General features: G+C 42.4%; 2 protein-coding genes across 4 annotated transcripts; one reads left to right on the forward strand and one right to left on the reverse strand.

Annotated features, from left to right (window-relative positions):
• The first annotated feature begins 18,600 nt into the window (after window positions 1-18,600).
• Window positions 18,601-64,157, forward strand: LOC111138695 (solute carrier family 27 member 2). 2 transcript variants are annotated; one of them, XM_022490681.1, is made up of 10 exons: window positions 18,601-19,078; window positions 28,770-28,979; window positions 33,176-33,334; window positions 35,820-35,944; window positions 49,445-49,639; window positions 53,328-53,418; window positions 56,075-56,273; window positions 58,081-58,178; window positions 62,438-62,568; window positions 63,697-64,157. In XM_022490681.1, the coding sequence occupies exons 1-10, from the start codon at window positions 18,601-18,603 to the stop codon at window positions 63,871-63,873; spliced, it is 1,863 nt and encodes a 620-aa protein (XP_022346389.1). In that variant the 3' UTR covers window positions 63,874-64,157. The 2 variants fall into 2 exon arrangements, with proteins under 2 accessions (XP_022346389.1, XP_022346390.1); XM_022490682.1 differs by lacking the exon at window positions 33,176-33,334.
• Window positions 64,158-66,561: 2,404 nt separating this feature from the next.
• Window positions 66,562-89,658, reverse strand: LOC111140259 (histidine decarboxylase). 2 transcript variants are annotated; one of them, XM_022492571.1, is made up of 12 exons: window positions 89,628-89,658; window positions 86,635-86,807; window positions 82,917-83,030; window positions 81,834-81,956; window positions 79,358-79,492; window positions 78,974-79,117; window positions 78,417-78,483; window positions 77,427-77,589; window positions 77,245-77,335; window positions 73,089-73,187; window positions 67,455-67,556; window positions 66,562-67,311 (listed from the first exon to the last, which is right to left on the reverse strand). In XM_022492571.1, exons 1-12 carry the CDS (start codon window positions 89,656-89,658, stop codon window positions 66,562-66,564), a joined length of 1,992 nt encoding a protein of 663 aa, XP_022348279.1. The 2 variants fall into 2 exon arrangements, with proteins under 2 accessions (XP_022348279.1, XP_022348282.1); XM_022492574.1 differs by lacking the exon at window positions 73,089-73,187.
• Between the last annotated feature and the right edge of the window lie 16,183 nt (window positions 89,659-105,841).

Here is a 105,841-nt window from a genome sequence, read left to right on the forward strand (position 1 = left end):
CTCCCGTAATTCTCCTTTTTGATGGGATCTTTGGTTTGGGGATCAAGGTAATGCTGGCCTCATAAATTGGGTTTGGAAGTTTTCCTTCCATTTCTATTTTTTGGGGCAGTTTAAGGAGAATAGGTATTAATTCTGCCTTAAATGTTTGGGAGAATTCCACTGGGAAGCCGTCTGGCCCTGGGCTCTTGTTTGTTGGGAGATTTTTGATGACTGCTTTAATCTCCTTACTGGTTATGGGTCTGTTCAGGTTTTCTATTTCTTCCTGGTTCCATTTTGGCAGTTTTAAATGTCTCTAGGAATGCATCCATTTCTTCCACATTGTCTAATTTGCTCGCATATAGTTGCTCATAATATGTTCTTACAATTGTATTTCTTTGGTGTTGGTTATAATCTCTCTTCTTTCATTCATGATTTTATTAATTTGGGTCCTTTCTCTTTTCTTTTCTTTTCTTTTCTGATAAGTCTGGCCAGGGGGTTATCAATCTTATTAATTCTTTCAAAAAACCAGCTCCTAGTTCCATTGATCTGTTCTACTGTCCTTTTGGTTTCTATTTCATTAATTTCTGCTCTGATCTTTATTATATCTCTTCTGCTGGGTTTAGGCTTTCTTTGTTGTTCTTTCTCCAGCTCCTTCAGGTGTAGGGTTAGATTATATATTTGAGACCATTCTTGTTTCTTTTTTTTTTTTTTTTTTTTAAGATTTTGTTTATTTGACAGACAGAGATCACAAGTAGGCAGAGAGGCAGACAGAGAGGAAGGGAAGCAGGCTCCCTGCTGAGCAGAGAGCCCGATATGGGGCTCGATCCCAGGACCCTGGAATCATGACCCGAGGCGAAGGCAGAGGCTTTAACCCACTGAGCCACCCAGGCGCCCCCCATTCTTGTTTCTTGAGAAAGGCTTGTATTGTTATATAATTTCCTCTCAGGACCACCTTTGCTGCATCTCAAAAATTTTGAACAGTTGTGTTTTCATTTTCATTTGTTTCCATGAATTTTTTAAATTCTTCTTTAATATCCTTGTTGACCCATTCATTCTTTAGTAGGATGCTCTTTAGCCTCCATGTATTTGGGTTCTTTCCAACTTTCCTCTTGTGATTGAGTTCTAGTTTCAAAGCATTGTGGTCTGAAAATATGCAGGGAATGATCCCAATCTTTTGGTACCAGTTGAGACCTAATTTGTGACCCAGAATGTGATCTATTCTGGAGAATGTTCCATGTGCACTAGAAAAGAATATGTATTCTGTTGCTTTGGGATGGCATGTTCTCAATATATCTGTGATGTCCATCTGGTCCAGCGTGTCATTTAAAGTCTTTATATCCTTGTTGATCTTTTGCTTAGATGATCTGTCCATTTCAATGAGGGGGTGTTAAAGTCCCCTACTATTTTGTATTATTTTCAATGTGTTTCTTTGATTTTGTTATTAACTGGTTTACATAATTGGCTGCTCCCATGTTAGGGGCATAGATATTTAAAATGGTCAGAACTTCTTGTTGGACAGACTCTTTAAGTATGATATAGTGTCCTTCCTCATATTTATTATAGTTTTTAGATTAAAATCTAATTTGTCTCAAGATGGGATTGGGAGGGAGACAAATCATAAGTGACTCTTAATCTCACAAAACAAACTGAGGGTTGCTGGGGGTAGGGGGTTGGGAGAGGGGGGTGGGGTTATGGACATTGGGGAGGGTATGTGCTATGGTGAGTGCTGTGAAGTGTGTAAACCTGGCGATTCACAGACCTGTACCCCTGGGGATAAAAATATATTATATGTTTATAAAAAATAAAAAATTTTTTAAAAATCTAATTTGTCTGATATAAAGATTGCCACCCCACCTTCCTTTTGATATCCATTAGCATGGTAAATTGTTTTCCACCCCTTCACTTTAAATCTGGAGGTGTCAGGGCACCTGGGTGGCTCAGTGGGTTAAGCCTCTGCCTTCAGCTCAGGTCATGATCCCAGCGTCCTGGGATCAAGTCCCGCATCGGGCTCTCTGCTCAGCAGGGAGCCTGCTTCCTCCTCTCTCTCTCTGCCTGCCTCTCTGCCTACTTGTGGTCTCTCCCTCTCTGTCAAATAAATAAATAAAATCTTAGAAAAAAAAATCTGGAGGTATCTTTGGGTCTAAAATGAGTTTCTTGTAGACAGCATATTGATGGGTTTTGTTTTTTTATCCATTCTGATACCCTGTGTCTTTTGATTAGGGCATTTAGTCCATTTACATTCAGGATAACTATTGAAAGAAGTGAATTTAGTGCCATTATATTGCCTGTAAGGTGACTCTACTGCATATTGTCTCTGTTCCTTTCTGGCCTGTTACTTTTAGGCCCTCTCTTTGCTTAGAGGACCCCTTTTAGTGTTTCCTGTAAGGCTGGTTTGGTGTTTGCAAGTTCTTTTAGTTTTGTTAGTCCTGGAAGCTTTTTATTTCTCCTTCTATTTTCAATGACAGCCTAGCTGAATATAGTATTCTTGGCTGCATATTTTTCTCATTTAGTGCTCTGAATATATCATGCCAGTCCTTTCTGGCCTACCAGGTCTTTGTGGACAGGTCTGCCACCAATCTAATATTTCTACTGTTGTAGATTACAGACGTCACGTCCCAAGCTGTTTTTAGGATTTTCTCTTTGTCTCTGAGACTTTTAAGTTTTACTATTAGATGATGGGGTATTGACCTATTTTTGTTGATTTTGAGGGGGGTTATCTGTGCCTCCTAGATTTTGATGCTTGTTTCCTTCCCCAAATTAACAAAGTTGTCCACTATAATTTGCTCCAATATATCTTCTGCCCCTCTCTTTCTTCTTTTTCTGGGAACCCAATTATTCTAATATTGTTTCATCTTACAGTATCACTTATCTCTTGAATTCTCCCCTCATGATCCAGTAGTTGTTTATCTCTCTTTTTCTCAGCTCCTTTATTCTCTATCATTTGGTCTTCTATATCAGTAGTTCTCTCTTCTGCCTCATTTATCCTAGCAGTAAGAGTCTCCATCTTTAATTGCACCTCATTAATAACTTTTTTTATTTCAACCTGGTTAGATTTTAGTTCCTTTATTTCTCCAGAAAGGGATTCTCTAGTATCTTCCATGCTTTTTTCAAGCCCAGCTAGCACCTTGATAATCATCATTCTGAACTCTAGTTCTGACATCTTACTAATGTCCATATTGATTAGGTCTAGCAGTCAGTACTTCTTGTTCTTTTTTTCTTTTTTTTTTTTTTTTTGAGGTGAGTTTTTCTGCCTTGTCATTTTGTCCAGAGAGGAATAGATGAATGAGAGAACAAAATGCTAAAATGGTAACAACAACCCCAGAAAAATATACACTAACCAAATCAGAAGAGACCTGAAACCAGGGGCAGAATAAAGGAAAATATTATATAATATATTATGTATATTTTATATTTATATAATATACATCTACATATATAGATGTAGATGTATATTATATAATATATATTATTATATTATATATAATAATATAATATATATTAATATATAATAATATAACATATATTATATATTATATATTATGTATATTATATATATATATATATAGATATAGATATAGATATATATAATTAGGCTGGTGAATAGAACAGAGCCATACACTTGATTTGGGGTGTATTCTGATATGTTAAAAGAAACTGCCTCCCAAAATTTAAAGAAAGAAAAACTTATAAATACAAAAATAAGGGTAAACACGATGAAGGAATGTAATATGACTGTAAAGATGAAAATTTTAAAAGATTTTTAAAAAGGAATTGATGGGCGCCTGGGTGGCTCAGTGGGTTAAGCCTCTGCGTTTGGCTCAGGTCATGATCTCAGGGTGCTGGGATCAAGTCCTGCATCGGGCTCCCTGCTTGGCAGGGAGCCTGCTCCCCCCCCCACCCCCGCCTGCCTCTCTGCCTACTTGTGATCTTTCTCTGTCAAATAAATAAAATCTTTTAAAAAAATAAAAATAAAAAAATATAAAGGAATTGATAAGGTAAGAAGTTGGTTGGGAAAAGGAAGGGGGGAAAAGGGAGAGAATGTAATCAGGCTGGAGACTAGAGCAAAGGTATATGCTAGATTTAATGTATATTTTTTCTGTTAGAAGAAACTGTATCCCAAAGATTTAAAGAAAGAAAGACTTTTATGTATACAAAAAATAAGGTTAAATACAATGAAGGGATAGACTGACTATAAAAATGAGAATTAATATTTTTTTAAGTATTAATAAAATGTTCATTAAAATAGGAAACAGGAAAAATTCAAAAAAATAGAAAAAGAAAAAATAATGAAAATTTTAAAAATTTAACTCTGAACAACTAAAGAATCATGAGGGGGAAAGCCATGAATTCTATGTGCTATTTTTTATTTCAAATGCTGTTTTGCAATCAGTAAACTTACTCTTGGCTGGATGTTCTTGCTGATCTTCTGCAGGAGGGGCCTGTTGCAGTGATTCTGAAGTGTCTTTGCTGGAGAGTGAATTACACCCCCTTTGCCAGGAGCTAGGCTAAGTAATCTGTATGGCTTCCATCTTGGGAGTTTTTGTTCCCTAAACACTTTCTGTAGAGCTTTGGAGGACGGGAATGAAAATGGCGGCCTCCAAATCTCTGGCCCCATAGGAGCTGAGAGCTTGGGGCCCCACTCCGCACTGTGCCCTCAGAAAAAAGCCATCAATCCCTCCTGTCTTCCTAGTGTCCAGCCACGCTCTGGGCTCACCTGACCTATGACCGAGCGCTTCTATCTGGCACATGGCCCTGTTTGGAATCTCCAACCCAGCAGATTCCTGCCACACATTCCTGCGCCCTCCTCCCAGGTGGGGGGGAGTCTCCCGGATCTGCCACTTGAGGGGTCCCTGATCAAAGAGCAGTGGTCTGACTGCGCCTCAGATTGTGATTTATGACAACCTCAAGCTGAGAGCCTCCTCCCTGCTCCGATACCTGGGACCTCTGCTGCACTCAGACACCCTTGGTTTTTCTGTGACCCCAAAGGTCCTGGGACCACACTGTCCCAGCAAGTGTTCCACCCCCCAACCCCCCATCCTCGCTTAGTCACTGAAGCAACGTTCCTCTACAGAGCAGACTTTTAAAAGTTCTCATTTTGTGCTCTGCTACTCTCTCACTTGCCAGGAGCCAACCCCTCCCCCCACAGTCTATCTTACCATCAATTCAGATTCACTTCTCTGCATGTCCTACCTTCCAGAAAGTGGTTGCTTTTCTGTTCCTAGAATTGCTGCTCTTCTTCTCTTCAATCTCTTGTTCAGTTTGTAGATGTTCAGAATGGTTTGATAACTGTCTAGCTGAATTCCTGAGACAGGATGAAATTTAGATTTCATACTCCTCCGCCATCTTACCTGATATAAATGAATGCTTTTTCAAGGCCAATTTTTCTCCCCATCTTCTGCCCCACCACTCTCCTCACCCATTCTTTTCTGTTTCTCTTTCTTTTTGTCACAGGTGCCCTTAGGCACCTTATTGGTATCCCAGAATAGAAAATGGCCCATCATTGGGAACTTCCTTGAACTTTGGGGCTTTGTGCCACAGGACAATATTTCTATTCAGCCAAAACTGATTTGTCAGAACCACAATAAAAGAAAAGAGAAATTAAAATGTTTTTTGTATAAATGAAAAAAAAAAAAAACAAGGAAAAAAATGAAAAGTACGTATGCTATGCTACCTTCTATAAGAAAGAAGGTGAGGGGCGCCTGGGTGGCTCAGTGGGTTAAGCCTCTGCCTTCAGCTCAGGTCATGATCCCAGGGTCCTGGGATCAAGCCCCCATTGGGCTCTCTGCTCGGCAGGAAATCTGCTTCCCCCTCTCTCTCTGCCTGCCTCTCTGCCTACTACTTGTGATATCTGTCAAATAAATAAATAAAATCTTTAATAAAAAAAAAAGAAAGAAAGAAAGAAGGTGAAATAAAAAAAATGCATCATACATCAAGTGAATCTCAATACAACTGGGGGCAAAAATATGGGCTTATTTATGCAAAATGAAATGCTGGGAAAATAAACCAGAAACCTAAAGGGAAAAGATGAAAAAGAGTGGGAAAGATAGGGGAAACAATGGAACAAAGCTGATCAAATTTTTATCATATTTTTCATGGAATTTTGATTTTTGAACCATGTAAATGTTTTCATTTTCAAAATACAAAATTAAATCCAAAGGTTGAATTGATTCTAAACTGAACAGAAACAGAAACAAACCAGCATAAGTATGATCACATCAATAGCATGACCACTTGAAAGAAGAAAAATAATGATTCCAAGTAATCTTTGAAGGCTAAACTAATTTTCCATCATATAAGTTTGTTGTTGGCAGTGGTATTGATCTGATAATTCTGAAAATAATTTTCCAAGTAAATAGATATATTGATGTTGGGAACCAGTTTTCTCCACTGTGGGAGATTTTTGTTTAAGATATGGAACAGGGGAAGAAGAAGCAAACCCTATGGCATTGGATTAAGGAAGTAGTAGTAGCACTACAAATTTATGGTTTTAAAAAGTATATATTTCCTAGCTTCGTCCATTGAAAGAGCCTAGAACAATGACTCTTCAGTAGCAAAGAATATGCTTTGTATCATGATTTCAGCATCTAAATACCAAAGTCCAACAGAAAGAAGCAGGGTCACATAGAAAAAAAAAAAAAAATGGCTGATTCCAGAGCTAGGTCAGAGAAAATACAATGTGACTTGGGACATATTCTTTTTTCAGAACTAACAGCATGCTCAAAGACTGATAGGAAACATAAAAGAACATGGCAATCAGCAAAAATAAACAAATGAAAAGAATTTTAACATGTTGAACTTTTTAAAAGTCCATGAGTCTATACCCCTCCTTAAAAAGAGAGGAAAAGGGGCACCTGGGTGGCTCAGATGTTTGGGCATCTGCCTTTGGCTCAGGTCATGATCCCGGGGTCCTGGGATCGAGTCCTACATTGGGCTCCCTGCTCAGTGGGGAGCCTGCTTCTCCTTCTGCCTCTCTCTCTCTCTCTCTCTGACTCTCATGAATGAATAAATAAAATCTTTAAAAAAAAGAGAGAGAGAGAGAGAGAGAGGAAAAGAAGAAGGATAAATGCATGTGGAAGGAGTGATCTGCAGCCAAGAATACTCTATCCAGCAAGGCTATCATTCAGAATAGAAGGAGAGATGAAGAGTTTCCCAGACAAACAAAAGCTAAAGAAGTTCATGACTACTAGCCCAGCCCTTCAAGAAATCTTAAAGATTCTTTGAGTGCAAAACAGAGACCAAATGTGACAGACAAGAAAGATCAGAGAAAATCTCCTGAAACACATATATCAATAATTACTTTGAATGTAAATGGACTGAAAGCTCCAATAAAAAGACATAGGGTGTCAGAATGAATTAAAAAAAAAATCTATCTATATGCTGCCTACAAGAGATTCATTTTAGACCTAAAAACACCTACAGACTGAAAACAAGGGGGTGGAGAAATATTTATGACAAAAATGGATGTTAAAAGAAAGAGTAACAATACTTATGTTGGACAAACTAGACTTTTTTGTTCTTGTATTGTTTTTCTCCTGCTTTGGTATCAGATTAGTACTGGCCTTCTAGAATGATTTTGGATGTGTTCCCTCTATTCCATTATTTGTAATATTTTTATTGTCATTTGTAATAATCTGATTGTCATTAATTGTTTGTTTAAATGTTGGGTAGAATTCACCAATGAAACCATGTGGCCCTGGGGTTTTCTGTGCTGGAAGGTCTTTGATTCCTAATTCAACTTTTTTTTTAAGATTTTATTTATTTATTCATGAGGGACAGAAAGAGGCAGAGGCGGAGGGAGAAGCAGGCTCCCCAAGGAGCAAGGAGCCAGATTCAGGACTCAATCCGAGGACCCCCAGGATCATCACCTGAGCTGAAGGCAGATGCTTAACCCTCTGAGCCACCCATGCACCCCCTAATTCAACTTCCATGCTTGTTATCAGTCTAAGAAGATTTCCTACGTCCTGGATTGAAGATTCAGGATTCAATTATGGTAACTTGTGTGTTTTTAGGAATTATCTGTTTTTTTTTCTTATGTTATCTGATTTGTTAGTATGTAATTATCACGTTATGTATTTCTGTGATTATCTGTTGTATTGTCTTTGCTTCCATTTCTCATTTTGGTTCTTGAGACCTCTTTTTTTTTTCTTAGTTAATGTAATTGTCAATTTTATCTTTAAAAAAAACTGGTCATTACTTTCAATGTTATGTTACTGGTTAATCTGGTCCCTATTTCATTTATTTCTGATTTTTCTTTGTTATTTTCTTTCTCTACTAGATATCAGCTGAGTTTCTTCTTTTTCTAGTTCCTCATGGTATATATAATGTTATCTGCTTGAACTTTTTTTTTTTTTAACATTTTATTTATTTGACAGACAGAATACAAGTAGGCAGATAGGCAGGCAGAGAGAGAGGAAGGGAAGCAGGCTCCCTACTGAGCAGAGAGCCCGATGCGGGGCTCGATCCCAGGACCCTGGGACCATGACCTGAGCCGAAGGCAGAGGCCCCAACGAACTGAGCCACCCAGGCGCCCCTGAACTTTTTTTTATATATATATTTTTTAAGGTTTTATTTATTTATTTGACAGAGAGAGAGCACAAGCAGGCAGAGTGGCAGGCAGAGGGAGTAAGAGAAGCAGGCTCCCTGCTGAGCAAGGAGCCCAACACAGGACTCAATCCCAGGACCCTGGGATCATGACCTAAGCCGACGGCAGCCGCTTAACTGACTGAGCCAACCAAGCATCCCTGAACTGTTTTAATATAAGCATTTATAGCATAAACTTCACTCAAACATCTGCTTTTGTTGCATCCCATAGGTTTTAGAATATTGTGCTTTCTTTTTCTTTTGTTTTGAGACATATTTTGATTTGTTGTTTGATTTCTTACTTGGTCCATTGCTTGTGCAGTAGAGTATTGTTTAATTTTTATGTATTAAATACTTAATATTCATAGATTTTCCTACTTTGTGTTATTAATTTTTTGTTTTTCACCACTGTGGGTGGAAAAGATATTTGGAATAATTTCAGTCTTCAAAAATTTGTAATATTTATTATATCTCTTTCTTTTTTTTCTTTTAAATCATTGAAAACTTTTTTCTGTTTTTATTTTATTTTTTTATTAACATATAATGTATTATTAGCCCCAGCGGTACAGGTCTCTGAATTGTCAGGTTTACACACTTCACATCACTCACCATAGCACATACCCTCCCCAATGTCCATAACCCAACCACCCTCTCCCTATACCCCTCCCCCAGCAATCCTGTTTGTTTTGTGAGATTAAGGGTCTCGTATGGTTTGTCTCCCTCCCTATCCCACCTTGTTTCATTTTTTCCTTCCCTACCCACCAAACCCCACTTTGCCTCTCAAATTCTTCATATCAGGGAGATCATACGATAATAGTCTTTCTCTGATTGACTTATTTCACTCAGCATATTACCCTCTAGTTCCATCCACGTTGTTGCAAATGGCAAGATTTCATTTCTTTTGATGACTGCGCAGTATTCCATTGTATATATATACACCATATCTTATTATATATCTTTCTATGTTATCTAACAGGAAATTCTTCTATGTGTACTTGAAGAAATGTGCATTTCATTTTTCTTGAGTAGAATTTTAAAAAATATTTTATTTATTTATTTGACAGAGAGAGAGCAAGAGAGCAGAAGTGGGGGAAGCAGCAGAGGGAGAGGGAGAAGCAGGTTCCCCACTGAGCAGGGAGCCTGATGTGGGGCTCGATCCCCCGGCCGAGAATCATGACCTGAGCTGAAGGCAGAAGCTTAACCAACTGAGCCACCCAGATGCCCCTGAAATGTTTTATATATATCTTTAAAACCATGTATTCTGGGGGCACCTGGGTGGCTCAGTGGGTTAAAGCTTCTGCCTTTGGCTCAGGTCCTGATCCCAGGGTCCTGGGATTGAGCCCCACATTGGGCTCTCTGCTTAGCACGGAGCCTGCTTCCCCCTCTCTCTGCCTGCCTCTCTGCCTACTTGTGATTTCTGTCTGTCAAATAAACAAATAAAATCTTTAATTAAAAAAAAAAAACATGTATTCTGAAGTATGCTTCCAGTAAAATGTTCTTATTGAAATGAAAATTGGGGGCTCCCTGCTCAGTGGGGAGTCTGCTTCTCCCTCTCCCTCTATTGCTCCCCCAGCTTGTTCTCTCTGTAAAATAAAATCTTTTTTTAAATTTTTAAAAATTAGTGCTGTGAAGTGTGTAAACCTGGCAATTCACAGACCTATACCCCTGGGGCTAATAATACATTATATGTTTATTTTAAAAATTTAAAAATTTAAAAAAATATATTACCTGAAAAAATTTTAATTAATTAATTAATAATAAATAAATAAATAAATAATAGGGGCACATGGGTGGCTCAGTGGGTTAAGCCTCTGCCTTCAGCTCAGGTCATGGTCTCAGGGTCCTGGGATCGAGCCCAGCATCGAGCTCTCTGCTCAGCAGGGAGCCTGCTTCCCCTTCTCTCTCTGCCTGCCTCTCTGCCTACTTGTGATCTTTCTGTCAAATAAATAAATAAAATCTTTTTTTAAAAAACTGTTTAAAAAATAAATAAAAATTAATAACTTTAACTCAGGGTCTGTGTTTAAAATAAAGCATATCAGAGGGGAAGTGGGAAAGGAGGGGGAAATAGGTAAGGGGGTTAAAAGTACATTTATCATGATGAGCACTGAATAATGTATAATTTACTGAATAACTATTTTATACACCTGAAAGTAATATAACACTGTATGTTAACTATACTGGAATTAAAGTAAAAAACTTTTAAAAAGGAAAAAAAGAAAAAGAAAATATTAGACACCAATAAATATATAAATAAATAAACTAACTAAAATCCATGAGTCTATACCCATCCTTAAAAAGAAAGAGAGGAAAAGAAAAATAAAGGATGCCAACCGATGCTTGTAGTAAAAATGATAGAAATAGAAAACCATCATTTTAGAACCACTGTAGGAATAATAGATTCAGGCAAGAATCATCAAAGTGTGCTTAAATCACTGAGTGAAAAACTGGGGCATAAAGGAATATTTATACAATCTGAAAGTATTGCTTCACAGAATATATATGAATTACAAATAAAAATACAATGAATCTGGCAGTTAGCACTTTGACTAAGTGATCAAACTTAATACCAGACTTACTAATGGGACAATCCAACAGCAGTTGCCTCTTGATATGACACACTGAGGATACAAGTCACTTCTGTGGTATTCCTGTCAAAACTTCATGACCTGAGTCTAACCTTGAGGAAATATCAAGTAAACCCAAACCAAAGAATATTCTATAAAATGCCTGGCCTGAAATCCAAAAATTTCAATGTCATAAAAGCCTAAAAAAAAAGCTGGAGAGCTGCTCTTGATTAAAGGAAACAAAATAGACAGATAACTAACTACAATGTGTGTGATCCTTGATTATCTCTAGGGTGATTATAAAATTCTAATAAAAGATATTATTGAGATAATTGGGGATATTTGAATAAAGTCTCATGTTAGGGGATAATATTAAATATATTAGATGATAGAATTGTATCAATTTTAAATTTCCCAAGTGTTATATCTCTATTTTAGATACACTAGAGCATGCTCTTGTTTTTATAAGATATAGGCTGAAGTATTTAGGAATAAAAAAAATCACAATATCTACAACTATCTCTAAAATGGTTTGACATGATCTTATCCATAAATATTTTGTGTGTATCTCAAAAATATAAAAGCACCTTAAAAAATAATAATATGACATGCAGTTTTTAAAGCTTCCCTGGAGGGGCGCCTGGGTGGCTCAGTGGGTTGGGCTTCTGCCTTCGGCTCAGGTCATGGTCTCGGGGTCCTAGGGTTGAGCCCCACATCGGGCTCTCTGCTTGGCAGAGAGCCTGCTTCCCTCTCTCTCTCTCTCTGCCTGCCTTTCTGCTTACTTGTGATCTCTATCAAATAAATGAGTAAAATCTTTAAATAAATAAATAAATAAATAAATAAATAAACTTCCCTGGTAATTCTACTGTCCAACTATAGATCAATACTATATAAATGATAAGCAAAACTAAATCAGAAGTCAAATCTGATAATTTGGTCATGGCATCTTAGAGCACTGTGTTAACAAAACAAAACAAACAAACAAAAATTCTGATATAGGCTTAGGCTCAACCAAAGAGAATGCTAAGATTGATTGGCTAGGTCTGTCTTGGTATTCAGAAGGTCCCTGTATATTATCTGAGTCACACTATAAACATGAAACAGGGATGACACAAAAGAGCAAGCTATAGTCTAGAAGATGAAAACGGGATTCTAGCATCACTAGTGGAGTTCTGAATCTATCTTAGATAACTGAATTCCCCAGTCTTGAAGAAATCAGGACCAGACTTATTTTCCTAGTTACTATGACTAACATTATAATGAAACAAAAGTCAGGTGTGTGGGGGGGGGTGCGTGTATATGTATTAAGCTTTGAAGAACTCTTTGATCATAACAAATTCCACTCATGTGGGTAGGAAAGAACTATAGGGAGGAGCTCTTTAGAGTAACAGCCATTTTTTTTTTAAATGTATGAGTAGATGGGGATTATCAGCAGAAATGAAAATGATAAGAAAGAGTCAAATAGAAGTGCTAGAAATAAAAAACACACTACCAGAAATGTAAAATTATTTAGATAGACTTATTACAGCTGAGGGGGAAAAAAAACTCAGTAAAACTTGAAGATAGGTCAAGAAATTATACAAACTGAAACACAAAGAGAAAAAAGTGAATAAAAAACTGTGCATCCAAAAACTGTTCCACAAAATCAAATGGCCCAATATATGAATAATTGGAGTCATAGGAAAAAAGGAAGGGAGGGAGGGAAAATAGGGCAGAAGAAATATTTGAAGAGATAATGACCAAGAGATTTTCCAAAATTATGAACGACATCAAGCCATAGACCCAGAAGTTTACAGAATCCCAGAGAGGATAAATTAAACACACACACACACACCCTTAGTCTAACTGCTGAAAACCAAAAAAAAAGAGAAAATCTTGAAGATATCCAGAAAAAATAAATAAATAAACTATGTACAAAGAAACAAAGATAAGAATTACAGCAGTCAGAAACGATGCAAGCCAGAAGACAAGAAAGTGGCATCTTGAAAGTACCAGAGAATTAAACTAACATGCAAGCCTTCTTTACCCAGGGAAAATACCATTCAAACTTGAAGGTTAAATAAAGACTTTTTCAGAAAAACTAAAGCTGAAGTAATTCATTGCCAGAATAGCTACAACTCCAGAAATGTTAGAGGAAGCTCTTCAGGCAAAAGGACTGTGACATCAGACAAAAACTTGAATCTACACAAATAATGTTGCCATGTAAGTAAATGCTAAATTATGAATTATAATTTATTAGTTAAAAGAAGTTCGTTTTCCACAACAGCTGTATGTAGTAGTCAGAAGAAGGCATTATAATCTGAAATAAAGACAATGAAGACATTATAATCTGAAATAAACAGAAAGATAAGTTAAGCTAATTAATGTATTTTACCAAGTCCGTAGTCCCTTTAGAGGAAAACTGCCAAGTCTCTACGAGTGAGTAAGACTTAAGTACAGGGACCATGTTTATGTAATGAATCGGGAGACTCCATTGGCCTCTCTATTCCCAGCTCCATGTGTGCCCACAAATCACACAGCTGATTGGACCAGGACTATGCCCCTTACTCAATTACAGGAATTTATAAGCTGGAAAGCAGCCCCTGGATATATAAGAATTCTATATAGTCGTTTTGGGGTAATTTTGGGGGGCTACGAGATCTACTCAAGAATACGAGCTAGAAAACAGGGATATAATTGAACAAAAAGGAAGGTAATGGTGAAAGACCTGCAAGGAGAAGGAAGTAATCACATGTTGTTAGGCAACAGAAGACATGAGTTTAAACAGAATTGATGGGACAGGCAGGAAAAATAATTTACAGAACTGAAGGGAAAATTTGTGGCAGAAACTACAAAACAGGGGTAGAGAAAAGCTGAATCATAATGACAGCAAATGATCCATGAGTTTTAAGTTCTGGGGTCAATAAAGTGATCCACTTTTTGACCCACTGTGCCACCCAGTCCTGAGGTAGGAATCCTAATTTATGTGAAACACAATGTGACTTAGTATATTAGTTTCCTAGGACTACCATGAAAAATTACCACAAACTCATTGGCTAAAACCACAGAAATTTTTCCTCTCACAGTTCTGGAGGACAGAAATTCAGAACCAAGGTATTGGCAGGGCTGGTTCCTTCTGAAGGCTCTGGGAAAGAATCCATTCCAGCCCTCTCTATCATCCAGTGGCTGCCCACAATCTTGGGTATTCCTTGGATTAGAGAGGCATCACTCCAATCTCTGCCTCCATTTTCACATCCCCCTCTCTTCTGTGTATCTTCCCACCTTCCTTTCTCTTCTAAAGACAATTATCATTGGATTAGGGCCCATGCTAGTACAGGACTTTCTCATCTCAGGATCCTTAAGTTAATTATTTTCCCAATAAGGTCACATTCACAAGTTCTGCAGCTCTACTGAGTAAATATTTGCGGGGGGGGGGGGGGGATGGATGAGGAGGCATCATTCACCCATGACACCTAACTATGAATTGAAAAAGAGGTTTTAGTCTCTGCTCCACAATTAACTTACTTGCTGTGTGTGACCTTTGGCATATTGGTTGACTTCCCTGAATCTTAATTCACTCATCTGAAAATGAGAATACCTGCCCAGCCTTTTTTCCTATGAAGTAATGTGTATCTAGTACACTTAAAATAAATGCTAAATGAATAAATTAATAAATGAGTGATTGAATAAATGAATTCACCCAGAGGTGTTTGTTTTGCCATTATGAAACGAATTTCTGGCACTCAGGAGAGAGGTTAGGGCTGCATACTCAGACTCAGAAGTCTGCAGCATCAACAGGAACAAGGGAGACCACCTAGAGAGAAAAACAGAAAAAAGGTGAAGAAACAACCCTATAAACCTTACCAGTTAAGAATCAGACAAAAAGATACACCTGAAACTAATACAATAAGATGTGTCAACTATACTTCAACTACAAAAAAAAAAAAAAAAAAAAAAAAAGAACTGGACAAGAAGAAAATAATTCAAAAAAAGGTAAAGTAAGAGCAAAGAAACCAAAAAGTAAAGAATTAACTAACCCACCCAGGGATGTAGAAGAGTGACCAGGAAGGGGCCTTGTGGCTTGTAATGGGATGCTGAAAGGAGAGAGGGCTGTTTAATAAGCAGGAAAAAAATCTTGTGAAACACACATACCATCACTAGAAGCACCAATCATTTCACTAGGACTTTTCCCTCAATTAAAATTCTACCCTAAATCAAAGGCATTCCAGTCAGAACTACTGAGAACAAATACCTTTTTTTCAACTTGTATTTTTTTTTAAGATTTTATTTATTTATTTGACACAGAGAGAGAGATCACAAGCAGGCAGAGCAGCAGGCAGAGAGAGGGGGGAAAGCAGGCTCCCCACCAAGCAGAGAGCCCAATGCGGGGCTCGATCCCAGGACCCTGAGATCATGACCTGAGCTGAAGGCAGAGGCTTAACCCACTGAGCCACCCGGATGCCTCTCAACTTGTATTTTGTCTTGATTGTGTAGTAAGCAAGCACAACTGGGATGCCAAAAAAAAAAAAAAAAAAAGAGAGAAGGAGCCCTGCTCCCTGATGTTTAATACCAACAACCTATTGTCCCCAGTCTCTCCCCTCTTTCATTTCTCCAAGAGGGGCCAATCTCAGCGTATGCCATCCCCACTGATCTTTTACCATTTCCCTCTCTGAATAGCGACACACCTATAAACCTGTCCCCAAAGGCCACCCATGCTGGCTATTCCACAGGCAGTAGGCACCCCTTGTTTCAAGAAATGTGATTGATTCATGGAAGGCAACACAGTTGGAGATAACCCTTCTCATAAGCCATTGAATGAGTCAATTACAAAATTCCTATGCATACTAAGTAAAGTCACAAAATGGCAGGCTTCATAACATACAAAACACGTCTTTGCTGACTATAGCCCCTGTGCATTCACTACCTCAAAGCCTACAAAATTAACATAAAGTACCAGCGTCAGCATTTTCTGGTAAACTTGAGGTGAGTTAGGTCAGCCAATATGTAATGAACAAGCACTTGAACCCAGGTCCTCTGACTTCAAGACTCATGCTCTTTTCTGTGACTTCATTCTGGAAAGCTGAATTCTATGTGGGAAAGGCAAAACTAACAGACACAAAATCAAAAGCCAAGCTGTGTGGTGGGTTTATAAGTTCAGGACAAGAAAGAGATCCTCAGGAGTTCCAAGATGTATAGGATTAACTCTATCCCAGCTTCATGGGTGAGTCCTGATTAGCTTAAAGCAATCAACATTACTGTTCCTAGGCCACAAAGACTGCTCTGGGGATGGGGCCCAGAACCCAATCAGAGATTTTTTTTTTTCTTTTAATAAGAACTAAGAAAAAGATTCTTATACTTCTGTCGGAAGTAGCCCGAGGGTTGGCAGTCATCTTTGGATGATGAGGGAGAGCCTACATGACAACAGAGGAGGTGGAGCAAAGAAATGGCGGAAGGGAAATGGGGTCCAGGTCTTAGCACTTAAGCCACCAATGAAGGCTCATTCGGAGCCTGTCCTACCCCTGGACTCTGACTGAAGTTGCTATTTAAATTCCTATTTCTACATAAGCCAGTTTGGTCTGGTCTTCTTTCACTTGCAACTGAAAAACTGTTGATGCACAAGGCTAGAGTGATCCTCACAATAAGAGGGAAGAAGGGGGCTTTTGCAGTAATCCAGCACTCCGAGAAGTGCTATTCAAAGACATGGCAAGAGAGATCTAGGAGGCTACTGAAGCGACTAGTCAAGGGCGCGAAGGTGGCATTGGGACTTTAAGGGAGGGCTGGCTCTGAGCTTCAACATGAAAGAAAAGGTGCCCACGAGAATGGTTTCTGTCCTGACCCGGTCTTTGATTAACACTATAAGCCACTCCTCAGGGATAACCAAGACCCCCAACCCATCCCCAGAGAAATGATGCAACCAGTCACTCGAGAGTAGCGGGATCTGCCATGAAAGATTCAGAAAAAGACAAGGAAGGAAAGGTTGCTTGAGAAGGTCCCAGGAGTAAAAACAGGGCACAAAAAAAAAAAAAAAAAAGGAGCGGGGGAGGAGGAGAGATTGTAGAAAAAAGAAAAGAAAAGAAGATTGCTGAAAAGAACATGGATAGAAACCTAGAGAACAAGAGGGCAACATAAGGTGTTGCTAAGGGAGGGCCCCAGGGCCAAACAGATACCAGTCTCAAAACCCATGCGTCGCTTACTAGCTCTCTTAATTTACCCAAGTGTCCCATTCCTGTCTGTAAATGAGCACGAAAGTTCCCCCTTTAGATGACTGTGATGCTCCAAAAAAAATATATTACAGGAAAGCCCCTAGCAGAGTGTCTGGCAGGAGTAGGTGTTCATTACTTGTGACTATCCCCTAAGAATAAGACGATGAATGCAGCAGGACAGGAGAGGAAGAAAGAACACTACTTTACTTAGAGCCGGACCCTCTTCAGTAGCAAGCAGCAAGTATTCCCTTTATAGAAGCAGCACTAAGGGAAATTAAAAGAGACGATCACACTTAAAAAAAAAAAAAAGAAGAAAAAAGGCTTTTGAGAAATGCGAATGTTTACTTAATGTCCTCTGTGTTGCAACGTTCTCTGATAGAACCCCTTAGTAAATGTTGAATCGGGCTAACAGTTGAAAATCTTCAGCATACAAGACAGAAAAATCACTTAGAGCAAAATATTAAAAGTCAAACAAGCAAACAAAGAGATTAAAGTGTAATATCGCCAGAGCTTGATTTCAGCCGGCAGAGTTTGGCCCTGCCTCACGCCCAATCTGGACTGGCTGGGCCGGTCCTTAACGCACAGCAGAGAACCGATAATGCTTCTTTTCAACCTTGAAATCCTCACCACGGGAGACCACCCAGCAACTGGCCTGGGGGAAGGGCGGGGTGGGGGCGGCAAATCTGAAAAACAAAGAGAAATGAGGTGGAAAGCCTCTGGGACCAGGAACGGACGGGTGGGAATCCCATGTGGCGGTAGCACCTGGTACGCGTTACTAATTAATAACGAGACTCTCACATTTATAAGGCGCTTTACCGATACTAAGTCACTTCTACATGGCACTCCGCGGGTGGTAGCAATAAGTAACAACCTACGCCTACATTATCTCCTCTAATCTTCCCAACATCTGCGAAGTGCGTCTTGTCATCACCATTTGACAAGGAAACTGTGGCTCCTCGGTCACAAGACAGAGACCCGACGTCGCGCCGAGCGACAGCCGAGACCCCCGCGAGCGGCCAAGCCGCCTCCCTTCCCCGGGAGGACCTCTAGGCGGGCGGGGCGCCCAGGTGGCTGCACACCCACAAGGGGGCGGGGTCAGCCGGCCTCTGCCTCCTGGCGTACCTGCAGTCCACAGACCGCTCCACCTGCACCCCAGGCGCCTCGCTGTCGCCCCAGCCTCGCCGCGCGCCCCCGCGCAGCCAGCACGCCGTCCGCCCGAAGTCCTCCCCGCCGCCGCGCTGCACGCCCGAAGCGCACCCACTGTCCTAGCGGGGACAGGGGGCCCCGCCACCGTCATGCTGCCCGCCATCTACACGGCACTGGCGGGGCTGCTGCTCCTGCCGCTGCTGGTGAACCTCTGCTGCCCCTACTTGTTCCAGGACATGCGTTTTTTCCTGCGGCTGGCCGTCTTTGCCCATCGCGTGCGCAGCTACAGGAATAGGCGGCCGGTGCGCACGCTCCTGCACGTCTTTCTGGAGAAAGTGCGCCGGAACCCGCACAAGCGCTTCCTACTTTACCGAGACGAGATGCTCACCTACGCGCAGGTGGACCGACGCAGCAACCAAGTGGCGCGGGCGCTGCGGAAGCATCTCGGCCTGCGCCAGGGAGACTGCGTGGCTGTCTTCCTGGGCAACGAACCAGCCTACGTGTGGCTGTGGCTGGGGCTGGTCAAACTGGGCTGTGCCATGGCGTGCCTCAACTACAACATCCGCGCGAAGTCCCTGTTGCACTGCTTCCAGTGCTGCGGCGCGAAGGTGCTACTGGCCTCGCCAGGTGAGCCCCGGGAGCGCCGGCCCTGGCAATGGGCTCCTTCGCGCGGTGACAAACGCCACTGCATGGTGTAGAGTAGAGCTTTGGAAAGGGACGTTCAGATACCACCTGGAAGTGTAGAGGAAGGGAATGGAAACCCTTCTTCATGCTAATGATCTTTAGAACAACCTGTTGTGGAAGCCCTGCCAGGCACTGTATTAAGCACTAAGTGTTGCCTTTAATCCTATCAACAGATAGGGTTTACTAGACCGGCTTTGTGGATGAAACCAGAGACGTAACGCCTTACGCCCCAGGGGTCACAGAGCTGGGGGGAGAGGGGTTAACCACAGAGTCCAAGCTCTTAACCAATATTGACAATCTTTGCATTAAAATGCAGAGTCTTGAATGTGAATTCCAGAGGATCCAGAATGTTCTCATCTCTGCTGTTTGATTGGCTATGTGATCATGAGGAAGTCACTTTCCCTCCCTGTCCATTGGTTTCCTCCTCTAATACAGGGTCTTCATGGCCGCTTCCAGCTCTCAAATGCAGTTAGCCTTTCTAGATTCTCACTGCAGAGAGAGAAGACCTGCTCCCCAAGAAGATTTTAGGGATCTGCTGCAGTGCCCTTATCAGCCCCCATTACATCTGTAGCCAAAGTGACTTCTGGTTCACGAGTTACCTCTTGCTACGCTTCAGCAAGACCTGAAATGGTAACTTCATGCTCCAGGAGTGACCGGGCCAGGAAGAAACAAAGAATCTGTTACCCACAGGACTGTTGGCTTTTCCTAGAGAGGAAATAAGGACTAGGAGTTGCTTTTCATTCTGTCAGTAAGATCAGTAAGGGGAGGCCCAACCAGATAGGAGCTGAAAGACCTGAAGAAATAGGGAGCTAGGAAGCCTCACCTTTCTGAAATACCTTTCTGTGCCAATGCCTATGCTGAGCGCTTTTATTACCCTGAGAGATAACATGTCATTACCCTCTGTCAGACAGTTGAGAAAACTGAAGCTTAAAATTCCAGCCCAGGTCCATCCAACTTTAAAGCCTATGAATTGCCCCACATTGTGCTGCCTTCTTCTACATAGATGTTGGGCTAGAGCTGGAATGGATTAAGCATCCTCTGCAGTCCCCCTGCATTTCACAACTAAGGAAACTGAGGCAAGCTAAGCATCTGGCGTAGGGTCACAGAAAGATGTCTGCTCCCTTGTGGGAAACCAAAAAACTTACCCGCCTGTTTCATGTGGTATAAAATAATCCAAAAAATGAAGGCTTTGTATAAATGTTTAAAAACGGGGTCAACTTAACAACAGCCAAGTTACGTATAGGGGATGGTCCCTTCAAGAAAATTCCCAGCAATTTCTAGTTGCCTGAGCAAAGAGATAACTTAACCTCTTAGTAATTGGAAGACTCTTAAACCTATTACTTTGCCTTTTGGTTCCAAAGAAAGTTACTATCACAGTGATCTTTTTACCACTGGGCAGGAGACACTTAAATACTGTTTACCTGCATAGTATGTCAGGCTCCCTGTGAGGGACGTCAGGAACTGCAGAGATTGGTTCTACTGAACAAACAGAGGCCCTGAAGGGTGATATTGATTGCCCAGAGTCACATAGTGGGTTAGCAACAGAGAGCTGGGGACGGAACCCACATGTTTTGTCTTGTTTTGTTTTGTTCACTTCCAAGGCACTTACTCTACTACACCACCTGAACATCAGTACGTAAAAGTGAGACTTTCATGGGTCAGTACGTAAAAGTGAGACTTATATTAGAAATTTTGGCATGACCACCATTCAACAGGGTTTGATTCTGTGCTTTGAACTTCAGCCTTAGGGCTTGTGGAGTAAGTAGTAAGAGCTCTTGAATTCCCACTAGCTGTCAGATTATGGAGTCTAGCTAGGCAAAAGACCCGCACCATGGCATTTATCATGAAGATTGATCCTGTTGTCATGAATTTTGGTGAATTTTGATAAAGCTTAACAGGGCTCAACCCTGTCAGGAATATCAGTACCCAATTATAGCTTTGGAATTTACTCTACAGGAGCACCCATCACTCAGAAAATATGATGTTCTTTCTGTAGTACATTTCAGGTCCTTCTCCATAGAAGGGTATGATGGAAGTAATTACATGGAAACATTGCCTTCAGCTATATCCCGTATTGATTTTGTCATTGATAGAAAACAGTTTTTTGGGCTGATAGTTTTTCAAGCAACTTCCCAAACAGAGTATGGGTGAGATAGGAAAACATGCTGGAGGACCCCCAAAATAGTACATTTTCTCTGTTGCCATTTATGCTAACATTCAGATCATCAGTAAATTAGTTCTTCTACTGGAAGGCTATCCTAGGTCTCCTTCATCAGCTCACTGGCCAGGCCTACACTGCATGGCTCAGCATAACTGTGAAAGGCTCCCTTAAGTAGTACTCTTTCACAGGCTCTAATAAATCTGAAAGATATTATCTATTATAAGACTGAGATCCAGAGATCTGTAAAATATTCCAGGTCACTTTTGACCTGGTTTTGCAAGGTTGCAAAAAATAAAATTGGACCTCCTTTGAACAATGGGATGAAGGAAAATGCCTTCAATAACTTTCAAAAGCATTTGCGTCATTATAATGGTGGAGCATTTTGTTATAAAACTAGTGTCAGGACCAAGGAGAAGTCTTGTCAGACAAACTTGAGGTCAGGTTGAGAAAAGCAGATGGACCAACAACTTAATTTGATAGCAAGAAACATTACGAGTCCTTGTACAATTACCTTGTACAAGGTACAAGCTGATTGCCATGATAGGATAGGGAGAAAAGAAGAGTTCGTTCGTTCAAGGATCTTATAGTCCAGTAAAAGAACTAAGCCACATACACAAATGACTATGACATCCAGGAGGATGTAAAAAGTATGTTAAGTCTGCTGAGAGAGATACAAAGTGCTGGGGTGGGGGTGGGGGCTGGTGAACAGAGGGTGAAAGCTTCTGGGGACATTAACAACTGAGCTTGGCAAGTGCAGTTGGGGACAGGGCATCCAGGCAAGAGAAGCCCAGAAGCAGTTTTCATCAGGTTCATAACACAGATGCTTCATTAGAGTTTTACTGTGTGAGGACAACAGCAGGCTGGACTTAAATAATGGTAATTTTTAAAAGCTGTTTACAGAAGGGACTCCACTGTAGAGAAAATAAGGATGCAGAGAATTCAAAGAATGGCCAACAGCAGTGGTCTCATTTCCATAGAGGGAGATGATTTTCCAATGCCAACTTTAGCCAAGGGTGAAGGCAGATACTCATCTCCACTCTTCTCTCTGGGCTGCTCGAGGAATAACTTAGATGCCTTGCCTCAGTGTACTTTGTCTCAAAGGCTTAGAATTCTCTCCTGTATCTTTGAAGAAGGCCCTAGTAATACCTAGCACGTAGTAGTCACTCAACAAATGTTTGTCAGATTAATGAGTTCCATTATCCTGATTGGCTGTGACAGGCTTTCTTCTCTGAAGTGTGAGAACTGTTGGGTCAGGCATGAGGACATGAAAAAATATTGTAAAAAAGTTAAATATATCCCGATTTGAGAAAATCCATTTAGATCCAGTTCCCTCCAAGCCCAGCCTCACCCTACCAGACTTGTTTACCTCGAAGTTTACCTCTGGCAATGAGACCCCATGATCTGAATCCTCAGACTCCCCCTCCCCCGCTTCCCCTCATACCCCCTTCCATGACTGGCACCATCCTGTGGCCCTAACCCCAGCCAAAAGCCTGGCACACATCACTGACCTTGGCTTCCTCCTCCTAGCCCCCATCCACGTGATCCCAGGTCCTGTCAATTCTCCCCTTTTCTCCCCTCCTCCCACCATTCACCTTACTGATGCAAAGGCACCATCCTCTGCCCTAAGTCACTAAAAGATTCCTCGACATCCCCCCCCCCCCCCCCCCCACTGTGGCCTTCCCCCCTGGGTAAAAAAAAAAAAAAAAAAAATGGGGTCTCATTGCCAGAGAGGAACCTGGTCATGAGCATAGGATGGGCTGGGACTGTAGTCATGAGAGTCTCTGCATAGGATGGTGGAGGACAAAAGCCTAGGCATCAAATGAGTAATGTACTCAGGGTCTGGGATCCCAAGATGCCCAAGGTCTGAACAGAGAGCTAGCTTAAAGAGGCTCTCTAAAATTTTTCTTCTTGCCCTGCTCATAATTAAAGGTTGCAAGGGGGGTAGTCTATCTCCATTCAAAATAAATTACCATGTTGCCAGTGTATTTGCAAACACTAGCAGCTCTTTTTCTTTAGAAACAAGAATGGAGTGAAGGTGTGAAAACAAAAGCCACTTTAAATCAGGTGTTATTGTTATTGAAACTGAAGAAGGTTAGGGTTCAGATTATTCTGCACCTTGAATGTAAGTGGCCAGTATCTGAAAAGGACCTTCCCACAAACTCTGGCCAAAAATAAGGAAGCAGATAGCTGGTAGAGAGGTGACAGGGTTGCTTATGGATACCAATTATGTAAGTCCTGATATGATCTGACAGCCTCCTAATCAAAGAATTAACCTTGATTCCAGGGCTATTTAGAAAGCAAGGGTTCCCGTAAGTAAGAACTTTAAGAGAAATGAAAATAGTATTAGGAAGTTATATACATGCATAAAAGTAAGATGAGTGTTTATTTCCCTGTTAAAGATTTACCTATTCCAGGTGGGCTTAACCTTCATTAAACATGTTTCTGACCTTAGGGTGATGTATTGTGTGGGGAGGGGTAAATGCATGCCTCTATCTGCAGGGTGTTCTAACACATACGGTGTTGACGTATAGACCAGACTGTAGGTCATTAAATGCTGTAATTTCCAAACTGCCGATGTTAAAAATGCAAAATCACAGTTGGAAATGGCACTAGAAGACCTGCTTTCAGACTGTCTCCAAAGATTGTTAAGAACCAGTTTGTGCTTCAGTTGCCTTTTTGAGTGAAGAAAAGATAAGCCTTCAATCCTGACTTGTGCACCTACCAACCATTTCACAATCATCCTGAGATTTTGATCAAAACACATTTCCTTTCACGGCCTCCTTTTCAGATCCTACTTTGTTGAGATAAGCATTTGGAGTGTTTTCTAACTCAGTCAGATACTCATTCAATGAGACAATCGAGTAGCAGAACCAGCTGCTGGATTGAATGCCTTTCCCATCAGAAAGCTGCGGCGTTAGCCAGTAGCACCTTGCCACCTTGGTGACGAAGACTGGTTCAGCTCACCAACCTGTATGTCTCCCTGCTCTCTAGGAATGGGCCATGTGTTCATAAATTCCTCTTCTTCTCTTATTTAAGAAAGAAAGGAAAGGAAGGAAGGGAGGGAGGGAGGAAGGAAGGATGGAAAGAAGGGAGGGAGGGAAACTTCATATGCTACCTTGATTTCTTTTTTCTTTTTTTAACAAGGCAGATTTTAAGGGAGGGGAAATGTTATCCCTCAATATTCCCTCACTCAAGGGAATGCACTGCTTTCTCTGAGGTTCTATTTCAATCCACAACTTAAACCTAGACTAATGAGAAACCAACAGATCTACTCTATACCATTCAGACCCCTTTCTGTGAATACTGTTTTTCACACCCAAGCTTCAACAAAGCTCAAGGTTATGCTTTTCAAAGAAGATTAACAAGAGATTGTCAATATTGCCCTTCAAAGGTAGATCCACATGCTTTATTTAACAAGAACTAAGCAGAAGGACAAATAGACAATACCTTCTAAAAAGTAAGGCACTCTCTCAAAACTTGAACCTGAATGGCTAGTATGAGGATGCAGCAGGAATCCCATAAACCCAATATATTTCTATTTATTCTGTATGTATCTTTCCATACATAGGCTCACTGAGTTCCTGTCTTCGTTTGTAGAAACAGGATGACTGTATCAGTATCACAGGGTTCTCGTGAAAATTATATGATGTGATATATGTAAAACTACTGTACAAACTGTTCTATACAAATGGAAACATTAAGGCTTTGTTGTCAGTAAGGATGCAAGGTGTAGTGGGTGTTGTTATGGACTACCCAAATGTGCCCTCCAGTACTGAGATGTTCATTCCTCCGCTGCTGGGAACATGGGCAGTGGAATCTCTTAGCCAGGACCCTCTCCAGGACTTGCCCTTGCTTCAAGAGAGCCACTGTGCCAGAGTACCAATAGGATCAGAGAATCAATTGAACGAGGTCTCTGTGTGGCTGCATCGCTGTTCAACCTTGCCCTTTATCTAGTCTGTTTCCCTTGCAACCTGACAGGTGTCATCGCCAAGAGGACTCCTGCATGTAAATCTCAGAACAGAGAGTTCTCAGGAACTCAGCCTGGGCCAAGTAGAGCTTTTGTGTCCTGGTTGATTGCCACTTTTAAGTAAGCAGACTTTACAGTAATAACACACACACTGGATAAAATTTGTGAAGGAGAAAACATATAGGTCCAGTTGTATTTATAAAGGGCTTAAGGAAAGATACTAAATATCAAATAGCTGGTTAATAGAAATCCAGAATGTCCTTTCAAATTTCAGTTTTTATATCAGCATCTCTAGTTTAAAGGAAGAAAGGTTGCTGCCATCGGGTATGTTAGGTGTGTCCTAATATGGTTGGTGACACTGGAATCTCAAATCAATGCCCAAATGCAAATTCTACACCAACAGTGCGGAGGACATGTAGGGAAATTGTTGGGCAGGGTCAATGGCCTTCCCTTCAGATGAGATGACTTCTATGAAAGGTATCACAAACTAAAGGCCTGCAGAGGGCTGGGTAGCAACACGAATGCAGTAAAAGATGCATGATGCCAAATTGCTTGAACTGTAATCTAGCATGACACCAGCTTAATTACATTTCCTTTTACCTTTTTAAAAAATGGGATGTAAATTTCAGGCTGAAAAATGTATCATGGCCTTACCTGCAATCCATTTGCCCTGACTTACACCAGGGACTTGGTCCCTACCTACATTCTAGACTCTTCTCCCAACCTTCTTTTCCCCAGTCAACTTTAGCCACTTTCAGCTACATTGACACCATGTTGTTTGCCTCTGGACCTTTGGATAAGCTGTTCACTCTGCTAGAAACAGGCTCAGTCAATCTCAGTTGGTCTTCAACTTGCCAACTCCTGTTCATCTTTCCGGTCTCCACTTAGATGATACTGCCTCTGGGTTGTCTTTGTGCCCCTCCCAAAACGCCATATTCCCTGTTGTGACACCTAGGACACCTTACTTAAATGGATGATTTCTTCGCTTCCTCCCCCATTAGGCTCTGTAGAAACAGGGACAGTATTTTTCCTTCACCGTTATATCCAGTGCTTAGAACCATGCCTGGCCCATAGGAAGCCTTCTTCAAACAGATGATGGATAAATGTTGGGAAAGAGGGAGGCAAAGGGGAAGGACTAATCAAGGTAAATTACAACACAGTGTTTGAGTATATAGCTTCAGGGGAGGGAGAGGGAGAGGAGATTTCTTAATTCTTGATCCTTAATCTCAACATTTTCACCAATAGGAGAAAAAGAACAAGCAAGTCACACAGTTTACTAATACTAATGCAGGCCCCTGTGGGAGCACCCCTCTGGGCAGGGGAAGGGAAGGCAACAGAGAGAAGTGTTGCCAAGGCTAAGTCTTATATGCTCGAGTTTTCCAGGTGACCAGGATAGAGGACGGCACTCAGAGTAGGTGAAACTATCTGGACAAAGGTCATGAGATGTGGGAGTATGGATACATTCAGTTCACATAGATCAATGTGGTTAGAGGAAAGGGGGTAAGAGATGGTACTAGGAGATGACATCAGTAAAGTCCCCAGGGGTTAAACTGTGAATGAGCTCAGGACTTCACATGCTGCATAAGGATAGTAGACTCTACCATAAGGGATTAGCAGCCATTGAAAGATTTTAAGCAGGGCAGTAATAAGAAACCATAGTGTAACTGCTAAGTTGGAAGCAGGGAAAGAGTAGAGGCAGAGAGATTGGTCTGGAAGCCTATCGGGAAGATCGATAAAGAGGACCTGAACCAAGGCAGTGGCAAGGGATGGGGTGTTACCATTCCAGTTTTTATAAGAGGAGTATTTTTTGGTTAATATTTTGAAGTGCTGAAGGACTAGAAAGCAATCTGATCTAGTGGAGGTGGAAAACAGTTGAAGCCAATAGAATCTTAAAGGATGGTAGCCAACAGACACACAAGGAGAAAACTCCTCACGAAAGGAAACATGATTATATAATGTGTTACTCTGCTCTGCAGTGAATAATATTTACATAGTCATAATCTTGTTGACCCTGATTATTGGTGCCCACTTCTAGAGCCAACCCATAAACAAAGCTGGGAAGATGGAATTATAGTCTCAGAAAAGATGTAAATTCTATGAACCTAGACAGCATAAAGTGGGGATAGTGACTATTGATGGACAGGGGAGAACAAGAGTGGGGATCAAAATTGATAGGTCAAGAGGTAACAGGAAAAGCACATTATTTGGTGATACAGAGGCAATTGTTAGAAGAAACAGATTTTTAAAACTTGAAAGTGATCACCTCTAGGTGGCAGGTTTAGTTTTGAAGAGGCAAGGGGAATGGAACTGTTGGTTTTCATAATAAACTCTTTTCGTACTATTTGATTTCTTTTTACCAGGCACATGAGTCTTCTGGTTAAAATGTTTTAAAATATTTTTTTAAATGTATGTGGCCTGATGGTATTTCTTGTTTTGATGGAGCCATCATACATAAACAAATGAAAAACAAAGCATATAAGATGAATTAGGGATGGCCTCCCCAAGGTAATTCCCTGGGGTATTGGGTCAGCTTCCTATTAAGAATAAGTATATTCAGTTCAGTTATCACAAGGTCGAGACAAATAAGCTGAAAGGCCATCTTATCTTGTGATTGAAGGGCACAGAAATCAAGCAGCAAACATGAAATGTAGTTTATATATTAAATCAGTACCTTTTAAATTTTTTGACGTTGGCCTACAGTAGAAAAATGTATTTGTTTGTGACAGTATACACACACTCATACAACTGACTGAAAGCTGTTTTTAAAAAAGTAATATTTACCTCTTCCTATGTGTGATATACTCTGAAAACATATTTCATTCTACTGGAATTTTTAAAATTTTGGTCACTTCAAATGATTTTAAAAATCCACCACTGTATTGTGACCCACAGTTTGAAAAGCACACTAATTGGCCCTGTTTTTTTCTCAGAGCAGAAAATATGCTTATGAAATTTGGAGCTTCTTTCTCAGATGAGTTGAACTTTCCTAGGAAAACTATTTGCTCCTGATGTGTTAAGAAATATATCTGTATGTGTATATATAAAGCTGGCTTCTGTCATCATTATTAGTTTGCATGGCTGCCTTGCTTTTGTTTCTTGTCTCCTACCTTAAAATTTTCTTTTTTTCTTTTTCATCATTGGGACACATATGTTGGGAATAACCAAATTCATTTCTGGAGTATTTGGAGACATACCAGACATGCATATAAGTTATGCACTTATATATCTTGGTTTTTATCCATGTGTCAGTTTGTTTGAAATCTTCAACCAACCATCTGATGCTAGGAACCCATTAAAACCCAGTCTTCCCCCAAAACTTGGAATCTTGTGAAATTTCCAAATCTAGCAAATTCCATGCTTAAAACTGTATAACTATAAGTACCCCATGTCATGTCTACACATTTCAGCAAAAATTATCCTGGAAACAAAATCAATATGAAGCCTGTTGCACTAAGAGAACTTTAGTGGACTAATATAATTCATTTGGATTTTCTTTCCACATTAAGAACTACAAGATGCTGTTGAAGAGGTGCTGCCAAGCCTGAAAAAGGATAATGTGTCCATCTATTATGTGAGCAGAACTTCTAACACGGATGGGGTCGACTCTTTACTAGACAAAGTAGATGAAATGTCAACAGAAGCTATTCCAGAGTCTTGGCGGTCCGAAGTCACTTTTTCCACTCCTGCCTTATACATTTATACTTCTGGAACCACAGGTAAAAATAAAGGATTCTCAAAGAAATGGACTTAGCCTGAAGGAGTTAAATGTTGGGTTAGGTTTTCAAATGTTCTTTCCCTTGGCAAAACTTATCGGATATCTAATACTTTAGAGGATTTAGCTCTTTGCCTGTGGGAACTGGTCTTATTTCATAGCATGTGATCTTATTTGGGTGTCTCCAAGTTACCCGTATTTCCCCCTCGCTGGTATGTAGAACAGAGAAAGAAGTTAGCCAAGAAGTACAAAAATAGTTATGATAATGGATGAAATTTGGCACTGAATAGGTTTTGGGAATTTTTTAAATGATGGTTGGATTTCAATTATCTTATATCACAAGTCTATACATAATGTATAGCCAGTTATAAATGGACCAAAGTTATAAATGCACCAAAGAAGATGAGAGGACAATAACGGAGTTTTATTTACATAAATGCTTTGACCATTATCTTCCCATGCAACACTGACTGGGAGCTGTTTGGTGATGTGGGTGTAGAGTGGCTCTAGCCCAGGGCCTGAAGTACTGTATTTCACCAAATCTAAGATACCTTCAACTATAAGCTGCAGCATAATTTTATGAGCCACAAAGAAAAAAACACTGCCAATTAACAGTGTTATTGGAGGGGCGCCTGGGTGGCTCAGTGGTTAAAGCCTCTGCCTTCGGCTCAGGTCATGATCTCAGGGTCCTGGGATCGAGTCCTGCATCAGGCACTCTGCTCAGCAGGGAGCCTGCCTCCTCTACCTGTCTCTCTGCCTACTTGTGATCTGTCAAATAAATTTTTAAAAAAATCTTTAAAAAAAAAAAAGAAAAAAATTCAAAAAAAAAAAAAAACCAATGTTATTGGAATAACTATATGGAACAGGCAATATCAAAGATAGAATATACTAGGCACTCCCCTATAAGCTTTAGGGTCTTGTGTTTATACAATTCTCCCACCATCCTTAAGATGGGTACCATTCTTATTCCCATTTTACAGATGCAGAAACTCATGCTTAGAGAGATTAAGAACTTCTCAAGGTAATTTGTCAGGATTCACCTTGGTTGGATGATACTACAGCTCACCCATCTGACCTCTCTGCCACAATACCTTCCAGTTTTTTCGATTTAACATATAATGTGGTGTTTGCCTACTGTAGGCCAGGGAAAACATTATCAAAATGTAATAATATGAGGCCATATGGATATATTTAAAAGGAGGACAAGAAGCCAGCACCAGCATGCTGATGATTATTATTAATATCGGGAAACTGAATATGTGAATCATTTCTCCTTTTGATTAAAATTTTAATTTAATTTAAGCAGGTAACGCATGCATGCATTTCCTTGTAAAACAATCAAACATTATAGATAAGGCTAAAGTTTCCTTTGAGCCTTTTATCTCAACACCAGCCTATAAACACTCCCTTTTTTTACCTCAACAGACCCTCAGCACCCATCTGTTCTCCCAGTTCCTAGACCTGAGTTTAACCTCAAAATGGACTCCGTTTTGTACATTTATTTTCATTAAGTATTTTCTTTAAGTAAATGAAGGGAGACTGGGCATGACATATTAAATCCAGTGCCCAAAGCTTGTCTATCCCCTTTCTGTCAGAAGTTATATATTGCCATGCCATCAGAATGGTGGGATGACATAGTTAACCAAATGCTTCCCCAACATACAGACAGTACCTTAATATATGGGAATTTATCCTCATTTATCCTCATTTCTTAATAGAATGGTAAAATTAAGTTGTGAACTTTGGGAAATAATTGAGAAAAAAGTCAGCTCTCGGTTAGTTACAGGGAATTCTAGTTAATGATACACAAGTATAGAACAATGTCATTTTTGGCAGTCAAATATAAAACCTACTTTAGGGAGAAAAATACATTGAAGTCCCCTTAATTTAATCCCATAATTCTGAATTTATATTTAATAGGAAGGTGATTGGGTTGATGTTTATTTTGCTTTTCTCCTTATCTCTAAGTAAAATATTTGTTAAGTAACTCTTGTAAAAATTAATTAAAAGAACTTGAGGCACCTGGGTGGGATAGTCAGTTAAACATCTAACTCTTGGTTTCAGCTCAGGTCATGATCTCAGGATCACGAGATCAAGCCCAGTGTTGGGCTGTGTTCAGCAGGGAATCTGCTTGAGATTCTCCTTCTCCCTCTACCCCTCCCACTCGTGCTTGCTCTCTCTCTCTTTCTCTCTCCCTCTTTCTCAAATAAATAAGCCTTTAAAAAGAAGTTTAAAAAAAAAAAGAACTCACTTAAGCAATTGGAAAACAAGATGTTTTCCCTGTTCCTCAGTCATTAGTACAAAATTACGTAATAGTTACCATATATTCTTTTTTCTTCATTAATACAAAATTTTAAATTAGGAAATTTCTGAAAGTACCTCAAAGCAACAAAGGATATGTATTTCCTTTTTAAAAATATATTTTAGGGGCTCAGTGGGTTAAGCCTCTGCCTTCAGCTTAGGTCATGATCTCAGTGTCCTGGGATAGAGCCCCTCATTGGGTTCTCTGCTCAGCGGGGAGTCTGCTTCCCCCTCTCTCTCTGCCTACTTGTGATCTTTCTCTCTGTCAAATAAATAAATAAAATCTTTTAAAAATTATTTAAAATATATATATTTTAGGGTTTTTACTGTCTGTACAATTATTTTCTGTGGTGAATACAATTGATTATCAATGCTTTCTTCTATTTCTTAATATTAGTGTAGAACGGAACATTAATACTAACATAATGCCATTGGCCCACTGTCAAAGAAAATGAATTTTGAATCGCGTTCACAGTTATGACGGGTTTCTGACCACACTGCTTTACCTTATAATGAGTTGCTATTACTTAGGCCATACCCAGCTAAGCTGCCATCAAGTAAGTATGGAAGGATCTGAGTCTACAATGAACTGCCTTCCTCCTTAAAAAGTCCCTTTACCCACTTAAGTCTTAACCTCTAGCCCTGGCCCCTTAATAATGGCTTCAGGACCTCCCCATGACTGCGTCACCGTCCATGAGAAACAATATAAATAAATCCTTTTAATAGAGTTTTGCAAATATGCTATATAAATTATATTTAAGAAAATGCAATATACTAAAACTACACCGAGATACCGTTTTTCACCTTTCAATTTGGCAAACATTCCAACATTTGAGAGCATACCTAGGCAAGGCTATGAGGATCAGGTCCACTCAGATGTTGCTGGTGAGAGAGTGGATTGGGACAGCCCTTATAACTGGCAATATGGCGCTACCTATCAAAATTACAAAGATATGTTATCTTTTGACCCTACAGTCTCACTTCAGCAAATTTATCCTACAAATACAGCATCGCTCGTAGTATAAACTAGCATGTGGACCAGGCTGGAATAGCAAAAGAGTTAAATAAATTATAACACACAAATACAAAGACTCGATGCAACCAAGAGAGAGAGAGAATAAATGAATGAATGAATAAGGAAAGTTTCATTGTATAAATATGGACAGTTCTCAACCATCCAATGTTAAGCAGAGAGGGAAAAGTGCAGAAGTTTGTCCATATTTTTAATGGAGGAAAGGGCAAGAACAAAATAAGCAACTCTTCTTATTTGCTTGTATTTATATAAAAACACTCTAGAAGAGGAGCTAAGAAATTCATAAAAGTGGTTATGAAGAAAAGTGATAGGAATGGAAAAGTATTCAATCTCTCTGAATCTCTGCCTTCTCCTCTGTGGATTCAAGAATATAATTTTACTGATCCTGTTAATTATGAGAAATAATTGAAATTTTGAAAATACCTTGCAAGGTGACAGGCATAGAGCAAAAATTCAACAGACATTCATGGCTTTCTCTTCAAATTACTACTGGAGTAACCATCTAACTTGGTTCAGCAAGCAGTGGTCTGTGGGCCAAATACAGCCTCCCCTCCCTGTTGTGGCAAATAAAGCTTTCTCAGAACACAGCCACATTCATTCTTTTATATGGCTGGCTATTATCAGCTACAATAGCAGAGTTGAGTATTTATAACAGGGACTGTATGACCGTGCAAAGCCTAAAACATGGACTCTCTAGTCTCCTACAGAAAAAAAATTTGCTGACTTTTGGTGTAACTGATTATGGCCCCATGCAATTCTCTAAGCACTGGACCATGGATCTTCCTAAGCCAGATCTCTCTCCCGGACCACATGTCTGCGAATGGCCAATCTTGGCTCACCCTGCCTTCTCTTGTATCTTTGCAAAGGTCTCCCGAAAGCTTCGATGATCAATCACCAACGCCTGTGGTATGGGACTGGCTTCGTCAGTGCCAGCGGGATTAAGGAAGACGATGTCATTTATACCACCCTGCCCTTGTACCACAGTGCTGCGCTAATGGTTGGTCTCCACGGATGTATCCTGTCTGGTAAGCTTTTTCTCTAAAGACACTGGAGTCTGGTACACAGTCACACGTGCTCCATGGGGAAAGTAATACAAAGTCAGCTACTTTCCTGTCTGCCAGGAACGGCATTTGATTCTATGTTAGTAACAAGGGTATTTGGCTCCCACGTCACCAGTAAGTATCTAGAATAATTTATATTTTCTCATGCCTGCTTATCTGATAATATAGTGCTACAGTTTTCAGGATATCAAGGAGGAAATTTCCTTAAAATGTTCTGGGTGTTCATCCAGATCAAGACACTTGATTCTTAGGTCCCATAAGTAAGTCCCCTCTGTCATTTCCATCTTCAGAAATCTGCATGTAGACCTCCGTCAGCATCTGATTTAAACTTCCCCCTCAGTTGTTCCCATCCTACTTTTTCTTCTCTGCTCCCACAGCTCTTCAGCTCTTGTCAGAATACCTGGCTTTCCATCCCTTCTCTTTCCTTCCAAAATTTTACCATACAAATTAGAGTTGCCATCTTTCCTCCTTTCAGTAGGCTTTATGCCCTTTGTATACATCAAGGCTCAGTCTAACGTCCACCTCTCCCAGAAAGCCATCTCTAACTCTCTAAGCTAAAAAAACAAAACAAACAAACAAAAAAAAAACCCTAATTTTTTCTTCCATGTGACATTTCATTTTAACTAATAAATAATAAACATATATATAATAACATGTATGCATATACATATGTATGTGCATGTGTTATGGCCCAAGCCTCTGTGTCTTTCCCTCACCAACATATTGATCAGTTATAAAATATTTACCCCAGGATCAGTACCCACCTCCACACTAGCCAGGAATGATTGATGGGACCTGATCATATACTTGGGCTCATCAAGTACAGAGGGCCTCTGAGGTCCCAAAAGGAAAACTCCATTACTCACGCATTTGCTTATACGTTCTTTTTTTTTTTTTTTAAATAAGACGTTTGAGGTGATAGCAATGTACTTTTTTTTTTTAAGATTTTGTTTATATATTTGACAGACAGAGATCACAAGTAGGCAGAGAGGCAGACGGGGGGCGGGGGGTGAGCAGGCTCCCCGCTGAGCAGATAGCCCAATGTGGGGCTCGATCCCAGGACCCTGAGATCATGACCTGAGCCAAAGGCAGAGGCTCAACCCACTGAGCCACCCAGGTGCTCCCCATAGATACATTCTAAAGAAGAAAAAATAGTATTTTAAAAAATGCTTCCTCTTCTAAAACAGTGGACTTTTGTATACTTAGGAATAAAGCTAAACTAAAAGCACGAAAAAAAATGTGAGTTTTTTAATCTCACTTTACTACATTTCATGCCTATAGTTAGGTTGGGTCTGATATATATTATTTTTACCCATTATATTGATTTCCTATTGCTATTGCTATTGCTATTCCTAATGCTACTGTAACAAATTACCACAAACTTAGTGGCTTTAAAGGAATACAAATTTTAATGCTATTTTGAAGGTCAGAAGTCTTAAAACCAAGGTGTTGGCAGGGCTGCATCCCTTCTAGAAGCTCTAGGAGAGAATCCATTTCTTTTCTTTTTCCAGCTTCTGGAGGCTGTCTGTATTCTTTGGCTCATGGCCACTTCTTCAGTCTTCAAAACACATCATTCCAACATTTTGTTTCCATTATCCCATCTTCTTCTACCCTGACCTGCTTGCCTTCCTGTTATAAGGACAACTGTGATTTCACTGGGCCCACCCAGGTAATCCATGATGATCTTCCCATGTCAAAATCCTGAATTTAATCACCTCTACACAGTCCTTTTCGCCATGTAAGGTACCATATTCACAGGTCCTATGGATTAGAACAGGGACATCTTTGGGAACCATTATGTCTACCTCACCCATCAAAGAACAATTTTCCTGCTTGCTCAAGACCCTAGTACTCCATTGCCTGCAGAGTTAAGCCTGGCTCTTCCACCTGGCACTTCCAAGTTCTCCATGATGGCACCCCTAGCTGCTTCTCCAGGTTCCTCTCCCATGACTCACCCACTCTTCACCACTCCAGTCACGATCCAGCTGAGTCTTGGCTATCTTTCCACGCCTTCTGGACTGCCCTGTCTTTATGTTTCACATTGTTTCCTCTGCCTGGAATTCTGTCATCTTTCTTCATATTCATTGCTCAAGAATTCAAGTCCTACCTCTTCCAAAATATGCCCTTCTCAGCACTTACCCCCAAGCACCCAAATTAATACACACACACCCTCACTCACATTTCTTTAGAGATTCATTTGAACACCCTATTTATTGCACACTGACTTTTATTAGAAAGACATCTGCATGTGTCTGTTGCCCACCAGATTGAAAGCCTCTGTAGGATAAAACCATGCCTTATTGATTTTCATCTTGACTATAAGCAGTACTCAAAACTCGTTTGTGAATGTAATTCATATTTAAATTTCTACCTTTCAAAAATGACAAATACAACCAGGGAGTTTTTCATAGCAATTCTTTTTTAACACTTTATATACACTTCTCTGTAGGTTCTACTTTTGTCTTGCGGAGCAAATTTTCAGCCAGCAAGTTCTGGGATGACTGCAGGAAGTATAATGTCACTGTCATTCAGTATATTGGTGAACTTCTTCGGTATTTATGCAACTCACCCCAGGTAACACTCCCCAAGTTTCATTCTTTTTGAGATGGGTACGGGGAATTCCCATTACTCTGGGTCATGCTGACTTCAGCTGAGACTTACCTATCTACCAGTTTTCAGTTTAGACTACAGTTGTTCATCGCGGTAAAGTGACACACCTATCCTATAGAGGGGATTTACTAGGTGTCCGTTGTTAATATTATTTTTGCCTACTTTTTTACCTGTTCTCAGTTCTTACCCTCTACCTAGCAGATCCTCTCCTTCCCTAACTGTCTAAAGCCTACTCACTCTCAAAGCCCAGTTGAAAGGATACCTCATACGTTAAACCTATTTGGGTCACTCCAGCATTATTTGATTTCTTTCCCTCACATCATTTAATTTCTACCCACTCTGGCCCTGTCACCTTGCATGTATTTGTTTTCACACCTTCTATCCTCCCTAAGCTGCAAAGTCTTTGATGGCAGGGACCACATCTTGTATCCTTACTTTGTCTTATACCACAGGCTTACAGGAATCATTTACTTAATGTTGCTTGAATAAATCACCATGTGGCCTTGAAACCATCTGACTAAGTCTGTTAACAGGCTTGAGCAGATGCCCCAAGGTTAGTCCAGAGGCCTGGGATCTACCCTGTTTGCAGATATCCACATATCTTGATGGGGTTCTTTGAAAGAACTTCTCCTGTCCCACCCCTCAAGTATTATCAGAGGCCTGACAGCCTGCCTGAGGACCAAATCAAGGGTTCGCAACAGCAGCACTACTGACATTTTGAGCTCATTCATTCTTTGCTGTATGGAGTTGTTCCGTGTCCTGTAGGATGTTTGGTATCGTCTTTGGCCTTTATGCAGGACATGCCAGTAGTACCCTGCCCCTCCCCCCCTGCCAGGTTATGACAATCAAATTGTCTTCAGACATTGCCAGATGTCCCCTGGTAAGCAAAATCAGCCCCAGTTGAGAACCACTAGACTAGATAATGCAGTAAACTCACCAGATCCTGCTTCCTGTAGTCCTTTCAATCAAAACAAACTCAGAGGATCACTAAGTTGATAAATTGATATTTATAAGCACCTGTTATCTTCAACTTATATAACCTCTGCCATGACATAGGAAGAAGCATAGGATGCTCTGGCCCCCGTTCTTCCCCTCCTCACTTCATTCAGTCTCTGCCCACATGTCAGCTCATCAGAGAGACCCCTCCTACTAATCAACAAGTGTTATCACCTCACCCCTTACCATCCATCCAATGGGTGACTGCTTTTCATAGGACTGTACCTCCTGACATAGGACAGGTTTATGTGTCTATTGTCTGTCTCCCCCAGTTGCATGAAAGTTCCACATACCAGGGGCTTCGTTCGCTGCCAGATCTCTAGCCCTGAGATCTGTGTGTGGCATATTCGAGGCATTCAAACTTCATTGAATGAACTCTAAATTCTGGCCCCTGAAAGATGTATGACTAACTTTAGAGAGGTAATCCAGTTCCCCTAGGATGCTTAGACTTTGCACATATTATTCTGATCTGGGCAGCAGATTCACCAGCTTCGTGAGAATCATAATTAGCTGTGAGCTGGATTAGGACCTTTCTCACAGCAATCTCTGTTGAAGTCATTATTGAATTTTTTTCACATTAGTATCCCATATGGCCTCAAGATTGCATGCTTCACTATTAAAACTCAGAAATCCATATGGGGCCCTTCTGTTTGGCTTTTCTTCTCTGCCTTAAAAGCCCCCTTTGACAGTTAGAAGTCTCCTGGGGGAGGGTGTGTGGACTTGAGGAAAATAAACATGTTTGTGTAACTCTTTCAGGCTTACACACACTCACACATATAAACACTTCCACCTTTCTCCTTCCTCATAACGTTGTTTCAGATGCTGAAAACTAAAATTTGATTGGGGCTTTCTATCTTCAAAATATATTATGATTTATTGTATAATTCACAGATGACCTCAAATCTAGAAGATACAGAATTTCTATTAGCTCTTGCTTCTCCCCCACCCCTCAGTTCTGGGTTGTCTTAAAAATACTTACAAGAACTATAAAGAATGATCAATTGATCAATGTTACCTAAAAAAAAAAAAAAAGAAAAGAAAAACCTTCAGAAACCTTCAGTCAAAGACTTTAAAAATGATATAAGCTTATATAAAGAAAATCCTTAAGAGAGCAAAACCATTAGTACTAATAAATGAATTCAGCAAAGTAGCAGGATACAGAGTCAACACACAATAATCTGTTGTATTTCTATACACTAACAATGAACAATCTAAAAGATAATTACAAAAACACTAACATCAAAAAGAATACAATACTTAAGAATGAACTTAACCAAGGAGGTGAAAGACATGTATAATGAAAACTAGAAAACATAGATGAAAGAAACTAAAGAAGACATAAATAAATGAAAACACACCCCATGTTCACAGATTGGAAGATTTAATATTGTTAAAATGATGCTGCTACCCAAAGAGACCTATAGATTCAATGCAATCCCTATCAAAATCCCAATGACATATTTTGTGAATACAGAAGAAAACCTATCCTAAAATTCATATGGAGCCTCAAGGGACCCCAAATAGCCAAAGCAATCTTTTTTTTTTTTAAGATTTTATTTATTTACTTGACAGACAGATCATAAGTAGGCAGAGAGGCAGGCAGAGACAGAGAGAGAGGGAAGCAGATTCCCCGCTGAGCAGAAAGCCTGACATGGGGCATGATCCCAGCATCCTGGGATCATGACCTGAGCCAAAGGCAGAGGCTTTAACCCACTGAGCCACCCAGGCACCCACAAAACAATCTTGAAAAAGGACGAAACTGGGGGATTTACACTTCCTAATTTCAAAACTTACTACAAAGCTATAGTAATCAAAACAATATGGTACTAGCATGAAGACAGACGTATAGACCAGTGAAATAGAATAGAGAGCCCAGAAGTAAGCCCTTGTCAATGTTAATCATTGCCAAATGATTTTTGACAAGGGTGCCAAGACCATTCATTGGGGAAAGGACAGTTTTTCAACAAATGGTCCTGGGAAAACTGAATACCCACATGCAAAAGAATGAAGTTGGACCCTTATCTAACATGCTTATACAAAAACTATCTCAAAATGGAAAAAAGACCTAGGGGTACCTGGGTGGCTCAGTTGGTTAAGTGTCCGTCCGACTCTTGATTTCAGCTCAGGTCATGATCTCAAGGTCGTGAGATGGAGTCCCATGCTGGGCTCAGCACTGAGTGTGAAGCCTGTTTGAGATTCTCTCTCTTCATATGACGCTGCCATTACCTTGCTCTCTCTCTTTCTCTCTCTCTCTCTCAAAAACAAAACAAAACACTAAATTTAAGACCTAAAATAATAGAACTCTTGGAAGAAAACATAAAACAGAACTTTATGACATTGGGTTTGGCACTGATTTCTTGAATGTGACACCAAAGGCATAGGCATCAAAAGAAAAATTAGACAAAGTGGGCTTCATAAAACTTTCAAAATTCTGTGCCTCAAAAGACACTATCAACAGAGTAAAAGGCAACATACAGGATGGGAGAAAATATTTGCAAATCATATATACTGGAAGAGATTCATATTCAGAATGTATAGAGAGTTCCTAAACTTTAATAACAAAAAAACAACCAACCAACCTGATTCAAATATAGGCAAAGAAGATATACAAATGGCCAACAAGCACATGAAAAAATGTTCAGCATCACTAATCATTAGGGAAATGCAAATCATAACTATAGTAAAATACCACTTCATACTCATTAGGATCGCTTCTATTAAACACACATACACACACACACACACACACACACAGAGCAAACAACAAGCGTTGATGAGGATGTGGAGAAATTAGAACCTGCATGCACTGTGGGTGGGAAGTAACTGGTTCAGCCACTGTGGAAAATAGTATGGCAGTTTCTCAAAACATGAAAAATAAAATTACTATGTAATCCATCAATTCCATTTCTGGGTACCATGCCCAAAAGAATTGAAAGGAGGTTCTCAAAGAGATAGTTGTATATTCATGTTCATAACAGCGTTATTCATAATAGCTAAAATGTGGGAGCAACCCAAGTGCCCAAGAATGGATGAATGGGTAGGCAAGTGTGGTATGTACACAGAGTGGAATATTATTCAGCCTTAAAAAGGAAGGGAGTTCTGCAGTGTGCTATAACACAAGTGAACCCCGCGGACAGTGTTAAGTGAAATAGCCAATCACAAAAAAGGCAAATGCTGTATGATTCCATGTATACGAGGTATGTAGAGTAGTCAAAATCATAAAGACAAAAAGTAGAATGGTATGTTGCCAGGGGCCGGGAGCGGGGGAGCACAGGGAGTTCTTGTTTAGTGGGTACAGGGTTTCAGTTTGACAAGATGAAAGAGTTATGGAGATGGATAGTGGTGGTAACTGTACAACATTGTGAATGTATTTAGTGCCACTGACTTGTACATTTTAAAATGGGCAGGATAGGAAATTTTGTTATGCGTATTTAACCACAATTTTTAAAAAATAGGTCACGTTAGACGACCCAAATTCTATGGATTTAAAGGAGCTTAAAGAAAGATTGCATCAAAAGGTCTTCTCAAACGGAGTGGATAAAGAACTAGAACTGGTGGTGGAAGGCTCTGGACCAATGTAATCAGGAAGTTTTGCATCCTTAGAGCTGTCTAGAATAGGCCGTCACTGGGGGGCTAACACCCCCATCCCAAGCAGTGGGTATTAGGGAGGAAACTCCTGCCTCAGCCGAGCAGATAAACCAAATGACCCCCGTCCACAGACATGGCACTGCTTCTCGAGAAACTCTGGAACAATGTCAGGGAGGTGGAGGCTCCTCTGCTTGTCCCTTGTCTTAATCCTCTTCAGTAGCTCTTTTTTTTTTTTTTTTTAATTTTTTTTTTTCAGTGTTCCAAGATTCATTGTTTATGCACCACACCCAGTGCTCCATGCAATACGTGCCCTCCTTAGTACCCACCACCAGGCTCACCCAGTCCCCCACTCCCTTCCCCTCCAAAATCCTCAGTTTGTCACTAGCTCCTTTGATCGAGCAGAAGACTAGGGAGGCATGTCACCAGCCACCCTTAGCATAGGAATTCAGATTTGGCTCAAGCGAAGAATGTAGTGCTTAAGAGCCAAGACTCAGGGGTCACCAGGCCTGAAACCAATGACCATGTGAACGGGACAGTTAAACTCTCTCTCACTTTCCTGTCCTCCAGCAGGGTAAACAATAGTACCTACTTCATAGGGGGCTGTGAAGACAAAAACAAGATGATTAAGAAAGTACTGAACAGGGGCGCCTGGGTGGCTCAGTGGGTTAAGCCGCTGCCTTCGGCTCAGGTCATGATCTCAGGGTCCTGGGATCGAGTCCCGCATCAGGCTCTCTGCTCAGCAGGGAGCCTGCTTCCCTCTCTCTCTCTCTCTCTCTGCCTGCCTCTCTGTCTACTTGTGATCTCTGTCAAATAAATAAATAAAATCTTTAAAAAAAAAAAAAAAGAAAGTACTGAACAAAATACCTGATGCTTAGTAAATAATCAACAAAGAGTAGCCATTATCATCATCATCTTCAGTGCCTAAGAATGTGTACCTCCTAGTAGGTGCTCCATATCTATCATCAAATGAATCAGAGAAAATTCTGGCTCCACGGGCGGGAAGGAAGAAATGAGAGGACATTCAAATGAGTCAATCACACTCATCTAAAGTTGAGTGGGGCTTGGATAACAAAGCTGCTGATTAGTGCTTTTACAGTGTTACTGTAGAAATTTCTTGATCCATTTTACCTGTCTTCCATTGTTACATATGGGCTTTAGTATCCAGGATACCTGTTTACTATGGAAGTCCAGTCTGGTTCAGCATGCAGCTGTCATCTCCCATTTTGTTTTGTGTAGTTGCTTAAACAGCAATGCCATTTAGGAAAAAGATAAATTTATTGGAACAAGATACTGCTAAAGCTCAGTGTTTCTCTGCTCCAGTTTGGGACTAAGCCACGGAATGGGTCTCAATGAGGCTTCGTACTGCTTGCCCAGGGTATGTATGACCAGGGGAGGGGGAGGAGAGGGAGAAGGAAAAGGGAACCAGAAAAGAGTTCCAGGGGCCACACATAGAAGTCATGGTATTTGGAAGGGGAAGTAAGAACGACCAGAATTCCGAGACCGCTGAATAGGCTCAACTTACTTCCCTACTGTTACCTCCTCGAGTCATCTGCCTTCCCTCCAAAATTAGATAAGCTCCCAACCTCACATGTCTGTCTCTGCATCACCTCCATTCTGACAGAATGTAGAGTGGAGGGTATTTAGCAGCACAGAGTAGGCAGTGACCAGTTTGACCTCTCAGGGGCAAGCTGGGGCAGGGCAAAAAAGGGAAAGGAAAGCAGAAAAATGAAAGAGGTAAAGAGAGCAGAATCAGAGAAGGTTTCCCACAGAAGGTGAGTTTCGAGGGGTACGGAGAAACTTACCAGCCGTGCAATGAAAGAAGGGCTTCTGGTTCCCTGGAACAGGGTGTGCAGAGTGGAGTGAAGGACTGGCATGTCGGGAGCTGCAAGCAGTGTAGCAGGAGGCAAGACTGGATGATGGGGCCAGGTGACAAGGGCTTTGCTGTGCTGAGACTTAAATGTGAACATAACAAAGCATGGAAGGACCTTCCATGGAAGACTGATGGGGAGACAATGTTTTTAGACAGTCCCTTTAGCTTCAGTGAGAAGATGCACTGGAGGGAGAAAGCCCTCTCTGTAGAGCAGAAAAATGGATCCTCTTCCTTTCATTCCTGTCACTGGGGGTTTTCTTTTGTCCTAGGGGATCCAAACAGAAGTATAGCATATTAGTTGTTAAGATCAGGGACTCTGGTGGGGTGCCTGGGTGGTTCAGTCAGTTAAGTGTCTGCCTTCAGCTCAGGTCATCATCTCAAGGTCCTGGGATCGAGCCCCGTGTCCATCTCCCTGCTCAGCAGTGAGTCTGCTTCTCCCTCTGCCCCTCCCTCTTCCTCTGCCCCTTCTCAATCTCTCTCAAATAAATAAATAAAATCTTAAAAAAAAAAAAAGGTAAGGGACTCTAGAATTTTTCTTTTTTTTTTTTTTTAAGATTTCATTTATTTATTTGAGAGAGTGAAAGAGAGATGAGAGGGAAGATGGTCAGAGGGAGAAGCAGACTCCCCGCAGAGCTGGGAGCCCACTGCGGGACTCAATCCCGAAACTCCGGGATCACAGCCTGAGCCGAAGGCAGTAGCGCAACCAACTAAGCCACCCAGGCGCCCGGGACTCTAGAATTTTTCTAAGATGGTGAATGCCTCTGTTTTTTCATTTCTTAAAAATCTCCCCAAAACAAAGAGAAACTAAGAGACATTGCAACAGGAAACTACATAGTATAGAGAACTGAAAGATGAAGGTCACTGACATCATGGGATTGAGAGAGGTGAAAGCTAAGAAGCTGGTACCAACAAGAAGGAAGTTGATTGACTTCCTGAAACCTGAGAAATCAGGGGCATCAAATACAACTAGAGATGGACTGAGGTTTCAAGCTTGAAAACAGGAGGATTTTGGAAAATCTGTGTAAAAAATTCCTAAACCTCTGCTCCCCTCTCCCACCCTTGTGGTAGACTGGAGGTTTATTCTCTGGAGAACACCTAGAAGAGCTCTGAAATCAAGGATCCTACAAGGGGAGGTGGGCGGGGTGAAACACTGAAAACAGAGATTGAGTATATCTACTTATTAACCGGAGAGGGTGCCAGTGCCCTTCCCTTGCACAGCTTCTAGAACTCCAGTAGCCAGTTTATGCTTGTAGGCAAAAGAATCTAGAAGTCTAATTCTCAGCTAGAACTACCCTGTCATGGAACAGTGCAGAAGCTACTGGCAATAGCCTCAGTCAGTTAAGTTTCCAACTCTTTTTAAATTTTTTTTAATTTTTTTATTATCATATAATGTATTATTAGCCCCAGGGGTACAGGTCTGTGAATCACCAGGTTTACACACTTCACAGCACTCACCATAGCACATACCTTCCCCAATGTCCATAACCCCACCTCCCTCTCCCCACCCCCCCCCCCGCCCCCCCGCAACCCTCAGTTTGTTTTGTGAGACTAAGAGTCTCTTATGGTTTGTCTCCCTCCCGATCCCATCTTGTTTCATTTATTCTTTTCCTACCCCCTACGTTGTATCTCCACTTCCTCATATCAGGGAGATCATATGATAGTTGTCTTTCTCCAACTGACTTATTTCTAAGCATCCAACTCTTGATCCTCCAGTTCAGTCTTGATATCAGGGTCATGAGATCAAGGCCCACACTGGGCTCCATGCTGGGTGTGGAGCCTACTTTAAATAATAATAATAATAACAATAATATTTCTTGAAAGTGAAATGAAAACAGTAATGGTCAACCTATCTGAAAAAAAAAAGGCGAAAAGAAAAAAATTTTTAAAAATAAAAAAAAAAAAAGTAAAAAAGGAAAGAAGACTTCCCAGAGCTGAAGGACAAATTGAAAGAGCCAAGTGAGTACCCAATGAAATGAGTGCAACTTAAAAATTTTAAACACCAGGATGAAATGTAAAGCTACTAAAAAGGAGAGAGAGACAGACAGAGAGGAAAGAGTCTGTAAGAGTAACATTTGACTTGGCAACAGCAGTACTGCAAGCTAGAAGACAAAAGATCAATGCCTTCAAAATTCTTAGTAAAAAGTACTGCCTAACTAGAATTCTATATCCGATCAAATTATCAATCAAGTGTACAGTAGGAACATTTTCAGACATTCAAAATCTCAAAATAGCTTACCTCCTATACACCCTCCTTAGGAAGTTACTAGAGAAAGTGCTCCATGCAAACAAGAGAATGAGAAGAGAGAGCTGAGGAGCCAGGAGAGAGAGGGAAAGGGATCCCCAGGCCTGGAGAGCAACCAGTCCAGATTGGAGCAGAGGGCTAACAGGAAAGCATAAAGGGAAAAGGAAATTACAGCATCTGGTGGATTTCACCATGAAGAACATTGTATTTCCAAGCTGTTGGGTGGTGAGGAAAGACCTGTGAATAGAAAAAGAAAACAAAGCAAATGGGTAGGTGGCAGTGAATTGAAGGAAAAATAAAAATTGCCTCAATAATTGGATCACAGTGTATTCCTTGGCTCATCAGTAGTATATGATGAGCAAAATGTGAGCTCTGAATATTGAGTTAACTAAAAACTGCGATATTGGAAAAACTGAAGAGAATGATAGCTTCAGCTTCTTCCAGCACAATAGAAAGTCAACAAATAACATCTAAAATTGATTAATCAAAAGATAGCAATCTAAGCATGTAATTTAGAAGCTGGAGAGAAGAGAAAGAAGTTGACATTGGATTGGATTGGCACTGATTTCAAGAGTGGACAGTGTAAGCCTCCAGGTGGTAGAGAGGAGGCAAAGGATGGAGCTATCAAGTAAGGAGACAGCGTCCGCCATTTAAAAACCTTTCAGGGACGCCTGGGTGGCTCAGTGGGTTAAGCCGCTGCCTTCGGCTCAGGTCATGATCCCGAGGTCCTCGGATCGAGTCCCCGCATCGGGCTCCTTGCTCAGCGGGGAGCCTGCCTCTCGCTCCGCCTCTCTCTCCACCTCTGCCTGCCTCTCTGCCTGCATGTGTGCTTTCTCTCTCTCTTTAACAAAAAAAAAAACAAAAAAAACCTTTCAGTGCTTGGACTGTTAGAATGTAAACTGCACATGTGCCACTTTTTTTTTTTTTTCGAACCAAGGAAAAGCATTCTCTCTGAAGTCACATGCATTTGGATTTGAATCTTGGAGAACTATGTTGCTACCTATGTGATCTATAGCAAACTATTTTCATCTTTTTGAGACTCTGATTCCTGAACTGTAATTGAGGCAATTTTTTTTTTAAGTAGGCTGCACACCCAACATGAAGCCTAATGCAGGGTTTAACTCACAACCCTGAGATCAAGACCTGAGCTGTCAGGAGTCAGACGCCTAACCGACTGAGCCACCCAGGCACCCCAGGGGCAAATACTTTTATTATCTATCACATTTTGGTAGGATTCTATAGAAATCTGAGCAAGACCATGAGGGTCAAATGCCTGGCACATAGTAGTAAGACCCTCAATGAAAGTTTTCTGTTTACCTGGTGCTTTTCGTTCCTCTCTGGACACCCTAACTTCTCACCCTTTAGTCATCAAATCCTAGTGTGGATTTCAGTCCCCCCCAGGTGTGTGTGCATGTGCCCTCACCTCTCATGTGGAATCAAAAGTTTGATCTCTGTTAAACAAGCAGATGATTCTTGACCTAAAATACAGCTCCCTTGAGGAGTGAATTTGATGATCAGGAAACACGGTTTCTCCTACAGGCAAGGAAAACTCAAATCACACCCGGTATGCTCAGCCAGGGGCGAGGAAAACTTAGGTGAGAACCAGACATGGCAGAAGGTTCCAGGATCTCCCAGTTGGTGCACGCAAACACCTCCAGCTTACAACCTTAATCCCTTCTGCTGGTGTAATGAGATCCCTCAGTTCATGATGAAAACCGAGCTTGTGGTATTGTGACTCTCATCCCAGCTAACTGCCACACCCAGGTGACAGCTGCACCTGTGAGGCAGGCTGGCCAGTTGCCCAGACACCCGAGGCACCTGCCGCCTGCTGTGCCCTAGACTGCCTTTGGGCTGCCTGCCCTTGGGCTGATGTCCGGACCATTAACTGTCCAACAGAAAGCTTGAGGGCTTTCCGGTGGAGGTTACTCCTTTGATTGCAGCAATTGAACTATACACAGAGTCCAGGTGCAGGCATTGCCAATGATATAGAGATCCACTTGGCCTCAGAGGAGTTTATAATCCCATGGGGGAGAGCAACATTCACCACCCATCAGAAAAGGAAGTGATCTAAGAGGGTGATTACGGGCTGCACGTGGATTTAGTCAAGTCTCAGGTTTACACACTGGAATGCTACTTTGGAGCTTCTCACACAGGCTTGGGAGCAGGTTAGCCCCAGGTCAGAACATTATTTTTTAGAGCAAAAGTCAGTATTCTTCGAATATTTATGATGTTTTATTCATGGAGGGGCAGTGAGGGACAGCAGTGTGGGAGGCGAGGGTAATCTCTGAAAAGCTGACAGTCCTTAACTTCCCAGTCCTTAACTGGGAAGAGTGCCTTGTGGAAGGGTGACCCTCCAATTCTCTGTCTAAAAGGGGACACTTGGGAGTGAAAGGAGTATAATTAATAAGCACATCAGGACCACGGGCATAAACCAGGACTGGCCCTGACAAACCAGGCATATGGTCTCCCCGCTTCTAGGTACCTTCTAATTCTAAAAGGGAATACAGATAGTCCCCAACTTATGATGGTTCTGCCTATGATTTTTTTTTTTTTTACCTTACCGTGGTATGAAAGTGGTACACACTCAGTAGAAGCCATATGCCGAGTTTTGAATTTTGATCTTTTCCCATCTAGCAATAGATAACTCTGCTCCTCTCTCATGAGGCTGGGCAGCCACAGTGAGCCACAGCTCCCAGTCAGCCATACGATCACAAGGGTGAACAGCCAAGACCCAGACAACCATTCTGTGTCTCACTTTCAGTACAGTATTCAATCAATTACCTGACATCTTCAATACCATATTATAAAGTAGGGTTTGTGCTGGAGCTTTGCCCAGCTGTAGGCTTATGTATGTGTTCTGAACATGCTTAAGGGATGCTAGGTTAAGCTATAATGTCCGGTAGAGTAGGTGAATAAAAAGCATTTTTGACCTAGGACATTATTAATTTATGGTGGGTTTATTGGGATGTAATGCCATCAGAAATCGAGGAAGATCTGTAGATTCCGTGACCTATGGACCTAGCTTGCTGATTAAGAGAATAGGTTCCCGCTCAGTCAGAATGTTGAAGTTCATGCTACTAGCATGAGACCCCTGGGCTCTACACACATTTCCTCCTCAGAAGGCCACACAAGGGACCCAGTTTTTACAAAAACCAGTATCTGTCCACTTTGTTGGTTAGGACTCCTGAGAACACTTCACCACCTGACTTTTCACCAACAAGTACTCAAAAATGAAAGGCATCTATACTGCTCCCCTGACCCACTGCCTCCTCTCACGTGGAACTCAGTTCAAGCTTTGTTTTGGTTTGGTTTTTATCCATCTTATCAAATGCCCTCCCCTTACCAGAGAACGGCCAGTCTCTCAATGCCAACATCTCTTTTCCAAGAGGAACTCTTATCCCAAAATAACTTCAGAGTGATTTCACAGAATAGGAAATAAGGTAAGAAATGCTCTTCAGAAGCTTTGCCCTCTTAAGCAAATTTGTTGTCCGATCCAAGAACTTAACATTTGAAGTGAGAGGTCTGGTTACCAGGCACTTTCACCCATTCCATTCCATTTCCTGTTAAAGGTCATAGAATTACAGAATTTGCAGGTTAAAATTATACTTGTTTACCTTCCTCTCCCACCACCAGACTGTGATCTCCTGGAGAACATAAATTGCATTATTAGTATATTATAGTATACAATAATTTGTATTATTAGTATATTATTAGCATAAAATATTATTGAAATTACTACAGATTTGGATGTATTTGTAGGGGCCTCACAAGCAATTGTGGTTGAATGGAAAGCAACCAGGTCCTAACTCCACCTCTCCCACTGACACAAGCTCTCATTTCAGTTCTTACACTCAAAACAATTTTTCCTTTGTGATTTTTATTTATAGCAAAACGTATTCCTCCCAGGCTACCCAAGGCAACTGGGAGCCAGCTTCCTCTCTCTCTTCCCCTTCCGAGTCCCCCTGGGACATTTTCATCATCGTGGTTCAGCTTTACCTGGTTTTGTGACCTCTGGGTCTATGAAATGAGGACATGATCATGAGTCTTCTCTCCAGAGGCGCCTGGCTGGCTCAGGCAGTTAGGTGTCTGCCTTTGGCTTGAGTCATGATCACAGGGTCCTGGGATCAAACCCCAAATCAAGCCCCTAATCCAGCTCCCTGCTCAGTGGGGAGCCTGCTTTTCCCCCTCCCTCCCTTCCCGCACTCATGCTCACTTCCTCACTCTCTCTCAAATAAATAAAATCTTTAAAAAAAAATCTTCTCTCCACCCCTGAGACCCTAACAGTAATCACTCTGTAGAAAATCATTCTCTCTCCTTACACTGTGTTCCCAGTTTTCTTCTTCCCTGTCAAGTGAAGACGGTTGTGAGCCTTTGGTAGATCTTTCCCATATGATCCCTCCTCTTTGGTAGTTCACTGAAATTCACCAGCCCCATCAAGAAAACAGTCAGTACCTTAGTCTAGCTTCAGAGTGGACGTGGATTAAATGTTGGCCTCACTTAGTTCTATCAAATCATCTCACTTTACCTTTTAAAAATCAAAATAGGAAAAGCCAAGTCTTTGGGTTATTAAATCGGAGTTCTAGCTGTCGGCCCAAACCATGTGGGTTGGCGAGGAGGGGGCGTGATGTGGTGTGAGTAACCGAAAAGGCGTGCACTAAGAGGTGAATCCATAACCAACATAAATGTGTAGAAACGTAATGGCGATTACAAGTATATAAGTGCAGTCTCCAGAGAGGGTTTAATTTGGTCTCTCCTTCTCCTGCCACAGAAACCAAATGATCGCGTCCATAAAGTGAGACTGGCCATAGGAAACGGCTTGCGAGCAGACGTGTGGAGGGAATTCATCAGGAGATTTGGGGACATTTGGATTTATGAGTTCTACGCTGCCACTGAAGGCAATATCGCCTTTATGAATTACACGAGAAAAATCGGTGCTGTCGGGAGAGTAAACTACCTACAGAAAGTAAGTACATTGAAAGATGAAAGCGTACGGGACTGCCTTTCAGAATACAGAGACTTCTTAAAAGCTGTGTCATGATGATGTTCTTAGAAGCTCGTACCGCATCAGAGCCATGGTCGATCCGTGTCTCCAAGAGAGGGTCTGTTCATTCTCTAGGACAGTGAATGCAAAGTGACAGGGCCCTTTCATTTTTAAATATCAGTTTCTCGTAATAACAACCTATTACGCCTTTGCTACCTGCAACTTCTGCGCAATATTCCCAATGCATTTATGAGTGTAGATGACCAAATACCGGAAGCCTACTGGTTGGGTAAGATGACCGCACACTGTGAAACGGGGTGTTTCTCTCTCATGGTCCTGTGGCTCACAGTGACCGAGGGACCTTTGTATGCCTACAGGGACAGGGTGCCACCCCTTGAGCTCTGGGTCCCGTGGTTCTGGGGCAGGGCATCCACATCAGTGTTTGTCAAAAACTGTAATGCCAAGATTCAGAACCACCATTTGGACCTCCCAGAGAACTGGAACGTGCCCCGGCTCTGGGATCTCACAAACATTCGTATTTCCCCGAGGACTCCACCAGAATGCTAGTTGTTATTTTTCGGCCAGCTCCCACAGCAGTCTCTGCTCCCACTCAGGTGTTTATTGTCTGGTGTCTCCAGACGGTCTCTTTGCCTTTTTTGTGTTTGAGCCGTCAGTCTTCCGGGTGATCCCGTCTTTCAACAATCCCAGGAATTTTCAGCGAAGGCTGAGTCTCCACCGGCTAGAGCAGTCCCAGCTGTCACTATTCCACTGGCAGCCCTTCCTGCCTGGCCCTGAATGGTTACACCAGAGCTCCCAGGCAACAGGATGGGCTAATCCTCAGAGTCCAAAGGACAGTAATTTGTGTGCATAAGAGCTGGGCCTCGAGAGATCAAATTTCAGCACGTTGCATACTGACTGGGCGACCTTGAGCAAGTCACTTCTGTTGCTTAGGCCTCCCTTTCATTGTTTGCAAAACAAAGATAAAAAGAGAAAATGTGGGGCGCCCGGGTGGCTCAGCTGGTTAAGCGGCTGCCTTCAGCTCGGGTCTTGATTCCAGGGTCCTGGGATCGAGCCCCGCATCGGGCTCCCTGCTCGGCGGAGAGCCTGCTTCTCTCTCTCCCTCTCCCTGCCACTCTGCTTACTTGTGCTCTCTCTCTAGCTCTCTGTCAAATAAATAAATAAAATATTAAAAAAAAAGAGAGAGAGAAAATGTAGAGCCTAGTGCATCTGGCCCAAACTGTATTTATAATGAGGGGAAAGGATTATTGAAAGAATTAAATGGCTTGGGAAAAAAGCCCGTAGAGGCTGTAGCTCAATGCCTGTCATATAATAGCCATGAACAATTATTAGCTATAGCTGTTGTGCTTACTGTCATCCCATTCCTCACATTCTGGCCTTATCTCAAGGCATTCTCAAGCCCCAGGAACCTCTCAGACACTGAGAGCCACGTCTGTGCGACACAGGTCCTGCCACCGTCCTCCGCGCCTGTGCCATCTGGCTCAGTGGCCGCTAACTATATTTGGCCATTTCTATTTAAATGAGGTAAATGACATTTTTAATTCAGTGCTTCCCTCTCGCCAGCCACGTTTCACATGCTCAGTAGCCACATGTGTTTCATGGCTACTGTGTTGGGCAGTTCAGATGTAGAGCATTTCCATCATAGCTGAAAATTCTACAGGGCAGAGCTGCTACAGGGCTGAGAATCCATTTCTTACTCCCCACTGCAACCATACCTGATAAGGTCAGTCTTCTCTAGCTAGCTTCAGTTCAACCCACAGCAGCCCAAACCTCGGGTACCCAGGTCAAATGCAACTCAGAACAAGAAAGGGTAGGAGGCAGAGTTGATTGAGACATGGTACAAGACATCCATGTTATTACTACTGACCCTCAAAAAGACAAGTGTCAGGGAAACTCATTTTAAACCAGACCTGAGGACCTTAGAAGTTGGTGCCATATATTACTTAGTTCTTGGCTTCTCATCCGTTGATTGCCATGTTTTATTGTCAATTTTTCGGCTTTAAACAAGAAGGTATTTTTTTATAAGATTTTTTATGTATTTATTTGACAGAGAGAGATCACGAGCAGGTGGGGGGGGGGAAGCAGGCTCCCCGCTGAGCAGGGAGCCCGATGTGGGACTCGATCCCAGGACCCTGAGATCATGACCTGAGCCGAAGGCAGAGGCTTTAACCCACTGAGCCACCCAGGCATCCCGGTATTTTTTTAATTGGGGAAAAAAAAAAGTGGGAGGAGGGAGAAGATGCCCCTGCAACTGATGTGGAAAAAAACATTAGTTACCAGCCCCAAATTTTTTACACCCTTGCAAATAAACAAGATCTAACATTGGCAGACTATGAATGCTACTTGCTTTGTAATGGTTATCTGCTACTATTGAGGCATAGGACTGGTTAACTTATCATATAAACTTAAATCTGAAGCAGACACAGTCTTCCTGGCTAATAATTACTTCTAAATACTGTCAGATTTAGTAGAGGAAATAAGAGTAGAGAATATTAGTAGAGAAAATCATATGTTTATTTCTCTTACTGGACTACATAAATTTAAATTCTTATGTCTTTGAAATGTATATGTGAAAATGATAGAGTTTTAATCATTTGATAGCCACACGCATGAAATAATTATAGCACTGAGCCTTAACTATATTGGAAAATATGTGGAAACGTGAAACATCTAACAGTGGCATACAGGTTTTTAAAACCCCCTTGTGATATGTCTACCAAAACACATGTGAGAGAGTGTTCACAACATCATCATCTGTAAAAGTCTAAAACTGGAAACAGTCCAAATGCCAATTAACAGGAAGATAGATCAATTGTGGTGTATTCATACAAGGAAAATCCCGTGGCAATAAAAAATAAACCATTGGAGGGGGCACCTGGGTGGCTCAGTGGTTAAGCCTCTGCCTTCAGCTCAGGTCATGATCTCAGGGTCCTGAGATTGAGTCCCACATTGGGCTCTCTGCTCTGCAGGGAGCCTGCTTCCTCCTCTCTCTCTCTCTCTCTGCTTGCCTCTCTGCCCACTTGTGATCTCTGTCAAATAAATAAAATCTTTAAAATAAATAAATAAATAAATAAATAAACCATTGGGGGAAAAAAAACAGCGTGGCTAGATGAGTAACAGACATTATACAGAATAAAAGCAGGAACAAGGGCACATACTTTATCTCCTTACCTCATTTATTTGAAGTGTAAGATAATTGATGGTGATATGTTAGAATAGCAGTGGACATGAAAGAGGAGACTTTGACAGTATATGGAAGTGTTTTATTTCTTGGTCTGTGTGGTAGTGACATGGATGTGTCCATATGTAATTTTACCAAATTGGGTGTTTAAGATTTATGTACTTTTTATACTTAATGTATGCCATGCCACAATAAAAGGGGAAAGATGTGAAGAAATTTATATTTAAAATGATATATTTGGGGGCTCCTAGTTGGCTCAGTCAGTTAAGCATCTGCCTTCAGCTCAGGTCATGATCCCAGAGTCCTGGAATGGAGCCCCGTGTCCAGCTTCCTGCTCAGCAGGGGTCTGCTTCTCCCTCTGCCTCCACCCCTCCCCATGCTTGTGTGCACGCTCTCTCGCTCTCTCTCAAATAAATAAAATCTTTAAAAGTAAATAAAATAAAATAAAATTATGTATTTTAATTTTTCTAGAAAGTCATAACTTACGATCTGATTAAATATGACGTGGAGAAAGATGAGCCTATGAGAGATGGAAATGGATATTGCATCAGAGTTCCCAAAGGTACCGGAGAGTTCTGTTCAGTTAACCTGGGCTTTTTTTACCATTATCAAGTGACTATGAAGAACTAACATACAGGGCGCCTGGGTGGTTCAGTGGGTTAAGCCTCTTCCTGTGGCTCAGGTCATAATCTCAGGATCCTGGGATTGAGCCCTGCATCAGGCTCTTAAAAAAAAAAGTTAAAAAAAAAAAAAAGAACTAACATACGATTGCTAAAATGAATACATGGTAAAAAAAAAATTTTTTTTTAGGGTGGGGGAATAAAAGAGACTTATTTAATACCCTCAGAAATAATTAATTCCAGGAATTCCAAAAGGTATTAATTTACCACTACATGTAGCATAGTTATACTTTGAAACCTAGCTTAACAACTTCCTGTCTGTGAGGTATTTTGTGGAAAGGGATATGGAATGATGGTTGCAAAATCTAGTTCACTTTAGTGGGTCTTCCTTCACTTTCAAGCTTAAAATACTGTGCATTTGTCTAATGATGTGTGTAAATCATTATTCGGTAAAATACTAACATGTTTAGAATTACAAATGTGTGGCCACATAGAATTCTGTACTTTGTATGTACAGTGTCTATACATGTGTATATGATGTGTATGGATATACATGTACATGGGCATGGAAAGAGACCCTTCCTACAGCCAGCACGTTGCCAATGGATTGTATGGCAACAATTGTTTTGTTTGTTTAATTGGTTTTCTTGGTTTCTTTCTTTTTTGTTCTCTTGCATTCACCACTTCTTATCATTGTGTTATTTTGCTCCAAAGCTAGGCATTTTTTCACATTTCTATCAAGGAATGAAAAAAGCAAAGTTGCTAATTGAAAATTCTCAAGACCTCTATCACTCTTACTCTAGGTTTACCCGGCATGTTCCAAAACCCATTTTTTTTAAAGATTTTTATTTATTTATTTATTTGACAGAGAGAGAAATAGCCAGAGAGGGAACTTAAGCAGAGGGAGTGGGAGACAGAGAAACAGGCTTCCCACCAAGCAGGGAGCCCAATGCGGGGTTCAATCCCAGGACTCTGGGATCATGACCTGAGCCAAAGGCAGTTGCTTAACCAACTGAGCCATGCAGGCGCCTCAAAACCCCCTATTAAAGCCAGGTTTCACATACTTCAGTATAAATGGCAGAGGGGAACCTGGGTGGCTCAGTTGGTTAACCAACTCAGGTCATGATCCTGAAGTCCCAGGATCAAGTTCTTCATCGGGCTCCCTGCTCTTCAGGGAGTCTGCTTCTCCCTCTGACTCTCCCCGCCTCATGCTCTCTCTCTCCCTCCCCCCCCCCGCAAACAAATAAATAAATAAAATCTTTAAAAATATATAAATATATAGATATATAAATATATAAATATATATTTAATATAAATATATAGATATATAAATATATAAATATATATTTAATATAAATATATTAAATATATAAATATATAAATATATATTTATATAAATATATAAATATATAAATAAATATATAAAATATATAAATAAATATATAAAATATATAAATATGTTATATATTTAAAATATATAAAATATATAAATATAGATATATAAAAGGATAGGTTTTTAAAAGCATTTTCTTAGCTTGGTGTTACTTAGATTTTATTATTTTAAGTCTATGGCCATACCACCCTGAACACACCCGATCTCATCTGATCTCGGAAGCTAAGCAGGGTTGGGCCTGGTTAGTACTTGGAAGGAAGATTTTATTATTTTAAGCCATGCATTAGCCTTTTTAAAATAAAATGTGATCAAAACCCAATTACAAGAGTTTGAAAAGGCACAGGAAAACCAATGAGTTTCAATTTCATTACAAATTTTAAAATCTGGGAGTAGTCTGAAAAAAATATATGCTAATTTCAGCCCAGGGTTAATTTGATAACTGGGGCAATGTCCATTGGCAGGACTTAGAATTATGCACATGAGGGATAGGCATATCTTCTATAAAATGGGATAAGAATTATTTGAACACGTCACTTTTGGAAGAATTTTAAGATCCACTTGAGGAACAGATATATACGGAGTTTCAAGATCTAGAATTTAGAAAATCTGTGCATTTGGTCAATCAAAACAGATTGAAAGAGAATTTTATAAGCTTATGTCTTGGAAATACTATAAAACTAAGACAGAATGATAGGGATGTTTCACTTGGGAGTTGTCTTAGGTTGTGGAAAATGAAAGGTTGAGGTAAAGGAGAAAATATCTTCCATTTGCAAGTTCAAAAACTGATTCCAAATACTGTATGCAAATTATTAAAATGATAAGCATCTGAATGTTACCACTGTACATGGAAAATGAGATCAATGTTGTGCCAGCTTTGTAAATGATTTCTAATAAAGGTAACCGAAAATGCAACCTGAACATCGCACTACATTTTTCTGAGAGTATTTTAATTACAAATAAAGTCTTTAATTTTTTCATTGTGGAAGACAGGCTTAATGCCAGGCCCTATAACATTAAAAAATGGTATTTGAAAATAAAATTAAATAAATAAAATTACATTTAAAAGTGGTACTTTCAGCAGGTTTAAGGGCCACACGTGAAGATGTCCTTTTCTGAGTATATGGCAACAGTTTCCAGAGAATGTTACTAATAAAATTTGCCTGCTGCTAGCAGATAAAATAACAGTTTACTCTCTTCTGTCCTAGGTGAGGTTGGACTCCTCGTTTGCAGAATCACACAACTTACACCCTTTTCTGGCTATGCTGGAGGAAATACTCAGACAGAGAAGAAAAAACTGAGAGACGTCTTTAAGAAAGGAGACCTCTATTTCAATAGTGGAGATCTCTTAATGATTGACCATGACAATTTCATCTACTTCCACGACCGAGTTGGAGATACTTTCCGGTTGGTTTCTCTGAATTATTGAGCCAAAAAACTAACACATGTACAATTTGGCTGCCTCCTAAATTGGAACTGCATTCTACTTTGGCTCTGATGCTCCCTTTCCTTCTATCTCTCGGTGCGTCAGTTCACCCTTCTGTATTCCCAGAAAATAAGCAACAAAACACAGAAGATGTCACTCTGCAATGCACAGTTAACTTGCTTGAGCAACACCAGATGAGAAGAAGGCAGAAAACTTGGGCCCGACTTTTGAAGCCCAATAGTCCATCCAATTCCTCTCCTTTATCCTCCATTATTACCAGACACTCGTAGGACAGCCAGGAATTTTCACACTGTTTCCAGTCATGGGGGCCTTTCTTCAGGTAAAACCAAAGGTAAACTCATGTGGAGCTGATGGGCTGAAAAGGAGGTAGAGTGTTCTGAGCCCCACCTGTTTCCCTCCCTCCCTCCCTCGCTCGCTCCAGCCTCACTCGGGTTTCCCACAGAAACCTGAGTCAGCACCATGAAGTTTGGAGGTCATTACAAGAAGACCATGAAACTAATTCCCAACCACAGCATGGGCCCCCAGCCTCATGACACTTGGGTTTAATCAGCTTGCTTCCTGTTTAAGGTCCTTGAGGCCAGGCCCTATGCCTGCTGGTTCACCCCCCAGAACCTAGCCCGGAGCTTAACACACATGAATGAATGAATGAATGAGGAAGGGATGGAAGGTGTCTGGCTACAGTAGGAAGAGCAAGAACAGGAATGAGGAGAACCAAGCGCCTAAGCTCACCTCTCCTCCTGACCAGCTGTGCTATCACGGCAGGTAACCTTTCTCAAGCCCGATTCCTTCACCCATGAAATAAGGACCTACCAGGTGCGGTGGCACGCGCCTGTAGTCCCAGCTACTCAGGAGGCTGAGGCAGGAGGATCGCTTGAGCCCAGAAGTTCTGGGCTGTAGCGCGCTATGCCAATCTGGTGTCCGCACTAAGGTCGGCATCAGTATGGTGACCTCCCAGGAGTGGGGGACCACCGGGTTGCCTAAGGAGGGGGGAACCGGCCCAGGTGGGATACAGAGCAGGTCAAAACTCCCAGCTGATCAGTAGTAGGATCGCACCTGTGAATAGCTACTGCACTCCAGCCTGGGCAACAGAGCGAGACCCCGTCTCTTAAAGAAGAAAAAGAGAAGGACCTCAGTGATCCTTCCATCTCTAGTATTCCATGAGTCAGGATCCATACCATGATTTTATGCCACCTTCATGTTACTAAAAAGATACTTCTGGGAGATCTAAAGAATTTTTCAATGTAAGACAAATTTTAATTCTTTATTAAGAGGACAAGTAGCCCCAGGTTGGGCACTAACATTATAACCTCCCTGCAAATAAAGTATATCTCCTATTCAAAGCTTTCCCTTTGCCATGAGACCCTGAAATACAAGGACGAAATTCCATTAAATTGAATTAAATAGCAACCAAAGTCAATAAGAAAAGTGAGAGACGTAACACAACAAAAAGTCATTGAGACTTATTTTTATTTCCTGGGCCTTTCTCAGGCCAAACCTGTATTTCAACACTAGAACAACACCATTCTTTGTGTCATGTTTCATGTGGTGAGGTTGGAATTTCACATTTTATTATTTAGTTCTACGCCTTTGTCTTTTGTTTCTCAAGCAAGGTGCCTTCCCATGACTGAGTCAGGGGCATCTGGGGGAAGAGAGTGGAAAACAGGTGCTGACGCCCTCCAGAAGTCGCGGGGAGACACCATCTGCCCTGTCCTGGCAACCTGGCCAGGGACCATCAGTAACCTCTGCTAACCTTGCCTTTTCTTCCAGCTGGAAAGGGGAAAACGTGGCCACCACTGAAGTTGCTGATATAGTAGCACTGGTCGATTTCGTCCAAGAAGTAAATGTTTACGGAGTGTCCGTGCCAGGTATGCACAATATGTTAAAGTCTAAACCTTATGCCTAAACCCATACAGTAACGGAACACTGTTTTAACCCCAGAGCAACGTTTGTCATCACTTTTGCCTGTCAGCTGGAGAGTCGAACAACTCTTTCAGCCACCTGGAAGTAAGGGGCTGACGTCTGGTTTATGGTCCATTGTAAATCAGCCAAGTCAGTACATCTGAACCTGGCCTCCTCCTGTGGTTCAGCTCCCCAGCTGTCCTTGGGCTCTCAGGCAAGCCAGATCTCTCCAAGATGCATGGTCCCGCACTGCATTTGGCACCCCTCAGGTTTGACGGCACGGAAATGGTACCTTGGCCTCTGAACCGGGAATCAGAAATAAAAACAAGTAGAATTGCTAGGAGAAAAAAACTGAAAAGGAGCTGACTTTGTCCAGACTTCTTTTAAAACAGGTCCTTGACTTCAGCCCACCCCATGAGTTTCAGAATCATCACACAGAGTGGGGTCACCAAGCCTTCATGTGCGGGTCTGTTTCTGCCAGCAGAGTGGGGAGTGCTGAGTTCTGACTTTGGGAACTTGGCTGCAGTACCTGCTGGCTGTTTGACTTTGGGCAAATCACTAAAATTTGGGGTAATACCAGCCCTGCAGTTGAGATTGTCAAGAGAACGCATTCATTTCAACTACATGAATACTAAATACCTGTTTACCAGATATATCCAGGAGTGTGGTCATGGGAAGAAATCATTTTCATTATAGATGACAGAGGATTAAAACCTGCAAATCACTGTCCAAATATAAGGTGCTAGGGATGTTATTAATATTCCCCCAGAACTCAATATTTGGGATTCTCACCTATTTTCCAAATGGAAGTCCAAAAGTCTCTCTTTCCTGAGCTGTGATGGTTTCCCATGACTTTGGGCTGTCTTTAGTTTTTTTAAGAATATTTGAGACTTTCTCTTGCCTGTTCCTCTCCAACCCTATGGCAGTGCCACAAAGGGATGTGCAGCTGCATCCCAGGTCACAGAGCATGAGGGGTACAGAACACTCCTCCAATGTTGGAACGTGGTCTGAATTCACACAAGGACGCATGTCCTTGTTGTCCATGATCACGGCATGCTGGGCCCTCACATGCACTTCCGAATGCTGGATTTAGCTAACCACACAAAAGAATGTGTATGAGAAGGTGAGAGAATCTGGGAAATGGAATGGAAGGATCGAATCCAATGCTCTTCAGGGCGGGGTCACTCAGGAGCTTGCTCACAGTGCGATTTCTCAGGCCGACCCCAAACCTACTTACTGAATCAGAATCTCTGGGGTGGGGCCTGGGCAGCTGTGTTTTAACAAACCCTCCAGTGATTCTTAAAAACAATGAAGTCTGATTTGGAGGTGAGGAAAACGTTCTAGAACTAGATAAGGGTGATGGTTGCACAACGTTGTGAATGTACAAAATACTGCTGAATTGTACACTTTAAAATAGCTAAGATGAATTTTACGTTATGTGTGTGTGACCATAATTTTTTTTTTTAAATTCTAAATTCTGAGAAGCACTGAAGCCTTGTCTGGCCGATCATTAGGATCATCTGAGAAACTTTTGTTTCGAGTTTTTATCTAAGTTCCAGTTAGTTAACGTACAGTGTAGTATTAGTCTCAGCTGTACTGTATAGTGATTCAACCTGGAAATTTTTTAAAGCCCAGATCTAATAGATCAGAACCTCTAGGGTTTGGGACTAAGACTCTTCATGCCTTTGTTTAATCCCCAAGTGACTCTAACAACTAGTAAGATCTGGGAATCACCCATCTAGAACAAAAAGAAGAGGAGGTTAATGGTTTTCAAATGATTTTAAGGCAGTCAGGTAGAACAAGGAGCAGGTGTGCAACACCAGGGAACAAACTTTCACTTGAGATGTCTCCTATAACCAGAGGCCAACAACAGAAAAAGCCTGTCTCCTAAGGCAGGGAATGTCCCGGTGACTGGGACGTGTGAAGAAGCTGGATGTCCATGTGAGGTCCTGGGAGGATTCTGCAGCATTAAAAGCTTCGAGATGAGCTGAGACGTGTCTCTTAGCTTTCAGAGTCTGTGATTCTCGATATCTTGCCTGTGACTGGCTGGTCTACCAGGCACACAGCCAACTTCATTCCAGCCTAGAAACATAGCAAGACTATCTAGAATAAGCCAGTCTACCAGAGTGATTCTCAGTAGCAGAGAGCTCAGCAGGACCTTCACACATCTCAGCTTTCAACCAGGAAGGTACCTCAAAGTTTGGGTCTGGTTGACATTTATTAGGTGTCACACCAGAACTTCCCAGCTACTCTCCAGAACTTTTTGTTCTCTATAGACCTTTCTGCAGTGATGAAAATGTTCTGTGTCTGCACTGTCCAATATGGTGGACAATAATTATGGCTGCTAAGCACTTCAAATGTGGCTAGTACCACTGAGGAATTGAATTTTTTATTGGATTTTATTATAATTAATTTTAAGAGCCAAATGTAACCAGTGGCTGCCACACTGCACAATGCAACTCTATAGAGACTCTGGCCAGAACAGCTGTAAACTGGAACCTTCTTCCTTCTGGAGCTGAACCGGCCCCAAACCAAGCCCTGGGAGCCCGGGCAGAGACCGGAGACCCAATAGGACTATTCATGTCTCATCCGGGCATTGCCTCTGTCAGAGCAAGAGGCAAGGAGCCAGTCAGTGCTGAAGACTTCTGTTGCATCAGACTCTGCCTTGATTCTGAAAGAAGTGTACCAGAGACATTTGAGAGTCCTGAGATGGGTGCTCTGGAGAGAGCTCCCAGGGTGGGGACCCCTAGAGAAAGAGTGTCCAGTGCCCTTCCTCCCTCCTTCAGCTAAGAGGCAAATTGTATAGGTGTGCACCTTCTTTCTTTTAATGTTTCCTCTTGCTTCCTACCTTCTTTAGAGCCACAGGTAAACACACAATCACCATGGGAGAGGTTTCGAAAGCTGGGGCCCAGGTGACGAAGGACGGGCTCCTTCCCCTCTCTGATTACAGCTAAGTAGTTCAGGGAAGTGGACCTAGACTCCCGCTGGGTCTGCTGGGTCAGGTAGAAGATGTATTAAGACCTAATTACCGCTATCATCACAAGAAAACAGTTGAGTAATTGTTCTAAACTCCTCTCCACTTACGTTGCTGCCTGACAGGGAGGAAAGAGCTGCTGGATCTCCGTGGAGACACGGCCTCTAAGGGAGTAAAGCTTATCAACCAGAGGGCCCACAGCAGCTCACCCTTGTGCCTCCCATCACCCTTCCGACCCACAGCTTCTCTGAAATGCAGAGAGGCAGAGCTATTAAGAATCTTGATTAGGGGCGCCTGGGTGGCTCAGTGGGTTAAAGCCTCTGCCTTCGGCTCAGGTCATGATCACAGGGTTCTAGGATCGAGCCCCACATCGGGCTCTCTGCTTGGCAGATAACCTGCTTCCCTCTCTCTCTCTGCCTGCCTTTCTGCCTACTTGTGATCTCTGTCAAATAAATAAATAAAATCTTAAAAAAAAAATCTTGATTAAATAAATAAGTCTCAAAGGTGGTGTTTGTTCCCTGAAACACAACAGACCTGACGCTGCACCCTGAGTCCAGTGGTTTATGACGGGGGACAAAGGACTTTTCACCAGAGTCCAAAAACCAAAATTCCCTGAGCCAACAGTGGGACTTGTCTCCCTCTCAGGTGTTTTCATGGAGGCCACTAAGAAACATGACCACTTGTCTCAATCCAGTGTCTCACTCTGCCTATTATTTGCTGTGTGAACGTGAACAAATTCCTTAATATATTTAAGCCTCAGGTTTTTCATCTGTAAAATGCAGATAGTATTTCTGCCTCTTCATAAGGCTGTTGTGAGGGTTAAATGGGGTAGTCCATAAAACACACTTAGTATAGGGTCTGGCGTATGATAAAGATTTAATTGGGACACCGGGGCGGCACAGTCTGTTGAGTGCCCTACTCTTGGTCTCAGCTCCGGTCACGATCTCACCGTCTTGAGATCGAGCCCTGCATTGGGCTCAAGCTCAATGAGGAATCTGCTAAAGTTTCTCTCTCCCTCTCCCTTCGCCCCTCCCCTCTCTCCCTCTCTAAAATGAATAAATAAACCTTTAAAAAGATTTTAATTGGCATTTAGCTCGTTGTTGTATTCGCTTTAGAATGACTTCAACATATATTTGAAATAAAAATTCCAACTATCCAAAAGAAACCCACGTTCTCAGTCCCCGCTTCTTTGAACTAGGAAAGCGTCATAAATAGCACAACACATCTAATGTTTTCTCATTTGATTTCTAGGTCATGAGGGTCGAATTGGCATGGCTGCAATCAAAATGAAGGAAAACTGTGAATTCGATGGAAAGAAAATATTTAACCATGTTGCCGACTACCTGCCCACATATGCAAGGCCCCGATTTCTAAGAATACAGGTGAGACCTCTCGCTGTGGAGTTCAGTTATCCTCTCTCTCAGAGACAGCTGTCTCTGAGAGAACAACTCCCTTCTACCATGGTAACCCTATTAACCAAATTTTCACCACCCTTAACCCGGAAGCTCAACAAGGAAGCAGAAATATCAGAAAATAGAACTAGCAGAAGCCAAATTCTGATCCCTTTCTCACTAAAAAGACAGACCAGTTCACTCAGCAGCAGCATTAGCAGATAACTCACAAAGTCTGTGTTTGATGAGGCATGACAGGCACTTGAAACAGAAACGCTCCGACCCTCCTATTTGTTGTTTCCAGTTCTAAAGAATGGAAAAATCCACTGTAGTTCTACATCTTTCTAAGGTGTGAAATTTAATTGGGCATCATTAGCCGGTTGGAACTATCAAAGGCTTAACTATCACCACAAGAGGGATGTTGTTGTTTTTTGTTGTTTTTTTTTTTTTTTTTTTTTTTTTTTTTTAAACGTTTAACCTTTTCCTTTAGTGGGCTGTTTTTTTTTTTTTTTTTTTTTTTTTTTTTTTTTTTTTTGCTTTCTCAAACCTTAACCCGTTGGTTAGCTTAACACTCTCACTTTTGGACTATGAGCTCTATGATTCTGTAGCTGGAGACCTGAGAAAAGAAATATTAGATTACCTGCTATTGCAGAAGTTATAGGGTTATTTCTGTTGATGTTCATAAAGCACTGACATTTGCTTTATGACGAGAATGGCTGAGAGACGTGAACATTGAAATACCCTCAGGTCCGCCATCACCTATCAACTGAAGAAAGAAAAAGCCATCTGTGTGAAGATTATTCCCTAGCCCCGCCCCTCCATAAATTAGGATATTCTAGTAACACCTGGAGCTCAATAAGCAGTTCTATTCTGCCTTTCACCATCCACAGCCCCTCATGCCCCACAGGTGATTTAAAAGCCTCAGGGGAATGAAAAACTACCTCCACAAAGCCCCCCACCACCTTGTGGAGCTTCTGTAAAACCGAGGTATTGATAGGTGGAACTGCCCTTCACAGCTTCCACCTGAACCAGCCCTCCTGTCCCACCTCTGCCCCTTGGCCTGAACCCTCATCTGTTTACAAAACATTCCACCAATGTGGACTGTTTGCTGTTTTTCAGGACACCATTGAGATCACTGGAACTTTTAAACACCGCAAAGTGACCCTCATGGAGGAGGGCTTTAACCCGACAGTCATCAAAGATGCCTTGTATTTCTTGGATGACAAAGCAGAAACGTATGTGCCGATGACTGAGGACATTTACAATGCCATCAATAATAAAGTTCTGAAACTCTGAATATTCCTGAGAGGCTAACTCACATTTCCAGAAAGAAACTGAATGAACCCAGTACAGCCATTTGGTGTAATCCAACCTTAATTTGATTGAAGATTGCGAGATGCAATTTTTTTATGCATTCCAAAAAGGGAGGCTTTTTAAAAATTACACCTGAACCTTGACATGTGAAAATATTTAGAGATAAGTATTTTTTCAATTTGCACCTACCATTCGTATTTGCAGAGCAAGCTTGTTAGAGGGTGCATTATTTTCTAAAATATATAATAAAATAGGTGAATGCCAACTGATGTGATGATATTGTCTTTCTTGACTTTTAAGTGCAAAAACCCTGAGCCTAACAGCGTCATTGGCAACTTTTCATACATGTCCTAATTCATCATAATAATAATGGCATTGTAGGTTAAAAAAAAGTAAAGACAAAAAATAAATTAAAAATGGCAAGAAGCTGAAAGGTGAGGGGGCTGGGTCACTAATGAGCAGTCCAGTGGAAATCCAGCTCCAGTGTGAGGCCAACTCTCCCCTCCTCAGAGCATCTGGGCCACTGTCTACAAACTGCATTCTTCAGCAGGTGAGAAGACCACCTTGACTCCTTAAAGGAGCCTAAGCCAACAGTATCAGAATTCTATACATGGAAGGTGTTAGTAGACATTTCTTAACTACATCAAGGATTGTACACTCACATGTCTTCAGGATTCACATTAGTAATGGGGATGAGATAACAGGTCACAAATGTGGCAAACTTGAGGGCAGCCACTACTGGGCTTCAGTTGGCTGATGATTGTCCTGTGGGGATACAGCTCAGGCACTTCTAAGATCTGATTATTCAGAAAACAGAAACCCAGCTATTTGTGAATCCTCCAGTGTTTTAAATGTGAAGGCTCAGATTCTATAAGCCTTCCATGGACCTGAACAAAATGTTATCTGTGGGCCAGATAAGTCCCAGATCTCCAGTTAGTACTCCCCACCAAGTCCCACATGCTCCTCAAACCTGAGACGATTTCGCTCCACAGCCAGTCTCCTGCCAAGCAGCTTGTTTAAGGACCTAGGCCCCCTGGGCATGATGCAGGAGGGTTGGGAAACTTAGAGGAGGCCTTGCAGACAGGCTCTTTCTCCTTCCACTTAGCCAGCTCCCTTCTTGAGAAGTCTTTAACCTCAGCCTGTGTCAGTTGTACAGTCTTAGGAGCAGGTCCTTGGTAGTGGAAATCAAGACAACATATTCTTTACTGGAGCTTATCCTAGGAAACAGGAACTTCATGGTAACTAAGTCCCTGTCCAAAAAGTGTAATCCAGGTTCACCCCAGTCTCCCTAAAAGAAGTGGAATTTCCTTCTCTAGAGGACATCTTCAGATGACCAGGAGCTGGCAAGGACCCCCAGTGCTCCCCCAATTTAATCCTCATAAGGCCCCAGGAAAACATATTCCGGGATCCTCCATGATAGATGACAAGAGGGGTCACCACCCCCACCCCCAACACAGTTCTAGAAATATTGATTAAACTCTCTCCATTTTTTTAAGTGACTAAGAAGACTCGTGACCAGAATCCTTGCCCCTACTTATTATGCCCAATGATGAGTAGTTCCTGAGCACTTAATATGCCTAAAGGACCTGAGGATGGCCCCAGGAAAACCCCAGATACCCCTGTGTATTTGTGAATTTTGCCAATAATTTAAACATTGTTGCTTGTGGGTCAGCACTTAAGAATTTTTGCAAAATTCTAAATAATCTCTGCCTTTGCTGTACTGATCTCCTAGGGACAACAAACACAAATGATGGGAGAGAACATGACTTTTGTTCTTGGAAATAGCACATTGTGCAATTATGTGACTTCTGATCTTGTTAAAGTAATTCTGGTTGTAAGCAGAGGTTATATCAAAGCATGTGTTCTCAGATGAGAGCTCAGTACTTACACTAGTATCCAGAACATTCATTTGTCTGTAACCAGAGCCTACTGGGGCCCGACCACCATTTTATTTTTTTTTAATATTTTATTTATTTTAAAGAGGGAACCTTGAAATGTACTGAAGGACTGGGGGTGCTGCTGGACCGTGAGTTTCTGATCATTTATGGCACAATGGAAATAGCATGGGCTTTATTGAAGACAAGGAGACCTGGCTTTGCCCATTTACAAGCTTTTGTGACCTGGGGCCTCAGTCTCCTCATTTATAAACCGTGAGTCACAGTGCCTGACTCAGACTGCCTGCCTTCTTCATACCAAGTGCTCCTCCAAAGTCATTCTTTCAGAGTTAAATCCACATCTTCAACATCCTGAAAAGTAGACTCCGTAAGCACATACATTAAGGCTCCAGGATGAGCTCTGATGAATTAGCCAATGTCTCAGTGGTCAATTAAGTCACACAGGATATTTTTTCAGGGACAAGTACAATTTATTTCTACATTGTATCTCATATCACAAACTGAACCACAGAAGGTGCCTGTCAGTACCCTTCCTGGGGTCCTTTCGCTCTGACCAGATGGCTGAGACCTTCTAGAAGTACCATGCTGGCTTAAGCTCCCCCATTTGTATCGTATCATGGGTCACGAACCTCTGTGAGAATCTGATAAAATGATGGGCTCTCTCTTAAGAAAAATGCACATACACATAAGCGCACAAATTCAGCATATAATTTTGAAGGGCTCAGCAATCGTCTGAAACACATTCTTGGATTTGGGCTGAAACCCCTGGTCTAAACTAAACCATTGCCTGCAGAGGGCAACAGGGTAACTGGAGCCCACACTGAGAGCTACATTCAGGAAAGCTTGGGACACTGTAAAACTTGATGAGTTTTTTGAAGGCACTTTTCTTCAGCATCATCATCTCTTCTGGGAACCTAGAGAAGATTCTGGCCCTAGAGGAGCCACCATTCTTCACAGAGCCATCCATGGGCAGCGGCTTCTGAACACTCACAGGCATGCTGTTGCAACTGAAGGAACGCACTGCCTTCTTCTTATTTTGCACGGACAAGTAATTGAACAGGAAGGAGGACAGCTTGTGCTTGGTGACGTCTGGAGCCTCTTCGGAAAAGCAGTCATCATCAAGTGGGTCCAGGAGCGTTTCAAGATGGCAGCTGTCTTCCCTTTTCATAGGACTGGCTCCTACACGCTGAGGCTGCTTGATGATCTTCCTGGCCTGCGCTGGGTCAGAGCCCACCCCATTGGAAGACTGAAGGGACATTCCATTGGCCAAGGCTCTGGGGCCTGTGGTTTGGGGGATGAGGTTCCCAACCTGAGGGCTAGGTTGGGAAGTACAGTGCTGACTCAGGACGAGAGTAGCAGCATCTTGAATGAGATTCCAGTCTCTCAGGATGTCCTCTCTGGTGGTGAACTGGGATGTCACAGTGAAACGGATGATCAGTTTGTCCTGGATAGTGGCCGGGATGAGGAAGAGACGGCCAGCTTTAGCTATTTCCTTTAATACACTTTCTGTGAGACAATTAGGACCCTGTTTAAAGAATAAAGAGAAATGACATCTATGTCACATCCCCTTAAGCATCCCCAGAAGCCCAGTATTTATAGATCCAAGAGGCTGAACAACCATCAACTAACATAATTATAAGCCTTGGGATACGGCATTACTGGCATTACCTTTAGACGAAAAACCACCAGGCCAAGGTGCCTCTTGGCAGGAATTTCAAAGAAAGGGTCATTCCTGACCAGAGACTCAAAATATTTTGCCATTTCAGTGCCCTAAAATTGTAAATATAGAGAGAACTGAGATTAATAATCAGGAAAGGGACAATTCCACATAAAGTTTCACAGGGCTAAATGGGTTTAAACATGACACCTTTGAGCCACAGAGTTCTGAATGGCTTCTGCCTGATTTTCTCCATTTGATGTAGCTCATATTCCAAGCTGGGAAACCTCCTGTGAGCAATGTCCTATGGCTTGTCATCATCAGATCCACATCAGGAACTCATTTCTGAGGGCCCTCTTTCAGCTCAACCCCAGAGCCAGAAGGCATGTGTTTTGCCATCTGTGAAATCTGGCCTCAGATCCTGGGCTTCACAGGTTTCTGACTGGTCAAGGTGGCAAGCGAGGGCCAAAGTCCAGCCCATTGTCTGCATTCCCAGCCAGGTACTTTGTATAGGCTGGATCTGCCCAGAAGAAGAGATTCTTGTTTTCACAGTATGTAGAGGCACCATGTGGGTTCTCAACAGCCCTGTCCTTATCCTAAGCCTACGTCTTTCCCTTGCCTGTCAAACCTTTTCATACCTTCCCTATACCTCACACGCTGTTTCATGACCCTCTCTTTTTTTTTTCCCATTCCACAAGGAATATATTTTTTATACATCCTCCCCACATACATCATAGAAAACTCTCAGGGCACCTCGGTGGCTCAGTCCGTTGAGCACCTGCCTTCAGCTCAGGTCATGATCTCAGGGTCCTGGGATCGAGCTCCACATCAGTTTCCCTGCTTGGCGGGGAAGACTGCTTCTCCCTCTCCCTCAGTGGTCTCTCTCTCTCTCTCTTAAATTAATAAAGAAAATATTTTAGGGGCACCTGGGTGGCTCAGTGGGTTAAAGTCTCTGCCTTCAGCTCAGGTCATGATCCCAGAGTTCTGGGATCGAGCCCCACATTGGGCTCTCTGCTAGCAGGAAGCTTACTTCCCCCTCTCTCTCTGCCTGCCTCTCTGCCTACTTGTGCTCTCTGTCAAATAAATAAACAAAAATCTTTTTAAAATCTTTTAAAAAAAGAAGAAGAAAGAAAGAAAGAGGGAGTGAAGAAGGAAAGAAGGAAGGAAGGAAGCTCTCTGCACCAGTTTAACAAGCACAGAATTTCTCTTTGGGATGAGGGGGAAAGTTCTGGAAATAGTAATGATGGTTGCACATATTGGGAGCATACCTAATGTCACTGAATTGTACACTTAAAAATGGTTAAAATGGGAGTTCCTGGGTGGCTCAGTGGGTTAAAGCCTCTGCCTTCAGCTCAGGTCATGATCCCAGGGCCCTGGGATCAAGCCCCACATCAGGCTCTCTGCTCAGCATGGAACCTGCTTCCTCCTCTCTCTGCCTGCCTCTCTGCCTACTTGTGATCTCTGTCTGTCAAATAAATAAATAAAATCTTTTAAAAAATGGTTAAAATTGTCATTTTTACATTAGGGATATTTTCCCACAATAAAAAAAATTTTAAAACTTTGTACCATATTAATCCTTCATTGAAGTTTATGTCATTTTTTTTATTTCCTTTTTTTTAAACCTAAGATTATTAACTAAACAAGTACAGGACTTACCTTTTCTTTCATTTCTAAAAAGTTTCAAGCATCCAGAAGGATCTCAATAAAATATATGCTAATTGCTCTCACCTGGTTCTCATTGAATCACCTGGTTCTCAGACTTGATACTCAATTTCAAAAGAACTCAAAAGATTTTAGCTAATCACACCACTTTTGCCCCAGTTTCTCAATTTCAGACATTACACAGTCAGTTATATAACGCATACACTTGGCATACGGACAGTCCATCATTGACTGCACTAGGTCAAGTTTAGTTTTTGGTTTTTTTTTAAGATTTTATTTATTTATTTGACAGACAGAAATCACAAACAGGCAGAGAGGCAGGCAGAGAGAAGGGGGAGGAAGCAGGCTCCCCGCTGAGCAGAGAGCCCGATGCGGGGCTTGATCCCAGGACCCTGAGACCATGACCCAAACCGAAGACAAAGGCCTAACCCATTGAGCCACCCAGGCGCTCCCAAGTTTAGTTTTAATAGAAAAGTTGGTAAAGCTGATATCAAGGGGCACCTGGGTGGCTCATTCGGTTAAGCCTCTGCCTTCAGCTTAGGTCATGATTCCAGGGTTCTGGGATCAAGCCCCATGTTGGTCTCCCTGCTCTGCGGGAAGCCTGCTTCTCCCTCTCCTGCTCCCCCTTCTTTGCTTTCTCTCTCTGTCAAATAAATAAAATTTTAAAAATAAATAAGTAAATAAGGGGCACCTGGGTGGCTCAGTGGGTTAAAGCCTCTGCCTTCAGCTCAGGTCATGATCTCAGGGTCCTGGGATCGAGCCCCATATTGGGCTCTCTGCTCAGCGGGAAGCCTGCTTCCCGCCCCCTCACCTGCCTGCCTCTCTGCCTACTTGTGATCTCTGTCTGTCAAATAAATAAACAAAATCTTTAAAAAATAATAAATAAATAAATAAATAAATAAATAAATAAATAAAATAAAGCTGATATCAAGCAGGATGTGGTCAGGTGGGACCAGCTGCTATACCAGAAGAAAAAGCAGGAAGGATGTTGGAGGACCTCTCTTTCCTTGAGTACACTGGGGTCTTTCTTTTCTTTCTTTTTAGGTTTTGATCTATTCTCTTTAAGCATCTAATCTCAAAGACTTATCATACCCTACATGGTCGCATACTTTCTTACTTTCTTTTGCTTCCCCATGTTCATGCCACACTCTTGTTCTTCCGTCTTAACTTCTCCATTTTCTAAAAGGGGCTCAGGGAAGGGACTTCCCCGAGGTACAAGGGGCAGAAACCAGGTCTCCTGGTCACCAAGTATGTGCACTTTCCACCATGTTCTGCTTGCTCTCCCACCTCCCGGCCTACAATGTAAGCTGCTTGTGACAAGGTAGACGCAGGGGCCAGGGGAGAGGGGAAAAAGCTCAGCATCCTTGCCACCAGAAACCACCTTCACGGATGAAGAAAGCATGGCTACTACCCATGCCCTGAACCAATCTAGGTTGAGGGAGGGCAGACTAGAGCTACAAGGCCAAATACAGTGCTTTCCTGGAACATAGCCATGCCTATTTATTTTTGTATTGTCTACCGTGGCTTGTGTGCTACAGTGTCAGAATTGAATAGTTGCAACAGAAACAGTATGGCCCGCAAAGCCAAAAACAGTTACTGTCTGTCTTTTACAGAAAAAGTTGGCCAATCCCAATTGTAGGTGGTAGGAAATGATGAATGATGATGATGATGATGTTAATGAGAACAGTCATCTGTTACCATTAGAAGAAGGGGGAAAATGGAGGAGTGGGGAGGGGAAGAAAGAGGAAGAAGCAGAGGAAGGAGGAGGAGGAGGAAAGGAAAGAAAGAATATTCATTGAGTACTTAAATGTGTATTAGGTCCTTTACTAAGTAAGGTCTTTATATGTATCATCATTTAATCATCACCATTAACCTTTGAGAGGTATTATCATTTTCCCATCTTATAAATCAGGAAGCCAAACACAGAAAGTTTAAGTAATTTGCCCAAGGTCACCAAACAGTAAAGGGTAGAACAGAAAAATCAAACCCAGTTTCCATTCTCTAAAGCATTATTGTATTACAGAGAGATATACATCTCGGTTTTATATAACCTCCAAGAGCTCATGTAGTAGAAGATAACCCAAAATTGTGCAGAGAAAAGGCCTTCCACTCTTGAGCGGTGTAATTACCATCTCTGAGCCCCACTTATAATATGGGGCTGGTCAGGGTGCCCACTCCAAGCTTTGTTGTAAGAATCTGATGAAACAGTAGGAGGTATTTTAAAAATTTAAGACACTATGCAAGTAATAATTATGATCTCAGTCAAGTTGAAGAAATAAAATTAACTCACAACAACTCTGTTTTGGTCTACCCCTTACTGTTGTGGGACACTGGTAACCTGTGAGCTCCGTTTTAAAAGAGTGCTTAAGTAGGTGATCTTAGGAATGCCAAGGAAGCAGTGATATGACTGCGGCAGACAGAGTAGTCAGGAAAGCTCTTGGGAGAAATGAAACACAAGCCTTTAACAGCATTTGGAGAACAGAAAGCAATCCAGAAGGGCAAAGCACAGGTGAAAGTGCAGAGGCAGGCTGAGCACACAGCTGTAATGGGTCGGTGAGAAGCCTGAGCTGAAATAGAGACTGCTACCTGGGTCCTTGACAGCCAAGCCTAGAAGTGTGGGTCTAGTGTCGGGAGTTGGGGAACTGATGGGAATTCAGAGCTTTGACTTGCAAGAGGAGCATTAGGGGAGTTGGCCAGACCTACACGCTGGATATCCAGTCCTAAGTTGTAAGCAAAAATGCTTTCCTGGTGACTTCTAGCCTCCACTGTCTCATTTCCCAGCCACTACCTCCAGTCTCGAGTCTGAGGATCTAGAGAGAGGACCAAGTGCCTGATGTCCCTCACTCCATGCCACATGACAGCCACTCACTGATAAACACCCAGTCGCCAAACACCTGGATGTTTATTACGAATGTAAAATCCCCAACCATAAACCAGCCATGCTTACTGCTTCGACCATTTCATTTGGTTTTGTGTTTATCTCATGAGGAAGAAATTCCCTAAAGGGAAGGTGGAAGGGGAAAGACAAACAGTAATAACGACAATGTCTTTGAACTGTCCTGTGGCTTTTATCAATGGCTTTGCCTTACTCATAGGCACTCAGAGAAATGAGTGAAAAGTGCTACTAGGGGCCCCTGGGTGGCTCAGTTGGTAAAGCAGCTGCCTTCGGCTCAGGTCATGATCCTGGAGTCCCAGGAACGAGTCCTGCATCGGGCTCCCTGCTCAGCCAGAGAGTCTGCTTCTCCCTCTGACCCTCCCCACCTCATGCTCTCTCTCTCTCTCCCTTTCTCTCTCATTCTCCCTCTCTTAAATAAATAAAATCTTTTTTTAAAAAATGCTACTAGCCAAAATTCTTAGTGAAGTCCCACCTCTATCATGAAGAATACAACAGAGAGACAGTGCCTGTCTCACTTACTTCTGGGTTTTATTTCTAGCACAATGATTCTGTTGCTGTTGTTGTTGATTTGGGTTAAAATAAAATGTACCAAATAGACCTTCTGTAAATAGGCACCAATATGATGCAGAGAGATTTGTTCCAGACTTGGTAGGTCTACATGTCCAAGCCAGAAGAGCCATGTCTCAGATATAACCATAAGGGACACAAATTTTCAGGCTGTTGTGATAATCAGAGTAATTTATAGAAAGATATGTTCCTACTCCGGACACACAAGCTGCCCTTTGATTTATTTGCTTTCTCTCTCTGCAAAACAGGCTCTCAGGCCATCACTACCAGGTGCATGGTGACTAACAGAAGGAATAATGAGACCCTCCTGCAGGGGAGCAGACAGCAGATAGCCCCCCCCCCCCGCCCCCGGTGTCGTGTTCTTGCTCAGGGTCCCTCTAGCTAACAAAGAAATGGCTACCCTGAATAATCAAGTCCCAGGAGCCCAAGAACAGGCCCAGACACCTGAGCCATACACCTTAGGTCCCCTGGGCAGAAGCCAGCTTTCCTCCCCACAAGGACACACAGCAAGACTACGTACATGTCTGACGTGAGCTTGAAGATTCTTCACACCAAAGGACCGAATCACGAACCAGAGTTTGATAGAGCGAAACCGGCGGCTCAGGGGGATCTGCCAGTGCTAGAACAAAGGCACAAGGGCTGATGAATACAGGCAAGAGCCCTGCTCCCTCACATACTCCTTCCTCTGCCTGTCCTGCCCTCCAGGGATAGATGGTGTCACCATGACTCTGGAAGTTGTTGCTAAGAAGAAGCCAAGACTACTTACCCAAAGGATGTCTTGTCAAGGGACCAAATCCTGGGGAAGGTGGCCAATAGCTACCCTTGTCCAAGAGCATGGCAAGTGGAAACCAAGTCCATGACTCTGAACCAAGGAGAAGCCATTTTGCTTCAAATGTTACTTTCAACATTTCATCTCAGGCCAAAATTCAAGATGGGGCAATGTATTTTTCTTCTTGAAAAGAATCTAAGTTGCTCAAATTGCAGGGAATGTAGTTCTATTTCTATCACCCCCCACCACCACCAAAATGTAAAGAACAGTGCTCAAGGGCTGCGACGCTATAGCCCCGCAGACATGGGTTTCTTCTCGGGCTCTGCCAATTCCTGGGTGATGCCCACCCCACCACCCAGTAGGATGGTGATGCCACCCCACTGGCTCTTCGTGAGGCCAAGAACGAGCAGCACCTCCGATGGAAGTGGCATGAAGGGAATCAATTGAGAAAAGCTTCGCCAGAAGTCATCAGCAAGCGGTGGCTATTTAGGTGATAAAAATGCAAGCTACAGATAGATCACAGCAGTCCTTCTACCTAGAGCCCCGATGATCATTATTTAATCTCACTGTCTGGTCACGACTTCTTCCTGAGACACTCCTATGACATTCCTGTGCCCTCAGGAGCCATGACTCCAGCTTTCAGGTTTCAAATGAGCATCCACATCTGGGCCCCTGTGAAACTAAAATTGACCCTTTGTTCCTGGTAACCAAATCAACAGAGCTTAAAGTTCAAGGCATGGGCACCCTAGATTGAAACATTTTCAAAACAATTTCAAATCAGTTTCACACATCTGGAAACAGACCAAAGGGTTTGGAAAACACTGACGGTTGCCCTGATGAGTAATGTGTTTTCTAGTGACCTCTTCTTCAAATGCCAGAAAGCTTCACCAAAATTTCTGTTGACTGAAAATAAATATTTGTCCCACTGATATTTATGTACTCATCCACAGGATTGCCAAAACCTCTAAAATGTGCTCACCTTCACCCTTCACACTCACTTCCTGACCTGGGCAGGGGCACTCTCCGTTTGGGGACACTGCTCCATTGTGGATGGACAATGTTTCTCCTATGTCAAGTACTAAGCCTCTGTTTTCCAGCTTGGGGACTTGTTTACCAGCAGAGAGCATCAAAACCTGAGCACAGGACAAAATCCCTGGGACAGGGAAAGCAGTCAACTCCATCCCTTATTAGAGGAACACTCTAGGAGAATAACAAAACATGGCTTCCCAAATGGTTATGGCTAATTGGCTACTTTATCTCACCAGCAAATTAAAACGAGGGGCAAAGACTATTTTATTTTTTATTTCTTCACACTCTATTCATATCCCCGGTTGTTCCTTTTGTCACTATTCCAAAACCAATCCATGCTGACCCAGCTAGATGATAGTCTCAGAGCAGAAAATTTGGACATAGAAAAGGTGATGTGGCGCTTCTTTAACTCAAGACATCCCCAAGCCTCCTCTGTGTCCTTCCGAGGTTTTGCAGGTCTCCCAAGCCACAGGCAAGACAATGCCCCATCCACTAGTGGGAGCTTGATGTTAGAAAATGTAGCCCTGATTTTAGGTGGTGCCCGGGCTCAGGGATGAAGTTCCTAAGCCTTCTCTCCCAGGATGCTGCTTATTTCTGGCTCATCTCAAACATGGCTGTGCTTCTATTTAAAGCTACAGCCACCTGGGGATAAAGAGCCTGGGTCAGAGCAGCAGTGAAGACTTCCAGGATCACAACAGATGAAAGCTTCCATTTTCTAGAAGTTTCTTTGAGACTTGGAAATGGAATCCAGAGATTTAGAGGTGGGGGAAGGAAACGCATAAAGCCACACCTTCTGGAGGGGGAATATAAATAATAATGTTCTCCACACCACTGTTAAGAAAAGTAGAATTCAATATTTTTTTATAAAATGTTATCGAGAAGAGAGAGAACACCATAAAATCTCCAAACTGTTGGGAACGAACCACAGAAAGACCTTGGGACACTGGTGGGAACAAACAAGCAAACAAAAGGTAACAGGAGATCTAAAATGGGGGAAGGTAAGATAATGCTCTTAAGTGATGATGATCCAAATACACTTATAGGAGAATGAGTATCATTTCCCATTTCACACTCAAGAAAGAAACTTAGAATTATCCCTGAAGAGATCTGCCCCTTAGGATGCTGTGGAAATGTTTTTTAATTAAAAAATTGCTGAAAACCTACCAGACAGAGCAATGAAGATGAAAGAACCATTATTTGTCTACTTTTATCAGCCTCTCAGGGGTCTGTAAGCTTACAGACCCACTCCAATCAAAAAAAGAAAATATGGCAATGTACATTATAGATGACATTGACAATTTCCTAGGTGGGGGGCGTGGCAGGGAGGAATCTTGAGTCTGTTACTAGCTGACACCTGATTCCAAAGGACATTTAAAAAGCGATAGCATCAATTACAAAGTGTATGGTAGCAAGCATTTTCCTCACTAAAAAATTCTCCTCCTGAAAAAAGAAGTTTGTATTTGCTGATCAAAATGGACTTGAGAGATCTGCCATGAAAAGCCCAAGCTTTTCCTTTGGGGGCCCCTTCCCCTCATGAACCTCACCTCTAAAGGTAACCAGAGTCAACCACTTGTGAATAAAGGAAATCTTGATCCCTTTTAAAAAATAAAGAAGAAGAAGAAGCAGACTCAGAAATGTAAAGGAAGCCTGAGCTGGTCTGAGGGAGAATAAGCAATGCAATCAACAGATAACAGAGCTATTATTTTAGGACTAAAAGGCCAAGACAGTTCAGTTGTCCAAGGAGACAAGACAGAACCTTCTCTTTACAGACTGAATCACGGACCTCAGGCACTATTCTCTCTGCCTCACTGCTTTAATTCATTTAACCTCATGACAAGCCTTAGAACCCAATATTAGTATCATTATCCTAATTTTACAGATGAGAGACCAAGACAGAGAGGCTAAGTCATTTGACCAAGGTCACACAGGTTAGTAAATGGAGGAACAACAGGCCAGCTGGTTTAAGGACCTCAACGCTTAACCATTCTCCAGCAAATCTCTGTAGCTTCAAAGAAGAATTTTTAGCAATATTACCCCTACCATTAATTAATTGCCACATTCCTAGGACTGTGTTAAGTGATCTACGTGTATGTTCCCATTTCACCCTCACAGCCTCCCTGTGCCCATCTTACAGATGAGGAAGCCACAGCTCAGAGAGGGCAGCTGAGTTTCCCAAAGGTGCACAGCTGGGGTAGCATTTCAAACCAAGCTCATCTACTCTGCTCTGCTGCCTCCCCTTGGCCACAGATATAACTTGTTCACATCTCTGTCTCCTCTACAACTAAAGGAAAGGTTCCTCTTCAAACTAAGGGGTAAATCTCAAGAATTCATTTCCCCAGGAGCTAGTATAGGCTGAGAATGTGGGCAGATTCAAGAGACGGATGTGCAGCTAGCTGAGAAGGCCACGACTAGTTGGAGAAGCTCAGGAAGGGTGCCTGTGCCCCACCCCCTCCCGTGGAGCCTCCCACCATGATGTAACGCCCTGGGGACAAAAGATGAAGGAGATTCAAGCAAGGAACCTCTTTCCCTACCTAAGGAGATTCTCTGCCCTACCCTGCTGCTGGGCACTAAGCAGAGCAGATTATCCAAGCTGGAGACAGAAGGGAATGGACCCACTCACGGTAGAAGAAGCATCTCTGGGGAGTAAGGAGTGCCACGCATATTCAGGAAATGGCCATACTGCCTCAGAGGTTGGTCTCATTTTCTAGGCTTTTTAACAGTCTTCTGGGTTTCATTCTATATGCTTAGAAACCAAAGGCATACAGCAACATATTATGGGATGGGCTCACAATATGCCAGTTTCGGACAGAAGCCAACATCAAGGAGACCTTCTGGGGTCAGGTGCAGTCCATCCCAGAGGCCGCTTCTGGCCACTCACCATGAAGTCAGTGGCCATGCCTGAGTTGGCATGCCTGAGGTAGATGGGGTTCACGCTGAAGGTCTGCTGCAGCTTGTACTTGTCCTTGACCCTGTGGGTTACCAAGCAGGCATTAGTGGCTGAGGCCTCTCCAGAGGGAGCAAAGCTTTCCCAAGGGCTGGAAGCTTGGCTGCCACACTCACCAGAAGCCAGTACAGTCAAAATGCACCATCATCCACTTGGAAGGATTAAAGGTGAAGGAATTGGCATACTCGATGCCCTTCAGAAACCCCCGGAACTCAGGGCACAGGAAGGCAGTGCCTGCGTAGGCAGCATCGATGTGGAGCCACAGTCCCTCACTGGCACCTGAGGAGGCAAAGGTCACCTGGCTGGGAGGCAGGACTGGGGGTGGGGGCTTGCCACCAGCCAGCTCAAAGTCATCTCTCCCCTGGTACAGTGGCTGGAGGGCTTCAAGAGAAGAGAAGAAAGGCTGGCCTGCTCTGGCTAGAGGAGCTGGCAAGGCACAGAGAGATGAGGGTGGGGACAGGGGTGGGGGCCTCCTAAGGGAAAATCCATTGAGCCACAACTGGCCTTTTGCTCTCACTGGCCAGAGTGTCAGCACTCCCTGGGCATCAACCTAGAAGTTCCTGGCACAGAAAGCAACTCCCTACTGGCCCAGAGGGCAGGGGTAAGGCATCTGACACAAATGTTTCAGCGGGGATACCTCTCTCTCTTAGAGAGTTTCTTGCTTGGGGATTTTACGCAATCCCAAATGGGATTTCTTCTCCACCTATATCTTCCCCCATGGTTTCCCCCACCCTACCATTTTCCTTTCCTTAGCCTAGAATAGCAAATGTTCCATGGTGCCACCTTCACCCTGTGTTTCACATATGGCCTACTCTAGGTTTGGACATACACATGAGAGGGCAAAAGAACCTGAGACTCTCCCACTGTTGCTTCCTTGAGAGGATGCAAGGTAAGGGCTGGGGGGATTTCTAACCCCTGGTCCACTGCTGGGAAAAGCAGTGCTCTGGCTGCCTTGTGACAGGTGGCTTCTGTGTCTCTTCTTCAGCTCTCTGCACCAACCCAAGAGGGGGAAGATAATGCCACAGAGCTAGTTTCAGGTTCTTGCTCTAAGGGAACATTCTAAAGATCATGACTTGTCTTCCTAGTCAGACAGGGCAGACACTTACAGATGGGGCCCAGCTCTGACAGGCAGTCAAATGCACAGACCCCAGTGGTCCCCAGTGTTGCACACACCTGAAGAAAAATCAAGAAAGTTAATGGTTAATGTGGGAAGGTGGGCTCATGTGACACAGTTGGCCTGGAAAAAAAAGACTGAACCACAGTATTATCTATCCTATCCATCCCACTGGAACAGCGTGTATTTCACATTACACTTTACCATGACCCACAGTAATAAATACAATTTATATAACAATCTAGTACAAACATACATTTGAAGGAAAGTTTCACCAAACCATACTACTCTGGTTACAGGAATGCACTCTGTTTCTATTCTTATTTGTTTCTTGTACAGATTATGACCCACAAAATTTATTTCTTAACACACCAACGAGTAGCAATTCATAACTTGTAAAATGTTGTACTTTTTTTTTCTTTTTTGCTTTTCTTTCCCTTTTTTTTTTTTTTTTTTTTTTCCCAGCATGTTACTTGCTTAAATTCTGCCCAAATTCCTTCCTTGCCCCCAGGTCCTATCATTCTAAGCTAAGAACTCGTTCTAACTTACAAAAACAGGCACCAAGCCCCGTTCCTTGTCCTCCTTGATGGCTTTCTGAAGAGCTTCCCCTCGGAGTGAGAAGTTGTCATCCACAGGCAGAAACTTCATCTTCACCAGGGAAATCAAACCAGCTTTCTCCACTGAGGAGTGAGCCTAGAAGGACCATGGAAACCTGTTAGCCGAGTCCCCCCGGGGTTGCACATCCCCCAGGAACTGCTGAAGCCAGACTAGGCAAATCAAAAATAACATTTGCTGTGTGTCCTAGAGAGGACCTCTGAGGCCTGCGCCGCCCTGAGCTCCAGCCTACTCGTGTCTAGAAAAAAATTACTCAAGAACTACGATTCCAGAAGCCAAGCACCGACCTCAGGATTTGGCCTGTATTGGGCAACTCACCTGGTCAGAGGCATAGGCAATGAGCCGGGCATTCAGGGAGGACTCATCTGTCCCGGGTTCAGATGCTTTCATTTCCAGGATTTTGTCCTTCCTTGCTGCCAGCAAGGCGATCAAGGTGGATTCACTCACTGTGCTCTGTAGTGGAAGAAGGATTATCAGGGGCAGCCTCTTCCTCTGGGGCCTGGGCATATTCCCCTGGCTCCTGCCTAAAGGGCTGTTCTTTCTCCCGACTCACAGACCTGTCCCACATTTTCCATTCACAGCACCCTGTGCCTCTCCTCCAACTGACCAGGGAAGTAATGAAAGCAGATTTGCACCTAATACCAACACCTTTATTAGAGAGGCCACAGAGACCAAAAAGAGAATGCTCAGCCTCTGCTAGATATAAATTTGCCTATAGATATGTTTGCTCTCCATGTAAACTTGCTAAAAATAAAGAGCCTTTAATTTATTCATGGAAATAGAGCTCGTTTCTAGAGGGACATTCCTGAGAGAGTGGGTCCTGGTTTAACTTGAGAGGCTGGTCACTCTGGCCTTGGCTCTGTTGCCAATGGTTCCTGTGATCTCGGGCTAACATTGCCCCTCTGGGAGACTCTTTTCCATTTATAAAATGAAAAGCATCCCTTCCGCTTGCCTCCCAGAGTGGGAGTACTGATTATCCAAATGAAGGCTGGATAGGATTTTGTTCTGGCCATGTCTGTGGGCACCCTGTGGGCCCCTCAGCAACCTCACAGAATTCTTACAGGTTTCTCAACATTCATTCACTCAGTCTTTGGTGTCTTTTCTTCTTGAACTCTTCCTACAGCTATAGCTCCCTGCGAAAAAGACCTAGCAGAGGGTGCTAACAGCAGAGAAGTAGTAAGAATAACAATGCTACCTTCCATCTACATAGCTATCCAGGGTCTACAAAACGTTCTGTCATCCCACTGGCTCCTCAATAAACCGCTCTGAGGTGCTTGTGATTCCCATCTACAGATGAGGACAGCAATGCTCAGAGATGTTACAGGACTGAACCAAGTTCGCAGGGCTGATGATACAGGAGGAAGCGTCCCTTGGATGTAGATGAGCATGTGTTTAAATCCTTTCTTTCACTTACCAGCCCACCAGCTGGGGCAGGCTTTCAACCTCCCTGAGCTCCAGTGCTCTTATCTCAAAGATTGGTGATGATACTGTCTACCTACAGAGTCCTTGAGATAATTAAATGAAAAGCAAAGTCACGTACAGCAGACATTTAGCATGTCCCCCAGATACACTATCTGAAGTTGTAACTATCTCCACACAACCCAGAAGGTCCACAGCATGCAGTAATTTTCCTTCAGTCTCGCTGCAAGACTGCAGAGAAAGAGCAAGTCACTGAGCTAGCAATGAGTCCAGCAAACTCTCCAGGTCTCATCCCGGAGCAGCATGGCTATTTTTATTTTAAAGAAGGTCTCACTTAGGGACATCTGGGTGGCTCAGTCAGTTAAGCATCTGCCTTCAGCTCAGGTCATGATCCCAGAGTCCCAGAGCCTGCTTCTCCCTCTCTCACTCCCGCTGCTTGTGCTCTCTCTCTCTCTCCGTGTGTCAAATAAATAAATAAAATCTTTAAAAGAAGAAGAAGGAGGAGGAGGAGGGAGAGAAGGAGAAAGGGGAGGAGTGGGAGAAGAAGAGGAGGAAGAGGAGGAGGAAGAAAAAGGGCTCATTGAACGTTCATATCCACTCTCTGAGGAAAATAATGTTGCTATATTATTTGTTATTATTATCTCTATCTTATAGTTTATAAAACCAGGAAAATTGTGTATTACAGTAGAAGTGAAGAATTGATGGGTCCTCAAAGGTCTCACAACCAAGCCCTCATAAATGTAGAAGGTTTCTAGATGCAGAAGTACCCAGCAGTAGGCACAGTCTATGCGAGACACCCAGCAAGCTATACCATATGGATGGCTCTTAACAAGACGAGAAATCTTTGAGGAACTATCATTTGACAGATACCCAAATGATAGGGCTGTAGGATAAGATAAATCAATTTATGGGCTCATTTTTCTCACTGCCCAGGGTCTCATGGACCCAGGAGGGAGGGCAGGAAGTCTCTACTTGCCTTCTCTTTTCCTTTCCCCAAAAGGTGTTCACACAAGGAAGGGGAGGGGTCGGGTGAGAAACAGAGACACCTGAATCCAGCAATACTGGAAATGTGATCATGGGTGGACTTCTGAATCTTTTTAGAAGAAAAAAGGGAAAAAGGAAGAGTGGAGGTGGCAGCCTCCGTGAGAGTGGTGACCGTGGCGGAGGCGGTGGCTCTGATAGTGGATTGGGCAATTGTGACGGCCATCAGGATAATGACGACGGTTAAGGGCAAAGGGATGATGGCAGTGATAGTGGTGGAGGGGGTGACGCGGGGGGACCTCTGTGGAAAATAGGAGAAGGCCCTCTGCGGGGTTGAGCTTATCTTTCACTCGTCTGCCCCCCAAGCTGGGAGGAGCTCTGCCGAGGTAGGCACCTGCAGGACGCCTCCTCCCTGGCTGCCGGGGTGGTGGTGCAGAAAGTGCTCCGGGAGTCCCAGCATTTTCGCCAGCCAGTCCATGACGTTCATCTCCAGCTCTGTGCATGCAGGGCTGGAGGCCTGCGAGAGAGAAAGCAGCTTCATCCAGGAAGTCCCCGGACACCAAGATTGCACCCCTCCCCCTGCCCCATCAGCCCCAGAAACATGTCTCTGCCCTGGCCCTCCCCGTCCCCATGCTATCAGTGGGAACCTGACCTATCTTCCCCCTGGACAAGGGCTCAGTGTCAGGCCCTATGCCCCATTCTCACCCCATCCTCTGCCAAACTGTAGCGGGGAAAGACATAGGGCTTTGGATCGCTGCCCCACCTCAACCAGCAGGAGTCTTTCCTAACTCCCACAGTTCTATGGAGAAACGGCCCTAGAAATGATGGCTTGCATTTGGTTTCCCTAGTCCCTAAAATACCCAGCTGAGCATCCTGAAGGCCAAGAGCAAGCTTTAGGACTAAGAAAGAAAGCACTCCTTCCTGGAAAAGATAGCAGCTCCCCTCAGCCTCCGCTCCCAGCCATTCCTTCCCCTGACACACCCTATAACAGGTCAGGCTTAAAATATATACCTGTTCTTGGAGGCTCCTGGCGCAATTTAAAGCCGCTCAGCCCTTAGGGAATTATTAAGGGGAGCCTGAGGATAGATCCCTAAACCCTCACAGACAAGAGCACAGAGGAAGTTGTACCCACAGGCGCCAAAGTGCCTACTGAGGATCACAGACTGTGGCAATAACCAGATCTCAGTCCAAATGTCATCTCTGTCTCTATGCACTGTGTGATCCTGGGGAGGTGAAGTTATCCAAGCCTCAATTTCTTTACCTACAAAAAAATGGACCACTACTCATGATTCCCTAGGGTTAGAGGATAAGATGAGGTAGTTTCTACAAAGTTCAATCTCAAAGAATATAGCCATTGTTCATATTTAACTTAGAACCCCCATTCAGAGATCAGGACAAAATATGCCTGCCCCAGCATGTCACTTTCTGCTACATGTCCAGCGGCCACCAGTTAACAGCTACAGCCATGGTTACTCACCCAGGTGAATCCCAAGCAGTTGATGGCATCGGCCAGCATGTCCCCCAGCAGCGATGGCCAAGAGGTGAGGGCTGGGTAGTAGGCGTGCATGTGGGGACTTTGCCAGTGTACCACCTGGAGGGACAGCATGTCCATGTGTGGCACCAGGAGGCATGTCTGGGAGGCTTCCCTCTACCAGAGACCCTCCCTGGCCACTCTAGAGATGGGCTGACACTTGTAAGACAGTCAAGTAAATGACACAACTCCATAAAAATAAAACATATTCATGGTGTTCTTGCCACCCACCCCCATTTCTCATCCTCTATGCTGTTTCATCAGTGGAGCCTGTGTACGTATGCCAAGACCAGAAGGGAATATGCAAAATGAGAATCAGTATAGTAATTAGGGTTGTGGATTTTGGAGAGTGCTCACGTTAGTCTCCACTGCTTATCCCCCATGCCATCCCTGCCCAGCAATAAAAGGAAGAGGAGACTATGAGCTCCAGAAGAAGAGGTTGCTTGTCCCATCCAGTTTCTTGCAAAAAGCGTCCTTTGTTTTTTGGGTCTGTAAGCTCTCTGGGCACACAGCTCCTGCAGAGAGTCAGTGTGAATGGATTCAAAGCTGTCCTTCATTTCCCATTGAGGTTGGGGAAAGGAGAGAAAAGGGCAGGGAACTGCCGGCTCACAGGCCTGGGACCCCTACCTCCAAGTTAAGCCCTAGGCCCACAGTCAGACTGAGGAACCAGGTGAAAGAAGAAGCCAGGTGGACAGAGAGGGTCCCACCATAACAGGCTCGTTGGCCTCATTAATTATCTAATCTGGCTTCATCTCCCTGTTGATGAAGATGCCCTGTTCATTTCTGCATTCATGCTTTTGAGCAATGCTATGTCTCCTGACAAGCAGGCACGTCCCATACTGATAGGACCTTCCAAAACCTGCTAATTCCTAGAAAGCTACAAAATACTCATTTCCTCCACAAACTCTTTCCCAGTTCCCCAGCCCCTCTGAACCTTTCTCTGAACCCATGGAACCCTGCCATTCTAGATGTCCAATCCTACTGAGAACTCATTAGTCAACATCTTAGTGTATCAATATTTAGTGTGCAGAAATTCTTGTGATCCCTCATTGGCAAGGACAGTGTCCTAGAAAGTGTGTGTGGTAGAAGGAGCATAATATTCAAGTCCAAGGACACAGGTTCCAGTCCTACCTTTGTCCCTAACCAGCTGTGAGACTTTGTAGGTTTATCGTGAAGCTAAGGAACTTAAGCTCCAAGGTCCCATGTTTGTATGGGTCTTTCTGAGAAAGATACTTAATTTCATTTTCTTACAAGGGATCTCAAAATGTATATATGATGCAGATCCCATTAAAAACAGGATACTCCTCTGCACCTTTCTTAACCTTAATCTCCCATCATAAAATAAATCCAGGAAAATAAATGTTTCCTGGGGTTGTCATGTGGACTGGTCTGGGAGGAAATTTGCAAAATGTAAAGCACTAATGTTAATGGTGAGTTAATCACATGGTGATAGACACATCGTATAATCTGACTTGACTCTTAGATAATTAGACCTCTTCCTCCGATTTTCGCTAGGCAAAATGTGTGGAAGGTAACGACGGTATCTTTCATTTTCCCATACTTCATCTTATTTAATTCTCACAGTACCCATGAGATAAGTTCTCCCATTACCCACATTTCACAGATGAGAATCAGGGCCAGCCAGTGTGAAGCAGCATCCCCATGATCACACACACCTCACAGGCACAGATGACAGCGCCAAGACAGAAACCCAGGGCTGTCTGCCCCCAGGACCCAAGCAAGAAGACGTCCTGCCTTCTCTCCTTGTGCTGCTCTCTCTCCCCAATGAATCGCAGAGGAGGTTTTTCTAACCAGAGTCAGAATTAAAGCAGAAGGGAAGTTCATCTCTTTGTGCCTAAGAGATGGCAGGGAGGGAAAAATCAGTCCAGTCTTCAATGAGGTGCTGGTCAACATGAGAAAGCAAAGGGCCAACCGATTTCAGGCCGTCTCTCAGAGGCGTTGGAAGACTGGGCCCTCTTTATCGGTGTTCTTAGTGACGGTATTTTGGAAACCCCAAAGAAGGGCTTCCATCCCCTAACCCTATCAAGACACAATTATCTGTTCTTGCGAGATAAATATTATAAGATAAGCCAGAGGAACCCTTATCAAGAACAGACAGAACTCTCCTTCCAGAAATGAGCCTCTCTGACCACACCCCCAGCAACTGCAGGAATTGCAATCAATGAATCAGCTCATTTCCGCCTCCTCTGACAGTTGCTCTCAGCCTCACTACCAAATTACAGTTGGTCCCTCAACAGATTACATTTCACAGAACGAAATCCATGAGATAATCTTATCGGGGCACTAGCCTCCTGGGTAAAGCTTTACGATATGGAAATTTTCAAAAGATGCTTGTGAAATAGGCTGAGTGGTCAGAGAGAGGTGAGTAATTGACTTTATTCAAAATTGCCAACCAATACGGCTGCACAAACTTATTCTGAGTTTGGATAACTTGTCATCCCTGCCTCCGGGCATATTTCTGTCCCATCAGAAGCTTTTAGGGGATGATGGAAGCAAATCCCAAGTCAGTCCTGGGAGGTCTCTGAACACACATGGTTCAGGACACCAATGCCCCAAGCAGACAGAGTGAAGGGAACAGCCTGTGTGTTGGGATCCCACTGAAGGGCGGCGCATGGGTGCACAGGGTCAGGCTGGAGCATTCAGTCGGGACAGATGCTCAGTGTAGGAGAAGGAGCCTCTGGAATGAGACTGGCTCAGGGCTAAAATCTTGGATCCACCAGCCTACAAATTCTGTAACTTTGAGAAAACAATTAACATCCCCGAGCCTCAGGTTCCTCATTTGTGAAACAGGGAGTATAGGATCACTATAGGATAGAACAAGCCAGCCTGCAACGTGGCTCGTCCAGGGCCCGGCATGTGACACGGCGCTCAGTAAAAGGCAGCCCTTCTGAGGGAGGAGGACTGGTGTTCTCACTTTTAGCATGAACACCTTGGCACAGCTTGTTGCCCCTGGTGGCCAGGGACAGCGTCCCAGCCCACAGAGGCCACAGCTCAAGCAACAGCTGGTCTCGGTCTGCTCCCTGGCCCCACCGGTGCTGTTACCAGGCCGGACTCCTTGTCACGGGGACACAGATGATTCAGGGAAAGCTCCTTTCTACTCTTGAAAAGCAGCTCAAGCGTGAGACCTCCCCTTAGTGGGGAAGGATACCGTTCCCACCTCCAGGAGGAGAGAGGAGGGGGTGACAGGTCTCACTCAGCTCCCTGGGCCTCTCTAGGTGACAATCAGGGTACCCCCAGGGAGGGTGTTGTCTCAGCCTCCTTTCCTCCCTTCAGCCAGTCTCCGCATTCTGTGGGACTTCAGGGACTGTCTCCAGCCTCCTCTCTCTGCCTTGCTCTCCACATTGGCCTTTCCCCTCAGGACCAATTTTCATTCTTACCTCATCCCATTCGATTTCCATGCATCCATCAGATGAGACCCTGAGGTGGAGTGCTAATGCCCTCCAGCCTCCCATCCAGCCCCACAGGGCAGCCCTGGCATCAGAAACCTAAGTTCAAAGTCCTGGTCCTCTACATGCCCACACGACAGGCTGGCACATTGGTGCCCAAGTGGCAATCTGACCCACAACAGGCCTCTCTTTAGGCCTACTGCCCGCCCTCCACTGCCCCAAAACCCAGAATCGCCCTTGTGGTGACTGTATCTCACCCCAGGCATGATGATTCGCTCGATGTCCCCAAAGATGCTGTCCCAGCTGTCAGGCTCTTCAGGCGCACTCTCAGGCAGCTGGGCTCGCAAGTAACCAGGCCGGACATCCGGAGTCACACGCCGCTCCCGCACGGTGCTCAGGTACTGACAGATGTAATCCACCATCTCTTTTCCTACAAGAGAGGAGGAGACAGCAGCCTCATGTCCCCCCACTGGGCCTGGCCAATCCATGTCCCACCCCCTTGGGTCAGGAACAAGAGACCTGGTGAAGAAGGAGGTGGATTCGTGGACTGATGGGGAGAAGACCTGATCCCTAGCACCAGCCGTGTCTTCAGAATTTAAAAATAAGTGAGGGTGGCGGTGCTAAGTCAGTAGAGTATGCGACTTTTGATCTCAACGTTGTGGGTTCTAGTCCAGCGTTTGTTGCGGGTAGAGATTACTTAAAATAAAAAATGGGTGGGGGATTGCCAGTTAGGCTACGAGCTCTTGGTTTCAGCTCAGGTTATGATCTGAGAGTCATGGGATTGAGCCCTGCATCAGATTCCAATCAGTCGGCTTGGGACTCTCTCCCTCTCCCCATCTCCCTCTCCACGCAACCCACCTCCCCAACTCCCTCTCACTCCCTCTCTCTCAAATAAATAAATAAATCTTTTTTTTTAAATGAATGAAAAAATAAGTGAGGGCATGAATGACTTGGGGGGGGGAGTGTGTGAATGAACAAATGAACAAGAGAGAAAATCATGAGCTATAAAACTCAAGCACTAAAGTAAAATACTTATTTTTCCTCCCCTTTCCTTATCCATATCAAGTTTGACTCTCTCTCCTACCTTTCTTTTCTTCTCCAAAACAGAACATCTCATTAATTCTCTACCTTACAGGTTCAGTAGAAACTCTGTAGCTCTTTCTGTCCAAAAACTGTTACACACACACACACACACACACACACACACACACAGATACACACACACACACACACACACACACACACTATATTCTTCGTTAGCACAGAAGCTAAGCTCCCCTGCCAGGTTTTGACACAAGCTGAAAAATCTACTTGTTCACTATTCCCGTTGGACCAGTAATTTCTCACTTTTGGACCCCATGGACTTCTTTGAAAATCTGATGAAAACTATGGGCTTGGACACACACACACACACACACACACACACACACACACACACACACACGGTGTATAATTTCTGAGGTTCATGAAATCCCTAAAGCACAACCATAGACCCAGACCAGGAACCCTGTACTAGCCTGAAGTTCTGGGGAAATGCAATGTCTTTTTGTTTATTTGTGTCAAGTGTTAAATTCCTGCTAGTTGGCATATAGTGTATTATTCGTTTTGGGGGTATGTAAGACCAGGTCTTAATAACGCAGTTTCCCTCCCTCTGTTTACACCAATACCTCAATGCTTAGGACATTTCTTAGATGCCTAAAAAAAAAAAAAAAAGCGGGGCGCCTGGGTGGCTCAGTGGGTTAAGCCGCTGCCTTCGGCTCAGGTCATGATCTCAGGGTCCTGGGATCGAGTCCCGCATCGGGCTCTCTGCTCGGCAGGGAGCCTGCTTCTCTCTCTCTCTCTCTCTCTCTCTCTCTCTCTGCCTGCCTCTCTGTCTACTTGTGATCTCTCTCTGTCAAATAAATAAATAAAATCTTAAAAAAAAAAAAAAAGCAAATGAATGAACAAATACATAAGGAAGAAAAATAGCCAACCCAAATACTCTGAACCGCCTCTAAATTATTTACTTTTTTTCTCCCCTTTCATTTCTCCAGGACAGGGCTTCAGTCTTCAGACAGAGTGCCTGTGTCTCTCCCTCCCTCCAAGTCTCTCTGTCTCTCTCTCTCTCTTTCTGCTTCTCTCCCTTTCTGCGTCTGTGTGTTCATCTCTCTCTCTCTCCCTGTCTCTCTCAATATCTGTAATTGCTTCTTAGTATTCCTTAGGCTTTTCTTCCCCTGCAAAAAAAATAAAATAAGATAAAACAGAGAGAAGAAGGAACTTGATTTCTTGCCTCTGCACCAGCTCACACAAGATTCTCATGAGCGGGACCAAACTCAGAAATAAACTGGGAAAGGGACAAAGGGAGATTTGAACACCCTTCCCTCTCATCCAATCCTCCCACAGCCACTGCCTCTCACGACTGCAGTAGCACCCCAGCAGGGCTCTAGAACACTGGACCTGCCCATCACTGGTCCAGGAGCAACAGGAAATGTAATTGTGCTCGACACAGAGGCTGGATGCCCATGGGAACCTGCTTGTGGCTCTTGGGAAGCCCGGGGAATAAGTGAGTGCAGGCTTGAGTGCAAAGGCTGCTAGCTACTTAGTGAGTTAGGTGCGGATGGAGGAGAGAGGAAAAGCTGGACCTAACATGGGACAATACCTTAAGACAAAGAAATTTCAGGCAACATAACTTATCCCTGAGGGGGAGGATATAAAAAGTCCCAGAGAGAAAAATTAGAAGTCGCTACCTCCTGCCCACTTAAGGAGCGATGCCGGGAAAACAAGCTAACCATTTGGATTCTCCCATTACTCAAGGCTTGCGATATAGTAGCTACTCACTAAATATTTATGAAATGAAGGACTAAGTGAAAGAAGAGCACTGACAGATTCACACATAGAGACATGAATATACAGAAAAGATTTTTGCAGTGACTACAGAACACTTGGAGAAATTTTTTTCTGCTTCAGAATGTGAATAATCCCTTTTCCCTATTAAGTGGATCAGGAATCCAAATCCTCTCTTTGTGAGAAAGGGGACAGGATAACTGAAACATGGGAGAGTGGGAGAAGGACAGGGAGAGGGAGAATGAAAGAGAGGTTGAGAAAGTTTTCAATTCTGGGGTCCCGCAGTCCTTCCTCAGGAAAAATTTTGTGGAAACCAACTCTCAGAGGGCAATTCTACTGCTCCAGTCAAACGACAGCCCCCCACCCCCGAAGCTAAGGGCAGACCACCAGCCCTGTTCCTAGAGAGTAACAGGGGTGCCCCCCTCACCTCTCTCTCTGTACTCCTCGGGCTCCATCATCTCCCTGGGGCTGCGGCTGCGGCTGCGTTGTCTTCTCACAGACAGACTCGGAGGAGGTGGAGGACGTACTCCTGGGCAGCCAGTGTGGGACCTTTATTTAAAAGGTTCCCCCTCCTTCCACTTTAGCCCCACCCTTCAAAGGCCCTTCCTCTAGGCTTCATGAACCCCACCCCTTTTTTCCCCAATTCTGATCAAGAGATCCAGGATAAAAGGCCCTTCTAAATTAAACAGTGCACTTAGCAACCCAAACCTCCAGGCAGCCTTTCCACCCCCGACCTCAGACCACAGAACCCACCCCTCACCCCCTTCCACCCCCGCCCCCCCGTACCCCGCCTTGAACAGAGCTCAGGCTGGTAGCCAGGAACAAAGCCAAGGATATGCAGAGTAAGTGGCCCAAATGATGGGTATTATGCCTTCTATTCCTTCTCTCTCAGCAGCAGGGAGGGAGGGAGGGACAGGCACTTAGAGAGCCGCTGCCCTGCTGGCCACAAGGTGCTCAGGGACACGCAGATGCTATCAGGTAACACAGTGAATTTTCTAAATTACCACATAACAACTTACTGTTGTAGAGAGATGAGAAAACACAGATAAGCAAAAAGAATAAAAATGGGAACATCATCCAGACTTCATTGTTTTTAGCATTTGAAAGGATGAGTGTGTGTGTGTGTGTGTGTGTGTGTGTGTGAGAGAGAGAGAGAGAGAGAGAGAGAGAAAGGGCATGCAGACACTACTGTGAGGAGGACAACATGACTCTTGGAGCCTCCTTCTGAGGAGAAAGTGGTCATCAAATGCATGCTCTGGTTTCTCTTCAGATGGCATAAATCTCTTGACTTTTGCAAAAGATTTCTATGGAGACGGAAAAAGTAAAAAGTGATCAAATGCAGGGGACCTGGGGGGTCAGTTGGTGAAGCTCTGGACTCTTGGTTTGGGCTTAGGTCATGATCTCAGGGTTGAGAGATGGAGCCGCATGCCAGGCTCTGGGTTTACCGGGGAGTTGGCTGGAGATAATATCTCTCCCTCTGCCTCTGCCCCCCTCCCTGTGCTCCCTCTCTCTCTCAGATAAATAAATCTTTTTTTTTAAGTGATTAAATGCTTTCAAATTACCAAATAGAATAGAAGTTTTTGTTTCTAATCTTCATCTTTCTTATCCACTTGATGGTATTGGACATCAATATTGGACATCAATACCATCTACTACTTCCTTGTCCTTGAGGCATACAGCCTCTCGGGGCTTTCGGGAAATGGCCTGTCACACCCTCCCTTCTACCTCTCTGCTGTCCGCTCGGATCAGGTTGTAGATGTTGGCATGCTCCAGGGCACTGCCCTACTCTCATCTTTTTCCCTAGGTGGCCTTTTCTGTTTTCGTGGCTTAAATGTTACCTATGCAATATCCACATAGATACAGAGCCCATGTCAAGTTTATACCATGAGGCCCTCCCAGTTTCTAAGCTCTAAAATCTCTTATCCAACTGCCTCCCTGGCCATCCGTCTGCATGGTGTCAACAGATTCTGTATGGGAGGAAAAGCTTCTCCCTGGCAGCCTTCTTGCTATCTCCTCCCCTGGCAAGGAAAGAGTGCCCTAGTCTCCTCCTCTTCTCATGAGACCCCAATCCCTTTACGAAGGCTCTACCCTCCAGAACTTACCTACACCTAATTCTCTCCTAATACTATCACTTTGGGTGTTGGGCTTCAACATATGAATTTGAATAGGTAGTCCATAACAGAGTGCATCTCAAAACTGGTGAAATCTGACTTAGGCCTATTAGCAGTATTGTACAGATATCAGTTTCCTAGTGTTGACATCCTAATAAAGCTACGTAAGATGTTACCATTAGGTAACATTCAGTAACAGAATGATTCATGGATTCTGCATTATTTGTGCAACTTGTTCTGGATTTATAATTATTTTGAAATAAAAAGTTTTTTCAAATTGCTACTGAAAAATTTATGGTAAGATATCACTTCACACCCACTAGGTGGCTATAATCAAAAAGACAGATGAGGGGCTCCTGGGTGGCTCAGTGAGTTAAAGCCTCTGCCTTCAGCTCGGGTCGTGATCCCGGGGTCCTGGGATCGAGCCCCACATCGGGCTCTCTGCTCGGCGGCGAGTTTGCTTCCCCGTCTCTCTCTGCCTGCCTCTCTGCCTAATTGTGATCTCTGCCTGTCAAATAAATAAATAAAAGCTTTGAAAAAAAAAAAAAAGACAGATGAGGGGCACCTGGGTGGTTCAGCTGGTTAAGCGGCTGCCTTCGGCACAGGTCATAATCCCAGAGTCCTGGGATCGACTTCCGCATCAGGCTCCTTGCTCAGCAGGGACCTGCTTCTTCCCTCCCTGCCGTTCCTCCTCCTGCTTGTGCTTGCTGTCTCTCTCGCTTCCTCGCTCCATCAAATAAATAAATAAAATCTTAAAAAAAAAAAAAAGGTAAGACACTTGGCTGGCTCAGTCAGTAGAGCATGCGACTCTTGATCTCAGGGTGGTGAGTTCAAGCACCACGTTGTATGTAGAGACCACTTTAAAAAGAAAAAGAAGAGAGATAATAACAGGTGTTGGGGAAGGTGTGAGGACATTAGAATCCTCATATATTGCTGGTGGGAGCATAAAAATGACATAGCCCTTTTGGAAAACAGTTGTTCAACAAGCTAAGCATAAATTCCCTTATGAATCAACAATTCCACTACTAGGTATACCCTTAAGAAAATTTATGTCTACACAAAAATTTATACATGTTATTCACAGCAGCATCATTCATAATAGCCAAAAAGTGGAAACAACCCAAATGTCCATCCATGGATGAATGGGTAAATAAAATGTGGTATATCCATACAACAGAATATTATTCCATAAGAAAAAGGAATGAAACACTGATCCATGTTACAACAATGGATGAATGTTGAAATCATGATAAGTGAAAGAAGCCAGTCACAAAAGACCACATATCATATGATTCTATTTCTATGAAATGTCCAGAATAGTCAGATCTATAGAAATAGAAAGCATGTGACTGGTTACCAGGAGCTGGGGCAGAGGGGGAAGGAGTCAGAAGTTGACAGCTAAGGTGAACAGGGTTCTTTGGGAGGAAGGGGTGAGGAAAATGTTTTAAAATTGATTCTTGTGATGGCCACACAACTCTGTGAATATACAAAAAGCACTGAATTATTCATCTTAAATGGGGGATTTATTTGGGAATTATACCTCAAAAAAAGCTGTTGTTTAAAAAAAAAAAACAGATGAAAAAGAACAAGTATGCCTGGGAAACATAGGTCTTTGGGGGAAAAAATGGCCTGGTGAATTTGGACCCCAGCAATACTGCGAATGGTATAAATCTTTCATGGGACCAGGGGTGGAGAAGTAATATTGACGGTGTAAACAGCTGACACTTATCTAGCACATAAAAATCACCAAGCCCCAAGTTAGGCATTTTAAATAGAAAAGTTTGTTACTTTCTCTTCAAGTGTTGTATCTATCCATTATCTCTCTTCTCTCCTTCTGCAACTCCAGTTACACTATGTTAAACTTTGTTCCATTACCTCATATACATAATATATATAGTATTTATGTGTGTATATGTTATATAAATTACATAGATATATGTTATATATATATAATATTCTTTTCTCTATTTTTTATCTTCTTGCCTCTCTAGGTTTCAGATGAAAATTTTTTCTGCCCTAACTTTGAGTTACATCTTTTCAGATGTATCTAATATGATAATAAACCTGGGTATTGATTTCTTAATATGTTATTGTACTTTTTCAGTTGTAAAATTTTCATTTGGTTCTTTTTTTTTTACAGTTTTTAATTCCTTACCAAATCTTTTCATCTTGACTATGATTTCCTTGAGCATAATAAACTTTTTTAAATTGCCACTGAATAATATAAAAGGCTCACAGAAATGGAAAGACATACCACATCCTCAGAGAGAAAACCCACGATCACAAAGATACCGGTTTTCTTAAGTTAATTTATAAACTTGACACATTCCCAGTGAAAACCCCAGTAAGCATTTTAGAGATTCTGTTTTGGATTTCATTAGCTACTTTTATCATTCACAGGAAAAATAGATAAACTAAAATAGTAAGGAGCACTCTGTAAAAGAAAAGTAATTAGCAGGTTCTGTTATTACCAAGAAGGTATTAAAATATATTATGAATCTTCAATAATTAAAAGAATGAGAAACTGATGTATGAACAGACAAAAGGAAAAATAAATTCAGATACATACCGGAATTTAGCATATAATAAAAATAACATCTCAGCTCAGAGGGAAAAAGATGAACTATTTAATAAATAGCAACAAGAAGATCAGAGGGAAAAAGATGAACTATTTAATAAATAGGAACAAGGAGAGCCATCTGGAAAAAACTAAGTTGGATTCCTCACACCAAGAAATTAGATTTTTCTTTTAAATCAAAGATTTAAACTTAAAAAATAAAGCCATACAGTCACATGAAACCATCACCATAATCAAGATTACGGTTTCACAGATGCATGCCAATGTCCAAACTCATCAAATTATATGTATTAAATATGTGCAATTTTTGGTATATCAATTCTGTAGAGGCCACTTTTGGCAAACAGGCTTGAGCAACGGGAAAGTGGAAAGAGCCCTCAGGGATCCCCTGGCTGAATACAGACAGGCCCATCAGCTGACCCACCTGGAAATCTCCATAAGCCCTAACTGACCCACAGGCTACTTCAAACCAGGCACAGTTATCAAAAAGGAGGAAATTCCATACATGGCCATACTGCCTCATCCTCCCTCTTTCTAAACAGCCCCCGTCCACTGCTTCTGTGGCAGATAGCCTGTCCTCTGTTCTGTCCCAGCTCTCTTGTGATGTATTCAGTAAAATTCTCCTTTGTTCTGTCTCCAGTGAGTTCTTTCACTGCCTGCCCTCCCTCCCTGGGCTTCCCCCAGATCATCACCCCACATTTGAGGGCCCTCATCTGATTGGGAGATACCACATTTAGATGCCACAAATCATACTTAAATGAAGCTGTTCGAAAAAAAAATTAAGATAGAAATACCATGGAGAAAATTCAGGAGCTCTGATGCTCAACCTCAAAGTGAAGAATATATCCTAACTATGACTCAAAATCCAAAAATCATAAATTCAATCATAGTAAAACACACACACACAAGTCGAGTCAAAAGATAATGACAGAGAAAAAAAAATATTTGCAACTCATAGTACAAAGGCAAGAAGAAAAAGACCAGCACCCTAGTAAAAAATTGGACAAAAAAATAGTAACAGAAATGAGCAGAAAGGGAAATAAAGAACCCATAATTGAGAACATCAACTTAAATCTACAATGAGCTACCATTTTTTCCCCTAAAAGAATAGCAGAAGACAGGCTTGCTAATACACTCTGTATGCGAGGCCACAGGGAAACAAGCATTCTCATACCCAGGTGTCTGCAGGGCATTCTGGAAGTACCCACCAGAACTGAAAACATACCTGCCTATTCTGCTTCAGGATATACTCGGATGTGTGTGACAGGACAAGTGTTCTTCTTTGTGGCAGCACAGTTGTAATAACAACACATCGGAAACCACCCAAATGTCCACAGCCAGGAGCCTAAGTAAACCAAGGGCATGTGCATACAACACAACCACACAAAAGAATGAGCACATTCTGTCAAAAAAGAGACAATGGGCCCAAAACAGAGTCACTTGTGCTCAGTTCCCCATCATCTGAATAAGACTTAATACCAAACTTAATTACAGTTTCAGCCTCTGAGAATTGGGATCTTAAACCAGTCAACCTGGAATTCCTTGGTCAGCACTTGGTAGGTAATCTGAGTGGCTGACTTCTGCCATCCCTTAAAGGAAGGTGATCTTGCCACTCTAATCCCTAACATCATTTTCCCACTCCCTCCTGCCTGTAAAAAATCTTTCATTGTGTGGAGCTCCTCTGAGCTCCTATCTGTCTGCCAGGAGGGATATGGTCCAATTCGTGAATTGTTGAACAAAGCCAGCAAATCTTTAAAATTTACTCACTTGAATTTTACTTCTTAACCGCTCCAAGGAACATCAAGGAAAATGCCGAGTTGCTGAACAGTGTCTACCTTTCATGTAAAAAAAGGGAGAGAGGCATGTGGGTGGCTCAGTCAGTTGGGCGTCCCGCTCTTGATTTCAACTCAGGCAGGGTGGTGGGATTGAGCCCTAGGTCAGGCTCTGAGCTGGGAATGGAGTCTTCTTGTCCCTCTCTCTCTGCACCTTCTCTCTCAAATAAGTAAGTACTAATATCGTTTAAAAAAAAAAAAAAAAAAAACAGAAAATGAGAATACAGCTTTTAGGTCCCCAGAAAATCTGCTGGAATTCTTAAAGCCACTAATAATGGTAGTTACCTGGAACAGGAATTGAGCAGATGGGGCCAGGAGATAGGAGGAGGACTTCTCACAGATGCCTTTTACAACTTTATGTTTTACTGTATTTATTGACTGAATGACTTAATACGCTCATTTACTTATTTATTTAATGAGAATTTACTACCTATTAAAAATTGAATCAATTTTTTTATATTGTAATTATAATAAAACCTAACTTACTTAAAATGGCTTTGAAGGATTTGCACGGACTGACCCCTGTTCCCCTCGGCTCCTATCCTGACCACCCTATGCGCACACCCTGCTCACTTTGCCACAGCCTCAGACCTGCCTTCACCTCCTCAAAGAGGTCGATTTATTTCCCATTTCAAGGACTCTGTCACCAGACAGAACTCAAAATTCAACCTAAAAATCTCTCCTTGGCTTTTTTCTTGACTTCCTCACTCTAAAATTTGCATCACTGTCTCCTGCTATTGTCATCCTTTTCTTTTTTCCCTTTTTACCACTTAGCTTAATTTGTAATTAACCGTTGGTTTAATGGCTAACCCACAACTTCGGGGGTATAAGTTCTTTAAGGCCCATATGGATCTTGTTTACCACTTTAGCACCTTCCATCTTGCACAAAGTAGGTGACTGATAAATACTAGTTGAATGGAAATTTTTAAAATCCTGGTTGGAGGTAAAGAGTAGAGAATGGGAAGGAGGGCAGGACAAGGGCAACAACTGTTACTTCCAGGAAGTGGAGGTCAAATTGTCTTCCCATGGCTCTCTCCTTTGTTATAAGATTACTCAAATGTGCCACATAGTTTCACAAAAGAACAATGAAGACCCTCAGAAATGGATTTGAGCATTTTCTGAGTACAAGTGGGAGAGGTTGCAGAAGTCAGCCTCTGACGGAGAAAGTCTGTGATTGTCTGAAGAGAAAGAAATCCTCCCTGTGTCTATATTCAGACCTCCAGGAGCCTAGGCATAGACGATCTGCTCTGGAATGTGTTAACATTCAGAGTCACCCAGGGTCCATGGGGAAAGTTTGAGAGCAGGGGATTGCAGGAAAGGGAGGATCAGAGCAGGCTCCATTCCACCTCACCCGGGGGGGAAAGATGGTAAAGAACCAGGCTGGCCTGGGTCCAGCTCACTTCAGTTTGATCCTGGTTATGCTACCCTCAGGTTTTTGGAGACAGAGCAACCAGACTTTGGGAAATCTGAAGCTACTGAACAACTGGAAGAAATTGCCCTGGAGGAAGCAAGAGATTATCCCTGGATGCAGTGGACATCCTCCTGAAGAAAGGAAATTAGGACTGAGGGAGATATTAGAGCAGAGGGCATTGAACATGGGTCTGCAGAGGTTGTTGGCTTGCTCAGGGGACATGCTCCCAGTATGGGGAGGTGGACTGGCTACACAGGACAGCAGATCAAGAATTCTCAGGGCTGGGGTTGGAGGGTGGGGCACAACCATGGGAGTCCCTGATAAGGTTAGATACAACTGGGTCCACATCTGGTGGCAATGAGAAGTTTTCTCTCTGTGTTTCCTTATCTCTCTCTCTGTTTCTATCTCTGTCTCTGTCTCCCCCCCACCGCCACTCTCTTTTCCCTCTCTCCCTACTACATTGTGCTTTTCTTCTGAAACCCCTACCCTCCAGAAAAATCTTGTTGTACAAGTTACAGCTTGGTTTCAGCTGTGTGATGGGAAAGAGAGAAGGGCTTATGGACAGCAAGAGAGGAGAACAGCCTACAGTTAGGAAAACCTAGCCACAGGATGTCATCTAAAGCCCTCAGCCAGTTTGGAGCCAGCAGGAGGTAAGTGATCACAGATTTGTGGAATATGAAAGTAGAGCAAGCATTCTCCAGGGGAATTTCCAAAAACACACTGGCAGGGAGTTGAGGAAAAGAGTCAGGTGAAAGACTGGATGTGGTGGTGGGGGGTGGGGATGGAGGTTGGGGTGTGCTATCAAGGATGGGGATGTAAACCATTTTAATGTGGGCATTAAAATCTATGTGTGCAGGGACACCTGGATGGCTCAGTCAGTTAAGTGTCTATCTTCGGCTCAGGTCATGATCTCAGGGTCCTGGGATCGACCCCTGTGTCAGGCTCTCTGCTCAGCGGGGAGCCTCCTTCCCCTCTGCCTGCTGCTCCTGCTGTTCTCTCTCCCTCTCTCTCTGATAATGTTGGGTCCCCCAAAAACAGGGTACCCCAATAATGGGTCTGTGATTAAAGGAGCGAGACTGATACAAAGCGAAGGTCAAGCAAAGCTTTATTTCGCGTCAAGCATCAGGAATCAGACTGACCGTCAAACAGACCGGTCGGGGCCGCCCCTTATAGAGAGGACGACCCCTCCCTGCTTTCCAGACTAACTTTTATAGAGCAAAGGCCATGTGGTTGGGCCTGGCCACACACAGGTGGCCAATGAGATTGTAACACACACAGGAAACTCCACAATGATGCTAGGTGACCAATTGAATTACAATTTACCCTAGTAGACATTTGAACCAGCCTCTCACCTAGTTCAGAATTGGCGCCCAAAAGGTGCCCAAAGGGCAAGGCCCATACTCCTTGGTAGCTAGGAGACAGTATGCGCCCCCACTGATTGAATACCTCCACCTGGCCTGACCCACCTTGTATCACCCTTGAAACCAGTCTGGGACTGGTTTCCTGGACTTGCTTTTTTAAAATAAATTCCCCTGGGGTGGGGGGGCAAGGTCAATTTAAGTTCTACAACAAAATGGCAGTTCAACTGGGGTGGGGCTGCTCTGGCTGAATAGGCCCTTACAATAAATAAATAAAATCTTTTTTTAAAAAGTTATGTGTGCAGTAACAGGCACGGGATTATTTATAGTACCATTGTTTGTAACAGCCAAAAGCTGGAAATAACGTAAAATCTTAGAATGGGCACACTGTTGATATCATAGAGCAGTACCTCACAGCAGTGAAACAGCCAGAGGTTTAAGCAGCAACATGGATAAATCTCGAACTTGATGCTGAATCAAATAAGCAAATTACCAAAGAATGGTTCCATTTAAGTAAAGTTCAGAAAGAGATCAAACAGTTGCTCAGAGGTGACACACAGATGCTAAAAATATACAAAAAAGGCAAGGAAATGATTATCACAAAGTCGGAAAACTCAGAAGCATATTGAGGTCTGAGGGTAAAGATGTTGCTTCTGGAATCCTGGGAGTCTATTATTTAACCTGGGTGTTAAACTATACATGTATGTACACGACTTTAAAAAAAGAAAAAAAGAGGGGCGCCTGGGTGGCTCAGTGGGTTAAAGCCTCTGCCTTCGGCTCAGGTCATGATCCCAGGGTCCTGGGATCGAGCCCCGCATCGGGCTCTCTGCTCGCCAGGGAGCCTGCTTACCCCTCTCTCTCTGCCTACTTGTGATCTCTGTCTGTCAAATAAATAAATAAAATCTTTAAAAAAAAAAAAAAAGAGAGATTACTGTTTCATACACTTAAGTTAGCATACCAGCCTGGATATCCTGAACGTATCCTGTTCTGTAAAGCTGAAGTGTTTACTTCACTATGTATATTGAATATCTTTGGCTATCAATGATATTCTTCTAGGGCATCTTTTTTTTCTTCCAAGATTTTGTTTAAATCCAAGTTCGTTAACAAAGAGTGTAGTATTAGTCTCGGGAGTAGAATTTAGTGATTCATTAGTTGCATATAACACCCAGTATGCTCATCGCAAGGGCCTACTTAATGCCCATCCACTATCTAGCCCATCCCCCATGCACCTCCGTCCTGCAACCCTGTTTGTTTCTGAGAGTTAAGGGTCTCTTATGGTATGCCTCTCTCTCTGATTTTATCTTATTTTATTTTTCCTTCCCTTCCCCTAATGTCCATCTGTTTTGTTTTTTAAATTCCACGTGTAAGTGAAATCCTATGGTATTTGCCTTCCTCCGACTTATTTTGTTTTGCATAATGTTTATTTATAATGAAATGCTTCAACCACGTCATTGCAAATGGCAAGATTTCATCCTTTATAATATATATAGACATATACCACATCTTCTTTATCCATTTATCAGTCCACAGACATGTGGTCTCTTTTCATAATTTGGCTATTGTTGATAATGCTGTCATAAACATTGGGGTGCATGTATCCCTTCAAATCAGCATTTTTGTATCCTTTAGATAAATACCTAATAGTGTAATTGCTAGGTCATAGGGTAGCTCTATTTTTAACTTTTTGAGGACCCTCCATGCTGTTTTCCAGAGTGGCTGCACCAGCTTGCATTCCCACCAACAGTGTAGGGGGGTTCCCCTTTCTCCACGTCCTCGCCAACACTTGTTGTTTACTGTGTTGTTAATTTTAGCCATTCTGACAGGTGTGAGGTGGTATCTCCTTGTGGTTTTGATTTGTATTCCCCTGATGATGATATTGAGCATTTTTTCATGGGTCTCTTGGCCATTTGTATGTCTTCTTTGGTGAAACGTTACAGCATCTTTTTTAATAGTCGTAATTTACTTAGCCAATCCCTATTTTGAGCATTTAGGTTGTTCTTAGTATTTTACTGCTATGACTTATGCAGCAGTGAGCATCCTTGTAGTTTGATTTTTGCACTTATCTTTCAAAAATGATGATGAAGAAAAAGCAAAGACTTAGTTTAAGTGTGGTGTTGTGGAAAAAGAGATTAGAGCAAGTACAAGAGACTTCCTGGGCTGTATGTCTGGACACCTGAGTGTCTAAGTCATGTTAGACAGATATGAGCTAATATCTGGAAAGGGCTCAGAACAGGCAAGTGCTATGTAATTGTTTGCTATTATTACTGGATTTGGTAAGAAATAGAGGGAGCTAGCTCATGTTTATTATTATTTCAATTCCTGCCACCTCTTTTTTCCCCAGCTTTATAAATATAATTGACATATAACATTGTATTTTGCTCCCTAAATAAGCCCTGGGTCCAGATGTGAGCTGGGGTCAATCTACGAGAGGCTTCATGGTGGGGAGGAAGATGAAGTCCACCTTCTCTCGGGGAGGAGCCCGCTGCACCAAGAGTATTCAGGCTTAGGAGTTCACTTGGGAAAGTAGCATAAGGATAGAGTTGGTAGGCAAATACTGCCTTAGGACCGCAGAAAATCACACCTTTTTTGTCCAGAGGGAGGGAGTCAGGCTAGAATAACTGCCCTTTGCATACTTTCAATAGAGTTCTGCCTCTTCTATGTATTTCCTCAAAGTAGAATTAACAAATGTTGACTCAGTACTGACCACTATGCCTTGTAGTTTTTAATCCACACGATTGGATTCAGTCTTCAAAACCACCTGTGAAAGTCATCTTCTAGTTCATCTTAGAGAAACTGTGTCCCAAGGCCATTAAAATGTTTGGCTAAAATTACACACAATAATAATTGAAGGGTTAAAGTTTGAAGGTAGCATTATCTGATCCAATGCTCATGTTCTTTCCATCACACCAAGATGTCACTCAATTTTGTTATCTGGTACTCTTAAGACACTAGACCTCTAGGAGCAGTAGGCTAGTGAAATTCAAATTTTTGGAGGCTCTGTTCAAAGCTCCCAAAGACTTTACTAAACATCATGTGCAATAATCCAAATACTTATTATTCTTTTGAATATAATTTGAAATAGACAACTATAAAATATCCAAATATAAATATATAAAATATAAATGATATGAAATATCAAAAGTTAGAACAAGAATTGAAAAAAATTATCTTAGGCAATATATTACATCTCTTAAATCTTTCCCTTACCACATACATAATAAAAAGGAAACTATCAAATTAAAAAGAAAAAGGATCAAATTATATATTAAAATTTCATCCCACCTTTAGTTATAGACTCCTTGAGTGTTAAGACTCCTATCAAACTTGGGATTCTCCCTCAGCCTGGCACTGAGAATCACATATAGTAGACATCCAGTATATATGTACTAATCAAGATCATATAAACAAATTTTTTTTAAAAAGACAGTGGGAGAAAATATTTAAAATTCATACAACCAGCGAAAGATCAGTTTCCAGGGGCACCTGGGTGGCTCAGTCGGTTAGGCATCCAACTCCTGATCTTAGCTTAGGTCTTGATCTCAGGATTGTGAGTTCAAGCCCCATACGGGGCTCCAAGCTGGGTGTGGAGCCTACTTAAAAAAACAAGAAACAAAAAACAAAAAGCCAGCCATGAACAGGCAATTCACAGAAGAATAAACACTAATGGACAAGAAACAACAGGGTAAAAATGTTCAACCTCACTAGTAATAGGAAACTGCAAATAACGAGAACAATCTCATACGAATGAGGGTTGCCAAGAATATTCAAGTGTGATAGAATCAGGTGTTGGTAAAATATGAGAAAATGAGAAAATGAGAATTCTCATTATTCTTCACTATTCATAACCACTTTAGAAAGGAATCTGACAGTGTTGGTAAAATTGACTACCCTAGACCAAACAATTCCATTTTCTGGGGGAAACTTAGCACATGTATGCCTACAGTACAGAGAGTACTATTTGTAATAGCAAAAAAATTAGAAGTGACATATCTATACATAGAACAAAGGACAATTCAACTATGATATATTCTTATTTCATTTTATATAACAGTCACAATGAGTAAGTATTCAAGTATCAATATGAATAAATGTCTAAAATTCTGATGAATTGAAAAACTCAAAATGCAGAATGAGATATGTATAGAATGACAGCTTTACTAAAGTTTAACCACACAAAAAAACCACACAAAAATCTACCATAAGCGTAAAAAATTCGGTGTGTAGTAAAAACATGAAAATATGGATAGACCGAAACATCTTGACCTCAGGATAGTAGCTGTCTTCTGGTGGGAGGGGGGAAAATGGGGATAAGGAAAGGGAACAAAGGGACTTCAACTACATCTAGAACATTCTGTCTGAAAAGATTTGAAGCAAACAAGGTAAATGTAAGATTTATTAAATTTAGGCAGCAGGTATATGATGTTTGCTATATTGTTGTTTTGTGCTCTTCTACAGTTTTCGTTAAGCCAACAGCATAAATAATGAGTGCTGAATTGTACCTAACAAAGGTAGTGAGGACACTTAATAATATGCTTTAGTGTTTGATGCCAAAGTCTCTATGATATTAGACAGAAATATTTGGAAGTAGAGTCAGTTCTCTGGCAGACCAACAATTTTTTTAAAAAGGAGACTACGCTCACTCAAGTATAAGCTTTCATAATATATACTATTTTTCTATAGCAAAATAAGTAAATGCACTTTAAACTTGAAATAACTCCTGAGTTATGATAAGGAAGGCAAATCTAGAGTAATTATGAAAATTGGAAATACAAAAGTGACTGACACACAAATATATAAGAAAATTATTTTCTTTCAGAGAAGTCATTTAAGTAATCTAGAAAACATATTATATATCAACTGTGCACATGAGATCTAAACTACTTAAATGAAAAACTAGGTAAGCAATTAATAAAGCACAGTGGACAGAACTGCAGAGACCACATCTGAATTTTTCAGAAAGTAAAAAGTAGTTTTTTGGGGGACGCCTGGGTGGCTCAGTTGCTTAAGCCACTGCCTTCCGCTCAAATCATGATCCCGGCGTCCTGGGATCGAGTCCCACATTGGGCTCCTTGCTTAGCGGGGAGCCTGCTTCTCTCTCTGCCTCTGCCAGCCACTCTGCCTGCTTGTGCTCACTCTCTCTGACAAATACATAAATAAATAAAATCTTAAAAAAAAAGTAGTTTTTTGGAAGTTACAGTATTTATCTAAAAATGAAGGGGCACCTGAGAGGCTCAATGGGTTAAGAGGCTGACTCTTGATTTCAGATCAGGATGTGCCCTCAGGGTCCTGGAATTGAGCCCCATGTGAGGCTCTGAGCTCAACCGGGAGTTTGCTTCAGATTCTTGCCTTCTGCCCCTCACCCCAACTCCCACACTCATTTTCTCTCAAATAAATAAATCTTTTAAAAAAAATTAAAATGAAGAGCCTTCAGGAAATACATCCAAACTATATTCCATATTTATTATCCTTTTTTTTTTTTAAAGATTTTATTTCTTTGAGAGAGAGAGAGTGAGAGCATGAGAGGGTAGAAGGTCAGAGGGAGAAGCAGATTCCCCATGGAGCTGGGAGCACAATGTGGGACTCAACCCCCGGACTCTGGGATCATGATCTGAGCCGAAGGCAGTGGCTTAACCAACTGAGCCACCCAGGCAACCCATATTTATCATCTTTAAGTTGAAATATTTTTACAGGTGCTCAGGGTATCAAAATGATCAAAAACTCTTAAGACCATCTCTCTGTATATCTCTATATTTGGAAACTAGTTTTAACAAGTCTTAAAAATATTGATACAAAATTTTTGATTTGGAACCAAAGCATATTTCCAGTAACAATACTGTGTTTTCCACCATGGGTTCCACAAAGTAACCTGAGAATGAATTCAGGGAGCTTACTTACGTCAAACTGAATCCATGTGCATTGAGATGTTCTCATTTAACACCGAGAAAGCAAATAGCAAACATTATTCAAAACTACAACAGACTAGCTATCTATAATGAAATCCCAGTACAGTAAATATTACTTAATGAAATAACAAATTTATTAGTTAGTTCATTCCTAAGTTGATCTGACATGCTGGAGGAGTTATTTACTCAACAGAAGCTAGGTGAATAGAAAAAAAATTTTTTTTTCTATTTGCTATATAAGCCTGAGTGCTAGTGCCTTGGGAACCCATCCAGATGGGTTCCATATGGATCTCATCCACAGAGGTTCCTCCAATTGTTTTGTGATTATATCTGAAAAGGTTTTTCTTCTTGATAAACATTTTGAGTCAGTACAAAGACAACTTTATAGATTTTATCAGAGAGAAGCTATGTAAAACAGGAAAAAATCAGTCATATCAGCACAAATCATCCATGAATAGGTCTATCAACTCATCAGTTCCTGTTATAGGCAAGGGTTCCTTCTAATTTTCAATAAATAACATAATAAATGATCATGTTGGAGAAAAATATACTGCATAGATTTTCATTAGCAATATGTTTTGGATAAAACAATACATACAAATCTTTTTGTCATAAACAAAAATGGCATGGGACTTCACATTTATTCCCTCGTCCATTTAACCTCGTTCTTTTGGCTGTCACAGAGAAAAGCTTCCCAACTCCCAGCACGCCAGCACCATAAAGAAACAGAGCAATTCAGTAAAAGAATAGAGTACTAGTCTGCCATTCATATCATGAAAGATGGCCGTAAGAAAATTATTCCTAAAAGTCAATAAAAACAAGCGGTATTACAAGCCCTCATGGGAAGTAATTAGGATATAAACAAAAATAAATAACAATAAATTAAAATGAGTTAAGCACAGTCCCTGCAGATACTACTTGCCCAAGGAGACTTTGCGGAAGCATCACAGATCCAACTTAGACTTTGTAGTCCTTGAGTTCCAATGACTATACACAGGGAAGTATTAAATCTGAACCAAGTGATTAGGTAATCAACCTCTAATGAGCTCCACGTCTAGATAGTAGGTAACTATTCTAGATGCACAGGAAAGAAGCAAATTCATTACAAGATGTTAATTCTGTAGGCCCTAACATTTAGGACATTAGGGCTTGATTCCCTCCCAGAACCTTAGTTGAGCAAGGCTGTTCTGAAAGGTCTTTGTTCACAAATCAGTGGAAATAATTAACCATCCACGTGGTAACCAAATGATCTATAACTACAAAGCCATCATTAGGTAGAGGAAACCCATTAAGTACAGATTTCTGAAAACTTCTGTATTATTTTATCCTGTCAGATCCTTTAATCTTCTGCTCAAAATACCACCGAGAATTAGACTGCAAAGCTTTTCCAGCCTGCCTGAAAACAGAAGCTAAAAAAAAAAAAAAAAAAAAAAGTCATTTGAAATGTG

This window comes from Enhydra lutris, unplaced genomic scaffold (genome assembly GCF_002288905.1).
Source record: "Enhydra lutris kenyoni isolate GAN:26980312 unplaced genomic scaffold, ASM228890v2 scaffoldscaffold4, whole genome shotgun sequence".
Lineage (NCBI taxonomy): Eukaryota > Metazoa > Chordata > Mammalia > Carnivora > Mustelidae > Enhydra > Enhydra lutris.

Excerpts from the sequence above, each read along its gene's own strand:
- LOC111138695 (XM_022490681.1), top strand. The coding sequence starts at position 18,601 with ATGCTGCCCGCCATCTACACGGCACTGGCGGGGCTGCTGCTCCTGCCG. Across the intron at positions 33,335-35,819 it reads CCACGGATGTATCCTGTCTG|GTTCTACTTTTGTCTTGCGG; the intron begins GTAAGCTTTTTC and ends ACTTCTCTGTAG. Across the intron at positions 56,274-58,080 it reads CGAGTTGGAGATACTTTCCG|CTGGAAAGGGGAAAACGTGG; the intron begins GTTGGTTTCTCT and ends CTTTTCTTCCAG.
- LOC111140259 (XM_022492571.1), bottom strand. The coding sequence starts at position 89,658 with ATGATGGAGCCCGAGGAGTACAGAGAGAGAG. Across the intron at positions 77,336-77,426 it reads TTTGACTGTACTGGCTTCTG|GGTCAAGGACAAGTACAAGC; the intron begins GTGAGTGTGGCA and ends GGTAACCCACAG. Across the intron at positions 67,312-67,454 it reads TGGTGGTTTTTCGTCTAAAG|GGTCCTAATTGTCTCACAGA; the intron begins GTAATGCCAGTA and ends TTCTTTAAACAG.